At 41.7% G+C, this 144,179-nt stretch overlaps 1 protein-coding gene across 1 annotated transcript; it reads left to right on the top strand.

The window, feature by feature from the left end:
- Nucleotides 1-25,054: 25,054 nt before the first annotated feature.
- MEI4 (meiotic double-stranded break formation protein 4) lies at nucleotides 25,055-138,687 on the top strand. Its single transcript, XM_075923791.2, has 5 exons — nucleotides 25,055-25,833; nucleotides 39,714-39,962; nucleotides 52,353-52,915; nucleotides 75,309-75,440; nucleotides 136,029-138,687. The coding sequence occupies exons 1-5, from the start codon at nucleotides 25,791-25,793 to the stop codon at nucleotides 136,275-136,277; spliced, it is 1,236 nt and encodes a 411-aa protein (XP_075779906.1). The 5' UTR covers nucleotides 25,055-25,790; the 3' UTR covers nucleotides 136,278-138,687.
- The last annotated feature ends 5,492 nt before the right edge of the window (nucleotides 138,688-144,179 follow it).

Here is a 144,179-nt window from a genome sequence, read left to right as displayed (position 1 = left end):
ATCATCACTTAAAATCTTTCTGCATTGTTCAAGAGAAGGTCTTAAGCAGTGTAAAATGATGGCATCCCTCTCCAAATGGAACAGATTATAATTGGAAGGATTGTCTGCACTTGATGAGTTATTGCCAGAGAGTTCCCATAAATTTGACCTTAATAAAGCTGCAGCCTAGCAAAACACCATTCCTGGTGTCTTTTCATGTCTTCCTGTGGTGTCTAGGCCAACACTTTGTGGACTTCCTTCCTAGTACCTCTGTTAATATTATTCTAACTTTGAAAATGTTTTGTAATGTACACATCTCAGTTTCCAAGAGTTCCATTAGCTCCCAGGATATGTATATCCTCTATGTGTGTCATCCAAACTTAGATGAGAGTTTCAGTAGTCATTCTTTTCTTTTCTTCTTCCCAGTATGATGAAGTATGAATAAACAGAGGTATATGTCAAACATTTCCATATTCTGTGCCTTTTCATGTGTCTCCAGAGATAATAGTAAAATCAATAGGTACATCTACAAGATGCAGAGATCATCACTGTAGAGGGGAAAAGATAATTTGACAAATTCCACTGTATGCATTATCATTTTGTATTACTGACAAATCTTTGTTGGCACAATCCACCCATTAAGCTATCGATCCTGCAAAATGCTGAGTGCTCTGGCCCTGATCCAAACAAGCACCTAAGCACATGCTTCATTTTAAGCAGATGAGTTGGCATATAGAAATCGAACCTGCTTAAACACCTTGCAAGCATTATATTGAGTTTGTTTATATCCTTAATCAACAAGACATCAAGTGGTCAAGCTCAACTGGTTTATTAATTAAAGAGTAGACATCTAAAATTAATCAACATGATAAAGAAAGAAAACACACTCCTAATCGGGGGTCCAGCAACTGCAGCCCATGCTGATCTGAATTTCTTTGATTTTATGGGTTTTACAGACTGCTTATTTACTTCTTTCTACACTTTGTGGTTAAATATGTAACTAACATTGCCAATCAACTAAACCCAACAACCAAAATATTTTAAGGGTACTGTTGCTGACCTGTGATGTACAGCAGGTCAGATTCATGATCTCTTGTCTTCTATGGCTATATCTAGACTGCAGTGTTAAATTGGAGAAAGTGTGTGTGTGTGTGTGTGTGTGTGTGTGTGTGTGTGTGTGTGTGTGTATATATATATATATATATATATATTGCATATATTTTATTGCATATATTTTTATGATTTACTTTTGGAAGAGGCTTTTCCAAAATTTGGTGCATCTACAAGGTGCCAAATCTAGGAAAAAAGTGCTCTTAAGACACATCCCTTATGCCTCGCAGAACAAAGTTTACAGGGATAGCGAAAGAGCTAATTTTTTTTTTTTTTTGGAAAAGCGGACGCTTTCCTTGGATGCGGCATTGCTTTTCTGGGATACCAGAGGTATCTTGGAAAAGCAATGCAGTCTAAACATAGCCTATAACATTTCCCCCATTAAACTGATCTGGATGTACAATACACTAATCTAAAGTTTATGATCTGTAAATGTGAAAAGTGGCTTTGATTTATCAAGTCGGCTCCCTGGTAACTAATTGGCATCTCCAATGGATGTCATTGTGTCTTTTCACTGGAAGACTATTTGCTTTATACAACTCGCCTGAGCATGTATCCTTAAATAACATCCATGTGATTTTTTAGTAAGTAAGATTTTATGTTGCCTCATTGTATGTCCTTCTGTTCACTAAGGGTACATCTACATAGCAGCATTACTTCAAAATAACATAGTCTGCATCTATACACAAATAGTTATTTTGACATAATGTCAAAATAATGTTCAGCTGGAGGACTTCTTACTCTGACTCCTGTAACCCTCATTTTACGAGGATTAAAGGATTCACTGCTGTGTACACAGCACCAAAAGCTGAGAAGCTATTTCACCTTAAGCTACACAATTGACATAGATCAAGTTGCGTAGCTGATTTCAGATTTAGCTCTGATGTGCAGACATAACCTAATATAGGCAATTTTATTTTCTCAAGTACAGTGAGCAAAGAATTTAATAATAAACACACATACTCTAAAACAGTCTTGATGTTGGCATAAAAACAGGATATGACATAAAGAATAATCACAAATGACATGAATTGTTAATCAAATACTTTAATATAACACTAACTAGTTATAATAGATTGGGGAAAATGTAAGAATGTTTTATGATTCATATTACTCTAGCAGTTGCTGGCAAATCCCGTGGTTTATAGCTTTGATTTTTTTTTTTAAGGAATCTTTGTATTGTGGTAATTGGCTTATTGTTACCATTACTGATATCAGTTAGAGTTTCTATAAATTTCAATGTTCCTAGCATCCTTAATGTACATAGACTAAAAAGACTAGTCATTGAAGACAATAGAAATATAAAATTAATCTTATTTAAGGTTTAGTTACAACACACAATGTTTAATACATGTGAGGTATTCTGATACTACAGTGTAAGATTAAGCATTTTAGAGAGAAAGAAAGAGATTAGATTCATTAATCATCTAAATTATTGTTCCAGTATTTTCTAAATTTTCATATTTTTTTATTTAGATATTTTGCATTTACAGAATTGAATGATTGCATAGTTTATAAGCGATCCTTGATTACATCCTAAATTGACAGCTCTGCTGATTTTGTAATCATTGGGATCTCTGCATGACCCCATCACATCACATCAAAGAAACAGAAAGGGAAGAGAAGAGTATTTACTTGTCCATTTGTCAGCACTTTAAAGAATCTATACTAAGTTTATCCAGAAGTTGAATTGAAGTATGTTAGCTTAGAAGAGCTTCTAAAACTTACACATAACATAGAAAAACATGCAGCAGCTAGATTAAAATGTCTAGAGATATGTCAAGCACTGAAACCCCCCCACAACTGATTTAATAATTCTTTATTAAAAGCAGCCCACAGACCAGATGCAAGTCACCAGGGTTACCTCTGACTGGCCACCAGACACTTATTTACCAGGACATCCACAATTATATGGTCACTCGCGGCTCCTGTTGGCAATGGTTAGCAGTTCCTGGCCATTGGCAGCTGCAGGAAGCAGTGCGGGCCATGGCTAACAGGAGCTCTGAGCGGCTGTACCTCTGGACACATAGGTAAATAAAGTGTCTGGCAGCCTGTGACAGACCAGGCCGTGTCTGGGCACAGCTGAGGGCATCCGCTCAGGGCGAATTGCTCAAATCCGGGGCTCCTTACAGTCCCCCTGACTGGCGACCTCTCCAAACAGGCCACAAACCAGTCTCACAGAGGGCTTCAGCAGCCTGCCTGAAGCCTCCCGAGCAAAACCCCTCCGACACCCCAGCAATATCCGTGCCCCAGATGGCCCTGGGCCTATACACAGGTAGGGGGTCCTAGCACCCAATCCCACCTACCCCGAACAAGTTCTGTCCGGTTCCAAGAAACCAGCCACAGATCCCTGGTCAATTTACCCTCTGGACCTTACCACAAATCACGCTGGGCCAATCCTTTAGAATCTATATCTAAAGGTTTATTATTACAAGAAAGAAAAGCCTGAGAGTAAGGTTATTAAAGTACAGTAAGTTACATGCATCGAATCTCCCAGTCCTCGATGCAGGCTCTAGCAGAGATGTTGCAGCTGCTGGTTAAAAGTCCTTATTGCACATCCTACGATCAGGATGGGTTCCCAGGTCTTCCGGGCTCTTCAATCCCTGCAGTGCTGCCTCTGGGATGAAGTGCTGAGCTGAGAACAAAATGGCATCGACCACATGGCCTCTTTATACTCCTTCCTGGCCTCTTCTAGTATGTAGCAGGTCACCTGGTCCTCAGCCTCTCTGTGTTCCCTGCTGGCTGCTCTCAGGACAGCCCCCATTCTTTGGGTGTGTCTTTGGCCCATTGAGAACCATTGTCCCACAGGTAATTAGCATGTCCACAGGCTCGGCCCTGCCCAATGCTTAACCACATGCAGGGAAATCTTCAGTTTCCACACAGATTACAGATCTACACACACAGACATTATATACTCACATAAACAGTGTACACAGGATCAGAAAACAACAAGCTCCCATTCAATACCCCACATGGCTCCCTTTCATACAGATTTCTGGGGCCAACACCCCCACCTAGGGGTGCAGCAGCGATCTGGCTGCTTCCCTCCAATTCGGTAATGTGACACAGCCCACCAGACATTAACTCTGATGAATCGTGTCCAGCCTGTGAGCTGCTTGTTGCCCACCCCTGCTTTAGCACCAGGCCTTTTAGAACATTTCTTATCTATTTCTTTCATAGAAATTCTGGAACATAGCATACAAAAATGGATATGCTAAGAAAAAAGAAAGTGATAAATTGTTCCATCCCACTAAAAATTGATGATATCGTTTGCTGCCTTTGCATGACAAGGTATACAGACAGGGGGCTCAGTTCACTTCTAGATTACAATGGGTTTCCTGCTAGCAATCATAGTCCAACCATTTTCTCATCTGTCTGCCTATGTGTGGGCCACACTGAAGTCAGCAGGAGCTGCTGGATGCTCTGCACTTTTCAAAATCAGGCCACCCATATAAGCAGCTAATTATAGATTTTTGGAAACTAATTTTAGGCAATCATTTCTGACAATTCTGGCCAAAGCATGTTGACACCAACACAGTACAAATAACCTTTCTTATGGCTAAAAGCAGGAAACCAAGCAGCATTTATGGAGGAAATAATAATTGGGCAGGGTACATAACAGAATCAGTTGGTAGAACAGATTATTGCAAAGTGTAATGTGTCTGCTCTGGAGAAATATAAACACAGAGGCACAAAGGGAATGCAAGATATCAGCACTGAGAGAGGTGCACAGTGTTTTTAGGGTTTCTCTACACATGAAAAATAGTCTGGAATAAGGTAGACTGAATTTAAAATACATCTACTATTCCTAATTAACTCCATATGTGGATGCTTGTATTCTGGTAGAAGAGTGTCTTAATTACAGAGGAGTTTCATCCAAGTGAAGGCAAGACTGTCATTTTGTATAGCAGAAGTTAAATATGTCAGAAAGTGAGGACTATAGAGACTTGGCTGGAGGGCTAAGTCATGAAAGAGAACCCTGACTCCCAGAGGAAAAAGAAATCACAGGAAAAGGAACTGACAGAAAGGGACATGGGACCTGTGAAAACAAGGGAAATTAAGAGAAGCCCTAGTGGTGAGTAGATCCTGTGACTTAAAATCAAGATTGCAACAGATCAAAGAAACAATAGAGAAAAGTCCAGAAAGGATCTATCTTGATAGGTGGCCCCCTTGGAACTGTAGCTATTTAAGCTTATTACAGGATCATTTACCTGATTATCTTAAGCTATTTACATTTAACTCATCTGTTTTACAATTCAAAGATTTCAGTAACAAGAAGTCAATAATACATCAAGTTATTGGAACAATGCATCAAAATTAACCTGCTTTATCTGATTAAGTGCACTGAAAGGAGAGTATTACAGCCTTCAGCACTTCAAAAGAGATTGAGTCATTTTTCATATTCTCACCTCTGGCGATGTATACCATAGGGAGAAAAAACAAGTCAGTTAACAAAACCTGTAACTTTGATGACTAGGATTAGAGAGAATATAGAAACTTTTTTAAAACTTAATTTGTTAAGAATACACAAAGGCAGCCTTAGGTTTCATGTTAATATTTCTTTATTTTGATTATTAGTCTGTAATATTAGCAAATGTTGGACGCTTGAACTACGAAGTCAGCTTCAGTCTAATCAGTGGTACTACCATTTGGGAAAAAGGGACAAGTACACTTGTCTGAACATTTCAAAGTCAATGGAACAGTATGGGGGGAGCAAGGAGTAGGGAATAGTCATTAGTGGAGTCTCCATCGCTACAGGTGTTTAAGTCTCAGCTTGACAAAGCCCTGGCCTGGTTGATTTAGTTGGGATTGGTCCTGCCTAGAGCAGGGGGCTGAACTTGATGACCTTCTGACGTCTTTTCCAGCTCTATGGTTCTATGATTAGATTTACTGTGAAACAATTATGCTTCTTCTTCGGGTAGTGTCCCTGTGGGTGCTCCACTCTAGGTGTCGGGCTTGTCCTGCGCCGCAGTTCAGAGATTTGGAGCTGTGGTTCAGCCAGACCACGCATGTGTGGTAGCGCACGCTGTTCATACTGTTCGTGAGCCTGCGCGTGGTCTGGGTCCCACCAGTTCCTCCTGACCATTCACAGTCACAGGTGGAGCAAAATCGCTCTCCTCAGAGTGACCAAAAAAAATAAATGTAAAATAGATTATAAATAGTTAGTCAATAGTCCGTAGTTAGTTAGTAATAGATTAGTCATTTCCTTGTTCTAGTTTAAAAAACATGTTTTTCCTCATAGTTCTTGTTCAGTCAACATGACAGGATCCCCTGGTTTCAAGAAGATTGCAGAGTGCCACGATGCAATGCCAGCGTCTGATACACTCATTGTGCATTAAGTGTTTGGGTGAGGGTCATATCCCTCAAATGTCCACATTGTTCTAAACTAACTGCCCGAGCCAGACATGACTGCGAGATGCAGTTAAAAATGCTCCTCTTCAGCAAGGCTCTACAGCCCTCTGATACTGAGACCTCCAGATTGCTGATGACTTCGGCTCTAACACTGGCCATTACAAGCGTTACACGACTTGCTACAAACAGAGGCCCTTCTCATACACACAGATACAGACAATTTGAACAGCAACAGTGCAGCAGACCCCACCAACAGAAATGTAGACCGCAGACAGGTAGAGTGCTCAACCCTCAGAACAACAGACGGCCGGTTTGACGGTCATGTTGAGGGACTACAAACCATTCCATTAACATATCCCCCAGAATCACAGAAGTTATTTCGCTATCATCTGAGACGCTACCAACTCAGGTGGTTTACCATAACCACAGACCATTGAGAATTGATAACATCAGGATACTCAATTCTGCTCCTGTCTCTTCCTCCTACCTTTCCCCCAACCCTGTCCCTTTTCAGGGACCCATCTCATGACACTCTCTTATTATAAGAGGTCATGTGACTCATGGAGATTGGGGCAGTGGAGAGAGTTCCCGAACAATTCCAGGGCAGAGGATTTTATTCCCATTATTTCCTTACCGGGAAGAAGTCAGGAGGATGGAGGCCTATCCTAGACCTTCGGGGTCTCAACCGGTATCTCAGGAAACACAAATTCAAGATGGTGACTTTAGCTTCTATCTTCCCGGCGACAAACACAAGAGACTGATTCACGTTCCTCGATTTGCAGGATGCGTATTTCCATTTGACAATACACCCAGCACACAGACTCTTTCTTAGATTCGTCATAGGCATGAAGCACTTTCAGTACAAGGTTCTTCCATTCGGCCTATCATCAGCGCCCAGGATTTTTTCCAAGATGCTATCAGTGGTTGCTGTGTATCTACACCACCAAGGCGTTATGATATTCCCGTACCTGGATGACTGTTTGATCAAGGCAATACTTACGATCACACGCTTTGTGCCACCGAAGTCACAAGGGCCTTATTTTTGATTCTCAGTCTTGTACTCAATGTCCCAAAGTCCTTGCTCATACCACAAATATCCCTCGAGTTCATTGGGGCAAGGTTAGATACTATGATGGGCAGGGCCTACCTTCCTTTGGAAAGATTCTACAAAATACAGAACCTTACGCAGACACTTTCTATCAGTCCCAAGGTGCCGATACATACCTGTCTGCAACTTATGGGAAAAATGGACATACGTGGTAAGACATGTGAGGTTACACCACAGATGCCTCCAATAGTGGCTAGCATCAATTTATCGTCCTGGCAATCAGGATGTACACAGAACAGTAACGGTCTATGCCAATCCCTAACATAGTGGACTTCTCAGGCCAACATGCTCTCTGGTGTTCTGTTCCACTGGCCACAACCCACGGTTCAAATTACTTCTGACGCATCTCTGCTAGGTTGGGGAGCCTACTGCGAGGGTGAGCATGCTCAAGGTCAATGGAGTGCACAAGATGCCCTTCAACATAATTTCCTAGAGCTCAGGGCAGTATTCAACGTATGCAGCACATTCCTATCAAAGATTCGCTGCCAGATGGTTCAAATCTTTACTGACAACACTACCATGGTTTACTACATCAATCACCAGGGCAGTGCCAGATCCAGGTCCCCCTGCGCAGAAGCCATGAAATTATGGAACTGGTGTATATACCACAGAGTTACCATTGTGGGCACATACCTCCCTGGCAAGGACAACACGATTGCCGATGCCTTGAGCAGACATATTTTTCCCCCAGCACAAATGGGAACTCAACCCAGAGGTAACCTAATCCATATTTCAACGATAGGGATACCCCACTATAGACCTCTTCGCAACACATCTCAATGCAAAATGCCCAAAGTACTGCTCCTGAGCGGGTCTGGGGCCGGGATCCTTCAGGGGTGCATTTCTGATAAACTGGGGTCACCATCTACTCTATGCCTTTCCACCAGTTCCACTTCTTCCAAGGATATTGGAGAAGATAACCAAAGACAGAGCCATAGTCATAGCTCCATACTGGCCCAGACAGATATGGCTTCCCCTCCTTCTGCAAATGTCTCTCCAACCCCCATACCAGTTGACCTTCTGACGCAACCAGGACTGTCAATGCCACGTTCCCAAATTGACTGGCTACACGTAATGGCATGGCTCTTACCTGGTTCCATATCTCAGAAATCCTCTGCTCCCAAGAGGTGAAACAAGTGCTAATGTATAGTAGTTACAATTCCATGCACAAAACAAACTTTATAAATGGTGTTGTTTTCATTTGTGGTCTTTAACAAATAACCTCTATGTGGCATCCATTCCAATCCATTGCATTCTGGACTATGTGCTTTACTTGCACCACTCAGGATTGGGACTTTCATCCATCAAAGTCCACCTCTCGGCGATCTCTGCATTTAGACATTCAATCAAAGATTTCTCAATATTTGCCCACCTGATGACCAAATGCCTTTTGAAAGGCCTAGCAAATCTATACCCCCCCCCCCACCCGCGCAGGAAGCCTCCTGCTCTATGGGACCTGGAGCTAGTGCTGGAAACCCTAACCTATCCACCGTTCGAGCCCTTAGCTACCTGTAACATCCCTACACTCACTATGAAAGTTGCCTTCCTCCTAGCTATAACGTCGGCTCAACGGGTGGGCAAACTGGCTGCCCTTTCAGCCAACCCACCATATACTGTTTTTACCAGCCAGGGAGTAATACTTCAATCCCACCCCAACTTCTTGCCGAAGGTGAACTCAGAATTTCACATCAATGAGCCTATCATACTCCCAACATTCTACCCCAAACCACATACCTCCAGTCATGAAGCCCGCTTACATACCTTAAACATTCGCAGAGCCTTGGCTTTCTACCTTAAGAGGGTACCTTCCATCAGTCGCAGCGACTTCTATTATGTTCTGATGAACTAACCAAGGGCTAATCACTGTCTTCACAACGCATTTCTAAGATAATTGTAAAATGTATTACAACATGCTACTCACTACGCAGCAGGCCCCTGCCTACATCAATTAATGCTCATTCCATCAGGGCAACATCTACCTCAATGGCCTTCCTTAAAGGTGTCCCAATGCAAGATATTCACTGTATGGCAACACAGTCTTCGGACATGATATTTGCTAAGCATTATGCGTTCAACACTATTGCTCGAGAATCAGCGCTGGCCTCCACAGTGCTGTCCACAGCAACCAGCTCCTAAATCCAATCCCACCTCTGTAAATGAGGCTACTGCTCTGTACTCACCTAGAGTGGAGCACCCACAGGGACACTACCAAAGAAGAAGAGGAAGTTACTTACCTTGTGCAGTAACAATGGTTCTTCAAGGTGTGTGTCCCTGGGGGTGCTCCACGACCTGCCCTCCTCCTCGCTTCGGAGTCTCTTCTTTATATTTTTCAGGAGTGACAGATCAGGAGGAACTGGCAGGAGCCAAACCACGTGCAGACTTGCAAATAGTGCGAACAGCATGCTCCGCCACACATGTGCGGTGCGGCTGAACCACGGCTATGAATCTCCAACCTGCAGCATGGGGCGAGACCGATTCCTAGAGTGGAGTACCCATCGGGGGACACACCTCGGAGAACCATCATTACTGCACAAGGTCAGTAACTTCCTCTTCTACAATTCTAAATGCTCTCTTTACTAAGGATTAAAGGCATAGATAACTTTTGTATGTAAAGCAGGCAGCTGACAGTTCAAATTCTGGGAAGCTAATCTTTCTGTGTGTGTTTATTTTTCATTCTTTGTGGGGAAGGCCAGCCATAGGTTGAGCCTATCTGTATAGCAAAGGGGACTCAATCTAGCAGTCTAGATCAGAGGTGGGCCATAAGTGGCCCACGGGCTGGCTGCAGGTCACCAAAATCAGCACCATTAATCAACAGAATACTAATTGACATTAAATATTTGTGAATGTTTTCTACATTTTTCAAATATATTGATTTCTATTACAACACAGAATAAAAGGTGTACAGTGATCATGTTATGTTATTTTCATTGCAAATATTTTCACTGTACAACAATAAAAAGAAGTAACATTTTTAAATTCACTTCATACAAGTACTGTAGTGTAATCTCCTTATTGTGCAAATTAAACTTCCAAATGTAGATTTTCGGACATAACTGCACTCAAACTTAATATTGTTTGCTTCTAACTTACAATAGCAACTGAAAGTGAGACTAGGCATTCACATGGCACTATTATAGCTTGTGTTGCAAAGTATTTATGTGCCAAATATGCTAAGCATTGGTATGGCTCTCCATGTTCTAGACACCATTCAAAAAGACATGCTTCCATGCTGATGATACTCATTAAAATGTGTTAATTATATTTATGTCTGAACACCTTTGGGGAGAACAGTATACCTCCTGTTTTGTTTTGTTTTTTTTACTTGCATTCTGCTATATATTTGATTTTATAGCTGTCTCGGATGATGTAAAACTTGTTCATTTTCAGAACACTTTAACTGCAATTTTTACAAAATGCAAAGAAGGCACCAAAGTGAGATTTCTAAAGACAGTTACAGAATTCGACTCAAGGCTTAATAATCTGAAGTCCCTTCCCAAATCTGAGAGGGAAGAAGCATGGAACGTGCTATCAGAAGACTTAATAGATCAAACCTCTGATGGGGAAATTACAATACCGGAACCACCAAAAAAAAAAGAAGTCAACCTTCTTTTGGTGGCATCTGACTCAGATGATGAAAATTAGCATGTCTGTTTGCACTGCTTTGGATTATCAAGCCAAACCCATCATCTGCATGGATACAAATCCTCTCGAATGGTGGTTGAAGCATAAAGGGATACTTGAATCTTTAATACATCTGGCATATAAATATCTTGCAATGCCATCTACAACAGCTACAACAGCACCATGTGGATGCCTGTTCACACATCCAGGTGACATTGTAAACAGGCAGCATTATCTCCTGCAAATTGTAACTAAACTTGTTTAGCTGAGCAACTAGCTGAACAAGAAATAGTACTTAGTGGACTTGCAGGCTCTAAAGTTTTACATGATTTTATTTTTAAATGCAGTTATTTTTTGTATATACCTATATGTACCTACATTTGTAAGTTCAATTTTTCATGATAAAGATATTGCACCACAGTACTAGTATTACATGAATTGAAAAACACTATTTTTGGTTTTCTCACAGTAAATATTTGTAATAAAAATAAATATAAAGTGAGCACTGTACACTTTGTATTCTGAGTTGTAATGGAAATCAATATATTTGAAAAATGTAGAAAACAGCCAAAATATTTAAATAAATGGTATCCTATCATTGTTTAGCACTGTGATTAATAACAATTTTTAATAATTTGACAGCCCTAATTTTTATGACTCATGTCTCTATTCTGCTAATTAAAATGATCAGTGGTGAAAAATAAAGTGAAAGTAATTATTTAAATCAATTTCATTTTTCCAATTGGAAATAATTCTACCCTGATATCTATTAGAAACTTTCAGTTCCCAGCCAAATGTTCTCTCTTTATCCTTTCATAAGGTCTCCCATCAGTGATAATAGTTTTTTGTCAAGTTCCACATTTTGGTCAAAGTACAGTGACCAAATTCCAGAGAAACTAATAATAATAATAAGTAAATAATAAGGATAGGGGATCTGTTCAAAATTATCTGGTCATATGGATTTGGTGAGTGGTTTGACTATTGACTACCTTTGAATTAGATATTTTATGATAAAATTGATTTATTTCATTAGTGCCTCAACTGACTGTGTGTTGTTTATATAGAAGATGAAACCAAAACAACTAAAACCATTTTGATTCATACCTTTAGTTAGTCTCTGTCTAGAAGCACTATTTTGGTATGACTTAAGTAAAAAGCTGAATTAAGCTAGCTATGCTAAAACAAAGGTGCTCTTATTCTGAAATATTTTCACCCAGAGACTTGCAGCAGATGTGATGTAGTTTTTGCAGTTCCAGTTCCCTTGTAGACAAGCCCTGAATTACAAAATGTCATTAGCAGCTATTTAACAAGAAAATGTCATTTTATAAACTTTCAATATATTTTCAGGTTAAATACCATGAAACAGGTAATTTGAGTGAAAAGATAAAACACTGGGTATGCTAAAAGAAAATAGTTACTGAGTATCTTTAACATTTTTGGATCTTCTTGAATAAAAGATATTCTCATCTGTGTAATTTTTGTAACATTACCAGTTTTATAATATTTATAATTTGTTTAATGCAGCTAAAGCTTAAAAAATGTAGGATGTATGCCACTCAACTTTTTTCTCTCCTCTTTTTGAAACTAAGGTGTCTTTTTTTAGTGTTTATCTCACTCAAAGTGCCTTCTGAACACCTTCAAAGCAAACTAAATTTCTTAGAAATTATCACAGAAATTAGAAATGGACAGAACATCTGAGCCTTTACACAGAAAAAAATAGCTCAATGAACAGCTTGTATCTTTAATTATTTTGGTTTTATAAAGCACTGGATTTAAAAATTATTTTGAAGCTTGTTTATTTTAAGGCTTTATCTAAAATAAATATTTCATCCCTTTACCTTTTAAGCTTGAACTGTACAGAGTCACTTTCAGGAAAAAATGTTTTTTGAATACTAATATAGCAAAAAGCCCTACTACTTCTAACACTCTTTCTCTAAGCCCTTATAAAAGTATTATTTGAATTACAGTATTGCACTTATGCCTCTCAGTTAAGGGCCTTTTGGTATTTCCATTACAAAGTTCTATTGTCAAGGGCTTTTACAGTATTCTTGAATCTATAATCCTTTTGGGGGTTCCTGTATTAGACCAGATCTTGAAGGGTTTCTATGGAACTACATAGATATTGTGCAGGGGATTTATTTAGCTATTGTATTGTTGTGAATGTATGTATCTAGTGTAACTTAAGGGTTTCTCTTTTAGTCACAAAAGTGTATAATTTTTATTATTTTCTTTAAAAATTGTAAGTACTGTAGTTTGGAAATGAACAGATGACATTTAGGGTTGTATATGGAATCATGACTCTGACATTTATAAGAGTACACATATTTAATTTATAAACAATTAAATCCACTCAGGTTTCAGAAAAAAAAATCATGAGCACTTTTACCACATGCACATCTATGGTGGATAGAAATGGTTTTGTCATATGTGACTACAAAATGAATGAAAACTGTTTCTCTCTTCAACTAAAGATGAAAGGATGCTGGTGCTTGTTATGAGACTCTAGTTTAAAAATCAATATTGCCTTGGTCCTCAGCTGCAACCTTGTGTGACATTTCTATTCATATCCTCAAAAGCTGCCCTGCTCTCCAACAAAGAGAGTGAAGTGACAAACCAAACTACTTAACACAAGGGATGTGTTTGTAGGGACATAATTATTAGGGAGAGAGAGAGAGAAAAAGAAGAAAATGGAAACCATATCCCTCCTATATCTTAACACAGTGTGGGGAACACCAAACAATATTTTTTTTATGGGGAACACCAAGCATTTTTTTTGCTGAGTACAAAAAAAAAGGTTGTGGGGGGTGGGGTGGGAGGAGAAGTTATTGAGGAAGAAAAGGATCGGGGGGGGGAAATTATTGAGCCAAAAAAAAAAAAGTTGCCTGCCATTTGCCATTTGAATTTTGTTGTTCTCTGCAGCACACCTCCGACTGCCACAGTTTAAGGAACACTGACTTAATATCTCCATATTCTCCATTGCTCTCTGTCTCTACTCTTGCACTTCACAAACTTGAGTGTCTTACAAAGCTTTTCTGTTGTAGCTCCTAGACGATCTTGCTCACAAGCAAATTACTCAGCATGAGGGTTACATCATCATGGTCCAGCAGCTCTGACCACAACAGATTATCAGCAATGCTAAAGTCACACTCTGGCTTTAACCATCCTCGGTTAATACTTACAGAATATCCCCAACATACTCCCAATCCTGAATTTTCCCCAAACACATATGTCCTGCACTACCCGGCCCTTGCCTGGATACGACAGATATTAATAGTTTGTTGACTCTATAAAGGATCAATATTTAACACTCTTCTACTTTATCTGGAATTACCAAACAGTTCTGTTTAAGCCCAACACTGAACTAGGTTAAAGCAGTGTTTCTCAAAGTGGGCCTTGTACCCACTCTGGGAATGTTGCTAGTAGGTCCACGACACTTTGGTTATCTAAAAGGTCCATAGCCATGGAGCCTCAGGGTTCCCATTGGCGCCAGTTTGCCGTTCCCAGCCAAGAGAGCAAAATATGCTTTTCTTTTAAATCAACAAGTACAAGCCCTGAAAACAGGGTAGCAGTGAATACTTTTGGGTTGGAGAAGAATAGAGAAGATGTTCAGCAAAAGATTTCTCAGGTCTGGCAAAAATACTAGGTCCAGTGCCCCAACATGAACTATGTCTAAAAGCCCTGAAGCATTTAAAATATTGGTCCTTGAAAGCATTCAATAGCTAGAGATACTGTTCTAAGTAAATGTTTGACATTAAGAGAATGTGAATGTATAACAAAATAGTATCTCTCTTGCAATGGCTACAATTATGGTTGAGGAGGCAGTTCTATTTTCAAATCCTATTTTATGATACTTAGAGCTTGTCAAAAATATGGCCTTCAGTGCTAGCATTTTTCATATTTGTTCACAATCCAAACACAAATTATTTTTGAAAATATGATAACGTTCAACCTGGCTTGTGAGTTATGGGGATATGAAAAAATAGTTGTCTTCATCAGCTGAAAATTGTTTCAGATTTTTTCCCCCTCTAATTCCAGTAACTTTTATTTATTATGAGTTTCACTAAAGGCTAATATGGGCTCACTATTCACTTGCCTTTGGTATGTTTGGAGAAACCTGGTTTACAAATAATAGTCACACATTTTAAAATTCCAAAGCCTAATCATAACTCTGTCACATTTCCCATATGTATTCATGTGTTTTTGTCCTTCAGATATGTGCTAGAGTTCTAATGAAGTCACAGAGAGCTGTACGTGCACATCTATGTGCAGAATTTGACCATAAGACGTTAACATAATTTCCAAAGTACTGGAGGAGAACAAAGAATGAAAGTTGTATCTCTCGGAAAAATCAAGTTCTATCTCTAAGAAAAATACTCAAAAAACCTAACTGTAAATGGAAGAGGATTATCACTACAAATACTTTACAAGGTATTATTAGAAGACTTACCTGGCATCGCCCAGGTCCTTCAGGGTAGGGGACGTGTGTGTGTGTGTAGGTGCAGGAGTCAGGGTAGAGCCTTGGGGATGTGTGTGTGGGGGGGAGTAGAGTAGCAGGCTGAGACTGGGGAGGGAATGGGAGAGAGTGAGGGATGGGGAGTGAGGGGCTCAGGGTAGAGGGTCCCATCCAGTGGGGCCTTTTCTTCCTTTCCCCATAGCCTGGTCATTTGGCTTTCTGTTTTCCTGCCTCCTGCCACCAGGGGCCTTTTCTCATCTCCCAACTCTGGGGCTGCGGCCAAAAGCTGGGAGGAAGGGTGCCGAGTATGGGGGTTACTTACTCAGTCTGGTGGCGGGCAAGATGGTGGAGCCCAGACCAGCTGACCACTCCCTTAGTGGTGCAGCTGCCCCCAGTAGACACTTTCAGTATTGAGTCCTTCCCCTCTGCATCCCTTCCCTTTCCATGTTATGGAAAACAGTCCCATTCCTGGCACAACTAAACCCTGACTTTGCTTTCAGTGAGGATAGGAGGAAGCTGCATACCAAATTTAGTGACCCTGGCTATTACTGTTTAGGAAGAATTCTTAAAAAACAGACTCACAGATGCAGGGACGGCTTTTGGAAGTGCAGGGCTCAATTCGACCCAATTTTTGGTTGAGCAAATACAAAAAAACCCCCAAAATCAACAACCCAGCACACACAGAAACAATTCACAACCCCTTTAAATTCCCAGCTACAGGGCAGAGTCCCGCCTTCCAGCCAAACCCACGGGCTGACTCCTGCTCCCGCAGCACACAGAAGCCGTTGCGCTCCTCCTCTGGGGCCAACACCCCCTCCCGCAGCGCGCTCGGCACACGAGCACACTTCTGGGTTTAGGGCGCGGTGCCCTCTGGCTTTAGGGTATGGGGCCCTTTTAGGTGCGGGGCTCGATTCAGGGGAATTGGGCGAATTGGCCTAAACCTGGCCCTGCACAGATGGATAGACAGATGGGAATTTAAAGGGGTTGTGAATTTCTAAAGTATATAGATAGATAGATTTCACACTAGGTAACCAGAGATCAGTGTACAGAAAAATCTGGTTAAATTCCAGTTTACAAACAGGAAGTGAGATTTATGTAATACATGTATCAATTTATTAGACAGAACTCAGCTGAATATTCTCATGAAAATTTTCCAAATCAACCAAGTAAGCAGTTGCCCCTTCTCAATTGTAGTTTTCTCCTTTTCTTTCCCCATACAACCAAAAGAATTAAAAACATTTTCAACTAAATGTTACTTACAACTTCAGTATATAATACAATCTAGTAATCAAATATTAACCATTAAACCAAACGTTGCAGTTAAAATCAACAATCAACCAGTGATTTTACAAATTGTAACATGAAAAACAAGTTTTATTTAAACCAAATGTTAACATGGATTTACAAACTAATGCCACACAGAGGGGTTTTAATGATGGTATAAATCACATCAGATCAATTGAATTGCAAAAGTATGCATACTGTAAAATCTAGCATCACTTCAACTGCATTCTCTTTCTCTCTGATAAGGTGTTTGTAGAATAAATTGCGACACTATCTCAATACTTCTTTCTGGGAGCAGAGTTGACAACCTTGTTAAACTTTTAGGGCTCGTCTACATTGGCCCCTTTTCCGGAAGGGGCATTGTAATTTTTGAGATCGTAATAGGGAAATCCGTGGGGGATTTAAATATCCCCCGCGGCATTTAAATAAAAATGTCCGCCGCTTTTTTCCGGCTTTTAGAAAAGCCGGAAAAGAGCGTCTCCGCTGGCCAGATCCTCCGGAAAAAAGCCCTTTTCCGGAGGATCTCTTATTCCTACTTTGAAGAGATTCCTACTTTGAAGGAATAAGAGATCCTCCGGAAAAGGGCTTTTTTCCGGAGGATCTGGCCAGTGTAGACGCTCTTTTCCGGCTTTTCTAAAAGCCGGAAAAAAGCGGCGGACATTTTTATTTAAATGCCGCGGGGGATATTTAAATTCCCCGCGGATTTCCCTATTACGATCTCAAAAATTACCATGCCCCTTCCGGAAAAGGGGCCAGTGTAGACGTAGCCTTACATTTTCTTATGAAGTTATAGTCAGGTATAGTTTTTATCTTTGAGAACAAATATAGTTAAAAGCAGTACAAGCTATAAATTCTAGCAGATAGGTGACTGTCCATTCCATGAGAGAATGCAATCACAGAGTATGACTGGTATCTTTCCACAGTGGAAAAGGCAATCAATTTTCCCTTCTGATACAGTTTACAGTAAAGCAATGGTATCTAACCTTAGGCCCCAATTGTGGACCTTGAGGTTCTAAACCAATAGTCCCCTAATTTTTCATGGTCATGCCATACCCATCTGAATGCACACTTGGGAGCTGGAACCAGAAGTGAGACTATGGCTCCTGTTCGTGGCTGTGGCTACCACTAGAGGCGGATCTGAGATCATAACCGGAACTAGAGAGGAAGCCGCAGCTGCAGCCAGGGGCTGAGGCTAAATGTGCGGCTGTGATCTGGAATGGAGCCATGGCAGCTGGGGTTGGGGTTAAGACCAGAAGTGGAGCCACAGCCTGGGGTCAAGGCTGTGCCATAGTCATCAATGCTGCTAGTGGGGAAAGCAGCAGAATAATGGCCTGAGGTACAACAGGGCTAAGTTACACTCCCTTTCTATCCCCCTGTGGGGCTGGTCCAGACACCTCTGGTCTTCAAGGACAACTGTATTAGAAGAAAAGTTGTATTTGTTTAGGATTTGCTTCTATGATGAGCTCTGTGGACAAGGGAAAGTCAGTGGATGTGATATACCTTGACTTTAGCAAGGCTTTTGATATGGTCTCCTGCAATATTCTTGCCAGCAAGTTAAGGGAAGGTGGATTGGATAAATGGATGGCAAGATAGATAGAAAGATGGCTAGAAGGCCGGGCCCAGTGGGTAGTGATCAACTGCTCAAAATCAGGATGGCAGTCGGTTTCTAGCGGAGTGCCCCCAGGTTTGATTCTAGGACCGGTTTTGTTCAATATCTTTATTAATTACCTGGATGAGGGGATGGATTGTACCCTCAGCAAGTTTGCGGATTACACTAAGCTGGGGGGAGAGGTAGATATGCTTGAGGGCAGAGATAGGGTCCAGAGTGACTTAGACAAATTGGGAGGATTGTGCCACAAGAAATCTGATGAGGTTCAACAAGGAGAAGTGCAGAGTCCTGCACTTGGGACAGAAGAATCCCAAGCATTTTTACAAGCTGGGGACCAACCAGCTAAGTAGTAGTTCTGCAGAAAAGAACCTGGGGGTTACAGTGGATGAGAAGCTGGATATGAGTCAACAGTGTGCCCTCGTAGCCAAGAAGGCTAATGGCATATTAGGTTGCATTAGGAGGAGCATTGCCAGCAGATCCAGAGAAGTGATTATTCTCCTTTATTTGGCACTGGTGAGGCCACATCTGGAGTATTGTGTCCAGTTCTGGATTCCCCACTACAAAAAGGATGTGGATGCATTGTAGTGGGTCCAGTGGAGGGCAACCAAAATGATTCAGGGGCTGGAGCATATGATGTATGAGGCTGAGGGAGTTGGGTCTATTTAGTCTGCAGAAGCAAAGAGTGAGGGGGGATTTGATAGCAGCCTTCAACTTCCTGAAGGGAGGTTCCAAAGAGGATGGTGTAAGGCTGTTCTCAGTAGTGACAGATGGCAGAACAAGGAGGAATGGTCTCAAGTTGTGGTGGGAGAGGTCCAGGCTGGATATGAGGAAAAACTATTTCACTAGGGCTGTGTCCAGACTCGGGGGGTTTTTCGAAAAAAGTAGCTGTCGGGGGTTGCCAGCTTCCAGAGGGCAATGGCGACCCTCTTTTCCACGGGGATAGCGGGCCGCAGGTGGGTGTCTTGCCGTTGCAGAGCAGGGGCGAGCCAGGTACACAGCTCCTGGAAAGTCGTCTTTCGCATCCAGAAGTTGCATAGCCACTCTTGGTCATCCCAGAGCTGCATAACGAGCCGGTCCCACCAGTCAGAGCTGGTGTCAAGCCTCCAAAAACGCCTGTCCACAAAGAAGTTTGGAGGCAAGGGCAGTGAGGCTGCATGATGGACGATCCCTTCGTTCCTCTGGTCTGGGTCCAGATGGGGAAGTAGCCTCATGACTGTGTCATGCAGATGCAGCAACACTTGCAGTATGATGGCGTGGGGCCATCGCCTGCCCAGGGGCAGCTCTGGCTCCATGCCAAAAAAATGGGTCTAAAACAGAAAAACCTCCACACAAAAAACCTGCTGGGGTGTCCCAGGAAGCTGAGCACTCCAAACCAGCACTGCAATGCTTTGCTTACCTCCTAGAGGGACAGCAAAGGCAGCTGCAAAAGCAGAGCAACGGGTATTCAGGGGCGTCCCTTTAACCACGCGTCTCTGCAAAGGGCAGGCAGCAGCACCCGGAAGGAAATGCTGCCCCCATGCCCTGGCAGAAGCGGTTCTGGGTGGCTTTTAATTTCGAAAGAGCGTCCAGCAGTCAGGATGCTCTTTTTCGAAAAAGTGGATCAATTTTCCGATCCGCGTATTGTAGTCTAGACGTGCTCTTTCGAAAGAGGCTTGCAGTCTAGACATAGCCTTGGAGAGTGGTGAAGCACTGGAATGGGTTACCTAGGGAAGTAGTGGAGTCTCCATCCCTAAAGGTGTTTTAAGTCTTGGCTTAACAAAGCCCTGGCTGGGTTGATTTAGTTGGGATTGGTCCTGCCTAGAGCAGGGGGCTGGACTTGATGACCTGAGGTCTCGTCCAGCTTTATGGTTCTATGATTAGGAAATGTTTCTTGAGCTACACCAGGAGATTTTTAAACAGATATGCTTGAATCAGATCCATTAATAGGTGGAGATGGTGGCATTATTTTATTCATTATTATTTGTACTGTGGTACTGCCACCACTCCTCCTGCAGTCTCATGAGCCACATTAAGCCTTGATTGGCTCTGCCTGAGCCTAGGGAAAAAGATAAAGCATAAATTGTGACTCCTTAATCTCTTTGAAATAATATGATCAGCCATCAAATGAAAATGTTTGGACACCACTGAATTACAGTATACTTTGTTTATCTTCTTACACCAGTTGACATGTTTGAAATTAGTTGGCCAGGAAACAGAAGTTATTTCTAATTCCATGACATTTTATAGCAAACTACTCCACTTTCTGTCTTCAAAATGTTACCTAATCTGTTTAGATTAATTATTGCACTGAGAAACTAGCAGTGTCTTACTTGCCCTGCTAGTTGATGTTAATTTCTTCTTTAGGTAGACACAGAGAAACTTTTCTTTCTCTGGGATTTGAGATGCCAAATTTCTGGACATCTCATTCAAGAAAGATATTTGACAACAGGAAAAACTGATTATTTTAAATGAAATAAGTTTACTGACTTCAATTGAGATATGACAATTTACATCAGCTGAAAGTCTTTCCCACTATCTATAAATGTGCACGCTGTCACATATTGAGAGTATTTCGTTTCTTTCACTTCTCCTAAAATTATGCTTACTTTCTCTCCCTCGCTTTGGAATGGGAGACCAATTTATGGCATCATATGTTGTAGTAATATATCTATATATATTTCCTGCTCAGTTTTAGAATTGCAGAGGAAGGTAATCTAGTACTTAGTTCTGCCTTCAGCGCAAGAAGTTGGACTAGACCTCTCCATGTTCTTTCTAATCCTACACTTCTATGATTAAAATATAATCCTTATAATGTCTACTGGTGAATAATATCTTCTGTGTAAAAGACAACTTTTGGAAAGACTAACATTTCTGATAATGTAATCTTAGCATCTTACTCCAGTTAGGAATATACTGGCTGAACGTCTTTAAATTGGGGAGTTTTGATCACAATTCTTAAAACAAACTACATATTTCTCATGTAGAGTTATGTAAACGCGGTTCTGAAGTCTTAAAATCAAAGCTGTTTTGAGTTACTGAAAAATTACTTCCGTGAAAATTCTTTTAAAATGCTGTTTCTGTAATTAATAAATGATTTGTCAATTTTTATGCAACCTGTAATGAAAATAATTTGGAATGAGGCCAAATGTAAAACAGCTTACAAGATAAATTTTGGGGTAAACTTTAGGTCACTAAATAGGGGTGCTGAATGAAAGTATCAGGTTAATTATAGTAAGAGAGAAGTAGCCGTGTTAGTCTGATCTTGCTAAAACAAAGGAAAAGCTATGTAGCACTTTAAAGACTAACAAGATGATTTAATAGGCTATTAAATGTGTTAGTCTTTAAAGTGCTACATAGTTTTTCCGTTTGTTTTAGGTTAATTATAGTGTATCATAAAGCCATAAAATTATACAGCTGCTACCAGTTTATAATTGTGCTAGAATGTGGAGCCACTAGCTCATCCCACTGGTTCCAGTCAGTTTTCTTTCATTAGCATTCTCTCTCACCTTTTCAACTGTGTTCATATTTTACAATCTACTTTCTACTTGTCCAATTAATTCAAATAGCTAGTCTCCAATGTCCGTGGCATACTGACGTCAGGAGAGCTCTTGCAAAGGACTATGCCACCGAGCTAAATGCTGGATTAGTTACGTGTCTAGAATCTTCCAATACCTGTCTGAGGAACTTGGGTATGATTTTTGCTCCTTTGATACCTCAGAATCAATTGAAGGAAAACGTTATTTGGGGAAGAGAACAGATGTCACTATGGGCCAGCTCTAGAACCATTAGTGGTGCTGAGATTCTGGTTTCAGTAGCAAAGAAACAAATTGGAATAGTATGAAATATATATTTCTCTTGTAATACATGAGCGTGGGTCCAAATCTAAAGTTTTAGAGGGTCCTGTGTCTGTGTTTTCTAAACTTTAACAGTAGTGAGCTCATATCCTCCAATACTGTTTATTGTTTGTACTACTGTAGCAGGAACCCCACTGACAGACCAGGACCATATTGTGGTAGGCCAGTGGTTCTCAACTCATTTCAGTCCACAGACCACCAGGCCGATCAAAAAATTGTCATGGACCACCTCCTTTTTGAGACATGATAAAAAAGAGCAGACAATGAACATTTTAGTTTGAAATTTATTTCTTACTAACAGATTTTTGGATTCTTTTCTCACTGACAAGCTTTTCAACGTTTTGCATGGTGCCTGATAATGCACAATGACTATCGCTTTCCACTGCAAGCCGATTCCTCTGTTTGGACTTAACATGCAACAAACACGAAAATCCAGTCTCACACATATAAGTTGATGCAAATGGCAAAAGAAATCTGATTGCATGAGTTAACAGATTTGGGTAACTCCCGGTCACGCTGGCCCAAAATTTCTCTATAGTAGACTGCTGGTACACGTCTTGAGCCGCAAAATCATTTTTCAGATCCAAGTTTTCCTCCTGCAGATCCTCTGGAACACTATTAACATCTGGTGTAAATGGATTCCTGATGAAAGATAATCCATCCCTGGTCCTGTCCACCTCCGGAAAGTATTGTTGGAATTCATCTCGTAGCTTCCATAAATGATTGAGAATTTGCGTCCGAATGGCTTCCTTTTCCCCGAGATGGCATCCACATATGGAAATTGAACCAAATGATTGCCTTTGACTCTTACAATCCAGAGTTCCAATTTGTCAAGAAAAGCCTTGATGATGCTTTGGTGAGAGAACAGATTTGCACCTTTCCCTTGCAGCTGAAGATTCAGTTTGTTCAAGATTCCAAAAATATCGACAAGTTCTAAATTTGACTGCGTCAGCACATTTCGGAATTCGTCTTTCCCTTGAGCCTGGAGAAATAAATCCAACTGCTCTCTCAATTGAAAAACTCTGGTGAGTACGTTCCCTGCTGACAACCACCGTACAGAAGTGTAGAACAGCAACACAAAAACGAAACCCATGTCCAGGCAAAATCTTTTGAAGAGCCTGGTGTTCAGAGTCGATGATTTGATGTGATTCACCACTTTCACCAACCCTTTGAAAATGGCATTCAGTTGATCAGGCAATGTTTTTAACACCAAAGCTTCCCTATGAATGAAGCAATGAACTCCGGTTACCATCGGAGCGCACTGTTTCACAAGCGTTTGGAAGCCCGATCTTGAGCCCAGCATGGCAAGTGCACCATCAATGGTGACACCCACAAGATTTACCCAATCCAGACCATGTACTTCAAAGAGATTGTTAACAATTTCCATCACAACCTGAGCCTTTGTGGTAGTATCAAGAATCTTACAAAAAAGAAACTCATCTTTGAAGTCTCCCTCAACCATGTATTGTGTAAACACCAATAGCCGAGAGCACAATGCGACGTTGGTCGATTCATCCAATTATATGGCAAACAATGGAGACTTCTTTATTTCATCCACAACTTGCTCACTGATGTTCTGAGATATCTCATTTATCCGTCTTGATACTGTGTCATTAGACACAGATATATCATTCAGCTTCCTCGCCAAGAACAAGCCGCACCATCTCTTTTGCACAAGTTGCTTACAATGCTTTACAGGCTTCTTGGCCTGTGCAACTTTGTATGCAACAATGTAGGAAGCGCGCACTGCATTGCTTGTCTTATTGTAGAATGCACTTGTTGAGTTGAGGCGCTTCTGTTTCAGACCTGATAACCGCCGCTCAAAATAATCTTCATGGTTTTGCAACAAGTTGGGGTGACACTTTCCGAGATGGAGTTTCAGCTTAGCCAGCTTCATTGAGTCATTCCCTAAGACTTTGAAACAAATAACACATTGTGGCAAATCCCCGCCTTCTTTTTCTTGATAAGTGAAGCTGAATTTGATGTAGTCTTCTGAATACTTGCGCTTGACATTTCTTCCTGTCGTTGCCATTATAAACAAACTATATCACACCTGGAAAACAGCACATGTAGCACACGATGAATGACACAGCAGCTGCTCAGCACGACGGCAGCAGCTACATTGACGCTCAGAGCCTCAGATGAAAGTTAGTGGCAACACAATGCGGTTGCGTCCTAGGTGACGCTATGGATGAAGCGCTGCGTGCTTGTGAACACGGCATAAAACAGCCTAACTGTGGTGCCTGCTCACGCTGTGTGACTTTGGACAATGTTCCTGTGGACCAATGGATGAGAACGACAGCGCTAGGCAGAACAAAATGATTCCAAAGAGCTTTCAATCTAAACATAAGATAAGGGACAATAGCTGGATAAGGTCAGTAGACACAGCATGGCTACGTCTAGATTGCATCCCTTTTTCGTAAAAGGGATGCAAATTAGACATATCGCAATTGCTAATGAAGCGGGGATTTAAATCTTCCCGCTTCATTAGCATAAAAATGGCTGCCGCTTTTTTCCGGCACTGAGCTTTGCCAGAAAAAAGCACCAGTCTAGACGCGGATCTTTCAGAAAATAAAGCCTTTTCCGAAAGATTCCTTATTTTAAGAGGGATAAGGGATCTTTTGGAAAAGGCTTTATTTTCCTAAAGATCCGCGTCTAGACTGGTGCTTTTTTCCGGCAAAACTCTGTGCCGGAAAAAAGCGGCAGCCATTTTTATGCTAATGAAGCAGGGGAGATTTAAATCCCCGCTTCATTAGCAATTGCGATAAGTCTAATTTGCATCCCTTTTACGAAAAAGGGATGCAATCTAGACGTAGCCCTTAAATTTAAGTGCCTCCTCTCCAAGAGAAGAAAGGTACTGTGGTAATATATTTGTGTCAACACCAAAATATCATGAGCAGGGACATTTCAGGTGATAGATACCGGAGTCTAGCAAGATAAACAAAATGAGGGGAAATCGGGTAGCTGTTTCTCTGCCCACACAGGGCGGTGGAGTTTAGCCTGTATGGAATTTTAAGAAGGGCTGGTGGGCAGCACATCAGGGCCTGGAAAAGAGAGAGACCCAGGCCATCTAGTGTAATGAGTGGAGCAGCAGTAGACCACTAACAGAGCAGACTCATAAACTAGGGGAGTAGGTGGGGGGTGCAGGAGGTTAGCTGGTTGAGGTTTTACTGATACTGGGCGCAGCTGCCGATTCCCCAGGAATTAAGGGAGGCTTCACCTGTGCAGAGCAGAGCAGGGCCATGCTCCCCCCTCAGTGGGGTGACAGGGACACGTTACCCCCCATTAGCTCTCCCGCCTGAGCGGCCCGCGTAGGGAGCGGACACCACGGGCAGCCACAGCCGGTCCCGCCTGCCCCCTGCCGCGTGGGGGCTGCTCGCGCCAGCGCGGGGCCGAGTGAGGCGGGGAACGCGAGGGCGGCTCCGAGCCCGGAGGCCTTCGATGGAGCCGGCCGGCAGCGCGGGCGGGCCGGGCTCTTCCGCAGGTGGGTGGCTGCCTGCCGGGGCGCAAGCGCCATGCGGCCGCGACGCCCGGCGAGGCTCCGATCGGCGGCCCGAGCGGCGCTGCCCCGACGGGGCCGAGGATGAGGCCGGGCGGGCCCCGAGCGCCGCCGCGTTGGCCCTGCAGATCAGCCGCAGGCCCGGGCGCGCCCTCGGCACGGCTGGCAGCCCCGCGGGCGGGCCGGCTCTCTCGGGGGGGGGGGGGCTGCGCGCAAGGCCGGGGTGGGCCTTGCTCAGAAGGGAGGCCCGGCGGCTGCAGGAGGTGCCACCGGCGCGCCAGATCTGAACCCCTCCACCCCGAGGCGCTAGCACAGGGATCTGGGAGGCTGCCCCTCTTGCCGGAGGGGGCGCGGCCCCGGCTATTTGGGCATTATCGGTAAAGATCACAGGAATTCTTTTTTTTTTCCCATAAGATTAGGCGCCCGCCGTCCTGTGCAAATCCCAGGTCTTCTGCTTGTAGAAATTTTCGGTGCCCTTTCAATTGGTAGATCCCCGTAAATCTCCTGATATTTGTTTACGTCCGCACACCATTTTTATGGCTAGAGGATTGGCCAGAGGTACAGACCTTAGATCCTTCCATGTTTCTATCAGTTGGATACAGTTTTCATGCTATATGCACTGATCTCCTGCTATGAGTTGTCAGCTGATTCTGATCCCAGTAATTGCTCTGAGGTAGGTGACGAATACTACATTCAACCCTCACTGGGCGTCTCTTGGAATTGGGCTCTGACTCCCCCCATAGTCTCTAGGAGACATCTGGGAGACTTTGAATCCCTTAAAGTTCAGCAGTGCAGAGGAGGCTAAGGCAGGAAGGCTTCCCACCTGCTCTGACCCTGTGGCACTCCTGGAAGCAGCTGGTACAGCTCTGTGGGAGCAGGGTATCTCTGCACATTGCCCCACCCCAAGCACTGATTTTACAGCTTCTATTGGAAGGGAAATGTGGCCAGTAGGTATAGCAGCCATGGGGGTGGCAACTACAGGCAGGAGCATCAGGTAGAATCGTTTGCTCCCTCCCCTCCTCCCACACACCCCATTAGGCCCCCCACAGGGATGTGCCAGTAGCTTCCAGGAGCTAGGGCAGGCAAACAGTCTGCCATAACAGTGCTGAAAGGGAGCCACCCAAGTTAAATGCCACTTGAATGGAGCATGCACCACCTCACTCCCCTTCTGTATCCCAGACTTAAACACCCTCTTTCAGCTAACCTCCCCCCCCCCCCGGAGCGTGCACTCCACCTACACCCCAGCACTTGTTTCCGGGCTCTTCCCAAAGCTCCCTGCCACATCCTAAACCACTTGGCTCCAGCCCAGAGCCCGCACCCCGACCCTTTGCCCCATCCTGGTGACAGTGGAGGAGAGCAAACAGAGGGGAGAGTGGAGATGGAGGGAGAAGGGGCAGAAAGGAGCATGGCTCCTGGGAAAGAGGCTGGGTAGCAGTCAGGGCAAGAGTGTTTGGATTTGTGTGATTAGATGGTTGAAAAAACCCTGTCTGCAGCCAACATCTCACTCTACATCCTCTTATATCAGTTTTAAACCAGAGGAATCTGCATTTATTTCTACATCAATATTCCATCTGCCAAAACATGCACATTTAAAAAAATCTCCAGTACCTCTTCCAGTTATGCTTGTTTTGCCATTGCCACATGACATTTTCAGGACTGAATCTAGCTACTGTACATTAGTCAATTATTACAGTTCCTTATCTCATTTCTAACTTCTTCTACAGCCAGTCTCTCATCTCCAATCAATCCTATGTTACAGTTCTGTAGAGTTAAAATGACAAAAAAATGAGTAAAACAGAGTAGAGAATCTTGGCCTTAAAAATTCTGGCAAACTTATCTCTAATAAGAGGAAACTCATTAACTAACAGGCATAAATATGGTAAATTTGTAATTGGTCAAGATCTCAAAAGATTCTTGTTAAAATTTAAACTTTTATAAGCTTGTCGGTGTTCACTTGGATAATTATGTCTACAGCTACTAATATAGTGATGCATAAATAATGACGGTGTCCACCAGCTTATTTAAAGTTTAAAATGGGAGTTAATGCAACAAAGTTCTGTTCCCTGTAACTTTATTAAAACACTTCTTTTTCTGCACTGAAAATTGGTATGTGTGTTCTATATACAGGCAGTCCCCGACTTACGCGGATCCGACTTATGTCGGATCCGCACTTACGAACGGGGCTTTCTCGCCCCGGAGGTCGAGGTGGCGGATTGCTACCTGCGAGCTCCGGGGCGAGAGAGCCCCGTTCGTAAGCTGCTCCGGTGCCCCTGGTCTGCTGGAGACCGTGTCCAGCAGACCAGGGGCACCGGGCGGGTTCCCGCGCTTCTGAGGCTTTGCCAGAGCAAAGCCTCAGAAGCGTGGGGAACCGCCGCTGCTGCCGCTTCAGTCCCGGTGCCTGTGGTCTGCTGGGGACCGTCCCCAGCAGACCACAGGCACCGGGACTGAAGCGGCAGCCGCGGCGGGTCCCGCGCCTCTGAGACTTTGCCAGAGCAAAGCCTCAGAGGCGCGGCACCCCGCTGCCGCTGCAGCTCTGCTCCCCGTGTCCCTGGTCTGCTGGGGGGCGGGGGCGCAGCTAGTGTGCCCCCCCCCCCCCCAGCAGACCAGGCTTTTGTTTTGGACCCTGGGGCAGAGCAGCTGGGGCGCTGCCGATTGGTCCTGCAGCGCCGCTCTGGGCACTACTGGACCAACCCGGCAGCACCCTAGCTGCTCTGCCCCAGGTCCTGATTCAGCCGCTGCTGGTCAGTTTCAGCAGCGGCTGAATCAGGACGCCTGGGGCAGAGCGGATGGGGTGCTGCTGGGTTGGTCCAGTAGCACCGAGGAGCGGCGCTACTGGAGCAACCCAGCAGCACCCCAGCTGCTCTGCCCCAGGCGTCCCCAAGTCAGCTTCTGCTGAAACTGACCAGCGCTGACTACAGGAAGCCCGAGGCAGAGTTGCTCTGCCCTGGGCTTCCTGGAATCAGCTGCTGATCAGTTTCAGCAGCAGCTGACTTGGGGACGCCAGGGGTTCTTAAGTTGATTCTGTATGTAAGTCAGAACTGGCGGTCAGTTTCAGCAGCCGCTGAATCTGGACGCCAGTTCCGACTTACATACAGATTCAACTTAAGAACAAACCTACAGTCCCTATCTTGTACGTAACCCGGGGACTGCCTGTATAGGACTTATATCTTCCATTTCCCGTGGAAAAAATAAATTATAACAGTTTGTTATAAATTAGATTAAAAAAAGCAAAAGTTTGAGATGGAATTTATTTGCATTTTTAGAGTTAAAGTGCAGAAGTTTGTTTAGAAATGAGACACTCTTTGACAGTAATGTGAGTAACACAGAATTTAGTCTATTTAGTCTATTTTTAATGAAGTCAAGTAATGTGTCACATCACAAATCTGGTAACATATTTTAAAGATAAGTCAATATATCTACATTCAATAGGCTTGACTCTTTCAGTGCTATAGGGAGGGCTTGTGAGGGGAGAAACACTAACCATTTCTTAAGATTAAGGTAAAGATCAAGGCACCTGAAAAATTATTTATTGAGAGGGTAAATGGAAAGTGAAGGAACTTTTTTCTTTTAAATATTGAAATGGGGATTGATTGTACTTCAGGAAATAAATCTGGCATCCTTTTGACACCTTTGCTCTTAAGATAAAAGAACAAACTAATATTTGCTGTATTTTACTGTTTATTTCCATTGCTGTTGTGTTCACAGTGTGCTAGGCATTGTCCAACTGTACAGTGAGACACATCAAGTCCCAAAGAGCTCACAACCTAAGAAAACAAGCGAAGAGATGGGTTGGGTGAAAAGAGAAAACATACCATCAAGATACGTCTACACTGGCATGATTTTCCGGAAATGCTTTTAACGGAAAAGTTTTCCGTTAAAAGCATTTTCGGAAAAGCGCGTCTAGATTGGCAGGACGCTTTTCCGCAAAAGCACTTTTTGCGGAAAAGCGTCCATGGCCAATCTAGACGCACTTTTCCGCAAAAAAGCCCCGATCGCCATTTTCGCGATCGGGGCTTTTTTGTGGAAAACAAATCTCTACACTGGCCCTTTCGCACAAAAGTTTTTAAGAAAAAGACTTTTGCCCGAACGGGAGCAGCATAGTATTTCTGCAAAAGCACTGCCAATCTTACATGAGATCGTCAGTGCTTTTGCGGAAATTCAAGCGGCCAGTGTAGACAGCTGGCAAGTTTTTCCGGAAAAGCGGCTGATTTTCCGGAAAAACTGGCCAGTCTAGACACAGCCTCAATGTTTTCATTATTAGTTATCCCCATTTGCTGGACTGGTTGATTTCTTATAGGTGTCATGTTAAAAATGAACCTAGTAGGGAAGGGTTGAAGGAGAAGAGATTAGGGGCCTGCTTTGCAGCCAGTTCAGGATAGGGCATTCATTGTGGAACTGTGGCTTCATAGAAGACGAAGGATCAAGGCTGCCATAATGGGTGGGGCAATGAGAAAAGAGAGAGTCAGGTAAGAAAGGAAAAACAGACTGTCAAAAGTTTGAAGATGAAGATGATAAACTTAAACATTATTTGCTTGGAGGAGGGATTCAAACAGGGAGGTAACACTGAGAGAATGACATAAGGAAGAGGTTAATGGGGTTTTCGTCAGTGTATTGATTTGCTATTGGAGATGGAGAAATTCAGAGTGTCTCTCAGTTACAGGATTGTATCCTTTATTTGTGAGAGTAATCCTCAAATTCATCAAAATAAAGAGAAAGATTAAGTAGGAATCATAAAGATCTTCTGTAAGTAGAGTATTTCCTTGAGTATGCGGAGTGTGCTGTATTCTACCATGTTCTAATATGGCACTGTTCAAACAGAAAGGAAAATGCAATTTCCAAAAGCCTCAACAGGTTTTTGTAAACACAGTCCTTTTTCTTCATTTAAGTTCCAAAGAGACACTTTCTGTTGGTAGTCTCTTCTCTTCTGTTTTACTTTTTTTTAGTACTGACTTTCTTTGTTTCTGTGTATTCTTCCCCTTTCTCTGGATCTTGACTTTTAGTCATAATGACTTCTGCTCACTTCTTATTTATCTATCAACAAAAGCCTTTTTAATATGTCAGTCCAGATTCATTTGCAAAGATAATGGTAAAATAACTAAAAAAAAGCAGGTGTGAATCAATTATGTCTATTATATAATGTTGTGTTTTCTTAGAGTGAAGTTATAGTTTATCCAAAGGGAGATTAGAAGCAGGCATGAAATTGGTAAATGATACAGGACTTGTTATAGAAACTGTTTTACAAAGCTATGAAAAGAAATGTAATTGTATGTCTCCAAAGAAGAGGTTTGGGGCCATTTCAATAAAAACTACCATCTTGCTTTTAGAAAGTGAAAATCTAGGGTAGATTAGAAGCCTGCACCATTGAGTCATTTTTTAGTTTCCAAATAGTGAACTTTATGGGACAACATCCCAGTGTGTGTGTGTGTGTGCAGTAGAAATTTGCAGTAATGGTGCATGCCATATTCTGGAGGTATCATTCTAAATGACACACCAAAGAGATCTTGTTGGGGGAGATAAAAGGAAAAAGGGCTGATAGGGAGAATATACATCATTTAAAATTGATCAGAAATCTCAAGCTACATTAGGATTTTGATATTTGGCCTATTCTAATGGGAATAAAACCAAAAAAAATCTTTTATTTCTATAAGGCTCTGGTATTGCACACACGCTCCCTTGCCTCAACACTTTTAAAGTCTGTTCAATTATTGAGGGGCTTGAACTCTTGAGTGACTACATAGTCTTATATGTAAAATTTGCTATGACATTTCTCTAGCGGGCATGTCACTAAACACAATATGTCAGAGGCATTATAGCTAGAAAACCTGTCAGCTGAATCTGATCAAAAAGCAATAGGCCAAATCTGTCCAAACTTCTGGAATTAATTGAAGATATATCATAGACTTACAGTAGCTACATTATTTTTATGGGTGATAAAGCTCTTCCTTTAAGCATGTTAAAATAGGAATAGATAAACTTTTTGAGGAGGAAAAATATAACTTTGTACTAAAATTTTCTCACATTCCTTCAGTCTAAATGAATGTCTCTTGCATGTGAGGCAAACTAAGGTGATCCATGCATCCTTAATTCTGTTTTTTGGGTAACTTTTAAATGCTTGCTTTTGTAAACTTTTTAATAGAGGTGTTCTTTTTATTACAATTTTACATATAATGTTGATGATTGCCTTATGGATTTGATTTTTTTGGTTATTCAATGTGTAAGTAAAAATGTTCAAAGGGGTGTGATTTTTGGATCCCAAGTCTTATTTTCAAAAGGCGTAAATACTTTGATGTCTAAGCCTTGTTGAAAGTCAGTGGCCTTACTCATTTTTTAATGTAAAATTTGGATTCTTAATTCATGTATCATTTGTGTACACAGCGAGAAAAAATGTATGGCAATGACTTTCAGAGACTATGTCAACTGAGGGTTGTGCATCAGTGCAGCTATGGTGCTTCAGTGCAATCTCTGCCTATATCAACCGAGAGGGCTTCTCCCCTCAGCATAGATAATCCATCTCCTTGGGAAATGGTAACTAAATTGACAGAAGAATTCTTCCATGGACCTAGCGCTGATCTGTACCTGGGATTAGTTTGGTATAGCTGTGTCTCTTGAGTGTGGATTTTTCACACCCCTGAGAGAGATGTCTGTATTGAAATAAAGTTCTAGTGTAGCCTAGTCCTGAGTTTGACTCATGCAAAGATGCTGAAAATAAATGGGGCTTTCTAGATGTTTTTGTTCAGGCTAGAGCATGGGTTCTGACATATGGTGAAGAGTATTTTTTTTTAAATAGCTTTCAAAGTAAGGAAACCATTCTTGTTCTTGTTTAAAATAAATTATTTATTTTAAAAACCTAAAATAACTTTAGGGTTGAAGTGCTCGATGGTATAAGATCACCTTTTGATCAAGATTTGATCTAATATTTTAATCTTTATAATCTTGCAAAACTACTGAACATGCTTACCACGTAAAAAGATGAGTATGTTGGAACTTTCATTTTGGGCTCAAGTTAATAAAACTGATTTAGTTTCTCTTAACAAACATATCCAAAATGCATATCTTAATGATATTGTTTTTAAATAACAATGTATAAATACACATTTATACACAAGAAGCTGCTTAATTGGAACATAAGATGGATTTGAGTCCATCCTGATTTATGCAGCTGTTCCATTATTATTATTCATATAAATAAAACACCAGCATCATGCTAGTTGCACCAATTACACCAAGTTTATTTAAATGTTATTTTAGTGTCCTAATACAGACAACCACAAAAACAGAAAACTCAGTAATAATGAGGGATTTCAGCTATCTCCGTATTGACTGGGTACATGTCAGCACAGGATGAGATGCTGAGATAAAATTTGTAGAGACCATCAGTGACTGCTTGGAGCAGCTAGTCCTTGAATCCACAAGGAGAAAGGCAATTCTACAAATGGTGATACATAATCTATTGCTTAAATCAGCCTCTGTCATGCATGACTAAATGGTAGCTAACATAACACTAATTTTTTTAAAGAAGGCTTCAGAGTAGGGATGTGAAAGGTTAACTGGTTAACCATAAAGCACCACCCTTAACAGGTGATGTTTATTGGTTCCAGATAATCAGTGGTGGCTGGAGCAGCTCCCTGCTTGCTGTGGGTATGGGGTGCTCCAGCCCTTTGGGGTGTCTGTCACAGACATGGGCTGCTCTGGCATTCAGAGTAGGATCTGTCTGTGGTGGGTTTGGGTGCCCTGCAGGCAGGGGCTGCTCCAGCTAGGATAGAGTGGGCACCCCCTTCCACTCACCTTTAATTGGTTAACTAAGATCAAACAGGATTTTACATCCCTACTCCAGAGGTGACCTTTGTGGTTAAAGGCTGGTAAGTCTAACTTTAGTATTAGCAGAGCCGTCCCCGCCCATAGGATGGTTTGGGGCAGCTGCCCTGTTCTTTGGGGGTCCCCACAGCAGCTGCTTCAGTGTCCTATGGATGGAAGTTGCAGAGTCCAGGATGGCCTAGGGAATTAACCTGGGGGTCTTGACATGGGTCAGTAGCAGGGGTCACCACCCCCACCACAGCAGCCTGCTCTGCCCACTGCCATCTCCCAGCCCATGGTGCTTTGCTTCTCCTTGGCAGGAGGAAGCAGAATACCCTGAACCAAGGGAGCTCCGCTTCCCGCTGCTGTCGTGAAGTGGAGCACAGCAGTCTGGGAGAAGATGATGGGGTGGAGCAGTGCAGACTACCAGGTCACTCTGGCCCCTGTTGCTATAGTGAGCATGGGAGGGGATTACCCCTGCTTCTGCCCTGGGCCAGACCCCCCATTAAGGGTGATGCTTACCAGTTAACCATTCATATTCCTAGTTAACACACTATGAGGGCAATTTCTCTGCTTTTGGTATTCCCATCTCCATATCACGCTGTGAGTGATACACATCCACCCCGCCTTAATTAGCTTTATTAATACTGGCCCTGACATATAACAACAAAAAGTTACTTATATTCTGGATTCTGTAATTTCCACTCTAACTCATCTGGTGAAGTGGGTTTTACCCACAAAAGCTCATGGCCATCTCTAAGGTGCCACAGGACTGCTCAGTATTTTTACAGTTATAGAGTAACATGGCTACCCCTTTCAGACTGTGAATTTACTGTGTTAGTCTGCAAAACCTTAGTTTAAAATTGGCTTTAAAATATTTCATTTGTGTGTTGCTGAAAATTATAAAGTCACATCTCTATAAAATCATCATCTTCTGCCCCCCCCCCCCCTTAAACTGCCATTGGGCATTGGGGCATCAGTTTAATAGTACTGCATAGGGCCCCATAAATCCTGAGGATGTCCCTGAACAAGGCTTCTAGGCTACGTCTACACTGCAGGCTTCTTGCGCAAGAACTGTTTTGCGCAAGAGTTCTTGCGCAAGAGCATGTCCACACTGCTATGTGCTTTTGCGCAAGAGATGTGCTTTCGCGCACGAGCATCCATGGTGGTGTGGATTCTGTCTTGCGCAAGAAAGCTCTGATGGCCATTTTACCCGTAGTGGTTTCTTACGCAAGAAGCCCCTGTTGCCCATCCGCACTGCCTTCTTGCTCAAGAGCTCTTGTGCAAGAGGGATTATTCCTCGTGGGGAGAGGAATAACTCTTGTGCAAAAAGCCCTTTGTTCCAATGCCTTACTAGCGCAAGAAAGCATGTGCAGTGTAGACACTGTAAGATTTTGTGAAAGAACGGCCGTTCTTGCGCAAAAAGCCTGCAGTGTAGACGTAGCCTTAATCTACTCAGTGTGGTTGTAGTTGCTGGCACCTAGAACTAAAACAAAATTCATCAACAAGGTATATATAAAACCTTCTAATTTCCTAAATTGGACTTCTCAGTTTAACATTAATGTATCTTACACAATTGCAATGAGATTATCTTTAAAAATGTTTATATTTTCTTTTTAACCATATCCATCTCTAACCATAACCAAAATATATTTTGAGATCATCGTGTTAGTGAATGGACATAGCCATTATTGCTGGCTCAAAAAAAGATAGAAACTAGAGGCACCAAGGTAAATATACTTTTATATCAGCAAATTTGGAATTCAAGGGCTTGTTAACATGAGATCAGGACACATAGCACATCAAGCAGAGAGCAATTTGTATTTGAAACTTTAATTACATAAAAACAAGAGACTCCAGATGCAGCAGAAGTAAATGTTTTCCAAGTTCAGTCAAGGAAACAAAACACTCAGTCAGTACAATGAAACCAGCACTAACTGCCTCCTCCACCAACTTCCCCTCTCCCTTCAAATATATAGTTTTGCTCTGCAAAATAACTTTCTAAAAATAGATTTTGTGGGATTCCATGTTATTGTCTTCGTAATTTTCATATGAAATGTATTCAGTTTAGAAGATTTTTTTCCCCTACCTGCCAGCCTTGCAAATTCAGCTTTGGATCTGTAGGTCAGTAGTTGTGCTTTCTGTGCGTGTTACCCTAGTAATAAAGATCCTTATTTTGCAAAGTGATTTTCACAGATGGACTCCTGTGTTGGTCCCCATTGACTCTTATCCTATGGAGATCCATTCAGAGCAGCTTTCAGATTTGCGGTAGAAGATTTTGCTATTTTAATTATTGTCGTTTGTTACATCTGTGCAGCTCTGTAGTTTCAGTGTGGTAACACAAGTGTAATTTAGATCATAAATTTGAAGGCAGTAGAGTTGTGGACACACACAGTCCTCCAGTTGGGGAAGGAAACTCCAAAAATCTTCTGTTTATGTATTAATCAGGAAAAAAATCCAGTTTGCTGTCCCAGAACTATACATAACTTTGTAGGGCTAAACAGAGTAAAGCTTAGAAACATTTTAGTTTTTTCTACTGAAGTTCTCAGATATAACTGAAAACTTGCTGAGAGCAAACTGTTAAAGTTATGCAGAAATGACGACACCTCAAAGTGAAACCATGTTTTAGGGAAATAATTCTGTGCCATGCATAGTTTTTTCTCTGAAGCATTCAGCTTCTAAAAACCAGTTATTTTACTTGTTTCTTTAGCTATGGAAAAGAGTTTTCATTGTGCATAATAGTTAAACTCCAGTACAAAACCAAAAGAAAGTAGTAGGAGAAAATGAAAATATGTACTGTACTGCACTCTCTTCTATGTCTTTTAACCGTTGTAGAGTTAAAACAAGCAAATTTGTTATATTGTTTGTTTTCATTATATTGTCAAGTCTTCCAGAAATGATTGATAAATGTATTTGAGTCCTTAGTGTGCAGTAAAATTGCCCTAAATAATTAGCTGGTAAATTGGATAACATATTTTCTCTCATAATATCATTCATCTTCTACAATGATTGAATTAATTTCAAGAGGTTAACTTATTGTGCATTTGTATGTTCCTACATTTTTTTAAATTACAATTTATCATCTCGGAATCTCTAATGCAATTTGCAAAATATATAAATGCCCAAGAAAGTACATGATCTTGGCTTTGGGTTAACCAATTATAGTAAACATAGCTATCAAAAGGAAGGAATATCAGCAAGAAAATAATGTTAGGAAATGTTAACACTTTCAATTTGTATCCTACCATCAGTGGTTTCTTATACCATAGGTCTATACAATAATTAATTTTTCTCAGGGAGTGGAAGTACAGTGGAGCAACAGAAACGTTTGGACTTCCCTGGACCTGCTTTGCTAATATTGACATGAAAGGTGGCTACTGGACAAATTTTAGCTTCACCGTGCAATGATTTAGCTTCATAGTTCCATTAATATTAAAGGAAGCTGTATAGCTTCAGTGCTCTGAAACTAAAGCTTAGTATTTGTTAATGCCAGCTCAATTTCATCTTCATCTATTTGTATTACTGGCTCTTGAAGTTTTTTTAGCCTTGAGATAATGTAAAACTCTCTTGTATGCTATGTGTTTGGCAATTGGCAAGGAAATGGATAACTGTGGGTCAGTGTTGGCAGTTCACTGACACCAGGCTGCTGCTTTTCTACGGGTAGATTTAAAGCAGGCGATCTCAACCTGTTTAACATTGTGGGATACATATGTAGCTCACTGTTACGTGGGCAGCATCCACATAATATATATCTCCTGATGTTGCAGCGTCTCCAAACCCCTAATCATGATGTTGCCCTTTTCTGAACTTTTTCCAATACCAGTGTATCTTTTTTGAGATGAGGTGAGCACGTCTGCATAGGGATGTGAATGACGAGTCAACTGTCCGATAAGCCAATGCTTTCAGGCAGTTGACACGCTATTTGACTAGTCACTTCCCCCTCTTGAGGCAGCAGTGGTGGGGGAAGGATGCTTAAACTGGCAGCGCTGTCTGGAGCCTGGGGCCAGACCCCGGCCTCCACGTGGTGCTGCTGCTTTGAAATGCCACATGCAGCCGTGGGCTAGCTGGGAGTCCCCAGCTGGCCAAGGCTGCACATGCTGTTTCAAAGTGGCAGCGCTGCGTGGAGCCCGGGGTCTGCACCTTTGAAACGCCACATGCAGCCCAGGGTCCCCAGCTGACGCAGGCTACATGCGGTGCTGCCACTTTGAAACACTGCTTGCAGCCCGGGTCAGCTGGGGACTCCCCTGCTGACCCTGGGCTCCATGCGGCGCTGCCACTTTGAAACACTGCCTGGAGCCTGGCCCCACCCTCTCAGTGGCATTTCAAAGCGGCAGCGCTGCATGGAGTCTGGGATCAACTGGAGACGCTGAGCCGCCCCTACCTGAGCCCCCACTCGTCCCATGCTCCCTGCAGTGCTTTCGCCTTTCAGGTGTAGCAACACAGCCCTTTGAAGTTGCTTCCAAAGGCGGAGGCGCCACTATCAACTAATTGAATAGTCGAGACGAATTGCATAGACTTTTCGATTAGCCAATTAATTGAAATTTTACATGCCTAATCTGCACACAGTATTCGAGATGTGGCTATTTCATGGATTTATACAGAGGCAATAAGATATTTTTCTCTTATTCTCTATCACTTTTAAAATGATTCCTAACATTCTGTTTGCTTTTTTGGCTGTTGCTGCACATTGAGTGGATGTTTTCAGAGAACTATCCCCAATGACATCAAAATCTCTTTCTTGAATCGTAATAGGTAATTTAGTTCCCATCATTTTATATGTGTAGTTGGGATTATGCATTCCAATATGCATTACTTAGAATTTATCAGCATTAAAATTTATCTGTCATTTTGTGGCCCAGTCACCTAGTCTTGAGAGATCCGTTAGAAGCTCTTCACTTTGGACTTAACTCTCTGGAGAAGCAATATAGGTTGGACCTCCCTGGCCCGGCACCCTCGGGACCTGACCAGTCCTGGATCAGGTATTTTGTAGGACCAGGGGAAGTCATTTCTGGCTCCCCTGACACGAGCCCCCTCCCACCCTGGCCCAATTGCTGGCCTCCCAGCAGTCTCTCCCTGCCCTGTCAGCCCCTGCTGCAGTGCTCAACAGCCCCGCCACCTCTGCTCGCACTGCGTTCTTGCTACAGTACCCAACTCCTGCTGCCATGCCAGGCAGCCTCGCTGTCTTTGTGTGCCTGGTTCCCGCTATCCTATTGAGCAACCCCATTATCATGTGTGGGTCTCCCGCTGCCCTGCTGGGAAGCCCCGCTATGACAAGTATGAATTCTTATCCAAAGAATGTTGTAGGTGCTGTTGCCATTTAATAGCACATAATTATTTAAATAATAGATTTGAATAATTTAAAAATTAATATTAACCATCTTTTGCGTTCACACATTTTAGCTACTTTCTTAGAGTGATTGATTCTCATTGATTGGTGCCCATTAAAATATGTTGATTTGTAGCTATTAGGACTGTTAGGGAGCATATCATCTGATAATCATGTAGCCGACAAAAATTTTGTTGGTTACATATTTAACCTCTGTGGCTCTGCATTGAAAGGAGCTTGGAGCACAGTCAAGCTGGCTCAGTCCCAGCTCATGCCAGGTCCCAGTAGCTACTCCTGCTGTGGCTATGCATTTAAAGCATTTTGGGAGCTGGGGGCAGTTGCTGAGAGCCACTGTGAGCCAAGACTGAGCCAGAGTGCCTGCCTGCTGGCTCCCAAAATAATGTATGATCCAATATCCATTCTGCAACCATGAGGTTAGAACTTAGTATTGGGATAAAATGTGCATTTAAAATTAACTAAAATATTTTTCTTCTGAAAATAAGCCATACTTGTTTACACGGTTACTTTAAAACTACCAAAGTGAATTTGATTACTCACATTGTCTGCATGCCACTTTTATGTTTCATTTCATACTGTATGTGATAAGATTTGTGGTATTGTTCACTGATTTAAGGTCACGTGAAAAATAAGATAATTAGCCTCACTGTGGATTATAGCCTATCAGTAAATGAGATACATAACTCACTGAACAAAAACTTACTGTAACTCTCTTGTTATTTGATAGGAATAAAAGACAGAGAAGAACATCAAACCTGGTACTTGAAAATATCGAAGTTGGCACTGGCTTTAGCGATTATTCACTCTAAACCTCTAGAAAAAAGCAGCAAAGAATACACAGAACATCTTGCCAAAATTATTTCTGGACAGGATTTTAATTGGAGATCAAAAGTTGAAGCATTAGAAGCTGAAGTCCTTAGGTTACGTCAGGAACTTCTTTTGAACAAGATCTGTCCAAGATTCTGCTTGGAAAACAGTAAGTCTCTGAAGTAATTTTTAAATAACATCCATATGTACTTTACTAACATTTGAAAAAAATCAGAACATTCTTGCTTAGCAATAGCATCTGGGTAAAGGAATTTTAATTGTGAGGAGTTGTTTTTTTCAAAATATTTACAGGGAGGAAAACTACTTTGTTAAAACAGGTGTGTCAAGTTTTTACATGAATTTACACAGAATTAATAAAAAGAACTTTATTCACAGTACAGATTGAACCTCTCTAGTCTGGCATCCATGGGGCCGAACCAGAGAATTTGCTAGACAATGGGAAGTCAATATTGTCTAGCAGCATTACCAACACGTGCACTGCTTACTGGGATGTTAAAAGACATTTGGGGTAAACTAGAGCTAGATAAAAGCACAGAACACTGAGAACAAAGATTGGTGGCTGTAAACAAATGGTATGGGACCATGGGAAATGATCAGTCTCAATTCTAGCAGTTTCTGGACTATTTTCTTTTTTGTACATCTCTGCTTCCCTTCTTTGTATATTCCCACCTTCCTTTCTCCATCCCATCCCATCCCATCCCATCCCATCCCATCCCATCCCATGAACATTATTCTGTTTTAAGCAGTAGAATCATAGAATACTAGAACTGGAAGGGACCTTGAGAGATCATCAAGTCCAGTCCCCTGCCCTCATGGCAGAACCAAACACAGTCTATACCATCCCTAATAGATGTCTGTCTAACCTGCTCTTAAATATCTCCAATGATAGAGATTCTACAGTCTCCCTAGGCAATTTATTCCAATGTTTAACAGTGACAGGAAGTTTTTCCTAATGTCCAACCTAAACCTCCCTTGCTGCAGTTTAAGCCCATTGGTTCTTGTCCTGTCATCAAAGGCCAAGGGAAACAATCCTCTCCTCCCCCGTGACACCTTTTTAGATACCTGAAAACTGCTATCATGTCCCTTTCAGTCTTCTCTTTTCCATACTAAACAAGCCCAATTCCTTTAGCCTCACCTCATAGCTCATGTTTTCTAGACCTTTAATAATTTTTGTTTCTCTTTGGACTAGGGATGTTAAAATGTGGTTAATTGACTAGTTGAGTAGTCGATGGAATTTCCATTGACTACTCAACTAGTTGATAAGAACTTCCGCGTTCCTCCTTTGAAATGTACAAGAGCCCCCACTGGGGCCAGTGGGAAGTCCCGCTGACTCTGGGCTCAATGCAGTTCCTGCTTTGAAATGTACAAGAGTCTCCAGCATGGTCTCTGTCAGACGATGATCAGGGCAGTGTGTGTGTGTTATACACCCGAGTCTTCAACTGCTAGGTCATGAGGTCCTGTCGCAGCGGGCGGCCTTAGGGGAGGCCGACGGGTGCCCCAAGAAGTTTTACGTACGTGTGTTCGACCACTAGGACTGGGGTCCCTTCGCGGTGGGCAGCCAACAGGCTGAAAGACGCCCCAAAGTTTTCAGGGAGAGCTTATTACATCCGTGTCTTTAGCTGCAAGAACAGAAGTCCCGTCGCAGCAGGCAGCCTAGGGAAGGCTGACGGATGCCCCTACGGATCTGTCCCCTGGAGGCGACACGATCCAAATGCCCAGCTCTGCCTGTGTCTGCTCCCTATGACCGGCTGGAGTTCTTTAAATCGTGCTTGGTTCTGTTACAGCAACTGAAGGAGTCAGGTTAAAGCTTAAACAGTTACAGGTTTATTAAAGAAGCTTATAAATTATATGGTTACAATGGCTATTGCTCTATTTCTTAACTACTAGCAAATATAGATTTTAAAAAATGGTTACAAAGGAAATAAAGATAGAAAATAGAAATAATGGTACCAAGTGACAGCTTAACCTTTAAAGAGCTCTAAGTCTATGTGTACACTTAAGACAAAGGACACATCCAGGTACAATTTTTACCCCCTTCTGTGCCTCTCAACTCCAGCGTATCAGGCCAGGGCCGGTCCCTCATTTCCTAGGAAAGACGAATACGAGGTGGGCGTCCCCGTGAAACCTCGGGAGGCCAATCACCTAACCTGACCAGCAGATAGATGGTAGATTGACACTCAGAGTAAGTGTGCTGCTGGACCCATCTTTATACCCATAGGGGCCCATATCCTCTTTCTTATCTAAGATGCCAAATTGTGTTGGTCCGTCATTGTGACGCCAGTTCTTACAAGGGAGTTTCAAGTTAATTTACACTTGCAAAAGAGAGAACTAAATTGTGAGTACTGGGCATTCTTTACTGGGCAGGAGATTCCTCCCCCTGCAGACGTCTGTGTGTTCGTCAAGGCAGTTCTTGCAGCCTCGAGATCAACAATTGGCGTATCTCTGTTTACAGCCTTCCAGGGTCACTGTGAGCTAGCATAGCTGGGCCTCCTGTCAAGGCTTCAAAGACTATGCTGATTTTGCTGCTCTGTGTGTGCCCTGTATGCTCCAGGCAAACAAGATGGATGTTACAGATGGGGGTTCCTGTATGGCTACAGTCTCTTGTGCATTTCCAAGCCATGGAGCTCAAGATTAGTGGGGGATTCCTCAGCTGACCCTGGTTTCACACGGCATTTCAGTGGAACCCAGGATCAGGTAGGGGAGTCCCTAGCAGAACCTGGGCTCCACAGCCCTTTGGCATTTAAAGGGGCAGCGCTGCTGTGTGGCGGTGTTGGCTGCCCCTTGAAACTCTGCCTTGGGGTTTCAAAGTGGCAGCGCCACACAGCTGGACCCTGGCTCAGCTGTGCAGCGCTGTGCTTTGAAGTACCTCTTCCCCCTATTTTTGCTGCCTCTATATTATATTATATGTTGCCTCTATTATATTATAGAGGCAGCAAGGGGGTAGGGAATCAACTAGTTAACATACTATCTGATAGTCGACTAGTCTTTAACATCCCTACTGTGGAGCTTCTCCAGTTTCTCCACATCTTTCTTGAAATGTGGTGCCCAGAACTGGACACAATACTCCAATTGATGCCTAATCAGCATAGAGTAGAGCGGAAGAATGACAACATTCCTATTAATGCATCCCAGAGTTACATTTGCTTTTCTTGCAAGAGTGTCAAACAGTTGAATCATATTTAGTTTGTGGTCCACTCTGACCCCTATCTCCCTTTCTGCCGTACTCCTTCCTAGACAGTCACTTCCCATTCTCTAGGTATGAAATGGATTGTTCCTTCCCAAGTGGAGTACTTTGCATTTGTCCTTATTAAACTTCAACCTATTTACCTCAGTATTTCAGTCAAAGGAACGTTCATGCTCTTCTTGTCACTGATGATCAATGGTTAACTTATTATTCTAAAGAGTGAAAGATATGAATACAGGAAGTTCATAATCAGGATAACATGCTCCGTTGTATTGTCTACAAAGGATATTGTACTTGGGATGTGGGGTCTTTAGAAGATGTCAAGCAACTGGAAATGAAACCAGTTCACCTGGAACTTCTGCATCTCAGGCTTTGTATTTTGCATTCTTCTCCTTGACTCTTGGGTCAGTACTGCAGAAGAGTCTTACCTTCTGAATCAACCAGTGGCTGGGAGTGAAGCTTTGCTCAGAGAGACCCTGTTAATCCTGAGGTAGGTAGAAAAGAGCTGGTATGTCCTGGGGAACGGAGTCTCTATGAACAGATACTCAATTTTTCAGTTCTAGTATAGTCACAATGAAAGTTGTTCACGTGCCTTACCTTGATGACAGTAGCCAAGTTAACCCTCATTTTGTCATTACACGGGCAACCTTATATCTGAGGGACTATACTTCTACAGCAGTCTCAGTAGACCAGACATCCAGTTCCAGACATCCAACTCTGATATCAATACACAAACAGAAATATCAAATTGCATCAACTAGTATAGAAGATTCTGGAGTCTCTCTTCAGTGTGTTGTGCAAGTGGAGGGTCCCCTTTTTGTATGCTAGCTATGAATTGTCTGATTTTGTTGAGTTTAGTCAGAAAAGGTAATTTGTCACAGTATCTAAAAAGTCAAATTCTAGCACTTACTGCTACCAGAGGATCTATGGATGGCTTCTCTGTGGGGTTTCATGCCTCATTAAAGTGTTTCTAAAAGCTATCAAACCCTGTATACATTCCATGAAATTGTTTCACTTTGGAAATTCAGTCTAATATTCAAAACACTGTACCACTGTTCAATGGCTACTATTTCTTTAGAATTGCTTTAATTCAAAGTAGCAGTTTTAGTTGTGATTACCTCAGCCAGGCAAGAAATGAGCTAGCTGCCATTGTAATTTTCCCTTCATTACCTTTTATCCTAACAGTGTTGTCCTGAGAACTGTGCCAAGCTTCATTTTGTGGAAAAATTCAGCTTTCATATTAATAGGGTTTTTTTGTCTGTCTTCTGCTCAAACTTGAAATATGATAGACAGGAATTCTGGCAATTTTCCAGGATAAAAAAGACACAAAACATTCAGGTCAGCTGAGGGTCTCTCTTTGGTTTGGAGAAGCACAAAAGATAAAATGGATACATTAAGTTATCCTCTGAGGCAGGTTCCCTTACTTCTCATTAATAAAAGCTCATCAAATCAAGGATCATGTTGCTTCTTGGCAAGAAAGTGAGTCAGTCTCTATAGAAGCGATTTGAAAAGCTCGCACCTGGTATTCGAGCTTAGGAAGGCATTGCTAATCTTGAAATGGACAGAAAATTGCAGATTGGCTCCAATCGTTCCAGCATACATCTGGTGAATGGAGTATTAGAGGATAGATGTTCTTATATTTGCTGATGCAGCTTTAGGTTAATTCATTTGAAGGACTGAAATTTAGTTAGCCAATATGTATTTTTGCAAAAGCCATCCAGGGGTAGATTTCTCTCCACCCACATCTTCTAATTTGGCTCGTCTTACCATTCAGAGTCAATTGATTTGAATTACTAGAAATATTTTCTGTAGCAAAAAGAACTTTTTCCTACTTGTGAAACTAGTTTGTTCTTTTTGTTAAGGATCAGAAATCCATTACAAGTTGTGATGATGCAGTTGGGGTTCCCCCGTTCCTGCACCCACGTAGCAGTAAGAACAGATTCCGCCAGTCGTAGAATAGAGTGGGGTTTATTATTTCTTCAGGATACAGCACAGCACATATGTGATATGGTTACAGGGCCCAGGGCTAGGATGCCTCAGACCCTAGGGTTTGGGGTCCATCGCCTCTAGGCCCCACCAGCCTTTTCTTTCCATGTTTCCCACACAGCAACTGACCCTTCCTCCCAGCCCTGCCCCCCAGCCAGGTGCTGGTCTCCACTTTCCTTCCTTTGTCTCTCTCCCTGGAAGGCTGAGCCTAGGTGTCTGGGTTAATACACATTTGGGAGAGTCAGTGAGAATCTCACATCACAGTGCACGGGGACCCTGGGTTACAGAGCAGACAGCACCCCCATTACACCACACAAGTCTCTGGTCTGCTTTCAATTTGGGGCCAGAACCAGACCCATCAGTCATTGGCAGTGGCGCAATACCCTGCTTTCTGAACTTCTCTCTAGTTTTCTCTGCCTGCCCCGAGGTGGGTGACTCAGTCAGACCTCTGTGTTGCAACACATTTCTCAGGACAATTCCAAACATCATTTCAAAATGTTAAACAAATTCTTTTTTTCAATAATACGTCCGTATGATTCCCAGCCGCATCCCAGGACTGCATTTGATTTGGGGGGAGATTTATCCCTCCAGCTCTACTTCCTATCCTGAGGCATTTGTTCCATCTGGTGTTCCGGCAGGCCTCAGGCAGAGAGCTGGAGTGAGAAAAGCTACAGGCAAAAGTACAGGTCTGTGTCTCCTGATTCCCCATCCTACTGAGCATCTTGTATGGGAGCTCGGACAGGTGTGTGGCCAGGAGGCTGTTTCCCTTCATAGCACAGGCTGGATGAGATTGCCTCTGCCCCGCTTCTCTGAGCAAGAAATGAAACAGGTAGGACTAGGGGAAAAACAGACTTTGGGACAACCAGCCCATGCTCCCCCCATTTCCGTGAGGGGAGTGAAATCAGGTGGACAGGGTTTCAGAGGGAGAGCTTTTTGTTTTTAAGGTTTATTGCACAATTTTAGATACCCTACATCCCCTGCCTGGTTTCACTCTAGAATTATGGTGGAAGTAATATTGGCTTAAGGGAAGAAAACAACGAGTAGTCCTGTAGCACTTTAGAGACTAAACATAAATATAATCATGAACATTGGTGGGTAAAACCCACTTGATCAGATTAATTGGAGTGGAAATAACAGAAACCAAGAGAAATATGGAACAGCAGAAGGAGTACCTGTCCATTGTAGCACTCATGTTAATGAGGCTAATTAAGTGAGCTGGATGTATCCCATGCATAGATTTTGATGTGTAAATACAGGTGTTAAAGCAGGAGAAATTGGCTTTGTAGTGTGCCAACCAGTTAATGTCTTTGTTCAAGCCCATTGTAACAGTATCAAATGTGTAGATGAATTGCAGGTCTGCAGACCCTCTGTGTAATTGGTTAGTGAAATTTCTTTGTAGAGAATGGCTACTTTAAAATCCATGACTGAGTGACCAAGTAGATTAAAAAGTTCCCCTACAGGTTTATGTGTGTTACTGTTTCTGATGTCTGACTTGTGTCCATTGTGTCTGACAATGTCCGTAGCAGCATTGTCAAGCTATAGAAGAATCTGTCCTTTCTCAGGGACTCTCTGCTCAGCCACCACCACAAATATGATTCAGTTCTGTGGAGATCTAGATGCCTATTTTCGCCACCTCTGTCAAAAGGAATATTTCCAACACACCAATAAACAACACACTGGAGCCTCAGGATCTCCCCTGCCAACACTACAAGAAGAAGCCCTCTAGGTGGACCCCTCCTAATGGTTGTAACGAGAGTCTAGACTTCTACATCGATTGCTTCCGCAAACATGCACGTGCTGACATTGTCAACAAATAACATGTTACATATAACCTCACCTATGCAGAATGCAATGCTATACATATCCTCAAAAACAATTCTAACATTATAATCAAAGAGGCTGACAAAGGGGGTGCTGAAGTCCACCATGAACAGAACGGATTATGAACAGGAGGCTGCCAGACAACTCACCACCACCAGATTCTACAGGTTTCTCTCCAGATCTCACTAAATACCAAAAAAACCGAACCTACCTGCCCACGTAACTCCCTACTATAACTCAGGACCAAATCTACATAAACACCCCCCCAAATCCCCGACCAGGAGTTTTCTATCTGCTACTCAAGAGCCACAAACCTGGAAATCCCTGACGTCCCATCATCTTAGGCATTGGCACACTTACAGAAGAATTATCCAGTTATATTGACTCTCTCCTATGCTATCAGCACTTCTAGCTGTCTTCGAGATACCACCAACTTCCTGAGGAAACTACAGAATGTCAGTAATCTTCCTGAAAAGACCATCCTGGCCACCATGGATGTAGAAGCTCTTGACACCAATGTTCCACACGATGGATTACTGGCTGTCAGGAACACTATCCCTGATTATGCCACTGCACATCTGGTTACTGAGCTCTGTGACTTTGTCCTCACCCACAACTGTTGCCAGTTTGGGGACAATTTATATCTTCATGTCAGCAGCACAGCTAGGCGCACCCGCATGGCCCCACAATATGCCAACATCTTTATGGCTGACTTAAAACAACATTTCCTCAGCTCTTGTCCCTTAGTACTATCACTCTGCTAACACTACATTGTTGACATCTTTATCACAAGGCCGTTCTCCATTGGAAGGAGACCGTTGAAGAATTCCACAGGGATTTCAACAACTTCTACCCCACCTGGGCCAATCTAAACAAAAGAGCCACTTCCATGACACTACAGTACAATTAAATGATGGCCACATTTCCACCACCTTATCCCAGAAACCCACTGACCATTACATTTACCTGCATGCCTCTAGCTTCCATCACAGTGGAGCAGCACTGTCACATGTACACAGGGAATGGAGATAGGGAGTTCAAAATTCAAACCGGAGCAAAATGCCCATAATATTATCCTTTATTTAAAATAAAAACCCACCATCATTTTGTTGGGGCTAAAACTCAAGAATTTAGCTCTGAGTTTTGGTCTCTTGCGGTTGGCAGTGCTTTGAATACTGTTAGGTGCAAAGTCTTATCTCAGAAAAATGTTAACAGATGATGATGGCAATTTTGGAAAATAAGCGGTGTCACAGAAACACAAAGCCAATTCTTATTTAAGCCTATTGGGAATTCTGATCTCATATCCAGCCTTGGTTCAGAAATTCAAAATTCATATGGTGGTTCATTAATTGCAGGATACCTATCCAGTAAAATTAACTATCTCATCTATTGGGGAAGATTTAACTCCACAATTGCTTCCACAGCTGGCAAATGCATGGAACGAGATGTATGTTTGTTGCTTTGTTTGGAAAAGATGTTTGTAATTTAAGAGAGCTCTCTAACTGATGATCTGATGAAGTGGGGTTTGCCTATAAAAGCTCATGATACTATATACTTTTGTTAGTCTCTAAGGTGCCACAGGATTACTAATTGTTTTTAAAGTTACCAATTAACATGGCCACCCCTCTGAGATTTCCTAATTTAGTTCAGGGAATGGGTACCAGAAGGAGACAGCACAGGAACTGTCAGCTGAGACACAAAGATTCACTGAAATTATGATGTGTTGAATCACAGAAATTCCCTTGGGGTTGTCCCCCAGTGTGCTGATGATGCCACTGATGCCCACCTTCGTGCTCTCTGGTGTTCCCCAAAACCCTATCTTACTGGGCCAGAAGCTCTGGACTCTCCCAGCAAAGGTCTTTTGGACCCCAAAAGAGAAGTAAAAAATAGAGCCTATGCAGCTAGTTATTGCAAATTCAGTATTTAATTACCATGTTAAACCAATGACATATGAATTTGAATTTCTCTAGGAGAGCTTTATTGTGAGTACTTAAAAGTATCTGAGCAAAAAGGTCTAGTCTCTGTCATAAAATGATCTCATCGTGTTTATGGAAAGGATTTTTTCTATAAATTCCAGCATTTAAATATTTCCATAGGACGTTGATCTTACTCTAACTTTTCAAGGACAAAGAACATGGATTTAGAACCTCATTCTGCTCTTCTCATCACTACACATATTGGACCTCTGCAGGAGCCATTGTTACATTTGTTCTTCATTAGAGTAGATCTCATGATAGCTACTATCTCTGTTCAGCTGAGGCTTTGTATTTAAATTGGGAAGCTTTCTTTAATGACATGCTGTATAGTAGTTCAATTCAGGCCAATAGCTTTCACAGCTGTCATAACATTCATTCTGTAACTCAGTTAAACACATACAGGTTGAAACTCTCTTAACCAGGATTCTGTAGTCCAGCAACATCTGTGGTCCTGATGTGTGACGGGGAAGCGGGACCAGAAGGCAGGAGCCCCGCTCCCCACACTAGAGCCAGGCTGCGCCCCTGCGTTGCAAAAAGCAGGCTGCTCTGCCAAGCCTGCTCAGCAGCTGTGGGCGCGTCCTGACCCGGGTGCTCCGGGCAGGGGTGAGGGGCGCATGCGCCGACATCCGAGAGAGGGGCGGCTCGGCTGAGCTTGCTAGGGAGCTGTGGGGGGCGCAGGCGCAGTGGATACTGGCTTGGACAACCCAGGCAGGGACCAGGAGCGCATGTGCCGGCGTCCTGAAGAGAGAGCGCCAGATTTAAAAGGAGGACAAACCCCAGTGAGAGGGAGAGGAGTGGAGCTGAGCAGGAGGCAATGGGGGAGAGACTGGAGGAGGAACCTGGACCAGAATAGGGATCACAGAGAGGGAAGAAAGCAGCCCAGGACAGGGCAGGACAGAGCCCGCGGACCGGTGAGTTTTTGGGACGGACTCCCCCACCAGTCAAACAGGCATCATCCGAACCTCCTCTTAGGGTCCTGGGCTGAGACCTGGAGAGAGGGCGGGCCCAGGTCTCCCTTCCCTCTCAGAAACCCGGCCCTTCTTGGGTCCTAGCATAAAAAACCCAGATCCTGGCCGTAACCCAGACCATTAACTAATCCGCAAACTGAGGCACTATCTGTGGACCATAGTGCACTATAACATGACGTTCCAGGACCAAAGAGTCCCAGTGAAGAGCAACCACCTGGGAGCCCTGCAGGCTGACAGGGCAGCAGGAGACCGATGTGTGGCAGTGGGGCTTCCTGACCGGGCAGTGCGAGTCCCACGCATGGTAGTGGGGCTGCTCAGTAGGGCAGCGGGAACCAGGTACACAGATGCAGTGAGGCTGCCCAGCATGGCAGCAGGATTTGGGTGTACTGCAGCAGAGGCTGACAGGGTGGGGCGGCCCAGTGAGAGGGGAGAGCTGGCTGGGAGGCCAGTGATTGGGCCAGGGTGGATGGGGGCTGGTGTCAGGGGACCAGAAATGACCTCCCCTGATCTTGCAAAATTTCTGATCCAGGACTGGTCAGGTCCTGAGGGTGCCAGGCTAGGGATGGCCAGCCTGTGCTGCTTCTCCAGTTAATCATGAAATTACAGCCATTAGGAGCAGTGACAGTCTCTAGGAAAAGTAGTTATGCTTCTGATATGAAGATCTGTTGGAAGCCCATTAACTCACCAAATTCTGCACATTAGTTATTCAATCTTAGCCAATGTTATTTCCTTTCTTTTGGAAGAATTCTTCTTTATATCTGAATGCCTGTGGGCTCGTCTAGACTACATCCCTCTTTCAAAAGAGGGATGTATATGAGCCCGTTCAAAAGAGCAAATGAAGTAGGGATTTAAATATCCCACACTTCATTTGCATAATCACATCCCAGTGGTCTTTTAAAAAAGAGTATTCCTTTTCGGGTAACAGTCTAGATGCGGTTCTTTTGAAACCCCTTTTTCGAAAGATCCCTGTACTCCTGGGAAAATGAGGAGTACAGGATCTTTTGAAAAAGGGGTTCTGCATGCCTGATTTAGGTTCTTTTCCCTGAGTGTGTTCTAAATGGGGAATCTGTGATATTGCCATTTTTTAAAATCACAGTGCTGTGGGGTTTTTATACTATTTAAAACAGAGATGGGGAACTGTTTTTGGGTTGAGTGCCATTGACCCATAGAAAAATCAGTTGGGGTTGGCGGGGGCTGCACACAAGCGAGAAGCACCCGACTAAGAAGGTGAAAGACACTCCCCACATTCCCCTTGCATACCAGAGCCTCGGGGGGTCTCTGGTAGTAGATTTTATGTTCCAGCCCTGCAGGGGGAACTGTGGGAGTGGAACATCAACATGGGCTCCCCAGTGTTGTAGGGGGAGCTCTGAGCCTTGGGGACCAGATCCAGGCAAGGTGGGGGGGGGGGGTGCATCTGGCTCCTGGGCCTTAGGTTCCCCACCCCTGATTTAAAATATCTGAGAGATAGCTGTTAGTTTGTAACCTTAAAAACAATAAGCAGACTGATCGTTTTTTATTTAAAACATGTTAATACATTATAGAATGATATGCTAATGTAAATTAGTAGTAATAATGATACATTTTCTAGCAATAGACAAAGCCCAAGAATTTGTTTTTTAATAGCACCCTGCATAGACCCTACTTGTGAGCTGTCTTCCATTGCATAGTGCAGAAGAGCAATCTGCATGTGTTTTCCCATTCAGGAGATATTGTCATCTGCATTTGAGTGACAAAGTAAAGAGAACTCTTTGGGTACGTCTAGACTACACACTTCTTTGTAAACCAGCTTTTTTGAAAAAATCTTTTGAAAAAGTTTGAATCTTTCGAAAAAACTTCTTTCCAAAGAGATTGTCTAGACAGTCACAACTTTTTCGAAAAAGCAATCAGAGGCAATCTGGATGCTCTCTTTCAAAAAAGCCCCGTTTGTGGTCAAGAACACCTTTTTTGAAAGGGCTCTTTTGAAAAAAGGTGTTCTTCCTCGTAAAATGAGGTTTTCCGCTGTTGAAAAACCCGCCGAGTTCTTTTGATTTAATTTAAAAAGAACACAGTGGCAGTCTAGACGCAGGTGAAGTTTTTTTCGAAAAAAGGCCACTTTTAAAACAAAACAAAAAAACCCTGTAGTCTAGACGTAGCCTTTTAGGGATATTTTACCAAAAGAAAAAAACATTGAAAAGAGATGACTTAGCAGATACAATTGTGTTAATTAACTCTAAAAATTAGAAAAATACTGTCCTTTCTCTATTCTTTTTCTCAAAGGGCAGTGGGAGATGATTTACAGTTCTTTCCTTTGAAACTGATAGGAGTGCAAGTCCTTTTGGGTAACCAATTAAACTTACCACACGAAGTCCTTTGAACCAAGATTATTGAGGTGTCCAGAGATTCAGGTTGAGCTACGTATTTAAGGCAGACTCTCAATAAGCCTTGTTTTCAGAGGCTTTTATTGAAAGGTGTTATAAATTGCATTAGTATTAAAATTGGAAAGCAACCTATACTCTATTATTATTTGTGCACTTAAGGTTTATGTTAAAAACATCAGATTAAATATGGTATGTTCTTTGTGAAGTGTCTCAAATGTAAGTGTAACTTTCATGTTTGTATTTCAGGAAACCCAGATGCCTTTACTGAAATTTTGTTGGATCAGGAACCTATAAACTCTATAAATGACTCAAGCCAGCTAGAAGATTCTGGATGTGATGTATCTAGTGACTGTTTATTTGATACTATAGACACATCACATAACTTGGGGCACTCTGAGCATAACTGTAACACTTCATTGTCTACATTTAATTCCGAAATACTTCCCATATTGAATACTCATTGTACTAGCAAGGAAAAAACTTTGGCTTCTCACATGCAGTTCTTGCAACATCTCCTTGAACTAAGAAAACTGACAGAAGCAGGAGGTCAAACAGTCTTTACAAAGCTTGAAAGCGACTCCGGCACAATATCAAATTCTGTCTCTCGATTGCTTGATGGTCTACTTACTTTTTACAAGAATCCTAAATTTCCTGTCTCAAATTTTCTGACACAAGCAGTTTCTGTTTTGATCAATTTAATAACTGATACAGATTTATCTAATCATGTTCTGAAAAAGTGTTTTGAGAAGTTAGAAGAATTTAACAGAAACCTAGTTCAGATTATTTTAAGCAACAGCAATTTCAATAGGGTAAGTGAAATGACTTCCAACTTCACTATCTACTTCAGCATGAAATCCAACTATACAGTTTACAATAAGAAATACAATGATGCATCCATAGAACTTGCAACAAAAACTAAGAAAAAGTAAACATGTAAAAAAGAGAGTATGTTGCTGCACACATCTCTTATAGTTACTGCTTAAGAGTAAGATTTGAAATGCTGTGGAGTATTGATTGAAAATCTTTTATTTGCAAGGCAACCCAAAATTTACAGTTTATCTTCCAACTATCTGGGTGAATTTAGACCAAAGCAAATGTGTGGAAACTAGAATAAATACTGTTGTTCTTTACTGTATGAGGTGATAGAGTAGGTTGGCACAGGCTACTGAATATTTTCACTATTTTTTTTCTTTTGCTTGCATTGAAGATGTGGGATCAGATCTTTAGTGGGTGTAAATATGCATATTTGCATTGAAATCTCAGTGAAAGTCAGATATAGTCTACTGAAGCTTGAAAATAATTCCTGTGTTTTTTTATTTTTAAATATTAAGAAAGGAACATAGATATTGAATGTCTACTGTTACAAGAGTAAATAGAACTGCAAACTTTGCAAAGAATACCATACATAATTTTATATTTGTCAGGCTATTTCTGATTAGTTATCTCTGTTACTACTTGACAGTTTTGCTTTCAATCACTTTGTGTGTTCAACCATTGCCTGCTGAAAAACATTGCATACCTGCAGTTTGCTAACAAAAATAAAACAATAAAAATTACTATAAATCAACCTTAATTTAAAATGTCCCTCACATATTAATGCTAAAATAATGTAAAAAATAAAATTAAAAATATAGCATAATAAAAATTGCTCTAACAAAATCAGTTATATATTTTATTAAAATTAATTATAAAACTTAATTGCAGTTTTGCTCTAAAATCATCCAAAACAGCTTTTCTTCAAGTAAAAAGCTAACATTTAAATTTCCCATTAGTCAAAATGAAGAAAGCCCCTACGTGTGTGTGTGTACACAGAAGGGTTTAACTCTAAATAAGCAATCTGAGCTACATGAATTTGCATGGCACTTATTTTGAAATAGAGCACTCTTCCTCTGACTTCCCTTACTCCACGTAAAATGAGGGTTACAAGAGTCAGAGTAAGAAGTCCTCCAGCTTGACAGTATTTCGACATTATTTTGAAATAACTGCCTGCTGTGTAGACGCGGACCACGTTATTTCAAAGTAATGTTGCTAATAATCTAATAATCACTCAGTACATCCTAAATGATAAATAACTATATCTAAAATATACTAAACCTATTACATTAATTAAAATGAATAAATACTTAAATAAAAGCACATTTGCGTATATCAGATATCAAACAAATAAGCTATGCTTCCTATTAATTTATAGCTAACACTACCTAAAAAGAATTTAATTACACTGCTTTAAATTCTAAAAAAAAAAAAAAGTAACAGTCTCTTCCAAATTAAGTAGTTCCTGTGTCTTTCTCTGTGGAAGTTTTTCCATTACCTTCCTTGAAATTTCTATTTTCATTCTGGTCTCTTTAGTGAAAGCTGGACACAATAGGTAGAATTTATTAAGTATTTTAAGTATATGCAAAAATCCACTTAAATATAAAAGAAAGGGGAAAGGTCCAACTATTGTATAGTATGTTTTATTGAAGGGAAAAGAATTCATTAGGACTACTCATGCAGAAGACTTTCCATGAGCAGAGCCTAAAATGTCTAATTTCAAGACATTTTCATTATTAGAATTTTTCTTCTCTTCTGTTAAGCTAGTAAATAGATGGGATGCTGGTCAGTAGTTTGGAAGTGCTTGAGCATTTAATCTATTTTATACTTCTGGCATAAGGCATAGAGCAGAATAGACCTGACTACACTGCTCCTAAATCATCAGACTCCTCCTTTCTCTGCACCTGGTCTCTCCACTCTTGTTGCAGAGTGAAGTATTCAGAACATTCTTGCTCTGAGTAGAGGAGCCAACAACAAAGTTAATGAGAGTAGTTTCCATAGATGGAAGAGGAACAGACCTTGAGCAGTTTTCAGGGGTTTCTTGGGGATCAATTACATGGAGAGAACAAGTGAACTTTTACCAAAAACAAACAAAAACTTTAATAAAAAAAACCCCCAAAAGTGATACACCAAAACATACCGGTACCAACACCATCCCTCCCCCCCCAAAAACCATCAGTGGAAATTAGATGGTGTTCAATGTTCACTCTACAGGAGGTAGCATGGCCCTGTAGCTGCTTAATGAGCCCCGCCCAGATGGGCTCAGGGCTCCACTCATGGTTGGGGGAGGGTCACTTGCCTCCCTTGGAAACCTCCTTGGAAACAATGAAGTGAGCCTGTGTCTGTTGATTTGCAAGACATGCTGTAAGATTATTTATTTAATTAATTCATTGACGCGTGAAGTGTTTGACTGTGCCTGAGGTTTTTATGGAAGCAGAGTTTTGTAGGACTGTTAGAGTTGAGCTATGTAGGCTATATAGTGGAATTTTGTTTATCCTGTTTCTATAATTTGTTGAGCGCACAATCTCAGGTGCCTCCTTAAATTTCCTATAAATTCTCAGCACATGGAAAAATAATTGGTCTTTTCTCTACTTGGTCTAGAGAATGTATTGATTCATCTGGATATTCAGAAATTTTGGAGAGATGGATTGTCATGGGGGGCCTGCTGTCCTTAGGTTTTAAATTAGGGAGCCTTCTATCTTAATGGGTGATTTGGCTTGTAGGCCAAGAGTTTATCTGGAAAGAAAGTCCATAAAACCCAGCATACAATTCAGATCATTTCAGGGTTGCTGTAAATTTTGTTTTTGAATCAACATGACCTATCTTCTAGCTTGCTGCATTTTTGTTAGAGCTCTTCCTCCCTGAAAAGAAAGAATGTAAAAAGTGTTTTTCCTTTTAATACTGTTGTCCTCTCCAGTGCTTTGTTCTACATCTCTTTAAAGCTACAGCCATCTCTCTTCAAACAAAACAAAATCAGACAATGATAGTCATCTCTTTTAACCACTGTTGTTTGAAAATAATTGTTGTTTTTGGGAGTTTTACCTTTTTCTGAGAGGCTCACAAATACAGACAGTTGTAAGAGAAGGTTGGACCAATATCCTTTTTATTATTTTGCTAAGTAATTGGTTTTGGGGAAGTGGAAAACATTTGAAGTTGGGAAGAAGTTTGATTCCCAGTAGCAGAATGGTTTACCTAATGTTTGCAATTGCCTGGCTAAAATTTCAGTATGGTGTCTCAGAGCATTTCATGAGACAACAGCAGTTCAGTAAGAGATTGCTTTTTTATATGAGTGTGAATTATGAATCTCAGTTGTAGGCTGTGTTGCTGGTTCAGATACAAGAATTGCATCTTGTATCTGAACCAGCATGGTATTAATGTCTGTATATGTAAGGGGCTTGACAACCGGGTAGCCTTAATATTTTGGAAAACATCATTATGTTGAAATACAGCATAATGAAAAACATAAAACAGAAATATAGATAACTCATGAACAGGCAATTAAATTATGAATTGTGTGTTTATATATAAAAATACACATAAAGTAGTTAAAAACAGTAGCTGAAAGATCCTGAATCAGTGTGCTATTCAGATATTATGTGCTTCACCAAGAATTAAGCTTTTCAGATAGAAACCCCAATCTTATATTGATAGCTTTATTATATGACAGACTAGCTAAACTAACTATAGGTGACATTAACTTGTGCCATTCATTGTAGCCTGCTGTCTGTGTTTTCAGCAGTCACATTGACATTGCTTAACTCATCAATATACAAGAGCCTCCCTATTTAGGGACAAATAATATTTAAAAATGCATTAAGGGTTATCATGTCTCTCCAGTTCCTGTCAAGTACAGTTGAATCTCAGAGCTAAGAACTGACCAGTCAACCACAAACATCATTTGAAACAGGAAGTATGTAATCATAGACCTCAAATCAAGCAAGCAAAAAACAAAACAAAAAAGCCCCAACAATGCAGTACTTTGTTAAACGTAAACTAATAAAAAGATTTTTTTTAAAGATTTAAAAAAATAATATTTTACAAGTTAAGGAAAATAATTTCTGTGCTTGTTTCATCTAAATTAAGATGGTTAAAGGCAGCATTTTTCTTCTGCATAGTAAAGTTACAAAGCTGTGTTAAATCAATATTGATTTGTAAATTTTTGAAACAACCATAATGTTTTGTTCAGAAATATGAACATTTCGTTCTTACAACATCCATTTCTAAGGTATTTGTAACTTTGGTTTTCATTGAATCCAAGTCATTAATTCAACCCAAGAACTTAACAGATTCTTTTTTCTGTTTTTTTTTACTTCATATATTTCTGAGTTTAACATATTTTATATTTTTATAGCTATAAGACGACGTGATATTTTGAACCCTTACATATATTAAGGACAAATTCATTTTGCCATTATTTCCGGACAGAACTAAAACATGATTCATGAATAGATCACTGAGAGATGAAATTTTATTTATGTTCCCTATAGATAATTTTATTACTTAGACAGTAGTGTTTGCATTGTTGTAGTAACCATGTTGGTTCTATGATATTAGAGAGACAAAGTGAATGAGGTAGTATCTTTTTCTGGACCAACTTCTGTTGGTGAAAGATTGCCTTTCTCACTGAAAGAAATTGGTCTGATAGAATATATTACTTCACGCCTCTGGTTTCTCTTACGTAGGCAAGGTAAGTTTAGCTTATATGCAATTAATGATGGAGCTGGCTTGTAAATATTCAAATATCCTCCTGCACCAGCTCAGGGGGAAATTGGATTCACTGTGTTCCTATCAGCTCATGTAGACACTAGTAAATATGTAAAATGCTCAGTATTTACAGTTTGCATCATGCACTTATTTCGTAAAACTTAATGCTTTTACTATTGTCTCCAGCAGATGGAGTCAATTCTATATTAGGTAGCTAGTTTTAAATACAGTTCTAGCTTCATGATTAATCCAAGCTTGTGCAATTTTATTATAACTGACATCCTGGAATACAAATTCTATTCCTTTGAGTCTCTTTGAAAGAGGGGGAGGGATTCATTGACGCATTTGTATCATCCAGTACAGCAATACAAGTTGGACCGCCCTAGTCCGGCACCCTAGGGATCTGACTAGTCTCAGATGAGGGATTTTGCCAGACCAGAGGAGGTCATTTTTGTACCCCTGACATCAGCCTCCGCCTGCCCACCTGGCCTGGCCACTGGTCTCCCAGCCAACTCCTCAGCGCCTTCTGTTGGCCCAGCTGTCCTGCTATACCTGCTGGGCAACCGTTGCTGCCATAACTCTTCTGGACAGCCCAGTGCCAGGGCTTGCTGGGTAGCTGCGCACACTGGGGCTTGGTGGGCAGCCCACCAACCTGCCGGCCTCACCTGTTGGTCCTCCACCGTGACTCTCTGGTCCTGCAACATCCATGCTGGAGCATGGATGTTGCCAGACCAGAGAATCCCGGTAAAAAGCGTTTCAACCTGTATAATGATCAATCTAGTTCAATATTGTTTCTGGGGTGGATTATACTAGATGTTTGAGGATTGGAAAACAAATAAAAAAAAACCCTTCCATAATGAACAGGCAGAGTGGTCTGCCTAAAAGAGGTATTTTCCCCCCAGCCACAAGTCTAAAGCAGAGCCTCAAGTATTCATAGAGACTTTATGTGGAAGTCATAGAATGGGCCATTAAAAAGCTTCCAGTACAGTAACAGTTGAGAAATGGATGATGTAGAGGACTTCATATGGGTAATGACTCTCTGTTGCCACTTTATTTAATGGAAGTGGAGCATACACCATTTGTTTCATTTTGGATTAATTTGAAATAAGGTTTCTCTTTTGTTGTAAACTTAGCCTCTGAAATTTGATTCCTTCTGGTCTACATGAAGCGACATTGATCTCCACCTCATGTGATAAAAGTCCTTTTGGCTTTTGGCAAAGTTTAGCCTTATTAGATCAGCCACATCCATGTGAACTATACTAAGATCCATAGCAGTCCTGGGGATATTTAAAAATCTACAGTCAGGAAACTCTAGGGTGGGACATATGAGTCAAAATATGGAATTGAGAGAACAGGAAAGAAGACCGCTATCTCTAAGAAGCCAGTTGTGAGTCATGGACCTAAAAGGACTGCAGGATCTGATGGCTTTGCAATGTTCACTTTCCCTTTATAAGTTCTTTAGGCATACTGAGCTTAGGGTAGAGGGGAATCTCAAAGATGTTTGGATATCTGGTTATAGGAGTCCCCGGAATCAGGGAGGTCAGTCAGTCTGTCTCTCAGACTTAGCTATTATGCTGTTTCTAGTGGCTTCTTTCTGCTTGCATTCTGCACGTGAAGTTGGTGCTTACATAAGTCACAGGAATAGGGTTACCAGATGTCCAATTTTGAACCAGACAGTCCAGTATTTGAGCTTTCTGTTCGGGAAACAAAGTGAGAAAATATAAATGAGTAAATATAAATGTCTTGTATTTTCTAAATAAGATGTAATGTAGATTGTGATTTAATGTCAAGCATGTCTGGTATTTTTCTTGAAACCATCTGGCAACCCTACACATGGACCGTGGTTGTGGGTTTTTTTCTAGCAACCACTATTTTCTCTCTCACCCTTTTTGGAATACAGAAGTTTTTACTATGTGTGGAAAATATCCCCGTATTTTCCTGATGTGGTCATAATAATTATGCAGCCCCGTCATGGTTGAATATGTGCATAAAGCTGGTGCCACTTACAACCCAGTATGAGAGGGATTTATTGCCTGCCTGCCTGACTCCACCATTTTAAATATTATACCATCATACCTTTTTTGGTGAAGTGTTGCAGACTCCTACAGGAGGAGGACAGCAATGTCTGCATTTTCTTGTCTGTTAGAGGATGGACTCTATATTGAAAAAAGACTGGAAGTGAGATAAGTCTTTGTGCTTCAGAAACAGAAGCATGGTGCTAACTGCTGGCACTCTTTCTTATTTTCTCATTTAGTTTTCTTCATGTCTTCATATAAATCTTATAAATTATTATGTTTCTTCCAAGAATTTTGTCATTGTAATGTGGAAGGGGAGTCTCAAACTTTTATTTTTTAGGAGCAACATGTGTATATATATATACAGGCTTTTAGTCGTAGATGCTGGTTTTGTTGATGTAAGAGATGGATACTGCATAGCTTATTTCTAAGATGTGAATTTTCATTATAGCATCACACTGTTAGCTTGGCAGCCACTCTGTCAAATTCATAATGTTGCAGTTTTGCTTTGTTCTCTGCATACTGTATTTATATAGTCAGTTTATATTTTTAAAACTTTCTATTTCAGTACTCAGCACTTTCAATTTCTTTCTGACATGCCTATTTCCTTGATTATATTTCTCTCTAATGTTATCAGTTTCAGCTACCCAGCGTTTTGTAGGGACTAAATATACCTGTATTTACCTCTGAAAAAATGCTCCAAGTTGTTTCCTATCATATGTGACAATGTTTATTTCTTAATAGATAGATGTTTATTCTCTGCTCATTTGATTGTATGTATCTGATACCCACATTTATTATTAATTCTACAGATCCATGATCCCTAAACACTGTAATATCTATGGGTCATAAAGCAGTTCTTTGCTGTACTAAATGTGACATTATGAAAAATTGTTCCTGAGAAAATAATGTGTAGAGCTGAGTGGAAAGTAAATACTTCCTTTGTTTATAGCTCTTCTAGGCTTGTGAATAGATACCACGACATCAGTGAAGATTATAATGTGAGTTTCATTGTCTTAAGACAGATGATATTTTGGTAATGTTGAAGGCCTTGATCTACCTAAAAGCAGACGGATGATTATATTTGAATTAAGGAAGTTAAGAAACGAGTAATCAGCTAATTGTGTAGTCGATTACTCACAGCCAGCTCCAAGAGCAGCAAAACACACTGGGCAAGCCCGGCAAGGGGGCAGCCCCACGGATGAGTTTCATTTTGGACACAGCTTCCCAGCACTTTTCATTTAACAACTCCTGCCTTCCTATCCAGCCTCTAGTGGCTTGGGGGAACCTTGGGAAGTGCCTGAACACTGCACACATCCTGGAGCTGAGAGAGGAAGCCAAAGGGTCGCAGCAACCCCGGGTGGGCTGGCGGTGCTCTGGGAAGGCAGCGCTGGGTTGGCAGAGGGGTGATTGACCTGCCTAGTCACACCTCCAGCTCCGTGGAGCAAGCTGAAGTAATTTCTGGGCGAGGGCTGCCTGGCACACTGGGTAGTGGCACCCAGACACTGTGTACACTGGGCAGGAGGCAGGCAGATCCCAGCCAGGAATCACGGGAAGGGGAAGAGTGGACAGTGTGAGCCCCGCTTGGTCCTCAGCTGCTTGCCCCACTCTGCCCTTTTGGGTTGCAGCACACCCAGGCCAAGCCACACAACACTCACAAAGACCCAGTGACCGGCACGCTCCAGTCCCTGCCAGTGAGCCCAGTAGTCTGCAGCCGCCAGTGTACAGCGCTCAGCCTGGGCTTGCTCCAGCCGAACAGTGAGCCCAGCCACAGCAGCCTGTGGGGTGCAGCCAGGCTCCCCAAGCGCCCAGCCAGAGGCTCTGCCCCCACTTTCGCAGCTCACAGAGAGCCCCGAGTGCCACCAGCCCAGCCCAGGGCTCTGCACATTGCCACTCGCAGCATTGGCCCAGCTCGCCACAGGAAACCCACCCGCGGAACATTGCCAGCCCAGCCATTGCGGCGAGCCTGCATCTCCCTGAGCCCAGCCTGTGAGCACCAAGCTTGCCTGGCCGCAGTGCTACATCAGCCCAGGCTTTGGTCCTCGGCTACTGGCCCAGCACCAGGCAGCCTTGTCCACTTCCCTGCCTGCCATGCATGAGAGGGGCTCTCAGGAGAGTGGTTCAAACCTGGCGCATAGGATGGGCAGGGAGCGGAGCTGCAGCTGAGTCACCCCCAGAGCAGCTGGTCCTTGCAAGGGGAATGTAAGTCGAGTGCTTTTACATCTTAAATTTGAATATGCCTTTTTGATCATGGCAGCTCATATTATATAATTAGGAACTGATGCAGTTATTAAACACAATCATCTAAATGATCCCTTCAGATGACTATTAGGGATTATCTTCAAGACTAGAGAACCCAGAGGACTGGTGAAGGGCAAGTATCTGTCTTTAAAAAGGGAACAAAGAGCCTCCAGGGAACTGTAGACCTGTTAGGCTAACTTTAAGATTTGGAGAGATACTGAAACAAATTATAAAACAATCTAAGCCCCTAGACATATCAAGGTGATAAATAGTAGCCAATATGAATTTGTTAAGAATAAATCATGCCTGGCCAACCTAAATTCCTTCTTTGTCAGAGTTACTAGCTTAGTGGATGAGGAGAAACAGTACATACATCTTGATTTTATTTAGTCTTTTGACACAGTTTCACATGACAGAGTCATGAGCAAACTAGGGAAATGTGGTCCAGATAAAATTACACTCAAGTGTCAACTATGGATTTTCAACCACTTGAGTAATTATCAATGGTTTTCTATCAAAATGGGAGGATATAGCAAGTGTGGTTCTGCTGTTATTCAGTATTTCATTAATTACTTGGATAATTGTGTGGAGACTATGCTTATAAAATTGTGAATGACACCCCTCTGGGAGGTGTTGCACAGTATTATAATTCAAAATGACCTCGAATTGGGGAACTGGAGTGTTGGTTTGAAATCAGGAAGATAAAGTTTGATAACGGTAAGTATAAAGTTCTTCACTCAGAGAGGAAAAATGAAATGGACAAATACTAAATGGAGACTAACTGGCTAGGAGTAGTACTTCTGACAAGGGAGGTGGGGGTCTCCTCCCCATACACACATACACACTTTTTATCACACATTCTCCCCTTGCTCTAGACTTTAGTTGAAAAGCAGCTGTCAAGCTAGGATGCACATGGAACAATGGGATTAGGAAACTTACATCATGTGATGCTGACTGACCCATGTGACTGCAAACTCTTCCCAAAGCATCCTGTAGGCAGTTGTACAGTGGGATAGCTACCACTGCTCTCTGCGGTGTTGCAAGAGCTGCTAATGTGGATATGGTCAAAGTGGAGCAAAGTGTGGACACATAATTGTAGTTTTCCTGCAGCGTTCTGAGAGCAGTGCTGTAAGCACCAGGGCTTTACATCTGCCGTTGTAGACATAGCCTTAGAGTCCTAGCTGGGAATTCACCTCAGAGTGGGGCGTGCCCATTTCCCAGGCTTTTATCCATGTTCATCATGTAGCTGGCCAATGCCCATTAGTGACCCGCCATGAGAGTTGTTTACAGTGTTTGGAGGAGTCCCACAAAGAAAGGATAAGTGCAGGATCTGCAAAAATGTTCACCTTCGAACTCAGAAGGATAGGATATCGACCTGAATGTCCTCCTCATGGAGGCCGCATTTCATCCTACCTTGAAGTTCACTCGCTTGGATTCCTTGCTTGGCACGTCAGTACTCAACGCGCCACCAACACCAGAATCTACTCAGACTGTTCCCCTTCTACAGTGCCTTAGAAGTGGTCAAAGTCAATAGGCCTGCCTGCTCCATAGAAAAAGGAGGCTCTGGGCAAAGAACCTGTGTCAGACCACATTCTCATTCCAGTTCTGCCTAGAAGTACCACTGCTGTCAGGACCCCTAGTCTGTCCAGTGACCTGCCTTCAGCTCCTGGGAGTGCCACTAGGTCCCAGCCTGTAATAGGATCATGTGTGTCTAAATTGGTGGTCAAACAGCAAGTAGGTCAAATGGCACTGCAGATGCCAAGTTAGGCTATGGACCTGGCCAATGCCCTGGCATCTGCAAGAAATCCAGTTATGGGACTGTCCCCTAACAGTGGAGCATCCCTGATCACCAGACCATAGGCCTCAGTTCCTGTCACTGTGGCCTCAGATCCCAGGACTGCAGCCTCAATCCCTGGGTAGAAGATATAGATCACTGACATCAAGGTCTCTACCTGCAAGCTTGAGGCTGATTTCCAAACCCATGATAATGTCAGGCCTCCTACCAGAGTTTGCCATGGCGCAGATCACCATTGCATGGGTGTTCTCCTGGTGCGTTTAGGAAGAGTTCTTGAAAAGATGGGCAGACACACAGAGACAGAGTCTCTCAAATATATAGTAGATTATCAAACAACTTTATATGCAACTTTTCATTGTAATTTTCTGGCCACGTGTTAGTATTCTGCTCTAAACTTTGCAAGCTGTCAGTCGTTCGGGAGGTCACAGGGGCTTATCAACCATGCACTTCTTTCCTCAGCCACAAGAATTTCACCAGGGACTGGGAGAAGGATGGCACAGAAAATTTCCCTAGAGTCTCTTCCCTATATTGTTATTTTGTTTTAAGTGTGTTTTGTATTGGAATACTAACATAAAGCCAACTTAATAAATCAGAGAGGATCCTTGTCAGATTTTAGTTGAAACTTCACTGTGACAGTGGTCACTTTAGCAAGACATCTGAATATAGCATCGGCAATGACTAATTTAAAGCAAAGTGGCTGGGGATCCTGTATGAGGGCTAGAAATGAAATGCCAGTTAGTAATTGAGGTAGCTATCAATTGTTGTTGGTAAGTTTTTTTATAACATAAAATTTATTTTATATTTTTCCATCCTAAGTAATATTTCCTAGGCTGATAGAATATGTTGTGTAAATATTACAGAAAGTGACTTTTTATAGCCATAAATAAATGATATTGGAAATCATGGTGATTTAGTATTCCTGACTGCCAAAGGAAAGTTAGTTCACTAACCTTTTCAAGGTTATAATATGAAAGATGTAGAATTTGAAAAATATGTAACCAGCCTTAATACATAAAAATGAGGAATGAAGTAAGTGAAAATGGCTAAAAATATGAAACATGTTTGTTTGTGGCATTTCCTACACTTCTGTGTGGCAATCTGCAATTTATATAACCTTATCTAAAACTACAGGAACTATACAAGCTGCCTAGAAGTTAGAATGAGCCACATACTGCACATGCTGCTCTAGTTATATATTATTAGTGAATACACTGGAAAATCTTTCAAAACTGTAGTTGTCTAAATTACTCCAGCAAAAAGCAACCATTGCATTGTGAATGATCTCTTGTATAAAAGCCACATTTCACTGTGTCCTGGTGTAAGGTCAGATAAAATCAATGTGCATGTGACCTTAAATTACAATTACATGGATATTTTCATTAATAGATATTTTATTAGCCTTCTGTTGTACTACCAACTTATTGGAGCGTGGAGCGCTCTTTAGCTATTCAACTATTGACGGTATTGTTTATAGTTTTGGATGTATGTGGGATGTTTTTTCAAAAATACTTTCCATGTGTATGCCCCTACATTGTGTCAAGTGTCAGCCGACGGTCAGGGCAGTGTGTGTGTGCTATACACCCAAGACTTCAACTGCTGAGACCGGGGTCCCTTGCAGCGGGCAACCTGGAGGAGGTTGACGAGCGCCCCAATAAGTGTACAGGAAGAGCTTATTACACTTCAGATTTCAGCTGCTAGAATTCGTAATTCCTTCGCAGCGGACAGCCTTGGGGAAGGCTGAGAAGTGCCCCAGTGAATTCTGCCACCTGGGTGTGACACAAATCCAAACGCCCAAGCTCTCCCTATATCTGTCCCTTAAGACCGGCTGAAGTTCTTTTAAATTGTGCCTGGTTCTGTTACAGCAACTGAAGGAGTCAGGTTAAAGCTTAAACAGTTACAGGTTTATTGAGGAAGCTTATAAATCATATGGTTACAATGGCTATTGCTCTATTTCTTAACTACTAGCAAAATATAGATCTTAAAAATGGTTACAAAGAAGATAAAGATAGAAAAATAGAAATAATGGTGCCAAGTAACAGCTTACTCTTTCTATGTGTACACTTAAGACAGAGGACCACATCCAGGTACAATTTTTACCCCCTTCTGTGCCTCTCGACTCCAGCATGTCAGGCCAGGGCCGGTCCCTCAATTCCTAGGAAAGACGAAAATACGAGGTGGGCGTCCCCATAGAACCTCGGGAGGTCAAACACCTAACCCGACCAGCAGGTAGAGGGTAGAATGACACTCAAAGTGAGTGTGTGCTGGACCCATCTTTTATACTCATTTTGGGTCACGTATTTCTCTTTCTTATCTGTGATGCCAAATAGTGCTGGTCTGCCTTTTGTGAGACCAGTTCTTACAAGGGAGTTGTGAACTTAATTTACACTTGTAAGAGAGATAACTAAATTGGAATTACTGGGGATTCTTTTCTCAGTGGGGGATTCCTCTCCCAGGGACTGTGTGTTTGTATCAATATGGGTGCCAGCCGGGTACTTCTCGCAGCCTCAAGGCCAGCCTATTGCCTTAATCGCTCTCTCCTCATATCTATGTTTTCAGCTTCTCAGGAGCAGATGAGCTAGCATAGACTATGCTGATTTTACTGCTCCTTCTCTGCCCTGTATGCTTCAGGAACCTCAGAGAGGCAAATAAGATGGATGATATGGGGGGTTGGTCTGTCTGGCTACAGTCAGTCAAAAAAAAAAAGGTTACTTCCTATGTGTTTTCCCCATTTAGTATATATGTATGTTTACTAATATTGTGTGGTGGGGCATGCTAAAACAGTTGTGATACAAGATGTTATTTTATGACAAGTCTGTAACTATGAACTACTTGGAATCAACTCCATACATGCTTTATAGATGACAGATATAAAGTGTTAAGATAATATTGCTGTTGGTTTTATATGGTCTATCTCTTAATATTATGATAAAAGTCTGTGTAATTTTAATTGGTAATTTTTCTACTTTTTCCCTCAAATCATATATATAGTAGCCCAATGTCTGTGACTCTGTAATGCTGAAACACTGGCTGTTCTCTCTGGGCGGCTCTGTTGCCCTGCCGTTGCACTCGACTGTCTTCTGCACTGCTCAGCCAGGTCACCGCACGGGAGCAAGCAGCACAAGCAGCTGTTTGGAGTCTGCTCTCCCCATGAAGACACTAACCTTCCCCCCTCATCCCCACTCTGTTCTAAAATTTGATTTGTCAATTTCACATGCGTTCATTTTTTTGATTGTATCACTTTGGTATAGATGGTTGTGCCAATTTTCTTCCACATATTGATCTGAGGAAGTGGGTCTGGCCCACGAAAGCTCATCACCTAATAAACCATCTTGTTAGTCTTTAAAGTTCTACATAGTTCTGTCTAATGTTTATACTGTTCACTAGAAGCCAAACAATGTATCAACATCATCATCACAGTCTGAAATATATAGCAAAGTCTTCTAATAGGATTAATTTCCACACTGTGATGATGTTGATACATTGTTTCGTTTCTAGTGACTGTAGAAATGACATTACTGAAGGTTTCTGTGAATGGGTTTTGCATACAGTAGAACCTTAGTTACAAACACCTCAAGAGTAGAGGTTGTTTATACCGCCTGTCTCCAACTTACGAACCGGTTACGGACCAAGTAGTTGGTCGTAACTCGGTTTGTTCATAACCCCATTGAGTTACACGCAACCGCGCTGTTCGTAAGCGCGGATCGTGTTTGTAACTCGGGGTCTGCCATTTACGATACTTGGGGACCGGCAGTACCTTTAAAATGTTTGTAATTCTGGTTGTTCTTTCAGAAATTTACAACTGAAAATTTACTTAAACCTTTGAAACTTTGCTATATAGGAAAAAAAGCTGCTTTCCCTATTTAAATAGTTTGCCTTTAATGTAGTACTGTACTGTACTTGCTTTTTCTTTTTTTGTTTGTCTGTATTGCTGCCAGATTGAATACTTCCTATTCCAGATGAGGTATGTAGTTTACTGGTCAGTTCTTAACTTGGATGTTCATAACTGTGAGATTCTACTGTACTATGACAACCAGGTTTTCTTGTATCTAGAAATATATAGGTAAGAGTATGTGTATCCCGTCTGAAAATTGCAAATATACATACAACTAATAAAAAAACATCACTTGAGCATTACATATATGGCTACCCATCAACGTTCAGGCTACGTCTAGACTGGCCACAAATTCCAGAAAAGGGATGCAAATCAGGTAAGTCAGCACAGGGAAATCCGCGGGGGATTTAAATATCCCCCGCGGGATTTAAATAAACATGTCCGCCGCTTTTTTTCCGGCTTGGGGAAAAGCCGGAAAAAAAGCGTCTAGACTGGCGCGATCCTCCGGAATAAAGCCCTTTTCCGGAGGATCTCTTATTCCTACTTTCCTGAATACTAGGAATAAGATATCCTCTGGAAAAGGGCTTTATTCCGGAGGATCGCGCCAGTCTAGACGCTTTTTTTCCGGCTTTTCCCCAAGCCGGAAAAAAAGCGGCAGACATGTTTATTTAAATCCCGCGGGGGATATTTAAATCCCCCGCGGATTTCCCTGTGCTGACTTACCTGATTTGCATCCCTTTTCCGGAATTTGTGGCCAGTCTAGATGTAGCCTCCTTGTTTAGGCTCACAATTGCTGTATGCTTACTTGAGGGAGCAACATGTTGAAAATGTAGTTGTGTATGTAGAATCATAGAATCATAGAATAATAGGACTGGAAGGGACCTCGAGAGGTCATCGAGTCCAGCCCCCCGCCCTCAAGGCAGGATCAAGCTCCGTCTACACCATCCCTGACAGATGTCTATCTAACCTGTTCTTAAATATCTCCAGAGAGGGAGATTCCACCACCTCCCTTGGCAATTTATTCCAATATTTGACCACCCTGACAGTTAGGAATTTTTTCCTAATGTCCAATCTAAACCTCCCCTGCTGCACTTTAAGCCCATTACTCCTTGTCCTGTCCTCAGAAACCAAGAGGAACAAATTTTCGCCTTCCTCCTTGTGACACCCTTTTAGATATTTGAAAACCGCTATCATGTCCCCCCTTAATCTTCTTTTTTCCAAACTAAACAAGCCCAGTTCATGAAGCCTGGCTTCATAGGTCATGTTCTCTAGACCTTTAATCATTCTTGTCGCTCTTCTCTGTACCCTTTCCAATTTCTCCACATCTTTCTTGAAATGTGGCGCCCAGAACTGGACACAGTACTCCAGCTGAGGCCTAACTAGTGCAGAGTAGAGCGGCAGAATGACTTCACGAGTTTTGCTTACAACACACCTGTTGATACAACCTAGAATCATATTTGCTTTTTTTGCAACAGCATCACACTGTTGACTCATATTCAACTTGTGGTCCACTATGACCCCTAGATCCCTTTCCGCCATGCTCTTTCCTAGACAGTCGCTTCCCATCTTGTATGTATGGAACTGATTGTTCCTTCCTAAGTGGAGCACTTTGCATTTCTCTTTATTAAACCTCATCCTGTTTACCTCTGACCATTTCTCTAACTTCCTAAGGTCATTTTGAATTATGTCCCTATCCTCCAAAGAAGTTGCAACCCCACCCAGTTTGGTATCATCTGCAAACTTAATAAGAGTACTCTCTATCCCAATATCTACATCATTGATGAAGATATTGAATAGTACGGGTCCCAAAACAGACCCTTGAGGAACTCCACTTGTTATCCCTTTCCAGCAGGATTTAGAACCGTTAACAACAACTCTCTGACTACGGTTATCCAGCCAATTATGCACCCACCTTATCGTGGCCCTATCTAAGTTATATTTGCCTAGTTTATCAATAAGAATATCATGCGAGACCGTATCAAATGCCTTACTAAAGTCTAGGTATATGACATCCACCGCCTCTCCCTTATCCACAAGGCTCGTTATCCTATCAAAGAAAGCTATCAGATTAGTTTGACATGACTTGTTCTTCACAAACCCATGCTGGCTATTCCCTATCACTTTATTACTTTCCAAGTGTTTGCATACGATTTCCTTAATTACCTGCTCCATTATCTTCCCTGGGACAGACGTTAAACTGACCGGTCTATAATTTCCTGGGTTGTTCTTATTCCCCTTTTTATAGATGGGCACAATATTTGCCCTTTTCCAGTCTTCTGGAATCTCCCCTGTCTGCCATGATTTTTCAAAGATCATAGCTAAAGGCTCAGATACCTCCTCTATCAGCTCCTTGAGTATCCTGGGATGCATTTCATCAGGACCTGGTGACTTGCTGACATCTAACTTTCCTAAGTGACTTTTAACTTGTTCTTTGTGTATCCTATCTTCTAAACTTACCCTCTCTCTGCTTGTATTCACAACGTTAGGCACACCTCCAGACTTCTCGGTGAAGACCGAAACAAAGAAGTCATTGAGCATCTCCGCCATTTCCAAGTTCCCTGTTACTGCTTCTCCCTCCTCACTAAGCAGTGGGCCTACCCTGTCCTTGGTCTTCCTCTTGCTTTTAATGTATTTATAAAAGGTCGTCTTGTTTCCCTTTATGCCTGTAGCTAGTTTGATCTCATTTTGTGCCTTTGCCTTTCTAATCTTGCCCCTGCATTCCCGTGTTGCTTGCCTATATTCATCCTTTGTTAGTTGTCCTAGTTTCCATTTTTTATATGACTCCTTTTTTATTTTGAGATCATGCAAGATCTCCTTGTTAAGCCAAGCTGGTCTTTTGCCATATTTTCTATCTTTCCTACGCAGCGGAATTGTTTGCTTTTGGGCCCTTAACAACGTCCCTTTGAAATACTTCCAACTCTCCTCAGTTGTTTTTCCCTTCAGTCTTGCTTCCCATGGGACCTTACCTACAAGTTCTCTGAGCTTATCAAAATCTGCCTTCCTGAAATCCATAACCTCAATTGTGCTGGTCTCCCTTCTACCTTTCCTTAAGATCATGAACTCTATTATTTCGTGATCACTGTCCCCTATACTGTCTTCCACTTTCAAGTTCTCAACTAGTTCCTCCCTATTTGTTAAAACCAAATCCAGAACAGCTTCTCCTCTGGTAGCTTTTTCAACCTTCTGAAACAGAAAGTTGTCTCCAATGCAGTCCAGAAACTTATTGGATAGCCTGTGCCTCGCTGTGTTAGTTTCCCAACATATGTCTGGATAGTTGAAGTCCCCCATCACCACCAAATCTTGGGCTTTGGATAGTTTTGTTAATTGTTTAAAAAAGGCCTCATCCACCTCTTCCACCTGGCTAGGTGGCCTGTAGTAGACTCCTACCATGATATCACCCTCGTTTTTTACCCCTTTTAGCTTAACCCAGAGACTCTCTACACAGCTATCTCCTACGTTCATCTCCACTTCAGTCCAAGTGTGTACATTTTTAATATACAAGGCAACCCCTCCGCCCTTTTTTCCCTGTCTGTCCTTCCTGAGCAAGCCGTACCCTTCCATACCAATATTCCAATCATGCGTCCCATCCCACCAGGTTTCTGTAATACCAATGATATCATAGTTGTAATATTGGTTAGCAACTCCAGTTCTTCCTGCTTATTACCCATACTTCTCGCATTTGTATATAGGCATCTAAGATACTGATTTGATCTTGCCTCCCTGTTGTGCCCTGACCCTCCTTTCTCCTTGCCATTATAGGCCGTAGTCCCCCCCATTTCCAACCCATCTCCCAGTCCCGCACATTCAGCACTTACCTGTGGGCTTTGCTCACCTGCCCCCGACAAACCTAGTTTAAAGCCCTCCTCACAAGGTTAGCCAGTCTGTGTCCAAACAAGGCCTTCCCGCTCCTGGAAAGGTGAACTCCATCTCCGCCAAGCAGTCCTTCCTGGAAGAGCACCCCGTGATCAAGGAAGCCGAATCCCTCCTGGCGACACCATCGTCGCAGCCAGGCATTCACCTCCAGGATGCACCTCTCTCTGCCCGGGCCCCTACCTTTGACAGGAAGGATAGAAGAGAATACCACCTGCGCTCCAAACTCCTTCAGCCGTACTCCCAAAGCCCTGTAGTCACACTTGATTCGCTCAGTGTCACACCTGGCAGTATCATTTGTGCCCACGTGGATGAGTAGCATGGGGTAGTAGTCAGAGGGCCGGATAATCCTCGACAATGCCTCCGTAACATCTCGGATACGGGCCCCTGGCAGACAGCATACCTCTCGAGATGAGCTGTCAGGGCGACAGATGGGTGCCTCTGTTCCCCTCAGAAGAGAGTCTCCAACCACCAAAGCTAGACTTTTTCATGATGTACCTATAATCATGCGAAGTCATATATTAATGCATATACATCGTTAGTGCTATAGATTTTTGTGAATTTTCTTCAGCTCTTCTTACGTTACTAACTATTTTAGACAAGCAGGTATATGTTTACTGGTATGTAATATGCCTGAAAATGGCAAATTAGTGGATTTAGTCCTATACCAATTTTTAGAGTCCTGTTGGGAAAAACAGAATACAGGATAATGCATCTACACATTTTGTCCAAATCATGTAGGGTAGACCAAGATAGAAAGCAGTATGATAATTTCTTCCAAATTGACTGATTGCTTCATTTCAGCTATGGGTGGGCTAGGTGGCTGGAAAGATACTTAAGTACCAACAACTTTGTAGTTATTCTTAGAACATATATGTAGGAAAGATAACCTTTTCATTAGTTAGAAATTTTCTTTTGTCCATTTCAGTTACAATAATGTATTTATTTTCAACAGATGTTTCATAAAAGATACTGAAGATAAGTCTTGAAAGACCTTGAGTAGACCCATATCATTAGACTTATATCACTGACATGTTTGTTAACTTTTTTCTTCTATGTATATACATATATTAATTTTGTCAAAGGACTTCTTCTGTCAATATACCAGGAAATAAAGAATTTGAGATGTTGCCTTTTATGTTTCATAACCAGTACATGACATCACTTTTTTGCTTGTTTATATAATTGTTACATTAGAAAGTATGAACAAATTGTCACATTTTTATTAGGAACAACTATGTATGACAGAGCAAAATTTATACATGCAGTGTACTTGTAGCCAAGTCAGAACAAGGATATAAGAGAGACTAGGTGGATGAGGTAATATCTTGTATTGAATTGATTTCTGTTGCTCAGAGACACAAGCTCTTCAGCAATTCAGCCTTGTCTGTCAAAAATTGATATAGATATTTATCTTGCATCAAATGTTCTGAAATTTCCTCTGTCTTTTAAGTTTAAAAAGAGAGATGCCTTAGTAATGGCTCAAGGAACAGCAAGAGGGAGAGACTCTGAAAATTCTGTCTATTATCTGTGAATAAATAAACCATCAGTCAAATGCCTTACTGGTACAATTCCATTATAGACAATGGAGTTAAGCCTGGGATAAATTTGGCCCCACTTTGTTTTTCATTTCAAAGACTCCCTTTCTTATACTGTCTTAATGCAGTGACAAAATATGAGTTGTATAAAGCACTAGAATAGTGCAAGGTAGTGCATGGGATTGTAGGACCCATATATCCTTCTACCTCTCTCCGCAGTTATGTGGGTTCAGGAGAGAGAAACTCCTGGCTGAAGCTAGCCATAAAGATGTCAGGCATGAGCAACAGGTCCCTTAGGGTATATCTACACTGAACCGTTATTTTGAGATTGCTAGTGTTATTTCAAAATAACAGTATGAGAGTCTACACAGCAATTCTGCTATTTCGAATTAAATTCGAAATAATGGATGGCTTATTCCAACTTCTGTAAACCTCATTCCACGAGGAATAACACCTATTCTGCAATAGCTATTTCGAAATAAGGCATGTATAGACGCTCCAGTGCTGCTATTTTGAAATAGCCCCTCACCAGGGCCATTCTAAGTTATTCTCCCCCCAGTGCCTCCTGGGGTTCCAAAATCAAGATTGCACATCTCAGACTAATTTTGAGGCATCCCTGCAGTGTAGATGTGCTATTTTGAAATAAACTATTTCGGAATAACTATTCTGGAATAAAAGTTTCAGAGGGGTAGATGAGTTAGTCTGTAACAGGAAAAACTTAAAGTCTTGTAGCACTTTAGAGACTAACAAAACATGTAGATGGTATCATGAGCTTTCGTGGGCACAGCCCACTTCTTCAGATGACTGGATTGTCCAGAACCAAGAATAAATTAGGGAAGGGGAGGGGAGAATAGCTTATTTCGAAATAACCGTGCAGTGTAGATGAACCCTCAGAAGCACCGATGGTTGTCATCATGCTCTATTTTCCACAATTTTAACTCTGAACACGCTTTTCCCTCTGTTGTCTGGCTGGAGCTGCTATCTATCTCCTGCTCCCTTTTTTCTCTTCACTCCATCCTTGCTTCTTTCCTTTCCTACCACTGGTGCCTACTTCCCCTCACTGTCATTTCTTTATTCCAGTGCTGTTCCCTTTAGTTAATTCCCTTCTTTAATGACCTATGACTTACAATGGGCTGAATGTTATTTAAAGAAAAATAAACAACCTTGAAAATGATATGCAAGTCAAACTATTCTGTCACCCCTATGCTGTTTGTGCACTATCACTCTGTGTAAATTTCTTTCCTTTGCTATGAGTCTGACATGTATTTAGTCTGTGAGTGCTTTTTGTTTAAGATAGGGACTGTGATGTAGTGTTTTGCACAGTGCTAGCACAATGGGACCCCGGCCTTGGTTATGTGTTCTAGATATTCATTCACTGATTTCTGTGAATCTTTTTTTATCTGTTTTATTATAAATGAATGTTCCAGTCTCTTCTATTTACATAAAATTTCTCTTCAATTAAGTAGAGGTTCATTGTTTGCTTCATGACCATCCATTTCTGAAGGTTTTATAAGAAATTATGTTCCTATATTATATTGTCTGGCATAAGGCAGTAAGATTAATGTGATATGGGCAGAGGACACACACAGCCTTTCTGGGTTTAGTGAGGATATGTCCTGCGTGACTTTGTGTTAAGGAACAAGAGGTAAGCTGTGAAGGCTGAGGTTTTTTGTTTGTTTGCTCTGCCATATTTGTTTGTAGGATTTTAAGCGCTATGCTTTTTTGTTTCCTCTTCTTTAAAATGTTAAATAGCTAACTCATAGGGAAGTCAAGGCTAATTTTGATTATGTTTATAATGCTGTTTGAAAGCCTGAGCTGGAAAGTGTGATTTGAAATACAAATTATTTTCTGCACCCAGTGAACTAATTTGTAAAACTTCTTTTTGCCATCACCTAATATTTTATACTGATTTGTCAGCAACCTGTTCTGAAAATTTTGCCATTGATTCTTGTTGGTGACAATGTGTTTGGCACTGTACAATAGACTGAAGACATGACTCTATTCCAAGTAGCTTACAGTTTCCTAACAGACAGCATAAACATCTGATGAGAGAGCCAGAGTGAGATACCAAATGTGAGAAACTTGAGTATACAGTATTGGTGTATTGCTTGGGGGCGGGGGAAGGAGGGGAAATAGCACATGAGCACACTAGCACCCACCAATTTCCAAAAAATCACCAAAGTCTTCACATTTAAAACGTTACTGTGAGAAGGCGGGAGTTGGGAAAGTATTTTAACTAGTGTAGTTTTTAGCTGTCAGAAGTAAGTTTTGACTTATTTTTTTATGTCTTCCCTTTTACATATATGTATTTTTTTTTTACTTAAAAGTGTGTTCGTGGTGATTAGGAGTTTGGACAGATGTTGAAAAGATAGAATTTACAATACTTTTATTCAGTTTCAGGTGCAGTATTCCATATCACACACCCTTGTTTTGCTGGGAAGGTGCAACCTGTTAAGAAAGTCTGTAATATCTCTGCTGTTATCTGAAGTAAATCAATTTGCTGATGAGTTGCAGCAAACCCACCAGGTACTGTTCTGTTGAAAACTGTATGTTATCTTGAAACAAAGTAAACCATAATGCCTATTTAAATGGTATTTTAATACTACAGCTCTGTTTCAATTTCTTAATTTAAAATAACAAAAATCCACAGTATTTGTTGACTTTCAGATTTAAGCATTTGTTTTTTACCAAGTTTCTGGATAGTTTTGAAATTTTTAATTCCACAAAAATAGTATGTGAGGTTTTTTTAAATGAAAGATCAGCAAATTGAAATAATTTCCAAACTAGGACCAGGTCTCAAAATACCTTAAGAATTTCAGATATGCACTCAGTAGACCTCTTATCTACTAAGGTCTGATACCTATGTTGGTCTCATCATGCTGTAGAAAATGTGCTGGTAGTGACTGTGGACGATCTTTTCTTAGTAATCCAGGGGGTTCAGTGATATATTTTAAATTGATCAGCTGTCTCAACTATCTTTTGGTATTGTGGAGCACAAGATATGTATTTATCCATGACTGGATTGTTCTTGAGCAACTTTCTTTCTGGAAGATCTCAAGGGCATTTTTAAAAAAATCTGTGGCTATTGTTCTTGTATGTTACCCCACAGATTCCCATCTTTTTACCCTTTCTGTTAAATTGTACGCGTGGAGCTTATAAGAACTTACTGCAGAAAAATGGGTTGAGAAGCCTTCAGAATGTTAATGCTGAATTCTATCTCTCTTTTCTGTCACTACTGGTGCAGCAGAGCAGTTTTATAATTAGCCATGGACTGTGAGATTTACCTGGCTGTAGAGGAAATAGTTAATGCAGAACTGAGATGATAATTGTAGGGGTTCGGAAGCAACTGAAATACATGATAAAAAATACATGAAAAACATGGTAAAAAAAGTATCCCTGGACGTTGAAGAATGCATACTTGCAACCTAGGAAATTTTAGAATACCCAGGTAGTTATGGTTCTCAGATGTGCTTCTCAAGATCTGGTACTGACAGGAATGCTACATTCTTTCCTTTCAGAGATGGCTTTTGCTTTTGGTTATCTATCTAAAACAGTGGTCCCCAACCTTTAGAGGCTCCCGGGCACCCGGGGGCGGGGCCACTCACGCGCCGGGCGCCCGGGGGGTGGGGCCACTCATGCGCCGGGCGCCTGGGGACGGGGCTGCACGTCCTGGGGCACGCCAGGGGCGGGGATGCCCTTGCACCCGGCGCCGGCACGTGCCCCAGGGCCGGGGCCGCCTAAGCACCTTGTGCTGTGGACCCGGGGCCGGCGCCGCCGCCCAAGCCGCACGCCTGGGTCCGGCACCAACGCCGCGCGCCCGCATGTGCCCCGGGGCTGGAGCCGCCCGATTGCTGCGCACCAGGCGTCGGTGCGTGTCGCGTGCCTTGGGCCAGCGCCGGGGCCTGCCCAGGTTGTCGGCGGGTGCACACAAATGCCCCGGCCTCTGATCTAAAATATTTCTACCAAGCAAATTGCCCTTATCCCTTCCCTTGTTACCTCAGGTTGAACCTTTCTAGTTTGGCACACTCTGGTCTGGCAACATCCATGCTCTGGCATGATCTTAGTTAGGCAGATGCCCACTTATTACGGGTGTGTCCAAGTTTCCCATAGTTCCATAAAGTTTGTTTATAGCCACCGGTCCTGGCTCTCAATGTTCTGTGCTATATTTTAGCTCTAGTTTACCTCAGATGTCTTCTAACATTCCAGTAAGCAGTGTATGTGTTGGTAATGCTGCCAGACAATATTAACCTCCTCTGGTTCGGCAAATTCCCTAATTCAGCACTGGTCAGGTCCCAAAGGCACCAGACTAGAGAGGTTCAATCTGCACATGATTAGATTATTGCAATTAATAAAGTTTGGAGAGTAAACTGGAATGAAAGTTGTGGCTTGTGCAGGGCTCATTTCTTAGGAGATTAATTGAAGATTTCTTGTGCTATCTCTATTTTGAAATATAATGGTTGGATACTTGGGATGTGCACAGTTTTTCAAATACAAAACATGTTTAAAAAAATTACCTCTGAGAAAAAGACATATTCTACTAATATCTGCTGAACACATTTTGTGTAATAAGCAGGGAAGTCCAGTAGATCTCAATGCATTATTGTAGTTGCATGCAGACACTTCACTGTACTACTAATGATCCCTAAACTCCTCTTGGATTACGGCTACCTCATACACTGCTCTGGAAAGTTCTATAGACAAAACACACATAACAAGAACATGATATTTGCAGAAAAGGGAAAGCCTCAGGTATTTAAAGTATCTAAATGACTCCTTAAAATCATATAGATAAATATCTGATAGAATATTATCAATTATTTCTGCTACAAAAGTATAAGCACCTCCTATTCAACATTATGTTCCAAAAAACAACCTTACTTGTGGTGTTTTTTTCATTATGCTCTGTTTGAGTGATACATTTGTTGAATTACTTGCATAGTAATTGTGATGCGGACTGTCTTAAGTTTTGTCTTCTCAAAAAAGGCCAGTAATTATATCATGAATTCATGAAGAAATAGCACTTCCAAACTAAACTGCTGAAATTATTGGTAAGGATCAGCAAAAAATGAAGAAAAGGAAAAGAAGGGATGAAATTTTCCTGCATTAAAATAAAGCATTGGTGACATACAGGGTTGGGTTTCTGTAGTCTGAGCTTTCATAGTCCAGCAGCATCTGTAGTCTGGCATCCCCATGGGTGCTCCTGAGTAGGAGCACTCATGGGGAAAAGCTGTACTCCCCAGCACTCAGCAACTACTCCCCTGCCTTCCCAGAGCTTGTGGAGCACAATAGATATCCTATTTGAGGTGCTCAAAGCCAGGAAGGAAGGGGGAGAAGCTTGGGGGGAGAAGGCATGGTGGCTGCGGAGCCCTGCAGATGGGGGCCAGGAGCACAACTGAATTGTTGGAGGAAGGAGCCTGAAGCCTCTTCCACCAAATATCCCCCTCCCCGCAGTTCCCACTTGGGCAATGCCAACCACTCTGCTGCTGCTGGAGTGGAGCCCTCAGCTGGCAGCACCAGAGGGGCTGGCATTGACCTCCCCTGGCTTGGCAGTTTCCTTCATTTAGAACCTATTCTGCCATTCTTGACAATATCTAAGAAACTGAATAAAATCTTTTCATTTTATTGTAAAATAGAAATATTTTAATTTAAAAAATTAAATAACATTAATATATTATTAATTCCACCCACATAATTTTGGAATATTATGCATTCATTATTTTAACATCTTGCTATTACAGCACATACAAGTGTTATGGTTCTGCGGGGTTATTGGGAAGACTGTGTGCCTAGTTCAAGAATTATGATGGTTCCATTTCATTCCAGAAATTTAGGGTGTTGTTCTTCTGTGTTAATGTAAGGCTTATTTTGAAAGAATCCTATATTTGATGAAATTATGACATGGGACTTTTTATAAATTGTGTATCTTGCAGATGATAAGCATAGGGCTAATTTAATATGCCATGGTTTTTAACTTTAAATATTATTTTAGTTTTATAACATAGGGATGGATTATCCAATGGCAAATACAGTTAGTGGTGTTCTGTAAAGCTGTGATGTAGTTTGAGAATATTGAACTATTGAATTCATTTGTAAATATAGGAGAGTTCATACTTTAATCTATAAACAATTTCTGCATAATAGCTAGTACAAAAATTGTTTAGAAATCCCTGTGCTTGTCTTACTTTTCATTAGAATTACCTTTTAACATCAGTCTTTTTTTTCAACTTACTGCATTTAACTAAAACTAATTTTATTTACTTTGGTATACAAGCTGCTGTTTTCAAAATTAATGTATACATTTTGTATTTTATTTTTATATATAATTGCTGATGTTAAGTGTTTACAAGAATAGCTTTAAGTATGCATAAATAGCAACAAAATGTTCATGTACTCACTTACATATACAACAATTTATGTTTTCCAACATGCAATAAGTATCATCATTCAGAAAAAGATTAAAATAGCTAATATAAATCCTGTATGCTGTTTGACATAAAGTAAAAATATAAAATCATTTTTAAATTTACAAAATTCATGATAAAGATCATCTTCTATCAACATTTAAATTACAGTTTGCAGAAAGATGATATTCTGTACTACATGTCACTTACTGACAAATGGACAGATCCCACTTCATTGTCAAAAATGTAATTGACTTTTGAGGACATCTTGCTTAATTGCAGAATCAGGATCCAAAAAGCATATCAGATATCCTGTTTAAATGGAACAGAATTGAGAATCTGTTTGTTTTGTAGCTAAGTTCCATCTAGGCTTATAGTGTGCGACAGGTTTTTACTTAAAATTTCACAGGAATGGAGCTGTGTCCTTTAGGGCTAAACATATGTCTCCACATCTCACATGTTTTTCAAAGCTGTAGGTTGAACTTAAATTTTACCAACCAAAAATAGATTCTATATAGGAGAATGGATCAAATCAAATGAAACAAGAAAGCAGAAATAATTTTTATCTGAAATTCTTATACTTATCTTTTAGAAACCCCCTGAATTTAAATCCTATGGCCTTACAGGCCACAAATAAAAGAGAAATGTATGCCTAACGAAGCTTTGCCTAACATTTTTTAATACAATCTGTTCATACTCTAATATATTAAATAAAAGCAACTAAGACACTTACATAGCAATAACGAGCTTTTATATTTTTAATGACTTACATCCTCACATTGCCATCTTTTCCCCAGCCTTTGTTCAGTCATTGCTTATTGGATTATTTCTAACTAGAAGATTTTCCTGTTATTGCGAGGGTCCTTAACTCAGTATTAGTTTTTCTTCATTTAAGTCATTCCTCAGGGGTGGGAGTGGGGATAGGGATTCAGTATGCAGGCTGCCTCGGGAGAGAGTTCTACCTCAGCCCTCTCTTACCACAGCAGTGTGGGGCTAGGTGAGAAGCACCTCTCCACTACTACTGCAGCTCCAGGGGGCACAGCTAGGGGGGAGGGGTACATGCCCCCTGGCTGGGGCAGGTCCAGGTTTGTCTGCCCCCAGTGCTCTGCAAGCAGAGTGAGGAGTGCAGCAAAACTGTACACTGACCCTTTGTCAGGGAGCAAAGGGAATCAGCCAGCAATGTCCCTGTACAAATGGGAGAGGAGCTCCAGGCCCCCTGCCCTCCCTAAAGGGTGCCAGGAGGGGGAAGCTTAGACTAGGGCGAATCACCCCCAGTCAGCCCCTTTCATCTGTTTGATGATTATGTATTTTTTCTGTTTGGCTTTATAAAAAGCGATCCTGTTCCAGTCATATCCCATTTTCCTGACACATCCAAATCCTTATGCTGCTTTAAGTTATGATACAAGGATGCTGTGTATACTGAATTTGGTGATCCTAGTTCTTACAATTTAGGGAGAGTTCTTGAAAAGACAGACAGACTCTCTCGGATATATAATAGATTAAAGGCCCAGTGCTGCAAACTCTGAAGCATACTGAATAACTTTACTCACATTGGCCCTGATTCTATAATATTCTTAATTATACACTTACAGTTAAGCACATAATTTAATGTTTTGTTGAATATGGCTTTAATAGGGCCTTTGGTGGGATGGGAGGCCTACTGGATAGGGTCCATTCAGTTATGGGGCAGTGGTAGAAGAGCCCGGGCCCACCTGCTCCAGCAGACTCAGATACAGGGCCCTAGAAGGATCAACAGTGTTAGATATGTTGGGGGAGGTACCCTCTGAGTTATCTTCCTAGGGCTGCTTCCTATCACTCCAGATCCCACAGAAGGAAAAGGAAACAAAATCATCACTCTCAGTCAGGCTCAGCATCAGTGTTTCATCTAATTTTTTCCATCCATGTTTGGAAGAGATTTTTTATTATATGCACCAAGGCATGTACGGATGTGCACCATCAGTAGAAACACATGCTGCCAGCTGTGGATGCTCTGTTAATCAACTGGGTGGGAACTGAATCTTACAGGGAACATGCTCAGCATACAGTCCAGTTACTACTTTGGCAAGTGCCTTCAAGGTAGGTTAATTCGAAATAGCGGAGCACTTATTTCGAATTTGGTAAAACTGATTCCATGAGGAATAATGCCAAATTCAAAATAGCTATTTCGAAATAAGTGCTGTGTAGACACTTATATCAAAATAGGGGGCCTCCAGCCTTCCCAGGGTGCCCTGCTGGCCACTCCAGCCTCAACCAAGAACACTCCTCTCCCTCCCCGGAGCCCTGAAAGGGGTTGACTCTGGCCACAGTGCCTGTGCCAGCTCCAAGCCTGCCATCCCAGAGCTAGCAGTCACTGCCCCTGACACAGTGGCCCCAAAACATGAGCCAGCAAGCCACTGGCAGCCAGCCCTCCACCGCTCCCCAGAAGCAGTCCACCAGCTCCCAGGAGCCTGCCAGGGCCTGAGAAGGCGAGTGGGTCACAGCAATGGGTTGCCAAGACTGGTGCACACTTTCTGGGGCCTGGCACTGAAGTCCAAGCTCCACTGCCTGGGGCAGAAGCTGAAACCTGAGCGCAACAAGGCTGAGGTTATAGGCCCCCTGCCTGGGGATGAAGCCCTTTGGCTTTTGTGCTCCTACCCTCCCCTTCCATCTGCAGCAGTGAGGCTCGGGTGGACTCAGGTTTCAATCCACTTCTCCTGCAGTCATGCAGTAATTTTTGTTGTCAGAAGGGAGTTGCAGTGCAATGAATTTTGAGAAGCACTGCTCTTTGTGATGGTAGTTGAATGAAACCAGACTGAATTCTCTCTATTGTACATTGATATTGTACACCCATGAAACTAGACATTCTCTTATTGCTTACTGTATATGTTATGGATCACTATAATACCCCTTTTAGCCTTTTATGTTCACTGGATATTCATGCCTCTTTACCAAAAGAAATGCCGTAGAGCAGTGATGAGCAACCTAGGCTAGTTAGTGGGCCGCATGAGTGGCTCTTCATCTCAGTGACCCTCAAGATTGAAAGTGGGCACGTGCACTAACCCTGACCCAAGAATAAGATTAAATACATTGCACTTGATTCTCCTTTATTATGCCTTTTCCAACACTGTGATCCATTATTAGGGGCAAATTAAATTGCCAGCAAAAGTACAATGAAGTGGAGGGAGCGCACAGCTGTCACAATGTTGTGTGTAATCAGAATGCACTTCACATGTGCCCTTGCTTTAAATATGTGTCACTTCTCACTTTGCCAGAGGCTGTCCTCTCTCTGCTACAGGTCCCACCGTCAGTCCACCCCTTTCCTCAAACCCCCACCCAGCCTCTTCCCTGCCTCCTTTTCTGAGCGCGCCCTCTCTCTCCTATTCCACCGCCTCATTCCCAGAACTTGAATGCTGCAGATCAGCTGATTCAATTGTCCCATTCCTCACGGATGAAGTACTTGAATACATGGCTGCTCTATTGCCATTTTCTTTTGCATATGTCAAAACAGATAATTTAAAATTGGATGTATATGATTTGTGCTTAGGCATCCTTACAAATATTTTGTTATAAACTGAAGAGGTTTTAAAATGGTGTGGTTTGTAGGGCTTATATACCGGAATAGGGTAGTACTTATTGCTCAGCGGCCTCAGCTGCGGTTCATTACCGGTTCATTACCCGCGGCTTATGTACATCTGTGGGTAAGCTAAGAAAAACCGGGGTAATACACGAGTGTGTGTTATACATGGACGTGGGTTAGATTTGCTAATTTACGGTAGTTTCTGCTGCTGCTTGATCATGTACCTCCAGTTCCAAATGAGGTGTATGGTTGAATGGACAGATTGTAACTCTGTTGTTTGAAAGTCTGAGGTTCTACCATAGTATAAAAATAAATAAATAAAATAATGTTAATTTAAATGCAGGGAGTAGCCATACATCTGAATCTATACAAAGTGTTCCAGTCAGATCTTCCTTTTACTAACAATGGAGTTTGTCTTTCTGATACACTATGGAAAATCCAGACAAACTGGAGAAATTTAATACATACAAAGCACCGTCAAAGGCACAAATTAAACAAATTAGAGAAAAATAAAGGATATTTTTCTAATTATTTCATATATAGTAAACATGGGTGATACTTTATAAAACAGTATGTAAATAATGCCCAGGCAACCATTTCTTTTACTTTCAAAGGAAAGTATGTTCCTGGTACATACCGTAATTTCCTGCATATAAGACGACATTTTATGCTAAAAAACATCCCCCAAAAATCGGGGGTCGTCTTATACGCCGGGTATACAGGCAGTCCCCGACTTGCAGGTATGAATGGGGCTTTTCTCGCCCCGGAGGACACGGACTGTGGGACCTCGCGGTCCCGCCGCCCGTGTACTCGGGGTCGAGAAAAGCTGCTCCGCGTCTCCCTGGTCTGCAGACCAGGAAGACGCAGAGCAAAGCCACGGAGGGGCTCCGGGAGCGGGGCAGCCCAGACGCGCTGTCCCGCTGCTGGCGTCCTCAGAGGCTTTGCTCCCGGTGTCCCTGGTCTGCTGGAGACGGTCCCCAGCAGACCAGAGGCACCGGGAGCAAAGCTGGGGAGGCGGAGGGGTCCCGCTCCTCTGAGGCTTTGCTCTGGCAAAGCCTCAGAGGCGCGGGACCCCGCCGCTGCTGCGGCTTTACTCCCGGTGCCTCTGGTCCGCTGGGGATCGTCTCCAGCAGACCAGGGACACCAGGAGCAAAGCCGCATCGGCGGCGGGGTCCCGCGCCTCTGAGGCTTTGCCAGAGCAAAGCCTCAGAAGCGCGGCACCCCGCCGCCGCTTCGGCTTTGCTCCCGGTGCCCCTGGTCTGCTGGGGACCGTCTCCAGCAGACCAGGGACACCGGGAGCAAAGCCGGGGAGGCAGAGGGGCGCTGGGGCGCTGCCGGTTGGCCTCTTAAGGGGGGGTAGTCTTATACGGCGAGTATAAGATGAAAACCTATGTTTTAACTAGAAAATTAGGGGGTCGTCTTATACGCCCAGTCGCCTTATACGCCAGAAAATACGGTACTTAAAGAGCACTGTCGGAAAATTTAATTTATGTGTGTTATAGTTTCTGACATCTGCTACTCTTTAAACTGAGCTGGTCAAAAATCCTATTATATCATGTTTTGAAATAAGATTTGTTTTGCTCAGAACAATTTTCAAAAGTAATTCCTTTAATGAAAGTTACTTTTACTTTCTTTGGGCTTTCAGGGTGTAGGGTTTTATAGCTTAAGTTCCGATTGCAAAGAACTATTCCTGATTACTGATACCCTTATTTATTTATAATTTTGAATTACAAATTACAAATGTATATAGAAATTTATCTCAAAGTAACAATAGGAGGTTAATTGCAGAACATTAGATAAAGCTATTTTAGATTTCCTAAAGTGAGTTCCAAAATTAACTAGAAATAAACCAATAGTAAATCTGTATAAATCATTAAGATCTGAGCAGAGGGAGAGCTTAAGCTCATACTGATGTATAATGTTCTAAGAAGGTAAGAAGGCTTTTGTCCTAGGTTTGGCCTTCACAATGAGCCTTGAAAGTCAAAGCATGCCAAAAAAATTATTCTAACTCCATTTGGGGGAATGAAATCCAAGATGTATATTTGCAATCAAATTTGCTGTAGGTATAAATGAAGCATGTATCAAAAATAAATTGCCCCTATGTTTATAGAATGGCTCCTGGTGTGTACAAGAGAGAACAGTACATTGAACACGGAAAATACAAAGGATTATGATTGGTTATGTTTTGGCTTTAACGTCCTCTAGTAATTCAGAAATTATTCCTGCAAGCCGGGGGAAAATGGGTATAATATAAGATAAAGTGATAGAAATGTAGCCGTATTAGTCTGGTATAGCTAAAACAAAATACAGGACTATGTAGCACTTTAAAGACTAACAAGATGGTTTATTAGATGATGAGCTTTAATGGGCCAGACCCACTTCCTCAGATCAAATAGTGGAAGAAAATAGTCACAACCATATATACCAAAGGATACGGTTAAAAAAATGAACACATATGAAAAGGACAAATCAAATTTCAGAACAGAAGGCGGATGCGGGGAGGAAGGGGGAAAGTAAATGTCTGTGATCTAATGGTATTAGAGGTGATAATTAGGGAGGCTATCTTTGTAATGGGTAAGGTAGCCAGAGTCTTTGTTGACCCTCCCCCCCCCCTCCCCCCCCGCGTAGAGGGTCAAATTTTAGCATGAATGACAGTTCAGAGGATTCCCTTTCAAGTGCAGATTTAAAAGGCTTCTGAAGCAGGATGCAGGCAATTAAGTCGTTGAGACAGTGTCCTTTCTGGTTGAAATGGCAAGAAACTGTTTTTTCTTTGTGATCCTGTCTAATATCTGTTTTGTGGGCATTGATCCTTTGGCAAAGTGTCTGAGACGTTTGTCCAATGTTTCATATGTGTTCATTTTTTTTAACTGTATCCTTTGGTATATATGGTTGTGACTATTTTCTTCCACTATTTGATCTGAGGAAGTGGGTCTGGCCCACTAAAGCTCATCATCTAATAAACCATCTTGTTAGTCTTTAAAGTGCTACATAGTCCTGCATTTTATATAAGATAAAGGCATTCTTTAGTGTCAGAACCCTCAGTTCAACTTGTCTGAATTAGGTACAGTAAACTTCCAATAATCCGACACCTTTAGGACCCAGGGGGTGCCAGATTATCAGAGATGCCGGACTATTGGAAGGGGGGGCTATGAGGGGTCTGGGGTGGAGTGGGGGAGATGCGCCTATCGGCGCTGCGGGACCAACCTGGCAGCACCCCAGCTGCTCGGCCCCAGACTTCCCCAAGTCAGCCGCTGCTGAAACTGACCAGTGGCTGAATTGGGGAAGCTGGGGGCAGAGCAGCTCCAATTGTCCGGCTGCCTGGAGCGCTTCCGGGTTCCAGATAGTGCCAGACCATCAGGAGTGCCGGACCACTGGATGCTGGACCACTGGAGTTTTACTGTACCTGATTCGGTTTATAATTACTATATAATCTATTAGCCTGACCTTCACGTGCAGCCAGTATTTGGGAAGCAAAATTCACACATCATATCTGTAAGCAGCTCCTCTTGTCATTAGTCATCCAGGCCAACTGCAGCCTTTTTTAGAGTCAACACAAAAGTTATTTCTTTGCAAAATATGTAGGTGCTGGACCAGGACTGGGCAAAATACAGCCCATGGGCTGAATTTGGCCAACTAAGTTCCTGGATCTGATCTCCAGGAGCCTTAACCAGGTTCTTTGCCTGCCCTGCCTCAACTTGGCGTGCAGAAACACCATGTGCTTCTATGAATGCTGCGAGCCCAGGGAGAGGGGGAGAGGCCACGCTATCCCTGCCCTCAGCACAGTCTCGTAGCTCCCATTGACTGTTTTTTGGCTGCCTATGTGCAGGACAGGTAGCATGTGAAGTACCCCTGCTTCTGGGCATGTAGCGTTCAAGAACAACACACATGGCACCTGTAGCTGGCTGCTCTGAGAATGAAGCTTGGCTAAGGAACCTCCTGGCCTGCTGGATAGGAATCGCCCAGATAATTATTCCTAGACAGAGTCTGCCTCTGGCACCTCAACCCCTCCCTCCCCAAACCTCTTCCCCCTTCCTGCACCCTTATATCATGTAACCCAAACCCTCTGCATACCCTCTGCACCTCTACCCCTTCCCAGACCCTGCACTTCTGCTATATCTCGCCTACACAGCTTGTACCCCAAGCCCATATTCCCAGTCATAACCCAAATCCCTGCACCTCCTCCTCCAGGTTTGAATCCTCTTCTGCACCCATACTCCTTCTGGACCCTGCACCTTCTCCTATACCCCAGTCCCCTGTTACAGAGCACAATCCTTTCCTTCAACCAAACTCCCTCCCACATTCCACACCCCTGCCTGCACCCAATTCCTTGACGTAAGATGTCTTTTGTACCCAACCTCCATCCCAGACTCTGTACCTCTTCCACTAATATATTGAAAGAGTGCAGCCCTTGGCCACTTAACCAAATTCTTTGAGTGACTCCCCATCAAAAATTATTGTCCACTCCAATGTTAGACGTTCCAGCTCATGTGGCCATCCCACCCAAGCTAACTTACACAGAGGGCTTTAAATGATATGGAGTGGTTTGAGCAGCTCTGAGTCAGTTACACCCATGCTGAACAGCCATCAGGCTTTTAATTGGTTTTGAGGTTTACTTTTCTGACTGCTAGGTGTTTGTGCCACTGAGAACTGAAACAGCGTTATTAATTGTATACTTCTTATTGATCTAGCTATTTAGCAGAAATTTCAATGGGAATATTATAGACCCCAGCAGTGATGCAATCATACCCAGATTGTACTGGAGTTATAGAGATAAAGGTAACTACTGCCAGAATTAAGTTTCAAGACAAATGTTGCTTGTATTTTCTTTTTACTCCATGATTTCAGTTTAATGTACATTTTTAACATATTGGCCTCAAACTCCTCATTTTGGGGTGAACTCAGACATGATTACCCCTAGCAGATAATTCCTTTTCCTTCTTCAGTGATCTGCCTATGTGTTCTTCCAAGTACAAGGATATACTTTGGGAGTAGGCCAGACTCCTCCGAATGGACACGGTTCTCCTTGTCATCAAAATCCAGATCACCCTTCAGAACATGTTTAACTCAGCATTTGAATTTTCTTAGGGACAATTACGTCCTTGATACCAGCTAGAGATGTAATAGTGTAGTCAATCAACAGGAAAGCAAAAGCTATAGGTTGTAGGTTAATGCTATAGACTACACACATTCCTCCCTCCCCCAGTACATTTTTTAGCAGGCTGGCGAGCAGCCCGGCTTAGTCCTGGCTCACGCTGAGTCTGGGACCTACTCTTGCTGTAGCACTGCATTTAAAGTGTATTAGGAGCCAGGTGGGCAGGCAGCCAGCTCAGTTCCGGCTCATGCTGGGTCCACTGGACAGCAGCTGCTACCATTCTGTGCTGCTGCCTCTGTATCAGAGGCAGCAGCACAGGGTGACATGCAGCCGGGCTGTGAGGGGAGCTGTTTTTTTAAACTGGCTCCCCTTACAGATCAGCTCCCGTCTGGCTCCCCCATTCTGCTGCCTCTAATACAGAGGCAGCAATATCGAGTGGCAGAGAGCTCCTCAGCATTGGGGCTGGAACACACTGGCTGCCCGCTCCACCCCTGGGTACTATAAAATAGTCGAGTAACCAATAAGAATTCACGAGGTTACTTGACTATTCAGTTAACTGATATTTAACATCTCGAATATCAGCTTTATGTAACAGCTTTCAGCTAAAGGGAGACCCAAAAGTACCCGTATATGGTGGTGAATTTTTCCTATTGTTGTAGTAAAGAGTGGTTCCAAATGTGTAGATCAAAAGGAAATGAGAGATGACAATCATTCCCAGGAGATATTGTTTTGTTGAGAATTAACCTTGCAATATAACAATTACAGCAAAAGCCATACGTGTATATTATGCTAGTATTGGTAAAACTGGCAATGATTCTTCTAGAAAGGGACAAAAGAACTAAACTTCTGGAATGGAATTTATGATAAGGAAATCTCCCCAAAGTCTTCCATGCACATAGTTCTTGATTCCATCTTTCTGAAGAAAGTTATAGTTCAAATGGTGTATGTGATGGACCACAGGAAATTCTTTATGCACCCTAACCTGCAAGAAACTGAAATGAAGTTAGATATCCCTGGAACTTCTAATAATTTTTTCCTTTCAGGCAGTCTGCCTGTGGAGTCAAGAAACTTAAATGTCTGTCAAACAGAGTAATGAGTTGTCTGAGTTAATAGGTGTGAGACAGCACTTTCATCATGCATCTAATGCATTTAACTTGCAAAGTTGATTGGAGAGTGTTCTGGCCTAGGAAGTGTTTTGAAAAACCATCATGCCCAAACCTCTGTCACTTTGCAACAGCTAGAGAGTCAGGATACCTGAACTGAAGCCAAGTAGAGCAGCAGCTGCCCACTTCTATGCTGGGAATGATTCTGACAGAGAATTAGTCTTTCAACCGTGATACTCGCTGAGATTATTCATGTAGAACATGCAAAAAAGTTAATTTATTCCACTGAATTTGCCTTCCAAAAATCTTTGAAATACATAAAGCACAAATAATAGAGTGGAAAATTGCCTTTAGGTATCGTCGTGATGTTTTTCAGTTGCTACAGTTTGTGTCTCTGTTCTGGCACCCTCGGGATCTGACTCTGGCTGAACTAGAGAATTTGCCAGACCACAGGAGGTCAGTATTTTTTAGCAGCATTACCAACACTTCCAATGCTTACTGGACTCTTAGGCTTTGTCTACACTGCAGGGTTTTTATGCAAGAAGTCTTTTGTGGAAGAGTTCTTGCACAAAAACGTCTTGCACAGAAGCATGTCCAGACCTCAAAGCGCCTCGCAAAAGCGATGTGCTTTTGTGCAAGAGAGTGTACACACTGCATGGACACTCTTGCGCAAGAAAGCTCTGATGGCCATTCACAGAATGGCCATCAGAGCACTTGTGCTTTTTCCGATAGGGGTTTCTTCCGCAAAAAACCCTCCAGAGCAGCCACACCTGCCTTTTTGTGCAAGAGCTGTAGTGCAAAAAGGAGTTACTCCTCATAGGAAGAGGAATAACTCTACTGGCAAAAGCCCTCTGTTCTGTTGATTTTCTTGCACAAAAACACGTTTGAGGTATGGACTCTCTGCCACTTTTTGTGCAAAAACCTTGTAGTGTAGACATAACCTTAGAAGATACTTTAGGGTAAATTGGAGCTAAATAACAGCACAGAATGCCGAGAGCCAGTACTGATGGCCGTAAACAAATTTTTTGGGATCTCAAGAAATGTGGCCACACCCATAATAAATGGACAGCTGGCTAACTAAAATCATGTGGGACATGGATGTTGTCAGACCAGAGAGTGCCACATTAGAGAGGTTCAAACTGAACACACAAGTTCTGGGAAGACTTGAAAGATATAGAAACTCTGCTTTCTCCTACCAAAGGACGAGGGGCGATTCAAATTTTCTGAGATCATTGGCCTATGGTTCTTTATGGTATTTCCATAAGCACTTTTAGCTAATTCGGGATAGTGTGTTGCATTTGTTTCGGATAAATGCTTTATTGTGAGAGGCTGATTATGTGCTGACTGCTAAAAACAAAATAAGGTAATGGGTATGACTGATGCTTCTCCCACTTTGTTCAGCTTGCTGAAGGAAACAGATATGGCGCTGGAGCTTTGAAGCTCAGATACTGATACCTAACTATATTATTAAAGTTGTCTGACTCTTTCTCATTATGAAGCCCTATATTCAGATGTTTACAGTTTAGCAATGTTATAAACATTCTGACTGAAACTTTCCATGCCAGATTGCTCCCTGCAATAAGTAGTAAACCTCACTATTATTTTTTTCCCTAAGCTTATCTGTTTTCCATGCAGAAAATGTTAGTAAATATTCAGAACTTCTGTCAAGATATTGCTAAGGAGGAACAAAGAAACAAAATCTCGATGTTCAGTGTTATAACATCGACTTACCAAATAAAGTCTTTTTACTGTGTTATAGTATTGTCCTGTACAGGCAGTCCCCGGGTTACATGGATCCGACTTACAAACGGGGTGAGGCAACCCCGCACTAGCTGCTTCCCCCCAGCAGACCAGGGAGACGCGAAGCTAGCGTATCTCCCCCCCCCCCAGCAGACCAGGGAGACGCGGAGCGGCTTTTCTCAGCAGACATCTCAGCTTGAGAATAAAGGACTGAGGGAAGTGAGGTGAGGGAGAATAAAACTGAGCTCTGGAGAAATGTTTGGCTAGAGTTTCCCCTACAATATGTACCAGTTCCAACTTACATACAAATTCAACTTAAGAACAAACCTACAGTCCCTATCTTGTACGTAACCCGGGGACTGCCTGTACATACCTAGATGTTATACATGGATGACAGTTGTGTGTGTCAGCCATTAGTAGAGATGTTGGGTGAACTTTTGCTCTAAGATTTATAGACCTGGAAGGTTGGCTTAAGGTAAACAACTCTAGTTACTTATAATACATAGATGGAGTCAGCTTATCTTAAGTTGAGGTTGGCCAATGGAATTGGGATCCTCAGCGGAAGGCCGATGGGAGCAAACAATCCTATTGGCTTCCCTTACTTGCCAGAAGTACAGGTACCAGCTGGAGCTGCCCTCAACATTCGATTTATGGATCTTAATGGAACCTGCTAAAATGGATGCCAGAACGTCGAACTCCAGCATGGTGAGTGTAAATGTGCCATAAGAATCTGATCCAGAATCCACTGAATTCAACAGAAAGGCACCAGTAACCCAAATAAGGCCCCCAGTGGAGTTATGCCACTGTTACCAATTTCAGGAAAGTTTCAGGGCCGTAACTTGGGTTACAATTGGTTGGCTTTATCTCTGAAGTTAATAGCTTACCACAATACACAAATGGACATTTTTAATACTTTGAAAGTAACGATTTTAATGAGGTTAGTCATAGTAATGATTTGAATCAAGTTATAAACATAAAACATTTCCAATCCACTAGTGCTCTACCTTAGGTGGAGCCTAGAGTATTAGACTAGTAAAACCCAATTTCAGGACTTTTTTTATGATAGCATTTTTTTTTCATGGTGCTGAGCATTCTGACATAAAGCTAAAGTAAGATATTTTTATATGTCCATGACAATGGAGAAAGATGCAGCAAAAATGAACATTTTCAAATGCAAGTTACAAAAGGATTGGGAAGCCTATAAATCAGGAATTTTGAGACAAAGGCGACTCAAACTCCCTACTCAAACAATTGCCTAATTCAGCTATGAAATAGATCAGCTTGAAAGGAACATCGGAGGTGGGAGATCTTGCATCTGACATTAAATTCTGCTGCAGAGCAAACATCTCTCAGCTTGCAGGATTTCTGTGATTTGCAGTCCTGTGAATGCTGTTCTGAAGGTGCTTATCTGTGCTAATCACCTATACTTTCAGATCCCTGTTAACTTTGGCTGTCATATAATTATTAATATCAATAACTTTGAGATGTAATATAATATAATATACATACAAGAGCATTATGTATTAAATGTGATAAAATATACCCCTGAAAAACTGGCAGAAATATGAACTGAGAATTAATGGAGTACAGTAATGATATGTGGTAATGGCTGTCAATATACAAATCTTTATAAATATTAATTAATAGCAACTGAGTATAATTAAGTAGTATTTTGTTATATGGTGAACTTTTTGCTAATCACAAAATTTACAATATTAAAATTCTTCTGTTTTGCTATGTATAATACACTATAAATCTTAACTTTAAATATTTTGTTTGATCATAACCATGTTCTTCTAAATATACATTAAACATAAAAGTAAATGAAGATTTACTTTCAATGTGTTCTGTCTGAAATGTTTGAAATATATTAGTGTACAACAATTTTAGAACATACGATATGCGTTTGCATAAAGTTTTAAACATATTTGAAAACAAAATAAGGTATCTAATTTATTGATTCTTTCCATTTGTTTATAATTATTTTCCTCCCAACCTAATAGCAGCTCACAATGTTTGACTTTCTAGCTCTGAAATGTATTCATTTTATTTCTTTCAATTTAGGTAATAAAAAGAAAGATTTCTATACAAATGCTCTCGGATACCCCGACAATGACTTAAATATTACAACCATGAAAGAGACCGAGAAATGTTCTTTTCAAAATGTGAACAGGGACAAAATAATTCTGCCAGCCAGTGAGTTGGTCACAAAATAGCTTCTTTTGTACTCTTGCTTCGTCTCCCAGAAATATACCATTACCCTTCTCTAACAACCCTTTCAAATTATACATCATTTGTTCTTTTGTGACAAGAATATGATTTAACATTCTGCCTATGGATCACTGACATCTTAAAGTCTTAAGTTTAGCCTATGGATTCATTACTTTGGCTGACATTATTCAGTTGAAATGTTAGAAAATATGGTTTGAAAGGGTGAAAAAAACAAAACGAATGAAGCCTATGAAACAACATATAAAGCAGCTAAAATTGTATAGAGGAATTTGATTCTATAACATTAACCCAAGCATAGGGAGCTTTTTGTTCAGAGAGAATATTTTCTTCTTAATAAACCTTTGCTTTATGAAGATTGGCTGGTCACTGTTTAAATCTGTTATTGTCCCTAAGGGTATGTCTACACTTGCTCCCTAGTCCGAACTAGGGATGCAAATGTAGCATACCGAAGTTGCTAATGAAGCGCGGGATTTAAATATCCCACACTTGATTAGCATATTGGCGTTTGGTTGCCATTTTAAAAATTCACTAGTCCGAATTAACTCTCCACGTATAGACATGGTATTCCGAAAGAAATCCCTTCCCTCGGATTAATTGTTATTCCTCATGCAATTATATTTAAATCCCGTGCTTCATTAGCAACTTCAGTATGCTACATTTGCATCCCTAGTTCGGACTAGGGAGCAAGTGTAGACATACCCTAATAGTTAGAGGTGCAGTTACATCTGTCCACAAGCTCACTCTGCTCAGTTTTATGGCACTTATTTTAGTTCCGGAAAATCAACTTTTCAGAAATACCTTACTAAGAACTTTTAAAAATGAAATACTTATATTCAGCAGGAATTGTCAAGCATTAGGTAACTATTTCTCTTGAGAATAATGTGCACTTTTCCAGCCTTTAGTGAATCTTCTGCTCTGCATTTAAATGAAAGATGTGACATTTATTAAAGGTGACAATTATTTTTGTATTTCAGAGTGCATCTAAGAACATTATTTATTTGTGCCCAGAGCTGTCTTTTCAGTTTATTTGTCAAGAGAATCTCTTTTTCTCTGTTCCACGTACATACAAATAATTATTATTGACTATATTCCTTACTGTTCTTTGTGGGTTTAAAATAAAAAAGTTTAGTGAAAACTATCAAAAAGTATTCTTATCTGGTATGGTATTGCTTCTGCTCCATCAATGATGTCATGTATTTGTTTAATCAGTTCATAGCTCCATGCTTTCTGCCATGTGTCCTCTCATGCATAGCATGTTCTCCTTGAACTAAGATGCAAGGCCTTATTCTTCTTCAACCCCTTTCTTAACATCCAGCACTGTTGTGATTCCTGCAAGGGATTGACTAGCTAATAGTCTTTGTGTTGAATGGAATGTGGGCATATTTAATGGTATTTAATTGTGTATATAAAAACAAATGATTAGTGTTTGTATAGCTAGCCCATGTAACTTTGTGATTATGTTTACATTATCCTTGTACTCTCTTCCTCCTCATCTATTGTTTGTTATACATTCTGAGCTTTGTTTTAAATTAGAACGTAAGTTCTGCAGAGTGGAGACTGTCTCTAAGACTTTTTTTTTCTTTTTTTGGCTGATCCTAACTGGATACCTTTGGGCTCTTCTGTAATACAAATAATAAAGACAGTTCAGGTTGCTGTATCAGCTTAGTCTTTGCCCTTTTTAAATGGTGCTAGGGTGGGGGAGGTTTGTTTATAGCTCTTTAGATCAAGTCCTAAATAATATGACCCACCCCAACTTAATGATAACAAGTAAGTGGTAACCTCCCTTTCTCAAACAGGTTCTCCTACCAACCTTTAAATTATTGAACTATAGTGTAGCATATAGCACTCACGATTCCTTTCATTCTACACATGGTAGGGAATGGTTTCAGTAGTCCTTCTTTAGAGGCACAGTAAATCTAATTGCTGAGTTACCTACCCCAGTAGGTCTATCAGTGGGGAACTTGACTGTTGGGAATATCAAGTCTTAATTTGCTCAGGTCTCACAACTAATGAACAGGTTATGTCTGTTTGTCTTCCCATCTTCTCTCTTTTTCCCAAGATACTGACCATGTCTACAGTATACAAGAAAGCCCTAGAATAGAGGTGAGGAACCTAAGGCCTGGGGACTCAGGCCTGGAGCACACAAAATCTATTAGCCTCGGCCCCCATATGCTCTGATGTATGAGGGAAATATGGGGAGTCTTTCTCCTTCTCAGTTTGGGACCACAGCAGTGAGGGTTTTTTGTGGGGGTGTTGCTTCTCACTTGTGTTCAGCTCCCAACTGATTTTTCAATGGGTCAGTGGCCCTCAACCCAAAAATGGTTCTCCACCCCTGCACTAGAAGGTTGGTCTAGTAAGTAATGTCAGTCCCCCTCCCCCTGTCTTGAGGTACTGTCCAGCTCAATCTGCGGAAATGCTTGTTTCAAATATTTAAATCAATATATGTCTATTTTTATTTTGGCATAAGAAGAGTATATGAACTCTGTGTCTTGGTTTTCTAAATTTTTTTGCTGTTGGTAAATAATTTAGAAGTTATTTGTTAAAGTCTTTCATGGAAGCAAAGTATAAAAGATTGCACCTTTATTGTTCTGTTCTAGTTGACTTATTTCTAATAAAACCTTCAGGCCTGCTTTCTTACTATAGTGAAATACTAACCGTTAATGTGACACCTAATAAATGCATTTCTACCAATTTAATAAATAAAACATACACTTGGATGAATACCATAGTTTTATTAGCTGCCATTTGCAACCAGAAACATAAGCAGTGAACTGTGGCACTTAAAATAAATTGGAATGTTATAAATACTATTTGAGAAATAATTACAGTACGAGCAATGATAATCCATTAATAGTATATGACTTCTTCATATCATTTTAACTTCATTAACTTTATAAGTGTAAAATAAGATTTCCATATTTAATTATGTCTGTTAGTTGGAAGATACTGCTAGGTCAAAAGAACTGCTGCCCTTAGATGCAGCCCTAACTATAAACATTCTCTTTGCATTGATCCCAGCATTTTATTTATTTATTGGTTGTTGGTTGGTTGCAAAGTGAACTTCCTATTTTCATCCTATTCCTGGTATCAATATAGGGTGGGATGTGTGCTCCATTTCCGTCATAGCAAAGTGACTCTATTAGCATACAGGCAGTCCCCGGGTTACGTACAAGATAGGGACTGTAGGTTTGTTAAGTTGAATCTGTATGTAAGTCGGAACTGGCGTCCAGATTCAGCCGCTGCTGAAACTGACCAGCAGGCTTCCTGGAATCAGCCTCTGATCAGTTTCAACAGGCTGAATCGGACGCCTTACATACAGATTCAACTTAAGAACCCCAGGCGTCCCCAAGTCAGCTGCTGCTGAAACTGATCAGCGGCTGATTCCAGGAAGCCCGGGGCAGAGCAACTCTGCCTCAGGCTTCCTGTAGTCAGCGCTGGTCAGTTTCAGCAGCGGCTGACTTGGGGACGCCTGGGGCAGAGCAGCTGGGGTGCTGCTGGGTTGCTCCAGTAGCACCGCTCCTCGGCGCTACTGAACCAATCCATCAGCACCCCAGTTGCTCTGCCCCAGGCGTCCTGATTCAGCCGCTGCTGAAACTGACCAGCAGCGGCTGAATCAGGACACCTGGGGCAGAGCAGCTGGGGTGCTGCCGGGTTGGTCCAGTAGCACCCAGAGCGGCGCTGCGGGACCAACCGGCAGCGCCCAAGCTGCTCTACCACGGGCATCTGGAGAAAAGCCTGGACTGCAGGGGGGGAGGGTACTAGCTGCGCCCCCCCCCACCTCAGCAGACCAGGGAGACGCGGGCGGGGGACCGAGATGCACCGCGGTCCCGCCGCCCGGGTCCTCCGCGGCTTTGCTCCGCGTCTCGCTGGTCTGCTGGAGACCAGCAGACCAGGGAGACGGGGAGCAAAGCGGAGCAAAGCCGCAGAGCACGCTGGCAGTGGGACAGCTGTGGCGTGTCTGGGCTGTCCGCTGCCTGCGTGCTCTGCAGCTTTGCTCCACTTTGCTCCCCGTCTCCCTGGTCTGTTGGTCTCTAGCAGACCAGGGAGACGGGGAGCAAAGCCGCAGAGCATGCTGGCAGCGGGACAGCCGCGGCGCGTCTGGGCTGTCCGCTGCCCGCGTGCTCCCCGGCTTTGCTCCCCGTCTCCCTGGTCTGGGGAGACGTGGAGCAAAGCCGGGGAGCACGCGGGCAGCGGACAGCCCAGATGCGCCGCTGCTGTCCCACTGCCGGCGTCCTCTGAGGCTTTGCTTCCCGTCTCCCTGGTCTGCTGGTCTCCAGCAGACCAGGAAGACGGGCAGCAAACCCCGTTCGTAACTGCGGATCTGACCTAAGTCGGATCCGCGTAACTCGGGGACTGCCTGTATTAAGGAGATCAACAAAGTAGAAGGGCTTCCTTGCCTTCTAGGTGAAGGGCCTTGTCATTGCTTTAGAAGCGTATACAGAAAGAATTGGTTTCTGCAGAGTGATCTGAGAGTCAGTCCATACCTTTGTTTGACATTTTTAGAAACCGTCATGAACATACAATTCTAGGAGCATTGATCTAAGAGAAATCACATGGTCTCCATACCTCCTGTTCCCAGCATCCCTGCATACTCCTAAACCTGCCTGAGGTTCACCTGGAATTCTGTTAATCCAAGTGTAGATTCCAGGTTGGAATGCTCCTCATGGATAGAAAGATCTTAGTCCAGCCTTATATAATATTTATCTTTTGGATAAATTAGCACTCTGGAAGCTCCACCAGGGTATTAATAACTATACCCGCAGTTGATGTATTTACAGGTATGTTTCAAGGTTTTTTTTAATTTTTTGAGGTAATGTTTGAGGTTATGTAACTTTGATCAGAGGTTGGGTCAAAAAGAGGCTGCCAGGAGAAGGGGTTTTGCTGAGTGTTAAAACTTGGAAATCAGGGAATGGTGCTACCTGCAACAATATAATGAGGAACCGCTAGATTCTAGTACATCAAAAGATTGCTGTTCTCTTGTGTGACATTGCTTTTTTCAGATTGCCAGTGGTATAAAGACCCCTCAGTGAGAGCAAGAATAGTTCCTTATTGAAGTGCTAGTGATGCATCTGTGACAAGAACACTCTAGTGTTAGGGAATGGCATGCTGAACATAAACAGCTACTAAATTTTCTAAGGCTGAGACAGTGCTCTCCGAGTACATTTTAAAAAAAAGACTTATTTCAAGTACACTTTTGAATGTACCTGCTGCAAAAGAATGATCTTTTACATTAACTTTTCGGTATCTCAGTTATATTAATTTGTTTGGGAACGCAATGAAACAACTCTGTTCAGCTGTACTGCATAATATTTCCACCCCACCACCAACTGGTAGAAAATGCCAGTCAAAGTATCTTGCAGGTCACTTCACCAGTGATCTGATATCAGAGATGTGGATTCTGGGTATATTTTTATTGCAGCTTGCTGATTTTTTTTTTTATGCTATTGGAAGTCCTTGAATAAAAGTGGTGAGAAGTGGCACACAGTTTCCTGTTTCAGGAACTACAGTGAAAATATCAATGCCTATTTTCCAGGGAGCAATTCTCCCCTGTGACTGAAGAACTTCTCTTGCCTCTTACAACAGTTCACTGCATAAGATGTATCAGAAAACTCACACCACTTCAAACAATTCTTCAGAGACCGAACAGTTATCAGTGCTAAAAAAACAACTTCATAAGTTTATATCAGCACCACTTGTGACTTCTGCTCTAATGGTGTTATATTTTCACACACAAACCTTTATCTTAGGCTTGAAGTATCCATAACCTGCTCAATAAAACCCATAGGAATGAGATCAAAAGCCAATTGCTGAATATGCTGTTAATGTTTATATTCTCGTTGCCCTTTAGAGTGCCAATACAGAGAGAGTTTCCATGTGTGAGAGGTTTACATTCTTTGCAAGATGAAGCAGATTGAATAACTATAAATGTAAGATGGCAGAGAAAGGAACACTAGTCCAGTTGCTATGGCAGTCTCTGCACCAATCTAATAATGACTGTATGTGGTAATATTAATGGGTTAGAAGTGTAAATTATAACAATTTGGCATTATTAGGTGTGTAAGCTCATGTGCCAAAGGACACAAAGGAGCCAACAGGAGGGTCATAGTCATAAACAGAGAATTTAAGGCCAGAAGGGATGACTAGATCATCTAGTATGTTGTATGCAACATCACCAAGGACCTCACACTAAATCCAGTAACTGAAATGAGATCAAAATATTATAACCATCATGTGCTAGAGACAGCGAATAGGAAAAACCAAGGGGCTCAGTGTTCAAGGCCCCTAGAATCTCAGTGAATTGAGGAAATTAGATATACCCAGAGTATCCTGATAAGTGATCTATACCCGCACACTGCAGAGTAAGGTAAAGAAAATACCCCAAGGTTTCCGCCAGTCTGAAATGGGAGAAAATTCCTTCTGTACTGACTATTCGGGAAACTGACTGTTAGAATGTGAATCAGTCAACCAAGCACGTGAGCAAGAGAGAGAAAACTCAGTGCTAGGGCTTTGGCCCCTTTCCATTCTGCAGACCTGGCTATCCCTGATGCTTTAAAAGAAGGAAGTTTTAAAAAAGAGAGAAAATACTTTTGGGAGCAGTGTCTGCATGATCCATGCAGATGGCTAGTTGAAGTCCTGAAGCATGAACTTCTGTGAATATAAGATAAATTGGAAGAGCATGTGAGGGCTCTTGTGTCGTGCCTGCTACCATCACAAATAATCCCATCATATTTGCCCAGCTCTTCTTCCACATTAATTAACTTATTTGTACCCCTCACTCCTGTTGGGATATGGTTCCAGAACCGTACCCCTCTGATAATTAGAAACCATTTAATTTCCAGGCTGAATTTGTTCATGGTCCGTTTGCTGATCTACCATCATTGTCCTTTAGATAACATAGCTCTTCATTCTCTTGATATTTACCTTTCATCATCATCATCATCATCAACAATCATAGGCTCAATGCCTGTTGGTGTCCGATGCCTCCCTCACTATTTGCTTCCATCTTTCCCTGTCCAGTGCGGAGTGTCTTAGTTTCTGTAGACTAGCTCTGCACCAATCTACTATATCATCTACCCATTCTCTGTGGGGGCTGCCTCTTCTATTTGGACTACCATTACGCCAAATACTATTCTACATTTATGCCCAAATAGCTGTAACTTATATTTATAGAGAACAATGATATGCCCTCACAGCCTTTTTTGCTAGATGAAACAAGCTAAGTTCTCCCAGTTTCCTCTTGTAAGACAGGGCCTCATTCCCTCTAATTATTCCAGTATTTCTTCTTTGTGCCTGTTCCAGATTAAATTACGCTCTCTTGAACTTGGGTACCCAGAATTGTACACAGTATTTCAAACAGGGTCTTACTAGTGCATTGTGCAATGGCATTACTACTACTTTATACAGTATCTATTGGAAATACCTTGCCTGATACATTTGCCATTTTTCACGGCTCCATCACATTGGTGGCACATTGTCATCCGGTTATTGACCCACAATGTAGGTCTCCCTGTTCCTCCATTGTTTCCAACTGATGAGCCCCCAGCTTGTAACAGAATTTCTAATTAGTCCATAAGCTAATGACCTCGCTCCTTACACTGTTAAATTTCCTTCCATTTCTGTCAGTTCATTCTTCAAGATCATCCAGTTCTTCCTATAGAATATTCTGATCCTCCTCTGAATTGACGGTTCCTTTCAGCTTTGTGTCATCTGCTAATGACATTAGCATACTCCTACTTTTTCTGCCAAGGTTATTAATAAAAATATTAAATAAATTTGGACCAAAGACCAATCCTTGTGGAACGCCACTAGTAACTTCCCTCCCATCTTATAATTTGCCTTTTAGAATTACCTTTAATTTCTTTCCATCCAACTGTACAGAGGCCAACCACATCCTTCCTTATCTTATTTATATAACTAAAAAATTCTCTTATTTATATTTTAGCTTCCTTGGCAAGAGGTAATATAGCATAGCTTTTAGCAGTTCTGACTTTACTCCTATAACTTCTAACCTACACAGTGTAGCTTTCTTTGCTGATCAACCCCTTTTTCCATTCCCTAAGAGCACTCTGCTTACTCCTAATAATATTATTGAGGTAGTTATTCATTCTGCTCAGTCTGGAGCCTTTCCCTACAATTTACCTCCCTTTTCTTGCGATGCAATTTCCGATAGTTTTGTGTCCACTAGTCACTGACTTTTAAATGTATACAAACTAGGTCAACACCACCCCTTACAAAGGGATAACATCAAGCGCTGAATCAGGCCATACACCTGGAACAAATCACACACACACAAAAAATCCCCTACTGCTGCAGAACAGAACACAAAATCACTTTCTTCTCAGGTCAACTTCCCATAGAAACTCCACTGTTAGCTTTTGTCTGTCAGAGTGTTAGCTGTTCACTAGAAAAGTTTAAGAAAGCAAGTCTCTCTAGAACTCTTTCTAGAACTTTTCCAATTATATCTCCTTTTGCCCCAAGCATGCACTACAAGTTACCTTAGTTAATTAGAGGAACTAAAGAGATACATCTTAGCTTGCACTGTAGGAGGAAACCACACAGGTTCTCTGGAGAGAGGAAATACATGAAATTCTTATTCTTCTAGCCCCACTCACAAATTCTATCCTGAGGTTTCACCCTCATGTTCATAAGGCTAACCAGAATAAAAGTTATTTGAGGTTTATCCAGAAAGCTCTGTAAATTTTTTTACTGAACATGGATCATTAGTAGTAGGTCCAGGTGGACAAAGCTATCGAAAAGACATTAAAAGTAGACTATATCTGAAACTGTTAGCCATTGCTGAATTCTTAAATGAGTGTTGCTTATCTAGAATGAACACAGACATTGAAAGATAACCAAGAACTTCAGTAAACTTTTATGCTGAAATGGTATAAAAATACCATTGAATTGCTTGCATGTTTCATCGAGAAACTTCAATCAAAATGTTTGTTCTGAAAAATGTATATGGGTTTAATGTATGTGTTTAGTTTATTTTTTTCACACTTCTTCTATACAACTGTATCTCCCTTGAAGAATGATTAAAGTAGCTACCATTAAATAAATAGTGGTTTTGACCCACTACAAATGGAAATAGTGCACAAATTAGGAAAGGTAAAATAATTCTTTAGATCACAAGATATATGAGAAACTTCAGAATGGATTTAGGACTAAGCACGGAAAGTGCAAACAAGAGTACTGTTTTTGTGTTATACATTACAGGGAATTATAAACTTAGTTACTATGCCTTGTATGATGAAAATATATTGCATTCTAATTAAAAAATACAAGTGCATCTATTCCATCACCAACTTAAAGAGATACCATTTTACAAGCATTGTTTAGTGGATATTCTTCTGGTCACTTTGGAATATATATTTTACTAGGTTTCTAAACTCAAACTACTGTGTTCATGAATCCATATTACACATCCTGTGCTCCTGTCTGATAGCTGCCATCTAAGGGTACATCTACAGTGCAAGCTTATTTGAGAAAAGCTATTCAGGAAGATATCTTCTGGAATAATTTATTTTGAAATAAAGCGTTCACTCTACAGGAAAATCTCAAAATTAGTCCAAGTCAGGCTTTCCTAATGTGGATGTGCTATCTCAATTTAGAGCCCCAGGAGGGAGGAGTAATTTAGAATAGCCCCAGTGAGAAGCTATTTTGACATAGCATCAGTGGAGCATCCACACGCACCTTCTTCTGAAAGAGCTTTTTCAGAGGAGGAATGATTCCTCATGGAATGAGGTTTACCAACATCGGAAAAAACCCTCAGTTATTTTGATTTTCTTTCGAAATAATGCAGTTGCTGTGTGGATGCTAATATTGTTTTTCTGGAATAGCGGTCGTTATTCTGGAATAACAGTGCAGAGTAGACATACCCTAAGACTGAGACAAAGATAGAATTTTTTAAGTAGAATAAACTCTCAGATGGAAAGGGTTAATCAGAGTCCTTTATCAATGGCCCTGTACCATGTGCAAGTATCTTTAATATTATTTGACTTGTTTTACTCCCTTCCCTACTATTCCTTTGCAATTTTCTTTTTTAACTGGGAATTGTTAACTGTGTTAACTGATGGTCTGGCTTGCCTAAAGTCTGTTACGTTCTCTTGTCCTAGATCCGTTGGTTTGGTTTATGTTTATGCTGATTTGTTCATCTGGATTTTTAAGATATTTTGTATTGTTCTTACTGTATGATTCTTAAATGACTATCAGTAGGTGGCCTATCATCTATAGGGCCCTACATAATTCACAGATCATTTTGATCAATTTCACAGACATAGGATTTTAAAAATCCTAAATTTCATGATTTCATCTATTTAAATCTGAAAATTCACAATGTTATAATTCTAGAGCTCCTGTAGAGGTGCAGTTGGGGCAGGGATGCAAGGTCTTGTAGGGAGTTTTCTGTACTACTTGTAGCTGCTCTGCCTTCAGGTTTGGGCAGCTGGAGAGCAAAGGCTGCTGGTCAGAAGCCCAACTCTGAAAGCACAGCTGCTGCCACCAGCACACAGAAATAAGGAGGACATGCTATGGTATAGACACCCTTACTATTGTGCTGCTTCCCACTGAGCCGGGTTCTCAGGCAGCAGCTGCCACTTGTTAACCTCTCAGATCTGAAAGCAGAAGTGCAGAAATAATGATGAAATGGTATGGGATTGCTTCCCTTACTTCTGTTCTGCTGCTTATAGGGCACTGCCTTCGGAGTCAGCCCTGAAAGCAGTGCAGAAGTAAGGGTGTCAATAGTGACCCCCCCACACACACCCTGCTAAAGTAACCTTGTGACCCTTGCAACTCCCTTTTGGATGATGACCCCCAATTTGATAAATGCTGGTTCTCTCCCCTTCTCCCTACAAAATCTCTATAAAAGCACACAAAAGACCAGATTTCATGGGGGAGACAAAATTTCACAATCCCTGGGGTCTTTTTTGTGGCTGTGAATTTGGCACAGCTCTAATCATATATTTAATAGAATAAAGCTAAATTACGGACAGATTCAGGTAGTTAGTTCTGAGAGTAAGTGTGAAGCTGGCAGTAAAGAGGATGTTCAGTTCATTCATTGTGGTCATCTTAGCATTTGTGTAAATTCCAGCTTTTTTAAGGGTTTCGGAAAGAGCTGTCACTCCTTTTACCTAATTATATTGTACTTGTATCATTTAACTTTATAAAAATAATGCCATACCTGAACTTAAATGGAGTTAACTTTGTTGCTGCAGAACGATCGCTGTCATTTAATGACTAATTTCTCAGAGTGTAACTGAGACGCAGTGGGAACATTCAGAAAGACTAGATAATTGACTGAGATTCTAAACTGCTTACAAACATAAATATTATACAGCCAGCATAACAGCAATTACATTATGTATAGAATTGTAATAGGCTATTTTACATAAGATAGGTCTTTATTATAAACTCATTTTTATAGATAAACTATTGTAATTTGTTTTCAGTATGAATCATGACATAACTTTGCATTAATAAACTTGTGTCACTTACAGCCTTGGCTTTTCTTGATATGCAGTTAAGTACATTCCTGAAATAGCTAAAATAAATTGTACTTCAGTGCAACTGTATTAAATTAAAAATCACTGTAAGCATAGTACAATTTTGTGCTTTTAGCCTTTCATCAATTAGTGTAGCAAGTTTATGTAAGCTCTTGTAAATTTAAATCAGAAGTTATTAGTTATTGTAATTTTATTTGTAATGGTGGTATATCATTATTTTGCTTGACACTTGAGAACAACCTAAACTTGTTCCTGAAGATAAATGTATTATCACTTAACAAGTACCAATAACAGATCCTGCACTATGTTATTTAAATGCAAAGCAACTGTATTAATATATCATTAAGATTATGAGCTATACCCATAAAGTAAGACATTCTGAGTTAGAGACTTTTGGCCTATTGTGATGATCTCATCTCAGAAAAAAGTAATAGAAATATGAAGGTGGGTTCAGATATGTTTAAGAAAATAATTAGAGTAATCAGTAAGCTTCCTTATTATCTGAGATTGAAATGACTGGAACTGTTCATTTAAAGAGGAGGCAGATGGGAGGGATATTGATATAACAACACAAACAGCAAATGATGTAGGGAAAGTAAATTGGGCGCTAACTCCTATTAGCCCTTTTTCATGATGGAAGAGATATGAGGTACTCATTGAAGTAGAGAGACAGCAATTTTGACCTGATAAAAGGATGTTTTTTCTGAAGATACCACTTGGCAGAATCCCAGTTTCATCTCACACACATGAGACTGGTAGAACTCACTAGGCCAACAATAGCAGGAGGCAGCATTTGCCAGGTCCCCTACTGGAAAGAGCACTCAAGCTGCTGGACTTCAAAACTGCATCTGAGACTTTCTACTACAGTGGTGGCCAATCAGTTAGGGTATGTCTACACTACCCTCCTAGTTCGAACTAGGAGGGTAATGTAGGCATACCGCACTTGCAAATGAAGCCCGGGATTTGAATTTCCTGGGCTTCATTTGCATAAGCGGGGAGCCGCCATTTTTAAAACCCCGCTGGTTCGAACCCCGTGCAGCGCGGCTACACGGGGCTCGAACTAGGTAGTTCGAACTAGGATTCCTATTCCGAACTACCGGTACACCTCGTTCCACCTCGTTATGCAAATGAAGCCCGGGAAATTCAAATCCCGGGCTTCATTTGCAAGTGCAGTATGCCTACATTACCCCGCTAGTTCGAACTAGCGGGGTAGTGTAGACATACCCTCAGAGACAAAGAGCCAAAGTAGCAGTGGATAGAGTGTGAAGAGCCACATATTTTATTTTTATTTTTATTTTTATATATCAATAGATAGATAGATATAGTACCTAAAATGTAGTGATAAAAATAACATTATAGGACATTTTGGACAAAAACCAATAAAAAGATCTCTGATCGCTTAAAAAATTCATGGCCAGTCCATAGATCTTCAGAGAACTTGAAAAGGAACAAACATCAAATTAAAAAAAAATTAAAAATACAGTAAAAAAAAAAAAAAAAAAAAAGCATCCCCACCATGTATTTTAAATTTAACACTACTGCCCTATAATGTCCTGTGAATTTTTTAAAATTAAACTGAACTGAGAAGTAAATTAGCACAATTTGAAGTGCCTGTTTCACTCTAGCTTGTTGATCTCTGGTATGGTTTCCTCATTTTTTTTGCTTATGAAGATTATGGCTTTTTTTATAATTCTAAAAATTCAGGTCTGTCCCAGATTGCAAATATGAGAGGTTCAAAAACAAAAAGTGAGAGACTCATATCTCAGAATAATTGCTTCAGCCTGGCAAACAATAGCCTTTGAATTTTCTTTAAAGAATCACAGTGTAAACCAGGTACATGCTGATTCTTTTTTTTTTTTTTGCCCTGGAATTTAAATATGATATATATTTTTTTTCTGCCTTATTCTGCATCCATGAAGACTTTGAGTTTAAGATGCTTTGGCCCCTCATCCCCTCGCCCCCCCCCCCCCCGGCTCTAACCCAGTCCTTCTTCTCTCCCCCAGAGCCCTGAGGCATCCCCAGCCCCTCCACTCTTAACCCAGTGTCCTCCCTTTCCCCGAGAGCCAGGCATTCCCAGCCCCCCTCCCCCCCCCCACGCTCTAACCCAATGCCCTCCCCCTGCCCCAGAGCCAGACACTCTCTCCCCCCTCTCCGTTTCCCTTCCACAGAGCCTGGCCCCCCGGCCCTCTCGCTCTAACCCAATGCCTGGGTCCCAGAACTGCCGCAACCATGCACTTCTCCCTCCAGGTGCTGGGGTGCGTGTGCAGGGCGGCTGGCCGTGAGCAGTCCAGGCACGTGGTTCAGAACTACCAAGAGCCACATTTCTTTAAGCAAAGAGCTGCATGCAGCCCAGCCACGCCCTTTTCTAGTAAATCTCTCCAAAATGACAGTGAAGATGCTCTATGAAAGGAGCTAACCCTCTACAGTCCCTGTTCTTTTCTGTTTCATCTTTTTTCCCTGGATTACTCAAGTCAAAACGGGTATATTTTTAGGTAAATGTCTCTTCCCTCCAGTTGGATCCAAGTATGTTTTACTTCATTTTTTTGGTGAGATCTTTAGCCTTGGGTAATTTGGCTGGTTCTCAGATGTCTATTTTTCTCTATGGTCCGCTTGTTCAGATTTTTGTTAATGCTTCAGTGCCTTACCTCAGTGGTTCAGATGCCACTTCATTGCTTTTTGTTAATTGAGGAACCTGCTTTGGAATTTCATTGCCTCTATTTGCAGTTCTTCTATTGCTGCCCTAGTGTGTGTATTTTTGATTATTTTATGCCTATATTAGCACCAGTGCTTTTTGGAATATATATCAGCACTCCAACACCAATGCTGGCAATACTGTGTTCTGTGACATTCCTGCAGTTTCGGAGCCTTTTCTTCATTGAATCGTGAGCATCTGCCCTGAAACTTCAGCACCACTGTTTGAGGCACTCATTCACTGTGCGTCCCTTGATTTAGTTCACTATACTAGAACTGCACTGGTTCTGCCGCCAGAGGACCTTAAAAAGCCATAGATGCAGGACAGAATTTCCTTCTAGTAAAATAGCTTGTAGACCAAGAGAACAAATTGTCACTCTTGACTTTTTTTATACTGCTTCTGATACCATGCACTATATTGTATTGACTGCTCTGATTATTATTCCTTATGGGTGTTATAACCTTCTTACAACCAGTAATTTATTAGGTGTCAACTGGAATCTAGCAAGGCAACTTTGTGTTTCTTAATTTTGATGAGGTTTGACTTTATTTAATCCCTATCTGTTTAATTATTTAATTTATGGTGATTTCCTGTCACATTTTTCTTAACATTTAGAAGACTAGTAGTCATTCTCTGCAGTTCTTAAAAGATTTTTTCTAACCTTATTATGCAAAATAATCATCATCTGTATATTCTAAATCTAACTAACATTTCCATTTTGTCATCACACAGTAAATCCATTACAAGCTATTACTTTTTAGCCTGTGTCCAGCTAATATAATTTGAAGAGGGTTGCATTGTTGCTTATGCAAAAAGGAACAAACCTTTTGTGATCAGCCATTCTTTATACCGAATACCCGTAACGCTCTACTTTCATGCTATGCTATTTTATTTATCTTACTGTAGTGAGATGAAGTGTCCTTCTTCAAAACTTGAAAATGAGGGACCCCTCCATTCTTGCTCCCACCCTACCCCCCCCCCCCCGCCAGAAGTTCTAGAGTGGGACAAGAAGTATAAATGGAGGATTCTGCAGATCAGTTGATCAAGACAGGGACAGAGATAGATGTCTCCTGCCTACTGCAAAACTCCAGAGTTGAGCCTGTGCTGTGCAGCATTCCTTCCCCCCTCTCCCACACAGGAGACTGACTCTGGAGAGGAGTTGTTAGGACTACTGTCTGCTGCATACACCAAGGACAGAGGATACTTGAACTATCCAACCTCCCACCCCCATCCAGACTGTGGTTGGAAGTACTCCTGAGAGTACTTCCCATAACATAAGAACTAGTGGTCACCAAATGAAATTAATAGGTAGCAGCTTTAAAACAAAAGGAAGCTTTTCTTCATGCAGTGGACAGTCAATCTGCAGAACCCCTTGCCAGAGGATGTTGTGGAGACCAGGATTTTAACAGGGTTCAAAAAAGATCAAGATAAACTCAAGAAGGTTACGTCCATCAATACTTATTAGCCAGGATGTCCCTAGCCTCTCTTTGCCAGAGGCTGAAATGGATGATAGAGAAGGATCACTTAATGTTCTTTTCGTTCCCTTTGGGGCATCTGACTTTGGCCACTATCCAAAAACGGTATACTGGGCTAGATGAACCTTTGGTCTGATCCAATATGGCTGTTCTTATGTAGACCAAACTTCAGTCCAGTATTGTTTCCAGAGCACAGGTCAGTGTGTTTCAGAAGGATCTCCACTGATTCAGTAGCAGAAACTTTTGTCGCTGTTAGGGCTCTGGACTGGGCTTTGATGAATAGGGTGGGCATGGGGTCTCTTTATCATTTGTTGTCAACCCTAGTTTTGGGGTGGTGGCCTGTTCACTCCAAGTCAGAAGGCCCGTGTGTTGCTTTGGACTGCCCCAGTCATGAGATGGTGGGCCCCAGACCAGGGATGTAAGCAAGTAGTCAACTAGTTGACTAACCGATAAGCCTAGGTTAATCTAGTCAACTACTTGCATTCTCCCCCGTGTTGCCTCTGTATCAGAGGCAGCAATGGGGGGAGCAGGAACCAGTGTTGGTGGAGTACTTAAAAGCCAGATCCCACTCCCTCTATAGGAGGCAGCAGCATCATGGGGGGGGGGGGGGTAGGGGACGCTATTGCAAAGCAGCCCCTGCCCACAGTAAGCCTGGGCTCGCCACAGGCAGAAGCTGCTCCGGCAGCACCCTGTGTCCCCGGGACCTACCCTCACTGCAACTCTGCAGTTTAAATGTACTAAACACCGGGCATACCAGCTCAGTTGTGGCTTGCACCAGGTCCAAGACCTACCCCCGCTGTGTCTTTTTATATATGTCTAGGTATACCACGTCCACCGCATCTCCCTTATCCACAAGACTTATTATCCTGTCAAAGCTATCAGGTTAGTTTTACATTATTTATTCTTTACAAATCTATGCTCGCTGTTACCTATCACCTTATTATCTTCTAGTTGTTTGCAGACGAATTCCTTAATTGCTTGCTCCATTATCTTTCCTGGCACAGAAGTTAAGCTTTCTGGTCTGTAGTGTCCTGGTTTGTTCTTATTTCCCTTTTCATAGATGAGCACTATATTTGCCCATTTCCAGTCTTCAGGAATCTCTCCCGACTTCCATGACTTTTCAAATATGATAGCTAACGGCTCAGATACCTCCTCTATCAGCTCCTTGAGTATTTTAGGATGCATTTCACCCGGCTCTGGTGACTTGAAGACATTTAACTTTTCTAAGTAATTTTTATTTTAACTTCTAAACCTATCTCATTTCCACTAGCATTCACTATGTTAGGTATTGTATCACCATCAGTCTGCTTGGTGAAAGCCGAACACATAAGTCATTAAGCACCTCTGCCATTTCTAAGTTCCTGTTATTGTTTCTTCCTCTTCACCGAGTAATGGACCTACCCCATCCTTGGTCTTCCTCCTGCTTCTAATGTATTTGTAAAATGTTGTTTTTTACCCTGTCTCTAGCTAGATTGAGCTCGTTTTGTGCTGTTGCCTTTCTAATCTTGCTCCTGCATACTTGCGTTTGCTTTATATTCATTCTTTGTAATTTGACCTAGTTTCCACTTTTTAGTTTAAGATCTCCTGGTTAAGCCAAGGTAGTCTCTTGCCATACTTTCTATCTTTCCTAAATGTGGAGGAATTCTAAATATCTAATTTATCTAATTTTCACATTTCTCTCATGTTGGATAATTAAGAAAAGTTCTAGTTTTAGTCCCTGGTCAAGTTAATTTTGCTTTCTCTGGCACGAGCGTAGTGCTCCAGAAGCATGGTTGCCATGGTTGCTAGCTCTGGCAACCAGGTTTGTGCATTTTTCGCTCCTAAAGAGTGACAGGGGAGTTGTGCTCTGCAGGAACTGGGAATGCCTTATGGACTTGCAAGAGGGGGGTAGTATCTGGATGTGTATTGCTGGCTGTGTCTGTCAGTGTATGTTGTTCAGAAACACTACTATAAAACTCATTTAGCCCTCTTTCCATCATTGTGTTGATATGAAAAAAGTGAGACCATCTGTAACCAAGTCTCTATTCGGGGTTCACAGGGAGTCCCCAGTTCGTGGGTCCTTGCCCTGGGGTGTCCCTGCGCCTCCCATTCCCGGCCTCTAGCCCTTTGTCTCCCCAGACTCGGGCTCCGCTACTGGTCCCCTCTGTGCCGGCTGCCTCACGGTCCTTGGCTCGGCTCCCGGGGCTGGGGCCCTGCACGGGCCGTCCCCCGACCGGCCCCTCTCCGGAATGGGCTGGTTCCGTCCTGCTCCCCGCCACTCCGTTGTCCCCGCCGGGCGTTCGAGCTCAGCGGATCGGCACCGTCCGGTCTGCGGTGGGGTCCTCTTTGTGCCCTGCAGAGGAGGCTCGGAGCAGACTCCTACCTGTCCTCCCCCTGGCCTCCCCACTCCGTCCTTTTGAGTTCCCCGCTCGGCGTCCGCTCGGCCCCTGCCCTCCCCCAGGCCGCCCCGGGGCTCCTGGGTCCTAGCGCTGGCCGGGTTCTGGCCGAGCCATCCTGCGCCTGCGCACTGGCTGTGCCAGGTTCCCCTCGCTCTCCCGCCGGATCGAGCGCGCTGCGCCGGCCCCCAGTCCCCAGCTGACCCTCTATGCCGGGCCTGGGGCCGCAGTTCCCGAGGCCGGGAGTGCGGGGGGGGGGGGGTCCCCCCGTCACACCATCCATAGATTTATCTTTGAGATATACAAGATCTATAATGAAATGATTAATGGCAAAGTAAAGTTGTGGACTCTGTTCTGTCATAGTCAGACCATTTTAGTTTATTAAAAGCCTGGCTGGAAAAGACATTAGAAACCAATCTATTGACATTTCCGTCAATGTCATGTTGTAGTAAAAAGAGTAATTGCATCCAAAATTAAGCTTTATAGCATGTTTTAATCTTTCAGATGAAATATTACATACTATTTTATGGTATTCCATGCCTCATAGTATTAGCAATCAAATATTCTGTTCTTACAATTTTTCATAGATTTGAGCTAAACTAAGTCATTTTAATTCTGTTAAATCCTAAAACTCTATCAGAATTTCATTTTTCACACATTCAGGCTTTTATTATTCAGAGAGAAATACCTTACATAGCTTTTGCATAATCTAAACAAGAAAAGCAGCACAGACTTTTTTTCCTTCTAATTTATATTAAATTAGATATTTCTATCATGCCTCTTCAGATATCCCAATGGAATCAATGATTGGTATTAGTGTTAGAAATTAATGGCTGTTTGGTGGACTATTTGAAATACATTTAATGGTGCAGTGTTCTCTTTCATCTTTTTCAGAAATCCATGTGTGGATTTTTCTATCTGTGTACGGAATAAATGTATGTACTCCAAGACATGCGAGAAAGTGTGCAACCAATAGAAACAAAAAAACCCACCTCTGGGCGCTCTGCTAGTCATCTTGGTGGTGTTTTAATCTTTCCTAAGTGGCCATACAGGCACACAGTACAGGGAACACTAAACGGATGTTGTCCAGCAGACAGATGTTCACATCACAAAAGCCATCACCTTTTTCACCCTTCTTTGCAATCTTAGCTGAGAGACCAAGAACTGAATTGACAAAGAGAATTAACTGCTTTCTACCTTCTGAATGTGTTCCCTCCAAGTCAGGTCTGAAGCATATTGGTTAGCCATTTTGGGGATGCTTGTATTTACACTGCCCATATTTTGCTTGTATTTACACTGCCCATATTTTCTCTTTTCTGTGGATAAATAGGGAACTTGATTCTCCTGGTAGTCTTTCCAGCACTTTACAGGAGTGTTAAATTCATATTAAATGCTTAGCCATATTTGGAAGGGCTTTTTTTTTTGGCTGTGGAGTGGAATAAATATAAGTGGATATGTTACAAATAATATTTCCTTCCTGAACTAAGGATGAAAGATGACAGCAGCATTAGTGATTTGGTTGAATATTTTGCCCTTTGGTCGATATGTGGGGGCTTACTGGGTTGTTTTCTTTAGGAGGAGGAACTGATTATAATCTTTTGTGCAATTCTGTTTATTTACCAAAAATGTATACAAGAGTTCTGTTTCCCTGAATGCAGCAAGAACAAATAGTAGACATCTTCACTGCTCAGAAATCCAAACTTGCATTTTCAGTCAGTCCTGTGCCAAGGAGCATTGTCGCTGCTGTCTCTCAGGAGGTTTGGATTGCTTCTCTTGCTGTCTGTGGGCTCTCTTGTCTTTCTGGTTGCTTTTTGTTCCTCACTTGCACAGAGGCACACATGCAACTCCAACCATTCAGTGTCCCAGACCCTCCATTTGCAGTTTGTCCCTAGAGAACCTCTCTTAGGGTACGTCTAGACTACATGCCTCTGTCGCCAGAGGCATGTAGATTAGGCTACCAGACATAGTAAAATGAAGCGGCGATTTAAATAATCGCCGCTTCATTTAAATTTACATGGCTACCGCGCTGAGCTGACAAACAGCTGATCAGCTGTTTGTCAGCTCAGCACAATAGTCTGGACGCACGGGTGGCAACATCAAAGGTATTTGTCGACCACCCAGGTAAACCTCATCCCAGGAGGCTTACCTGGGTAGTCGACAAATACTTTTGATGTCGACACCCACGTGTACAGACTATCGCGCTGAGCCAACAAACAGCTGATCAGCTGTTTGTTGGCTCAGCGCGGCAGCCATGTAAATTTAAATGAAGCGGCGATTATTTAAATCGCCACTTCATTTTACTATGTCTGGTAGCCTAATCTACATGCCTCTGGCGACAGAGGCATGTAGTCTAGACGTACCCTTTCTCTCTCTGTTAGAGCTTGCTCAGATCCTCCTATGTGGCCCAGAGCCTTGGGTAATGGTTTTTATTGTTTCAGGCTCAATGAAAGGTGGATGGCATGCCTGTCGGTTTTAAAGAAGTTTGTAATTTTCTGCTTCATGAAAGTCAGCCATTAATATCTTCGAGAGTAATAAGCAATTTAGGAAGTCTCAGAATGGTTGCCATGCTAGTCTGAAACTTTGAAAACAAGGAGTAGTCTTGTGGCACCTGAGAGACTAACAAAAATATATAGAATCAAGGGCTTTTGTGGGTAAAACCCACTTCATCAGATGAGATGAGATGAGATGAGTGGAAATAACAAAAGTGTGTGTGTATCTGTCTGTCTGTGGTAGGACCTGTGTTAATGAGGCTAATTAAGTGGGCTGGATGTGTCCCGTTCATAGTTTTTTATGTGAAAATGTGCACGTTATAGGCAGGAGAAATTGGTTTTGTAATTTCCATCCCTAGAGGTTTTTAAGTCCCAGCTTAACAAAGCTCTGGAGGGGATATTTTAATTGGAATTGGTCCCGCTGTTAGCAGGGGGTTGGACCCAATCACCTCTTGAGGTCTCTTCCAACCCTATGAGTCTCTGATTCTATTATTTTAATGTGCCAACCAGTTTAATGTCTTTATTCAAGCCCAGATTAACAGTGTCAAATTTGAAGATGAATTCCAGTTCTGCAGACCCTCTCTATAATTGGTTAGTGAAATTCCTTTTTAGAAGACTAGTACTTTTAAATCCATAATTGACTGACCAGGCAGGTTAGAATGTTCTTCTACAGATTTATGTTGCCATTTCTGATGTCTGATTTGTCCATTTATTCTTTGTCATAGAGACTGTCCAGTTTGGCCAATATACATGGTAGAGAAACATTGCTGGCACTCAATGACATTTATCATGAGAGTATGTGCAGTTCTATGAGCCTCTGATGTTGTGGCTTATGTCGTTAAGTTTTATGTAGTTAGGTCCTGTGATGGTGTGGGCTGTGTAGCTATGTGGACAGAATTGGTACTGAGGTTTGTTGCAAGGATAGGTTCCTGGGTGAGCATATTTGGGTTGTGATCAGGTTAGGGGGTTGTCTGTAGGCAAGGATTGGCCTGTCTCCCAAGGCCTATGAGAGTGAAGGATCATTTTCCAGGATAGGGTGTAGATTGTCAATGATGCACTGGAGGGGTTTAAGATAGGAGCAGTACGTGACGACCAGTGGTGTTTGATTATTTTCCTTGTTGGTCCTATCTTGAAATAGTTGACTTCTGAGTACTTCTTTGGCTCTGTCAATCTGTTTCCTCGCTTCCGCAAGTGGGTATTTTAGTTTTAAGAATGCCTGGTAAAGATCTTGTAGGTGTGACTCTGCAGAATTGGAACAAATCTGGTTGTATCTTAGGGCTTGGCTGTAGACCAGGGGTTTTCAAACTTGGGTCACACACCTGTCAGGGAAAGCCCCTGGCAGGCCTGCAGTGCCTTGTTTATTCTCTCACTCTGCAGCTACGGAGCCTCGCAGCTCCCATTGGCTGCAGTTTGCTGTTTCCAGCCATGGGGAGTTGCTGCTTTGTGCAGCTGCTTCCTACAGCTCCCCTGGGCTTTCCTTGGTGGGTTCACGACCCAAGTTTGAAATCCCCTACTGTAGATAATTGATCGTGTAATATGCCCTGGCTAGATGCTAAAGACATAGCAGTCAGTAGGTTTCCGGCATAGGGTGGTGTTTTTTACTCTGGTATCAAAGAAGTGGGTCTCTTGTGTGGACTGGTCCAGGCAATGTTGATAGAGGGTGGAAATTGTTGAAATCCCTGTGGAATTTAGGAGCCTGTTTAATAGGCAAATGCTCAAAGGAAATGGAGCACAAATACATTACAATTAGATAGCATTATCTTATATGAAATGTGCTATCCACGCTTGGCCAATAAATGGTTCTTTCAGTTTCTTAAAACATATTGGAAAAAATAAAATCCTGTGTTTCGAATTATGGTACCACATAGATTTAGTGACGTTTCATTAAGTTTGATTGACGGTAGAATTTGACTCAGAGTAACCTTTGGAAGGAGGGGAAGAATATTTCATGAAAAAAGCATTGAAAGAAAACTCCTTGGAGAAATCTCAGCATGTGAATGGGAAGATAGAATCTGGGGAGAAACACTGAGGCAGCAGACTGGGGTACTTGCAGGGTCCCTGAGAAAAGAACAAAGTACCCTTTGCTTTGCCTCTATGGGAGTAGGCAGAGCACAGCATCCGGGTATGATAAAACATTCAGCACCCATTCAAAACAGATTATATTAATGGTAAGTTCTCTCTCGCTACAGCACAGAGATAACACTATAGCTTATGGTTCTGGTTGCCCTGAGGAGACCATACCCTGTTAAATTGTAAAGGTCAAGGATTTGCAGGTGGAATCAGTGATGAGCTATAATTCCTGATCATTGCAAAATTATCTTCATCTAGCAGCTGGTTACCAGAGATTCTGATCCCACTGAGAAGATAGATGGAAGAAAACAATTTGTAGGGGTTCTGTTCAAAAGGTATGAGAAGTGTGAGGTTAATTATGCTGAACTACTAATGAGAAGATTCTTTATTTTAGGCACTTTTCCCCTCTTAATCAAGGAACTTTGTTAGAACCACTGAAGCAAAAGTATTGTTGTTTATTTTTAATACACTGTTTATTTGTAAAGGTAAACAAACATTCCTGACCAAACCTGATGAAACAATGCTGTAGTGTTTATCTCAGACACCCGGTATTGTCTAAAATGATCTATTTTAATAAGGAGAGGACTTTTACTAATAATTTTAGTTAAGGCTTAATTTATAGTTTCCCTCAGTAGTCACTGCTTACCAAAAAAAATTAAGGCATGTATAATTCAGTTGGACTGTTTTCACTTGTGTAAATCATAACTCCAATATCTAAGGTCATTTCTAAACTTAAAGCAGTGTACTGGCACAGCTGTCCTGCTGCAGCAGTTCCACTATAGTGCTTCAGTATTGACACTGATTCATACAGATGAGATCTTCAGCATAAGTAATCCAATAGTCATACACAGAGGCTGTGTTTACACTGGCATGAATTTCCGGAAATGCTTAAAACAGAATAGTTTTCGTTATAAGTATTTCCGGAAAAAGAGCGTCTACATTGGCAGGATACTTTTCCGGAAAAGCCCTTTTTCCGGAAAAGCATCTGTGGCCAATGTAGACGCGCTTTTCCGGAAAAGAGCCCCGATAGTCATTTTCGCGATCGAGGCTTTTGTCCGGAATAGACTACTGGGCTGTCTACACTGGCCCCTTTCCGGAACAGTGTTCCGGAATAAGGACTTATGCCCGAGCGGGAGCAGCGTACCTTTTCCGGAATAGCGGCTGATTTTGTACAGTAGAGCGTTGTTGCTTTTCCGGAAATTCAAGGGCCAGTGTAGACCACTCGCAGCTTATTCCGGAAAAGCGGTTGATTTTCCAGAATAAGTGGCCCTGTGTAGACACAGCCAGATAGTCATGCCTAGTGGTGAGATCAGTAGCCAAAACCATACATAGGTTTGGGACTGGGCCAACAACAGCATTAGAGCCAGGATCCCAAGTACAGGCCAGTGTCAAAACAGACCTCAGAGTCTCTAGACAAGCCAAAATCAGTACTGTTGCCAAAGTCCAGATACAGGCTAAAGATCAAAATGAAGTGGGGTGTCCAAAGTCCAAGAGGTCAGGATGTGAAGGTAGGGCTGGAGCATGGTCAGAGTAGGGCATTGACAAAACTGGAACAGACTGGAACCAGGCTCAGGCAAGGCTGGGCCAGGAACAAGAACTGTATCAAGAGCAGGAGTGGGAGTCTGGAGGGTCTGTTCAACTGCAAGGTAAAAGGAGGATTCCTGGTAGGGTCATGCTGTTACACAGACTGATTTGCAGTTCTGCTGAAATTGGGGAAATTCCAGAGGATAGGTGACATCTTGTTTGAGCCCACTTCAGGGATTGGCTGCTGCATTTCTGAAGGCTGAGTTACTGCAGGCTCTGTGGGAAGGATAGGTCAGTGCAGCCAAGTGCCTGCCACATGCCTGGGTGATGTAACTCACCATGGCTCTGTTGGATGCAGCTTAGCGAGCATCTCTGGCTAGTCTGAGGGTTTGCCTCACACTGAGAGGTGATATGTAGGCTGATGGAAGAATTCTTTTAGGGTATGTCTACACTACCACCCTAGTTCGAACTAGGGTGGTTAATGTAGGCAACAGAAGTTGCAAATGAAGCCCGGGATTTGAATTTCCTGGGCTTCATTTGCATCTTGCCGGGCGCCGCCATTTTTAAAGCCCCGCTAGTTTGGACTCCGTGCCCGCTGCTACACGCGGCACGGAGTAGGTAGTTCGGATTAGGCTTCCTATTCCGAACTACCGTTACTCCTCGTGCATAGAAGGAGTTCCACCTGCATAGAAGGGGGACTAATGTTCCCCAAAGCAAAACTCTATGGCATTTACCTCGCCAGCATTTCACTTTGAGATTCTTTGGTCTTCTTACACTTGTGCGATAGGAAGGATCTCAGAAAAGATTGGTCTTTCTTATTTAACATGCTTCCAAGTCATTTGAAATAATCTTCTATCTGCAAGATATCCTGCAACATGGTGTCATTTGTGCCACTATGAACCATCAGTGGATCATTTTCCAACAACTTCAGAAGCCCATTCAATCTTTGATTGAGGCCTTCTGTCCAAAGGCAATGCAACATCCTGTTGTCCACCAGTCTCTTGCAGAGTGTTCTTTTGGTTCTTCTGAGTACTAAATTTCCAACAAGAAGTGCTGTGTGCAGGACTCAGAGCTCCTCAGTTCCCTTTGTACTGTCCCTAGCCAGAGATGGAGTGCTGCAGTCATGCTGTCAAAGTGCTCCTTTCAAGCCTTCTGTCACCGACTCCTTGTAATTTACCGTATTTTCTCCCTCTTAGTTAGGTATTTAAAAAAAACCAGACCTTTGATACTTCCCAGTCAGAAACCCAGCACTAATTGATAGACATTCTGCAGTCACACTCTTCAGCTAAGATAGGTGTGCCAGTCAATGGGGGGATTCTAGATCTTGCAAAATAAGTGCAGCAACCTCGAATTGACATCTCTCAAGGAAGCAGTATCAGTAACAGTAACATTACTTTTGAAATGAGTGTTCCCAGTACCTGCCCTCTTCCTCTTCCAGTACCTGTTGCAGTTACTTGGCACCGCAGTAGAAAGAGACCTGAAGAATCCAGGTCTCACATGCAGCACTTTAAACAAAGGGGGTATGTCTACACTACCCCGCTAGTTCGAACTAGCGGGGTAATGTATGCATACTGCACTTGCTAATGAAGCCCGGGATTTGAATTTCCCGGGCTTCATTAGCATAAGCGGGGAGCCGCCATTTTTAAATCCCTGCTGCTTCGAACCCCATGCAGCGCGGCTACACGGGGCTCAAACTAGGTAATTCGGACTAGGTTCCTATTCCGAACTACCGTTACTCCTCGTGAAACGAGGTGTACCGGTAGTTCGGAATAGGCACCCTAGTCCGAACTACCTCGTTCGAGCCCCATGTAGCCGTGCTGCACGGGGTTCGAAGAAGCGGGGATTTAAAAATGACGGCTCCCCGCTTATGCTAATGAAGCCCGGGAAATTCAAATCCCGGGCTTCATTAGCAAGTGCGGTATGCATACATTACCCTCCTAGTTCGAACTAGGAGGGTAGTGTAGACATACCCAGGGGGATTATGAGATGGTCCCCACACAAGCACAGCCTGGAGGAACACTGCTACAGAAATCTCCATGCAAAGGTGTTGGGATGCACCAACGCCTAGAATAGAGCTCCCACGATGACATTCATTTCAAAGATCCTTAGTTACTGCACAGATGAGTAATCTTTACATCTTGAGAGGTTTCTTCCAAAATTTCCACATTGAGGTCCTGGTATTGATTTGAAATTCTATCTTTATGGATTTCTCCTTGTTTTGTCTCATCTTTGGTGTCCTCAGTCTGTCCATTCTCATTTAACTTCAGCCATATAGATTTCCATGATCTTCTGTCTCCAGTGGTAACATACCAATAGGCTGCCTCTTGAACTTCTTTTTGCTGTGATTCCTTGATGGCTAGCTCCATTATTGCTTGGTCTTGGAGTATTGGTGTTTCCTGAACCTAAGCTTCTCTGATTCTCAGTATCCTCTTTGTTTGCCCCTCCAATACAAGAAACTATTCCTCCAGTGAAGACACCAGCTTATAATTCATGTATATAGAATCCTTTCTGTCTTCAGGCAGGAAAGAGAACATGCCACATCCATTATAGGTCACGTCCATTGTTCTGTTGCTGCCATCTTGATATCATATATAGTGCTAAACCCGAAAGGAAAGCCTTTCTCATTTTCTCCAAAACCCTCCTATTTGCTGTTTCTGTTCATATCTCTAGAGAGTGTTTAGCGAATGACTTTTTATACCAAGTCTTTTTTGCTTAGCTCAGCTCTGCCTCCTCACTACTAGGGCATTTCACACAGATGTGCCAATCAAAGCTCCAAAGGTAGAGCCTCACAATCTTTAGCAAGGTAGGGGCCCTCAGTCCCACTACACAGTCCATACACAGAGAACAAACAAGTCAACCGAATAACCCACAGAGGAGCCAAATGCACCATTCACTAAGTCTCATCTCCAAGCAAAGAGCTCCCTCCAAGCTTCCATTACAGTCTCTGTTCACTGCAAGATTAAAAAAAAAAAAGTTTCCAAGGACACTTGTCATGAGGCAAAACAGCAGCGCCCTCCTCCCCTTCCCCTTCTTTCTCCACTCAGAACCATCACCTGGGGAGGGGAGGAGTAGAAAGTCACAAAGACTCCTCTGTCTACAGGCCTGCCTTTCTTTTCTGAGAAATGTAAGGGTTATATTCTTAGACTTCTCATTTAAAAACCTCTGATATTAAAACTACATTTTTACCCATTGTTAAAAAGAGCTTGTAGAAACTTATACAGATGCATTTATGTAGGCAGAGCCACATCTTAAGCATCATCAATCCTGCTTATGTTGACTGTATAAAAGCTCCTTCATTGAAATTTTGTAAAGTCAAAGACCCAGAGGTCTATGAGGAGTTGGGTGGAAGAGCATCCTGTGGTACCCTCTCCCTTGCTTCCCCCATACTCTTGTGTATCCAGTGGTGCTTTTGAAGTAGCACTAATGCACTCCGGAGGGAATTGTTTTGCTGCAGCGGGAAAGGTGAGACCAACAGAAATGTCTTGATGATCCAGTCTTCTGCAGACCTCTTTTTTTTCTCTCTATATTTGAAGGATTACAGTTTCTATCCTCTGTGGGCTTTCAGGAGTATGAGGCTGGTCTCCTCTCCCCTCACCTAAACCCCATTGTCCAATCTGAGCACACAGTAATTGAGAATTTCCATGAAATCAACCATAGAGTTTCCTGGTCTCTTTGCTTCTTCCCCTGAGATCTCCATTGGATTGAATAAACCAGCCCTAAATAAATTAACCTTGTCAACTAGGAATATTCCTCAGTGGTTCCTCTAGTATGGAGAGAGAGTATTTTAGCAGACAGTTTTTATCCTATTTCAGCTTTTCAGTTATAAAATGTATTTCAAGCATTCTCTGTGAAGAATTATATTGATTTTTTGGTATACATCATACAAATAACATAATGGAATGTCAGATCTGACAGCTGAGGTTTTTGCATCATAAAGTGGAGGGAGATTGGTTTATAAATTCTTAGCCCTATTACCACAGGAACATAAATGTGGGCTCATACATTCACTTTAAATATGCTTCTCTCTAAATGAGATTTCTTAGTGACTCATATTTCAGCTGTCTGTTAAAAGGATAATGTGGATTTGAATTTGTATTGTTAATTGTTTGCTTTCTAGTCACAGTGCTCCAAAGGTGATTACTATTCCACAATGAAAGTCTTAATGTGTTATTACTAGTATATTTAATGTCTCACAATATATCCAAGAAAACATATTACAAATAAGAGTAATACTGCTTAAGAAAGTTTTGGCATTTCATATAATTCACATTGGATCTTAGTAAGAGATGATTCTGCTTAATGACCTGGGGAAAATACAGTCTACAGACATGCTCTTTATCTGTCTGTAGAAAGCACCTTTGGTTACATGGGGTAGGATTGTAAAAATGCCTGTTCCCTTTGCTACTGAAAGTGTCTGCCAGTGTTTGTCAAAAAATAGTTATATATGTTATTAGAACAGTAGTCTTACTCTTGGGTCCTTAAACCTCCAAAGTCAGGCTGGTTGGAACAGTCTGAAATTTTACTGCCAAAATTTCATTTAGATTTGTGATTGTGAAACATTCTGTTGCTACACATTCATGACTTGTATAACTTTTTTCCTGGAGTGGACTGAAACTATCATTGATATTAATTCCGAATATGATTCCACCATCCTTATGCTATATAAGTTTTACCTGACCCTGCTGTTCCTGTGAGTAGATAATGCTATTCATTATAGGTAAGGATGGCAGAATCAGAATCGAGGTACCCATTGAGTCACATACAAATATTTTACAGGATTTCTGCACATTTTTTTTACAAAAAGGATGCTTAGGGGAGTGACATTTGACTAAACACTGAAATGCAGGACTGATCACTTCAAACTTTCCTGGCAGGTGAATGTTAGTACTGCTAATGAGGATTAGTGGTGAAGATGTCAGACTAGATAGAGAAATCTGAATTGAGAAAAAAAAAAGCCATAAAATAAAAATGCATTCTGTGGTTTTGCTCTGAAAAGAAATGCTAATTAGTAAAGTAATAAATCCTGAAGCATGATAATTTATAGGGTAATTACCTTTTAACTGAAGACAATGGCATTACAGTTAGAACAAGCAGAGATCTTGTATATTCTTTCATGACTGCCTGTCTTCACTATTTCTGAGATGCTTATCATTATCTGCCCAGGACAACAGTGAGAACAGTGAGCATACTAAACAGGATGCATTATATGCCCTTCCTCCCCATTTCATGTATTTTTGTTTGTTTTTGTAAGTTTTAATTATCCAGATAAATAGTCACGTGCCTTTGGAACATTCAATTAGAAATTGTTCCCTGTTGTTTTTAAAAGAAGTTACCTGTACTTCTCTGCAGCACTGTGAATTGCAATGTCTTTAAAATGGCCACATATCAATGAGGAGGCTGAAATCATTTCTGGGGGAAAAACAGATACTGGGCTAAAAGTCCCCTGGATGAAAATATATATTTTAGCCATATGAGATGTAGAAAAAAATGACTACTGTCTGAAAAAATAAATTGGTCAGTCTCAGATCATTTCCAGTATCCTCTGAATTAGATTTGGGGGGGAAAAGGGGAGAATCTAATATTCTTACTTAGATGTGCATTGCTGAAGAAGGGAGGAAAAGAATAACTTCCTGTCTATTCTGTTAAACAGTTTACACCTGAAATAAGAGGTTATCTTATCATTAGCATGAGTGACTTCCTAACTGCTATCCATTATGGTTGATAGTTTCCAAGCAGTTACTTCTGTAGTTGGCAATAGATAATGACATTTTTGTTCACTTGGGTTGGGGAGCTCTTGCCATAAAATTATGATCCTGACAAGTAATTTTGGTTTCATCAAATTAATTTTTATAGGGCCCTACATCTTCAGTAATAGCTATTTGAATAATTATAGCAAGCTAACAATGGAAATCTAATTTAAAAGGAAGATGCTTACAGTCAGAAAATCTGACTACAGAATACCTCAAATACAGTATTTTTTGTTACCAGGGAAGTTCGTGGATGCATTACTCTTTTGGCCACTGTTGATTTATTTTCAGAGTTGCATTAGCTTCAAGTGGAGCATTTGAAATTATAGATAACAAATTATGGGGGACAATGAATCGCAGTACTGGGCGTCCCTGCTATAAGTCACTTCAGTATATATCAATTACACACTCAAGTCTTTGAGACTTGTAGGAACTGATGTGTTATAAGTCATCCTATTCCCCTCTCTTAAGTCTCACCAAAAAAAAAACCAATTTGTGCAAATTGAAGTCATCCATGGGGAAAAAATCCTGCTTTAAGTTGTTTCTCTGTAAGTCCATGGTTTTGGGACATATATTGGACTTATAGCAAGGACTGCCTGTTGACAAAGAAGAAAGGGAGGACAAAATGGTGATTTTGAATTTTCTTCATAGTGTGACATTTCTTTGCCCTCATAAAACTTATTTTGCATTTCTTCCCTTTATATCTGTAACACTACACAATAATTTCCAAGACACCCTCAGCATTTATGTTTGTTTAGGATTGTTTGTAATAAGTTTAGCTTAAAGTATTGTTATATGCCAGGTTGTCTCTTGCACATATTTAACAAAATGGATTAATTTATCCCAGTGGTAGTTTCCAAATAAATTAAACTCATCATTGCAAGTTTTAGCAGTAAAGAAAAGGAACCAAAGTTGGACAAACTAATTTATTTAGGATAAAGAATTTCTGATAAATCACCAGTGAAAGATAGACATATTGGCTATTATTAAAAGTGAATTTACGATCTGAATTTAGACAACTATCAAAACACATGGAAATGTCAAGCTGTGTTCATTGACTCCTGCTGATCTTTCTATTTGCTGTTTGTACAGACAGCATTTCATGCTTCTTTTGGCAAATTTATCTAAGCCATGGCTGAGCACCCTTTAACACTGCTCTGGGCAATTTTTATTTGCCTCTGGCTTTTGTGTGACGGGGCAGTCACTGATGCTGCTCCAGAAAAATTGTATCTAGTCGGGTTTTTGCCTTCCTGGGCAGATTTTGATTCTGTCTTTGGTAATCTTTGAATAGAAGTCTTATAAGAGCTGCTCTTGCTGATTTCACTTCACTGAATATTTGGAAATGTATTTCCTTTTATTAATTGGCCTCTTGTAGATTCTTATGTTTTGAATTTAAGATTTTCAGTGTTTTTAACTTATTTGGGTTTGTTTCTCCAATTTCAAGCCTGAATCACTGTTAATAAACCACTTAATTATTTAAGCTTATGACATAAGACTGTAACACAATGTACTCAGGGAAAAATAATCTAGTGACCAGCACTGATCAATAGGAGCTGAGAAATTGTGTTGGGGACAGAGGCAGTATGCGAAATCTCCCCCTTCTCCTGGTACCCTGAGCAGAGAGCCACAGGGAGCAGCCACCTGTTTTGAGTAGGCTAGGGCAGCAGCAGGCAGTGAGCCTGCCTCAGGGTCCTGCAGGTCTGCTGGCTGAGAGCCTCCTAGGTAAGTGCCTCCTGCCCAGAGCCGGTCTCTGACACCCCACCCTTCCTGCCCCAGATCACCACCAAATCCCTTTGCACTCCCTCTCCCCCAGGTCACAACTCCCTCCCAGACCCCTCCTACTGCCCTCCCCCAGACCTTACACCTGTCCCAGATCACAATCCCCTTTCACCCAAACTCTCTAATGGACCCCATGCCCTCTCCTGCATCTCAGTCTCCTACCCCAAGCTCCCTTCTGCACCCAACCTCTGTCTCAGACACCACATCACTTGCATAGAAAAGTGTGGCCCTTGACCACTTACCAATTTCTTAGAGCGGACCCCCATCAAAAATTATTGATCGCTCCTGGTCAAGACCAAGAACTTCACAGAGAAAGGCCAACTGATAGCCAATTTAGTCAAAGTTTTGATAAATGCAAAGAAATATACATTGTAGAGGAAAAAAATATTTTTGCACACCTATAGGTTTCTAAATAAACCATTGGAGCTTTTGAATGGAATCTGAGTAACACTGTGTACAGCTCACATATTAAGCTTAGCTCCATATGCAGCTACAATAACAAAAAAAAAAAAGCAAATAAGATGTTAGCCTGCAAAAGGAATACCATGAAGAAAAATTTTGAAAATACACCATTGTTCTTCAAGTGCTGTCCCCGTGGGTGCTCCACTTTAGGTGCTGGTGCGTCCCCCGCCAGTGATCAGAGATATTTCCTAGCAGTGCCGCACATCCACAGTAACGTTCCCTCATGCCAGTAGTGTCTGTTGTTTGCACGCAAGGTGCCACAGTTCCTTCTCCCTTGTCCTCGGCAGCAGACAAAGCTCCTCACAATTGCCCTCCTTTGGCCTAAAACAACAAAACAATTCAAAAAGTTACTTCAGGTTTTATCCTTATCCAAGTATTAGGACACTTTCTTCCCTTTTCACTTCAAAAATGTTTTTAAAAAATTCACTTTCCACCATTTTTCCCCCCTCGTTCAACATTCCAAGTTCCCCAGGTTTTAAGAGGTGTGACTCCTGCAGGGACCTTATGCCCGTCTCTGAACTGAGGCAGGAGTCCTAGGCACTGGCACCACTGATACCTGACAGCACCTAAGACCGCACCAAAACCAGCACCAAAGATGTCACCAAAGCCACCCCATGCTGACATACCACCTCCGAGGGCACTGATGCACACATTGTCCCCAGCACTGAGGCCCCTACCAATGACATGTACCAGAATGGCATCATATAAGAGTGCACTGAGACATACCTCAGCACTGCCAAAACAAGTGGAAACTGGCACACTTTCAGTGCCACATTTACCATCCTCACTATCACATTCAGTCTACTCCCCTGGATCCCCGGCACTGTCTATATCATTTAGCAAACCAGATATGGGTCTTCACAGTGGATTTTCTTCCCAGCACTCCTCTCCAACTCAAAGACATTCTCCCTGACAATCGCTCTCAGTGAGATCCTCTCGTGTTGCATTCCCTGCACTGGTATGGGCACCATTGGCCATACCCACCAACACCATACCCAGCTCAATGGCTTCCATGGGAGGCATGATCAGCATACAGAAGTCACCATACAACGCCCTCAGCTCCTACAAAAAGAACTGCCAGGTCTCCTCCACAGCAGAGTTGTGACACTATACTGGACTCCCCAGAATAACCACAGTCAGATGAAGAGGAGCCTATGTCCTGAGGAGGATGAGAAACCACCCCCTCACAACTCTTCTTCATCCCCAGATGAAGCTGTCATTCCCATGACTCCAACTCCTATAGACAATTTACAGCAGTTTCAGGAACTATTCAAATGTGTGGCCAATGCCCAAGAAATAGATCTTCAGGAGGTGCAGGAGAAATAACATAGATTTGTCCGTATATTAAAGCCATCCACATCTTCCAAGATAACACTCCCCATGGATGAAGCCATACTTGACCCTGCCAACACCATCTGGGAAATGCCTGCGTCAACTGTACCCACAAACGAAAGGGCAAATGGAAAATATTTTATCCCAGCCAAGAATATAGTCTTTTTGTTTACACATCCACCTCCCAATTCCTTGGTGATAGATGCAGCATACCATAGAGCTAAATACCCACAATTCCAGTCCATACCACAGGATAAGAAACATAAATGACTTGACATACTTGGTGGGAAAGTTTATTCCTCGGCAACTCTACAACTTTGTGTGGCTAACTACACAGCACTCCTAGCCAACTATGATCATACAAACTATTTGAAACTCCAGGACCTCATGCAGTTCCTCCCGGACCAGAAATGTCCTAATTTCCAGGCACTCTAGGCAGCTCTAGACATGGCAGACTCTGCGGCCAATAGCACTACTACGGCAATTGTAATATGTAGAGGAGCCTCATGTATTCAAGCCTCAGGTATACCGAGGGAACTTCAACTGAAAGTAGAAGATCTACTCTTTGATAGGTCATACCTTCTTTCCAGTAAAACTGATGAAGTTTTACACACCATGAAAGATTCATGTACAACTCTCAGTGCCTTAGGGATGTATACCCTGCCAATCAAGCTCCAGATGTACATCCCACATCCAAGGCCACATGAACCATATGGACAAACTCATTGGCCCTGTGAGTACAGACAGAGACAGTTACAGCAAAAGCACACACCACAATGGCAGCACCAGTCTTCCACGAACCAACCTTCTATGTCTAAACAGCAAATTTGAAGGCGTGGAGGAACAGCTCCACGATATCACCATCTATGCCAGGGCTACTCAACATGCGGACCATGGGGTGGTTCAGGTTTACACAGGGCTTAACATGCGGCCTGCGAGTGGGATCTTTTGAACATGGCCTTCACTGGGAACATGTTCCACAATGGCAAGGCGTTTCCCAGGCAGGGTGAGCATTGAAAGACACAAACGGACGGGCTGGCTAGAACAGATGGGTACAGGGTGTCAGCATTCCTAACCCCCAGGGAAGAGGTTCTGGGAGCGCTGGGGTATTGTGAATAATGCTTTGTATTCATGTATTTGAGATTGAATGAAGCTATTTGCATATATATTTGCATGTATATGCAGCCACACTTAAGTTGGGGCCCTCACTATGTGCTGTGAGTATCATTGTGGCCCCCGGGGCTTCCAAGGTTGAGTAGCCCTGATCTGTCATGCAGCTTTCATTTTACCCACTGACTATGGTCCTTTTGGCAACACTGGACTGAAATAACAGCTGAGAAAGTATTACTTCTAGAGATCGTTCGTTTGGACTATTCCATCCCCCTTATCCACCCTCTTTCTCTGTCCCTCAGGGACCCCTCTCATGAGAACTTATTACACCTGGAAATTCAACATCTGTTACAAATTGGGACCATAGAATCAGTTCCTTTGCCGTACCAGGGAAGAGGGTTCTATTCAAAGTACTTTCTCACTCAGAAGTCAGGAGAGTGGAGACCCATAGTAGGTCTCTGAAAACTCAACAAATACTTAACAAATCAAAGGTTCAAAATGGTCACTTTAGCAACCATCATACTGGCATCAGACAGCAGAGATTGTTTCTTAGACCTCGACCTCTAATACACCTTCTTTCATGTAACTATCCATACAGCACACAGACAAATGCTAGGTTTCACAGTAGGCACCAATCATGGAGCTTGGGGTCAGTAAGGGAATCCCCAGCTTATCCCAGGCTCCCCAGGGCACTGCCACTTTGAAACGACCTGGGGAGCCTGATGCCGGGTTCCCCACAGAGTTTCAAAGTGGCAGCCCCACATGGAGCCTGGGATCAGTGGGGGAGTCCCCAACTGATCCCAGGCTCCACAGGGTGCTGTCGCTTGGAAATGCTGAGAGGAGCCTGATGCTGGGCTCTTCACAGCGTTTCAAAGTGGCAGCACCGCATGGATCCCAGGGTCAGCAGGGGAGCCCCCAGCTGACACCAGACTCTATAGGTGCTTTCACTTTTCGCCCTAGGGCTGTTGCTATACTTCAATGACAGAGGCACCCTACTGACTAATTGAAGAGTTGATGCAAGCTGGAACTTAGCAGGGCTGCCTGCCCACCTACCACCTAATGCACTTTAAATGCAGAGCTGCAGCGGGGGCTGGTCCCAGACCCAGCACGAGCCAGGACTGAGCCGGGCTGCTGGCCAGTCTGCTAAAAAAATTTACTGGTGGGTGGAGGAAATGCATCTACTCAATAGCATTAACCTATAAGCTTGTGCTTATTGGTTAATCAGCTACACTTTTACAACCCTAGTCCATGCCCCTTATACCATGCAGTGGCGGCACCACTCCAATGGTTGCCAGAGCTGCTGCCTGATGGATGCCGCTAAAGGAAAACTTGCAGCACCGATGCAGGTGGCAAGCACACACCTAACGTGGAATGAATTTGAGCAACACATCTCAAGAAACACCATTTATGAAACAAATAACTGTGTAATTGTTGTTTAGGAAATGCCTTGCTGCATGTTGCTGGAACTTTATGCCACTTTTACACATTTGGTGGCAGCAGTTCCTGTTCATCTCTCCTTTCTGCCAGAATATATGAGACACATGGGAGCAGGTCCATGAAGTCTTTCTGCTGCAGCTCCCAGGATTAATATTCATGAAATTCAGTACTAGATACTGGATGGAATCAGTCCAAAAAAGCTATCAGATGGCAAAGATGGCTGACCTAGAGGGGGAATGAAAATCCACTCTGATCTCATGGAACATATGTTTTGAATGCTGGGATTGCAACAGTACATACACCCATGGATCACCAGTTCTTGTCCTGGGGAACCATCATTCTGTGGTGGCACCACATTGTTTCTACCTTGGTTGGTGACAAATAGCTGCAGAATCTGACAGCGGAAGTAGACTTTCATTGAGTTGCATGAAAAGCTTGCACCAGCCTTCCAGCACCAAACCATTTGATTTTGGAAACCTATAGCAGAGAAAAGTTGGGTGGCCATTGTTCTTTGAAATTTGGCAACACCTGACAACTACCATTTGGTTACCAACCAGTTTGTGGTGCAAGGTCAGCTGTCGGTGTGGTGGTTGTATCTGTTTGCTAGTGTACCAATTCTGTATTCTACCTACAGACGGTTGCTATTAGGAGTCAAGTCTCTGAAATGATAGTGAGATTTCAGTGGATGGGGTTTCCAAATTGTGTGGGAACCATCAATGGAATACCCGTTCTTAGAGTTTGCCTAGAGAAATGTGAACTTTGACTATGTGAATTTCTATGAATTAGTTTTCCAGGGCATAGTAAACTTCAGGGATCAGCTCATGAGCATGAACTTTGGACATGCAGGAAAGATCCAGGTGCTAAAGAGCATTTGCATGGCACCAGATTTTTACAGCAGTTAACACTCAAATGCTGTGACTCTTGCCACGTCATCCCAAACTTTTGGAAATATTCATTGATTATACTTGGAAAACATTGTGTACATACAAACCTAAATGGATGGTAATATTTGTTTACATGCATGAAAAGCAGAGCTAGAACACTTTGTAACAGGAGCAAATGAATAACAAAAGACCAGGTTCCCCCAGAAGTGACAAACTTTTTTCTTAGGAGATATCTCCTCATTATTCCTCTCCCTCTGGCTCTGAGAAGGGAGCAATAACTATGAAATATTGTGGGGGTGGGGTAATAAAGTGGGATGTCTTCTTCAGAGGGTCTGAGCAAAGTCTGGTCTACAGAACAGGATGAGGCTCTTAATTTCCCTACTCCAGGTGCAGAATCACATGCTCCACTTCCATAGGGTCACCTGGGCTTCCTCTGGGGCATTATTAGAGGTCCTTGGTACGTCTTTGCCCTGCCACTCCTTGGCATCTTGCTGTATGATGCAGCTGCTGATGTTATTGGCATCATGAGTCACCTCAGATTCTGAGACCAAGCACTGACTAGCATTTGTGTGTACTCCAGAGGCTGCTCTCAAACCATGATTGCTTGACCTGAAGCAGAGTTTGCTACTATTTGCAGCATGGTGACTCCTCCTTATTCCATACAAGTCTGTAGAATGGGTATGAGGCCAAGCCACTGGGGAGGCTGGTACTTTCCCACACCCCTCATTCATGCTACCTTTTTTCACTGAAGATTACCCTTCAGGATAATGCTTCAGATATGAACTTAGGGAATTCTGGCACAGGGATGCTCATGTATCCATGTACAGTTGAAAGTGTAGACCTATCCTAAAGGTAAATGGTCTTCTTTTTCCACCTCCGCCATCCAGTTACCCAAAATTTTGTATAATGTAGACCCTGCTAAAATATATTGTTCCAAGCCACTTTGGGTCATTTGGAAAAGGCTTAGCCATGAACCCCCAAGTACTAGTAATTGGAGTGGGGAGGGAGGAATTTTATCAAAATAATTGGAAGTATTTGCCTTGATGTGGAGGAAAAATTGTGGGGGGAGGGGAATTACTCAGGAATTCCTGGTCAAGAAATTTAATCACCATTGAATGCAGGTACTTGATAATTTATACTGGATGTCAGGATTGTGGCTGTTGGAATATAACTGTACATTTGTGAAATTCTAATTTAATATTTTAGGTACTTTGCCATGCTCTGTGACTTCATTTTGTATTTGGTAACATTCTAATTTCCTCCTTCAGTGATCTCTGGCTTTTGTAGTATGTAAAAAAAGTGTTTGAAGTTGTATTTAGTACTTTTTGCTACATTGTACATATTTGAAAATGTCTTGTTGCATTTCAAATGTTCTTTTTCTGTTTCTGAATTCTTGTTAGTGTTCTTTGTTTCTTGTTTTCGTATATGTTTTAAGGCGATTAGTTATCACAACAAAATCTTCCTATTAGTTACCATGCCAAGAAGATCACAACATTAAGTCACACCCTCATGGTAACATCTCTCTCTCTCCCATTTTGCTGTGGAGAGTCATGAAGGGATGTTTGTCCAATTCATCGAGGTTTGAAAAGGTAGTCAATGAGGTGAGAAATTTAAATTGGAAGAGAGTGATTGCAATAAAAGGTATATTCTGTGGATGTAGCCAAATTATATTTTTAATTGCGTTTTTTGGATGGGAGCAGCAAGCAAGGATAGGGCCATAAACCACTGTTTAATTACAGAAGAGCTGAGAGTGCCATCAGTAGGAGTTTGTCACAAAGAACTTAAATAAACTGTTGTCTTTATGTAGTAAATAAACTTTTAGGTCACAATTTTCATAAAATTGAGACCTAATGTTAAGACCCTAAATCACATTTGGGCACTTGCCTGGTTTTTCAAAAGTGATGAGTGACCAACAGTTCTCATTGAAGTATTATTTTGCATGATTTTATTGCTATGCAATCTGTGCCATAATAAATTTGGTTCAACATTTTAGGTGCAGTGGACCAGACAGAAACTAGAGGTTGAGGTCTGTTTGTAGTAATATGCATATGAACACGTGACTAGCCAGAGATACAAACCGTTTTTTCATTCCTTACCAAACATATTTTTATACTTTCTCATTTATGAGGTTTGTTTCCTACTAGCTGGTTTTTAGGTAGAGGAATCAGCTAGCTAGGAACTTTATTCATCTAACCACCATAATTATCTTCTCCTTAAGGGCAAGATAGTACTGAGACAAACAGTAGTGTGAGCAGTTTGGGCACAGACATCCCTTTCAGATTGTCACCTTATGGGTTGATCACACCAACTGAGTCTGCCTACCAAAAATCTGGGGCTCCTCACCACACTGTCCAGCTCAACCAGCTCTAGTCTCCCCCAGAAAAGGCAGAATTGGGATAACAGCCTCCCAACAGAGTGAGACAGAGACTGAGAGCAGCTCAGCTCTGGAATGGCTCAGACATGGGGACATGACACAGCACTCAGGTGCACAGCTCCAACAAGATCAAAACCCCAGATAAATCCATCTTACTCTGCATAAAAATTTTACAGAAAGCAAGCTCATATTTTCCCGCCTTTATCAGTGAAAGAGATATGCACTGCTGCTGCAGTCCTCCGCTCCCCCGGTTAACAACAAATGTTAATAAACAAATGTCATTATATTAAGTATAAAAATAGAATTTAAGTGGTTGCAAGTGATAACAGACACAGATCAAAGTAAGTTACTCAGCTAAAGTGAAACAAAACATGTCAGCTAAGCTTAATATGCTAAGAAACTTGTTACATGCAATTCTTTAATCTAACAGTAGTTTTAATTATCTTTTATCACAAGCTTGTCAGCCGCATAGCTTGGGCTCAGTTTCTCCCCCTGCTCAGTCTTAGATATTTCCAGCTGTTATGTTGGTAGTAGCAGGGGAAGTTTTGGTGTCTCCTAACTACCAACTGGCCTATTGTCTATGAATAGTCAAGAATCCTTTTGTGTTCAGCTTCATCGCTTTTCCCACCACCTTCATGGAAATGTACTATATTCAAAATCGGTTCAATAATCAAGTGCCTTAGGCTACGTCTACACTATGAGTTTTTTTGACAGAAAATATACTAATGAAGGACTCATTAGCACGAGTCACGACATCATTAGCATATTTTCTGCCGTTTCTTTTTGCATAAGGGTTTTTTGTGCAAAAAGAAGCAGTGTGGACATTTCCTTTTTGCACAAATCCAGGACAGGAATAAGGATCTTTCATAAAACACGGTTTTGGCACAAAAAGAAAACGTCCACACTGCTTCTTTTTGCACAAAAAACCCTTATGCAAAAAGAAACGGCAGAAAATATGCTAATGATGTCACAACTCATGCTAATGAGTCCCTCGTTAGCATATTTTCTGCCAAAAAAACTCAAAGTGTAGACATAGACTTATTGTTTCTTTTTGTTCATGAAGCCAGATACCACACAGAAAGGTAATTCTACATGCTAGTCATAAGAAGGGTTTAAAATTTTACTTTAATAAACCCAGTGGCTTTATTAAAGATACTCTAATATATAATGATCTGAAGAAGAACCTCAGTGAATTCAAAACTGCAATTTGAGGACAGAGATAAATCACAATCTTAGCATATTACCTCATTCAACAAATATGGCTTTCCTCTCTGTTTTAGTAATGGCAAAAAATAGAGTAAAAGAATTGGGATTTTTTTCATTTAAGAATATATTGATGATTATTATTATCCCTTTTTCCGCCCCCCAAGAAGCATTTTGTCTTTCTGCTTTTTCTAGCATTGTCATCCAAACTGGTGATTGTCATTGTATAAGAGAGAGAAAATATTTCTTTCTAATAATTTTGGTTTCTGATAATAGAGAAATCCACAATTTTGGATTAAGCAACAACATAAAAGTGAAGCAAAGCCTTTGGTTTATTAAGTAAACAGTAATTATTTTTCAGTAGCTTGAAGGCTTGTATTATGCAGAAGACCAGTCTAGATGATCACAGTGGTTCCTTCTGTCCTTAAATTCTACAAATCTGTAAAGAAGTGTCATTTTATAGTTAGAAGTTTTAATTAGTTAAGTTTTGGCCAATTTCTGGTTATAGGCAATTAACAGCAATAGTTTGCTAAACAAATTTGGAGTGTTTTTCCCCAGAGTCTGTAGAGTACCATAGGGAGAGGTTACCTAGTTACTTCTCTGTTTGAGTGGGCCAAATCTTGAAAATTATACAAACTGTCTCAAAAATATCAGTTTTTCCTGGTATGGAATTTTAGTGTACAACATGAACATATTTTTACCATATTCAGTAAACTTCAGATAATCTGGCACCTTTAGGACCCAGGGGGTGCCGGATTATCAGATATGCCGGACTATCAGAAGGGGGGGCTATGAGGAGTCTAGGGTGGGGTGGGGGGGATGCCACTCCAGAACCCTCATAGCCCCCCCTTCCGATAGTCCGGCTCTGCCCCAGGCGTCCCTGATTCAGCCGCTGCTGGTCAGTTTCAGCAGTAGCTGAATCGCGACGCCTGCAGCAGAGCAGCTGGAGTGCTGCTGGGTTGGTCCATTAGCGCCGACCCTCGGCGCTACTGGACCAACCCTGCAGCACCCCAGCTTCTCTGCCCCAGGTGTCCCCAAGTCAGCCGCTTCTGATACTGATCAGCGGCTGACTCCAGGAAGCCCGAGGCAGAGCTGCTCTGCCCCTGGCTTCCTGGAGTCAGCCGCTGGTCAGTTTCAGCAGCAGCTGAATCAGGACGCCTGGGGCAGAGCAGCTGGGGGGCTGCTGGGTTGGTCCCACAGCGCCGAGGAGTGGTGCTACTGGACCAACCCGGCAGCACTCCAGCTGCTCTACCCCAGGTGTCCCCAAGTCAGCTGCTTCTGATACTGATCAGCGGCTGACTCCAGGAAGCCTGGGGCAGAGCAGCTCTGCCTCGGGCTTCCTGGAATCAACCGCTGATCAGTTTCAGCAGCGGCTGAATCGAAGAAGCTGGGGACAGAGCAGCTCCAATGGTCCAGCTGCCCGGAGCACTTCTGGGAGCACTTCCGGGTTCTTGATGGTGCCGGACCATCAGGAGTGCCGGACCATCAGATGCCGGACCATCGGAGTTTTACAATATTATATTGTTAAAGGTGCTTTTGGAAACACTATTAGTATCAAACAAACTTTATATGAATAGCAAGTACCTGATCTCTTTCCACAACAGAGGAAAACAGTTGTAAATATTATTTGTCATAAAGAATACCTTACTATCAGAGTGGTCCTGCAAGAAAGAAAGCATTCTATGGTTATTAAGGTTACAACATTTTACCTACTATGCTTCTTATCTATATTGTCATTCTGTTTATATAAGAATCTCCTACTTCATAGCTTTTTAAAGGTAAAATTCAAGGAAATGGTGTCTTGAAGAGACTTGTTGCCATATCTGTTTGTTGCATTGCATACAACGTAGGAGGTCATGCTAAAGAATGAAAGACAAAAACTCCTTTAAATAAAAATGATTAAACCACTTTCCATTTTGTTTAATCCGTGAACTCCTATTGCAGTATTCTGTCTAGTTGGTTACATGGATTCCATCATCATAGTATTTAAGTACCTCACCAACATTATTGAATGTATCTTCAGAAAACCTCTGTGACACACCTTCCCTGTGGGAAATATTCTTTCCATTTTACTAATGGAGAACTGTGGCTTGAGACATTAAGAACAGGATTTTCTAAAAGTCAAGGTGATTTTAGAATAACAGTCTATTTTAAAGTCTAATTGAACTGGTGACTTTTATTCATTTATATGCTTTTGAAAATTCCATTCTAAGTAATCTAAGGTCACACAGAAAGTATTTGGAAGACCTGGAGTTGAATAAGACCCTCCGTTACTTTAACTACAAATTTTATTTTCCTATGCAAGCTGGGAAGCTTTGGTTTTTAAAATATATTCAATTGCTTGGAATGTGGCTTGTATAATGAACAAATTATTTTTGTGGGGAAACATCACTAATTATACAGTCATACTCAATTATGTCTAAGTAAACATTGCTAAGAATTTTAACAAAATTCTCAAGTTATTTTCTGCGTTGATAGGCTGACTGTAAAAGCAGTTTCAGTTTATGCTTATGCACTGGTTTTTCTTTATTTCCAGATTGAGGCCAAGTATAATGTTACCCAGTATGAGAATATTTTTTCTCTCTGCATGATTTTGGAACAACTTCTTCAGAGTGAGACAGAAGGTAACATTTCGAGCTTGGACTATGATGGAGAAGAAAAAAACAAATTTCTGCATAACCTTGATCAAATTATTCTCCATCTTGCAGATGATTTCCCATTGTTTTCTGTATATATATGGAGATTGGGTGCTCTTTTGAACTCATCTCAAATGCAAATTGTTTAAAACAGCCAGGCTGCTTTCAAGCTCTATATTCATTATAGTTATGGACAACTAGAGCATAAAAATGGTTACTATTGAAAGACATTTATTTTTAATGATTATACTAAACACCAGTATCTAAGATAATGTGATTGTTTTCCCATTCTTCGTGTAGAAAAGAGTGATATCTTAAATGTCACTGGTTGTTGTAACCGTAGATAAATATTGGCTTTTACTACGTAAAATATTATATACTATATTATCTACATCAATAGAATTTGAACAACAAAGCCATTTTATGTGATGTTTAGAATAAGTAAGTAAAATTAACTTTTAGATTAAGTCCAAGATTTTTTTTTGAAATTGTTCCTCCAGTTAGCCTTGTGAATCCATATTAGGCACATACATAAGTGGCAATGACTTTTAAAAGTGCTGCTCATTCAGCATTTCGTATATGCTTCCATGATAATCGGGCTATATTTAGACTCCAGTCCTCTCTCAAAAGAGGAATGCAAATGAAACAGATTGAAAATTCAAATGAAGCGCGGCTTTACAAATCTCACTCTTCATTTGCATAATCGCGTCCGAGCGCTTTTTTGTAAAAGGGTTTTTCGAAATACCCCCTGCAGTCTAGATGGGGTTCTCTCGGAAAAAAAACAACCTTTTTTTCGAAAGAACCTGTACTCCTGAAAAATAAGGTATACGCGATTATGCAAATGAAGCGCGAGATTTATGAATCTGCGCCTCATTTGAATTTTCAGTCTGCTTTATTTGCATTACTCTTTTGAGAGAGCAATGAAGTCTAGATGAGCCCTCAGTGAACACTCAGCACTTTTGATAATCAGACTACATAAGTGCCTAAAAATGGACTCTCAAGCCCAACTGTAGGTATCCATGTTTTTATTTTATTACTATGCTTAAATCTTGGCCAGGATGTTAATGTTAAATTGTGTATAGCGAAGATTTCTATTCTGTGATGGAGATACAAATATAGTCAATTTTCAGAAGCTTTGTTAGTTTCAGAAAAAATTATTTTAGTTAAGTACAGACGTACTGTACACAATACCTACTACCATTCTCCTTTCATGGGCCAGTTGTAGTTTCCAACTTAACCAAAATATTTGTTTTTTGTCGGATTTAACCACCATTTGATTTGTCTGTTGTTATCCCTCTCATTTGCACTGAACATTGCATATTTACTAACTGTACACGCATAAACATAGAGCCGATTTACTCTGAGGTAACTCGACTAAAGTGAATGAAGTTATGCTTGCATTAATTTATCTTAATTTGTAATTGCTTGAACGTAAAAATTCTAAGATAGACAGATAAAATACCCATTTAAATATTCATTCATTATGTTTAATTTTTAAATTTTCATTTCTTTATTGGGGTTAATATAAATATTCACATATTTGAATACAAATCTTCTTAAACATTAAAGAACTTTAAAATATGGGCCCAGCAGTTGTTTCACTGATCTACAGTTTTTGATATATTTGGAGAGCAATTACTACAGTGTATTACAATGTTCCTAAGTAGGTCAAATAATATTAATGACATTATGTATTCTATTAGCACGATTCACTTATAAATTAATTATTTTAAATATTTGTATAGATTCTTCCCATCACAAAGTTTGCTTCGTATCAATTTTAATCTCTTTAATCTGTTACTAAAATTCATTGAGACACATTTTCTGTAATATTGGAAATATTTTTGTATTAAACATGAAAACGTATTCTAATGAACAAAGTGTATTTTCTGTATTGCTGATATATTGTATAGATGCAATCATAAGCATAATTTTTTTGGTAACAAAAAATTATGCAGTAAAAAGCAGGGGTCGGCTTATGAATGGGTCATTGTGTTTACCAATTTTTTTTTAATTTGATCAGAGGCAGCAAACTTCAGTTCCCAGCCCAGCAGGGCAAACCACTTTCATGCTAGGATGTTTCATGTAGCTGGAGAGTGTGCATGCACAGAGCCTCTCAGCTCCCAATGGCTGCTGTTCCCCATCCCGTGTCAACAGGAGTGATAGGAAGTGGCTGCTAGAACATCCCTTGGCCCATGTTGCTTCCTGCAGCTTCCATTGGCTGGGAACAGCGAATAGCTACCAATGGGAGCTTAGAGATTCCCTGCCTACAGATGCTCCAGGAAAACAAAATATCCCAGTGTGCCAGCAGCTTATGCTGATGAGCTGGGACTGGAAGTTTGCAAACTGCTTATAAACGGGTCAATGTAATTTTCAAAATTTTTTAACTGGGAGAGAGAGGATCAGCTTATGAAAAAATAAGCTCATGAACGAGTATATATGGTATATTAACATTTATATTGCAACAGAACACTAGTTATATAGACAAAGCTGAGGTCACTAAAGAAATTGTCTTGTAATTTCTGTTTTATCCCTGTCTATCATTATGTTCTAGTTATTAAACTTGAGTTTTGGTTATACCATGAGCTATATTTTTTATGTTTAATATTAATTCATTTTTAAAAAGCCATTTGATGTATAAAACAGATTTAACTACTGTTCATGAATATTCACATCAGAAAATCGGATAATTCCACCCAAAGGGACAAGTTAACATGAAATTTAATAAGTATCTATTTAAGCTTATCATCCACTCATCCACTAGGTTAGTTTTTGTTGGGTTTGCATTTGTTTCTCTTTTTTCCCTCTCTTATCAGGTACAAGTGCCACTGACATATAGTATAGTGGAAAAAGAGGAGAAATAGAGATAGCAAACAAAAATCATAAAGCAAAAGGGAGCGGGTATAAACTTCTTTAAAATCTCCAGTCCTTCCATGGGCAGAAAAGAGAAAATTAATTGGATGTTGTTTTTTAACAATAGTTGATCAGTTTTCCCCAAAGTACTTTTGCTTTAGTGGAAAAAATAGAAGAGAGTTAATTGTAAAATGGCAAATTGGAAATCCCCTAATACTTCAAGCTATTATTTTTAAAAAGAATGGATTCAGCAGTTGATCAGCTACCAATTCAAGAGGCCATCTTTCACTGTTTTTTTTTTTTAAATGTCAGGAGCTGCATCTTGTCTCACAAAGGATAAAAAACAAAAGAAAGTATTTCTTCAAACAATGCATAGTCAACCTGTGGAACTGTTTGGTTAGAGGATATTGTGAAGGCCAAGATTATAACACTGTTAAAAAATAAGTACGTTCACAGAGAGTAAGTCCATCAATGGCTATTAGCCTCTCTTCTGCCAGAAGCTGGGAATGGGTAACAAGGGATGGATCACTTGATCATTACTTGTTCTGTTCATTGCCTCTGGGACACCTGGAATTGGTCACTGTCAGAAGACAGGATATTGAGTTAGATTGACCTTTGGTCTGACCCAATATGGCAGATCTTACGTTCTAAAATACGGGATACCAATTTTCTCCTGTACTGATCAAAAATGTGTCTAGCCAGTAATAGACAGATAGGAATTATGAGTGTGTCTTTGATAAACTTAGAAAATAGTTTACACTAACTTGATGTCTGAATCACCTTAGAGTTTTCCTAAAAATATCTGGGGTGGTACCTTTCTGGGCAGGGAGAGAGTTAACTCTGTCACCCAGGTTCCAAAAGAATAGAATATCAACAAGTCATTGTTATGTAACTTTCAGAGTATGGGGCATAGTTCCAATAAAAGTACCTTGTTGTGGGTTTATCTTCATGTGGGTACCTTTTAGAGAATATTAATCTTCTCAATGGAAGAGAGACTTACAGTACCTCTGGGGTCACAAATTCTATAGTGGGGAAGCAAAGTATGACAGGTATAGTATATTACAGCATCCAGAAGATGGAGAGGGGAAGAGATCCTCACAATGGATCCTGCAAAGAGTAATGCTACCTATTAAAGTTTTGTGGTGCTTATTTATGTGAAGAAGCCATCCATTCAAACACATACATGCTGCTTTCCAAATCTTTAGGATGGTATTAGAGGGCTTATCCCTTTAACCTCCCACTTTCTTGGTCTTACTCACATGAATAGAGAACAGCAGTACCAAAAGTCCAGAGATGCAAACAATTCAATGTTTATTGGGGTCAGCCTCCAGAAACCATGAATCCAGTTTCCTTTCCTTTCTTCTCCCGTTCCCTTGTGTTTTTCACACTTACTTCCTGTTTGTCCCTAATATATATAGCAGTATTTTCAGGTTTACCTTAACCAATCATTCTACTGAAATTTAACCAATCTTAGCATATTGTAATATGATTATATAACCAGTTACACCCCGCCATCTTAATTTATTTACATCCAGCAACATTAATTATACAGGAGACAGAAATAATCAAAGAACAGACAGAACCTTACAAATAAACAATAGAAATGAGGAGTGGGTCTTTGCCAGACAGAAGGCTAGACAGAAAGTTACCAACTTAAGTTTCAGTGACTGGTTTGGAATATGCCTTCCTTACTGGTTTATCTTTGCTCTTATATAGAACTTTACAGGCAGACCTGAACATACATGTCCTTGATACCATCTACATATTTTGTTAGTCTTTAAGGTGCTGCTAGATTATTCATTTTTTTAAGTATCAGAGGGGTTTTTTTTAAGTTTTTCCATTTACAGATTAACACGGGTACCTCTTCAAAACGTATGTCCTTGACAAACAGCTTTGTCTATGATGGTGTGGTCATAGTGGATGAGGATCATATTTATGTGTTTTTAAGTGCCAGCCAAAAGTGCTAGTTCAGCAAGTCAACATTTTTGTTCTTTTCTGAAGCTGCAACCAAGTCAGCCTATACCCATGCCAGTTGCTATAACAGATGCTCTCTCCATCAGAGTAAAGAAATCTTGCATCTTCCTTCACTGATTATTCCAGTGGTATACAAGATTGAGGTGATTAAAACAATTTTCTACTGTTGCCCTGAGTAGCCACAGACGTGTTCTATCTGCTGTTGCAGCATGCCCACCCAGCCAAGAGACTAAAGATTTTATACTGGGAAGGAGCATTGATCCCTGTTTTTTAGGAAATAATCCCACACATCTGCCATGGTAAAACCTTTCCCCATCCATTAGTTAGGGGACTTCACCAGCCAGGTTACACCCACCTAGCTCATAAATCAAAATGGACTCATTCCCCAAACAGCAGTGTCTACCTGCATCCACTTCCGATTTAGAGTCTGGAGAGCATAATTATGAATAGATTGAGTGTGAATTGATGTTTTGTGGGGAATGAGAATGAATTTGAAATTGATGCATTTAACAGAAGTAGGAGTGTTGAGTTGATGTATATTTGGGAGTAGGGAAAAGTTATTTCACCCATGGACTGCAACAGGTGTCACCAACTGAGACAGACTGTTTGTTTTGTTAGGGAGCCTTTGTTACAAGCATCATTGATCTCTAGCTGTATCTTTACTATTAGCTGTGGCCTTTGGAGGGGAAGGGGCATTTCTTCTCTTTTGATAAATTTTCTTCTATTTAAAAAAAGTACGTGGGTGTCTGTGATGGGGCATAAACATCACAGTAATCAGGAACCTTAAGGGATAATTAACCCGCAACCTGACAGCATTGATCTGAGGGTATTAAGCAGGTCACTGTGGAAATGAGTCAGGTATCCTTAAAAGGACTGAAAGAGCTCACATAAGGAAAGAGGAGATTGAGAGTTTCTAACTTCTGAGAGTGGCCTGATAAAAGTGCATAATTAGCTTTTGTACTGGGTCTCAAAATAGGAGTAAGACTCAAGGGAGGTAGCCCTCAGATGTCAGTATTAAGCTGAGGATACATGTATTAGGGAAGGCTTGTGAAGAATTGAAGTTTAAGTGTGGGGTAGATGGAAGTGGTTTACATTTGTACTTTTGATTTGGGATTTCTTGGAGAACTCCACTGGGCAATCCAATGAGCTCCTGCCCTGAAGGAAAGAGCTGAGAGGAACTCAGGTGTGCAGTGAGCCCAGGAAGAGGCTAGTGGGAAAAGGCCTGCAGACAGACTGAGGTAGTAGAAAGCCCTGAAAGGAAGCAGAGGGCTTGAATGGACATATCTTGCCTCCTTCTTACAGGGTCCATGAGCTCTGGACCCAGAGAAGAGGGTGAGTCTGGATTCTGTTACTGTCCACTGAAAAAGTTAGTGTGAAGATTACAGAGGCTCATGGACTGTGTTGAGTTGGGCATTGTGCCAAATACTCTGACTGAGCCCATAAAAATATTGTTTGATACCTCAGAAAGGTGAGACTTTAAAGTGAGCTGTCTGAAGGGCTGTCATGAAAAGAGGCAGGCCAGATAGCTGTCAAAAGAGGTAGTAGATGAGGAGGACCCACTATGCCACATCCAGCCATGAAGAAGTACGCTGGTGGAGAGTCCACTCCTCTACTATACCAATCTGACTATATGGGAAGATTTTATTATAAATAGTTTGCAGCTTGGTAAATTGTTTTTGTAACCATTCAGTACATTCAGAGTTCTTTTATATCATAGAGTTAAGCAGGGGCAGCATAAAAGCCACTGTTTAATGTGCAACTGTTTAGAGATTTGAAAGTGTGGTTCTACAGAATTCATGGAGATTGTGATCCATCTAGTAGCCACCTAGCTGTCTGACAGTTTTGTGTATCTTTCTATCTGTCAAGGAAGAAGATACTCCAGTATTAAAATTATTGTCTGTGTTCTGTTTTAGAGGAGAAATTATTGCTTAAGAGAAATGTCCTTTTTTCAGTGTTGCTGAAACAGCATCTGCTGCTTCTCCAAAGACACTTTCATTCACCAGAAAATTTTACCTACGATGCCTATTATGGTAATTGGTGTTTCTTGTCATTATCAGTCTTGTCATTGTTGTATATTGGTATATTTTTTTTTTTTGCATTTTTCACATGATGTACTAGACTTGTTTTTCTTGTACTACAGCTAATGCTCCAATCTATTTTATGTCCTGGCAACAGTGAAGGGGAAATGCTACTTCACCAATTATTTGATTAGTAAACAATCTCTGTCCCTTTCAGCGGCTAATGAAATACCGCTTATTATCAAAATGAAAATAATACTTTATAATTTGCTCCCATACAGTACCAGACGCCCGGAATGGGAGAAAGGGATAGATCACTCCATGATTGCCCTGTTCCATATGCTCTCCCTGAAGCTTGGGTATACACCACTGTCTGAGACAGAATGCTGGGCAAGAATGGCCCTGTTCTGACCCATTCGGGCAGCTCTTATGTTCTTATGATGAGACTAGATCAAGGAAGGACAAAATACTGCCTGTGGTCTATATCTGGCCTGCCAAGCCACTGGATCTGGCCCACAGGAAAGCCTCAGCCAGGCTCCCTGCCTGCCCTGCCTCCACGCATTGATCAGAGCAGATCTCTGAACGCTGTGAGTGTAGGGGAGGGAGGGAGAGGCTTTGCTCATTGCCGCCACCCTTGGCACAATCTTGGAGCTCTCATTGGCTGGAAACTGACAAGACAGGTAGCGTACAAAGTAGCCCTGCCCCTCCAGGCTCTCAGTGTTCAGAGCGCACATGGCCCTTGCAGCTGGCACAGGACCCTGGCTGAGGAACTTGCTGGGCTTCTGGTCAGGAGCTACCCAGGTGAGCACCTCCCAGCCAGAGCCTGCCTCTAACACCCCAGCCCTTCCTTCCTCCCAATCTTCTACTCACCTCCTGCACTCCTATCCCCTCTCAGACCCTGCATCCCAATCCCCTGCTCCCCTGCCCTAGGTCACAACTCGCTTCCAGACCTTTCACCCATCCCCTACTTCTGGTCACAACCCAGATCACTGCACCCCTTCCTGCACTCCTGCCCAGGTCACAGTGCCCTCGCAGACCCTGCATTCCTCTTGCATCCCTCCTTCAGATCAGAGTCCTCTCCTTAACCCATACCCCTCCCAGACTATGCACCTCGTTCTTTAAATGTCTTCTGCCCATGTCACAATCCCCTCCTTTACCCACACCCCTCTAACACCACAGTCCCTTATGTAGCTCCCTTCTGTACCC

The sequence above is a fragment of the Pelodiscus sinensis genome, chromosome 3 (assembly GCF_052426305.1).
Source record: "Pelodiscus sinensis isolate ZL-2025 chromosome 3, ASM5242630v1, whole genome shotgun sequence".
NCBI classification, from domain to species: Eukaryota; Metazoa; Chordata; order Testudines; family Trionychidae; genus Pelodiscus; species Pelodiscus sinensis.
Note: the sequence above shows the minus strand (reverse complement) of the source record. Positions and strands in the feature narration are given on the sequence as shown.

What these genes read in the sequence shown, in the direction of transcription:
- MEI4 (XM_075923791.2), top strand. Translation starts at nt 25,791, where the DNA reads ATGGAGCCGGCCGGCAGCGCGGGCGGGCCGGGCTCTTCCGCAG. An exon ending in AAGATTCTGCTTGGAAAACA is followed by an intron (nt 39,963 to 52,352) that starts GTAAGTCTCTGA and finishes TTTGTATTTCAG; the next exon opens with GAAACCCAGATGCCTTTACT. An exon ending in GCAACAGCAATTTCAATAGG is followed by an intron (nt 52,916 to 75,308) that starts GTAAGTGAAATG and finishes ACTTTTATTCAG; the next exon opens with TTTCAGGTGCAGTATTCCAT.